The sequence below is a fragment of the Brassica rapa genome, chromosome A09 (assembly GCF_000309985.2).
Source record: "Brassica rapa cultivar Chiifu-401-42 chromosome A09, CAAS_Brap_v3.01, whole genome shotgun sequence".
NCBI lineage: Eukaryota > Viridiplantae > Streptophyta > Magnoliopsida > Brassicales > Brassicaceae > Brassica > Brassica rapa.
The window spans coordinates 727748-860187 of NC_024803.2; the positions used below are offsets into that span (position 1 = coordinate 727748).

Below are 132440 nucleotides of genomic sequence, written 5' to 3' on the forward strand. Positions count from 1 at the left end.
AGTTAATAATGGTCCATAAATCGGTGGAATAACCACCATTAAATCGCTATTCTCTAGAAAAATAAAGACAACAAAAGCTCCAAACCACTTTGAACATCATAATATGTTAGAGCATGATGCAACTATGCATTAAAACAATATTGTCATATTTTTTGAAATTTTCTCAAAATCTATGTGTTAACCCCTACGAAAATGTAGAGTTTTTGGTAAATGTTTTATATACTGAATCCTGTAATCTTTACTGTTGTTTTAAAATTTCTAACCATATCCTACATTTGTATTAATGTATTTTATGTTTTTTCATGGTATATGAGAATCATTATAATATTTTTTATCAATTAATTTAGTAAAATTTCATAATACTTCCTAAATCGATGAAATAACCACTACAAAATCACTATTTTCTTGAATAACAGAGACAACAAAGGCTCTAAACCTCTTCGAACATTATCATATGTTAGTTCAAGATGCAATTATTCAATAAAAAAAATTGTATTTTTTGAAATTTTTTCAAAATCTATGTGTTAACCCCAACGAAAATATTGAGTTTTTGGTAAATGTTTTATATACTGAATCCTATAATATTAGTGTTGTTTTAAAATTTCTAACCACATTCTACAATTGTATTAATGTATTTTAAGCTTTTTCATAGTATAATGGAATCATTATAATATTTTTATCAATTAATTTAGTAAAAGTTCATAATGCTCCCTAAATCGGTGGAATACCACCATTAAATCGCTATTTTCTAGAAAAATAAAGACAACAATGGCTCCAAACCTCTTTGAACATCATAATATGTTAGAGCAGGATGCAACTATGCATTAAAACAATATTGTCATATTTTTTGAAATTTTCTCAAAATCTATGTGTTAACCGCTACGAAAATATTGAGTTTTTGGTAAATGTTTTATATACTGAATCCTATAATATTCGTGTTGTTTTAAAATTTCTAACCACATTCTACAATTGTATTAATGTATTTTAAGCTTTTTCATGTTATATTGGAATCATTATAATATTTTTATCAATTAATTTAGTAAAAGTTCATAATGCTCCCTAAATCGGTGGAATAACCACCATTAAATCGCTATTTTCTAGAAAAATAGAGACAACAAAGGCTTCAAACCTCTTTGAACATCATCATATGTTAGTGCATGATGGAACTATGCATTAAAAAAATATTGTCATATTTTTTGAAATTTTCTCAAAATCTATGTGTTAACCCCTACGAAAATATTGAATTTTTGATAAATACTTTATATACTGAATCCTATAATCTTTAGTGTTGCTTTAAAATTTCAAACCACATTCTACATTTGTATTAATGTATTTTAAGATTTTTCATGGTATATGATAATTATTATAATATTTTTTGTCAATTAATTTAGTAAGACTTCATAATACTCCCTAAATCGGTGGAATAACCCCTATTAAATCGATATTCTCTTGAAAAATAGAGACAACAAAGGCTTCAAACCTCTTTGAACATCATCATATGTTAGTGCAAGATGAAACTATTCATTAAAACAATATTGTCATATTTTTAAATTTTCTCAAAATCTGTGTTAACCCCTACGAAAATATTGAGTTTTTGATAAATATTTTATATACTGAATCCTTTAATCTTTAATGTTGCTTTAAACTTTCAAAGCACATCCTACATTTGTATTAATGTATTTTAAGATTTTTCATGGTATATGGGAATAATTATAATATTTTTAATCAATTAATTTAGTAAAAGTTCATAATACTCCATAAATCGGTAGAATAACCATTATTAAATCGCTATTCTCTTGAAAAATAGAGACAACAAAGGCTCTAAACTTCTTTGAACCTCATTATATGTTAGAGAATGATGCAACTATGCATTAAAACAATACTTTATATTTTTTGAAATTTTCTCAAAATCTGTGTTAACCCATTTGAAAATGTTGAGTTTTCTCATATAACCCACCTATAGCGTCGTATAAAATTAGCAACAATTTTTACAATGTGCTCTCGCAAACCTAGACACTATAAAACAAACTCAGTTCATGTGATATTTCCTTCTAGAATGCGAGAGAAAAAAGGTTAACACAAATAAGCCAAAAAAAATATAAACAAACAATCATAAAATCATCAGCTCATTGAGCTAAGATCTGACCCTTCTTCATCATTTGTCTAAACTCCTTGTAATTAACCCTACCATCACCATCAACATCCACTTGTATTATCATCTTCCTACACTCCTCCAAGGTCTTACCTTGCTTGAGTCCCAAGGAAGACAAGACCGTTTTCAACTCATCCACCGTAATAAACCCATCACCGTTCTGATCGAAAACGTTGAACGCTTCCTTCATATCTTCATCTCCTATCTCATCCTCGCCTTGGAGCATTATAGACTTGTAAAGCTCTCCAAACTCTTCAACGTCAACACAGCCGTCTCCGTTCACATCGATTTTCTCGATCATCTGCGACAGCTCGTTGTCGGGGATTATGATCCCGAGGTTTTTGAATGACTCGTTTAGCTCCTTCTGTGTGATCCGACCGTCTCCGTCCTTGTCGAACATTTGGAACACACGTTTCAGCTCCGTGGAGTCCATTTTTTAGGGTTAGGTTTGGATTTAGAGATTGCGTGTGGATGAAGAAATGGTGAAAACAGAGGATGGTGAGACTCCGAGAAGCCGAGAAAGCAGTTCTTTCTTGGCTCCTTGGAGACCCGATGAGGGTAGGTTCAGAAACTAAGGAGAATGTTAAAAGAAATATGATTGAAAACCTTAGCAAAAAGTTGAGATAATAACTTGTAAATACGGATAAAAATAGAAGAGGTCGTCATAGGGTTTAGAATATTGTTGGTGGAGAGGAAGTCTTGGGTCTTTTAAATACGGTTCTTTAATATTTAAACCCAAAATAAACCCTAAACGTTATTTTTAGTTAGATACAATACTAATTTACATTATTACGGATTAAGTAAAAAAGAAAATCCTAAAATATCAATTCAAACAAGAAGCTGTATTTCACATTATGGTAATTATAAAGTGATTAACTAAGTTATTAGCAGGCGGTTAAAGACTAATTCCGTTGGAGTAGAGTGGTGAACCACTTTGTTGTGCCGTCTCAACTACGTAAAGTCTTTGAATTCAGTTTTATAATAAAAACAATAAAGATGACATGTCAACAACAAAGTATAATAATCATTTGTCAACTCTTTTTTTTATATAATGGTATTTGTTCACATTCTCATTTTGATAATCGCTTGTGTTATGGGGAAAAGATATACAAAGAGAAAGGTTGGTAAAATTGTATAACATGACGCGTTTAAGAAATTAGAAATGAGCCAAAAAGTGCCCACACGCAGGATCGAACTACGGACCTTCAGTTTACAAGACTGACGCTCTACCACTGAGCTATACGGGCTTCTTGTATAGAATGTACATACAACGATAATCGTGGAATACAAAGTGTATGTTCAGATTTGAGACCAGATCTAACTACACCGAAAAACTTGCACAGATAAAAGCATAAAATTGTGAAATTAAACAAAAAGACATAGGAAGTGAATGAACATAAAATTCATATAAAGAGGCAAGAATTCACAGAGTAATTGCCATGAAATGTATGATTACACACATCTTTTACATTATAATAACATTCAAACACAAAAAGACAGCCATCCCCATTCTTCTTCCCACAAAAAGCGTTGTTGTAAGAGAGATTTAAGACCACCAAGGGGCATCACCAGTCCTGAAGTCAGTTTCAACCCATGGAACAAACACAACCTTTCCGCCATCATCAATATCCGCATGAGCCAAGGCAAGCGACTGTGTTTCATGAAAATAAAGTTTAGCATAGAAAATTTACCTAGAGATTAGAGAGAAAGACTAATGTATTTGACTTACCAATGGAGCTGGACCTCTAACGACTCTGCCTTGAGCATTGTACTGGGATCCATGGCAAGGACATAGGAACTTGTTCTCAGCTTTGTTCCATGGCACAACACATCCAAGATGAGTGCACACTGCGTTTATACCGTATGTCGCTAGTGTCTTGTCGTTCTCCACAACTAGGTAAGTTGGATCTCCCTAATAACATTAAAAATAAACATCATTGAGATCTTAAAGTAATGTTTCAAGGGAATAATAACTTCTTCATCTACCTTCAATCCTTGGGTCAAGGTTCGATCACCAGCACCATGAGTCTTAAGCCATTCTGCGGCAATGACATCGTTTCCAAGTGCATCCTTGGCTGGAGTACCACCACCTCCACCCCCTGATCTGCATTTTTCAAAGAAACGTTATTAATGAAACCATGAACAATGAATTAAAAAGAAACTTTGTATGAAGTTTCATTGATCTCAAAACAATTTTTTCAAATCAATTTTTCGGAAATCATGTTTAATAAAACTGGTTTAGACACCCGTCTAAACATTTATCCTCTATAAAGCGCCTAGCCACCGCGCAACAATTCCTTGAAAATTAGTTCTAACTACACATTGGAGTGAAACAGAACCACAAGCTAAAAACACGTAGAGCAAATGAAAACTTCACTCTCAAGCAAAACTCAATACAAAGAGGTAATAAACTTTATGAAGTGACATTGTCATCAAAATAACACCAAAGAAACCATCTTACATTATTCATAATTTCATATTAGACTGAAACAGGACACAACTCTTAAGGCTTTTTATAACAACAAGAGTCTCAAGATTACTTCCTAATGCGATAATCAATGCTCAAACAAAAAGAAGAAGGCAAGAGCCATGAGATTAAAAGGGAAACTGACCCAGGAGGAGCAAAGAAGGTAGCGTAAGGCACAAGCATAAAGCCAGTAGGTAAAGAAAGAGCTCCGACAAGAAGAAGATTCAAAAGCTTCCTCTTCTCCATATCTGGAACGTTGTCCGCTGGAATACTCGTCGCCTGACAAGCGATTCTCAGACCAATCTTCTCCTTCCTCACCATCTGGTGACTCGTCCTCGCTGGCTTCACAAACATCCCACGCGACATCATCGCGAACATAGTAGCACTTCTGCTCGAACCAAGCTGCACAGACGACAACAAAGTTCAAGAATAAACAAGACCCATGAAACAAGAAAGAGACTTTTTGATTAAAATGATGGAGAGAGTTAAACCTGAGTAGCAGGGGAAATGGGAGAGGACGCCATTGATGGATGTAGTCCTCGAAAGCTTTAGTCGAAAACGTGAAAGTGTTTTGATGTTATGGAGGAGGAAGAGAGAGTTGGATCAAGCAAGAGAGATTTAAGACCACTGAAGCAGATAAGGCACGCGCCAGCCTCTGATTCCACATAGCCACAGATTTTTTGGATTTCTTGATGACGTAATCATAAAATGGGCTTTAAACGGGCTAAAACAAAACTAAATTGGTTGGTTTGTTAGCTGTTAGGCCCATGTTATTAATGATACTAGTTAGAAGCCATATTTTCTCAATAATGGTTATTTGTCAGAAACCATTAGCAGTCAGCAGATCACCTGGTTTCAGTTAGATTAAAGATTGGTTTTCATGCACAATTATTAAAGATTTTCGGTAAGTTTGCATGCACAGTATTAAAGATTTCCAGTAAGTTTGTTTTAATCATTTCCACAAATTAATATTTTTAATAAAGAATCTCCAAACCTAATGTAAAACCATTAGTAGATCACTGGTTTCAACCATGCATGTTTTCTCACGATATTTCTCGTGATGAAGAGAGGAGTGGCTAAACAAATGGACTTTAGTGGGCAGATTAATCTGTTTCAGCCCATATAGTTAAAAATGTATTTTGATTAAACAAAAGAGGAGAAGGTAAATTACTAAGTAAAGAGGCACCGAGAGTTGATCAAAACAAAAGAGGCACCGAGAGTCAAAGAAACAAGTTTAGGTGACATGATGAAATGTGTATGGCGTGAGACTCTGAGAGACATGCACTCATCACGTGCTTGCATGTGTGTCTCTTTGCTTTATATCTCTCTTTTTTCTTTGCTTAGTTCTTTGAAAATTATTATTTTTGTTTAGTTAATGTTAAATAGATGATCCCCAATTCATAATTGTCTTTCTTAATTGGCTAATCAGTTTCACATTATTAATTAGGCACGTAAATATGGAAATGACCCATATCCGTTGCCATTTTTGCCTTGAATATTTCATCACTTAGATTTAGCAATATATAATCCAAAGTTATATTCTTAAATTTAATCAGATTAAAAAACCCTAAACTAAATAAATAAAACATTCTTAAGCCTTTTGACTATTATATTTTGACTATTAATTATTTTTGTATTAAAGTATCGTTATAGGTCGAATGTTTGGCCTTTAATTTTGTAAGAAGGGTAGAAAATGGTGATCTGCCTTATTGTTTATATATAGTAGTCACGATTCGGCGTGATCAGTGTTTTTCATTTGATTGAGATATACTATATAAAATAAAAATAATAAAAATATGAGCTTGTAAATTACAATTACTTTCTAAACCAACTAAAATGGTTTATGATCATTTTTTCTATTGTCTTATAGTGACTTTTTCGGTCGGCTCTATTTTGGTAATGGTTAGAAAAGCAGAACATGCGAATGTTCTTTTTAAATGGATATTTTCACCAAAAAGAATACATCAACGTTACAGAAACATAAAACCTTACAAGAAATTATAATAATTCAATTGATTTGTGGGAGTGCTTTTAGGCTTTCCCTTTATCCAATGCATCATATCTTTCCTGTCCTCTTTCCAACAATGCATCATATCTTAAACCTTGAAAATTCGTTAGGTAAAAGTAAAACTGTATCAACTTTTTCTGGTGCATATAATTCCAGTAAATAAATGCATTTGCTCCATATTTATAGAATGGCATTAAGTCTTTTTGTTGCATTTATTAAAAGATAACACATAAATTTTCAAAGTATACATAGTCATTTGGACCCGAGATGCAGCTAATCACACATTCACACTTGCAAACAATTTGAAAATTTATATTATCTTTTATTGCTTAGTGTATTTGCAAACAATTTTCATAGGATACTATACATTAAGCATATAATATTATGACGAAAATGATAGTTTAGTTACAAATATATGAAAATACAAATATAATTTAAAGATGGCGCGATGGCGAAGCAAGGCACCCCAAGGCAAATAAGTGAGCTCATAAAGTCACTGACGCTTCGTCTAATATTCGTCTGCTCCCTTTTCTATCCTTTTCATTTTATTTAGTGGGTTATTTACAAGAAAAGGCACCTCCTATGCTTTATACGAGATTGCAATTCTTGAATCATACGAGATTTAGATATAACCAAAGTAGTTAATATTAGTAATATATCTAACTCACGCCCATACACTACTATAAAAACGGAAAATTATCATATATATAATATATTGTCTATATTTCTCTCAATGTTTTGCTGTGAGTTTTCTAATACATTTCTTCCATGTTTAGGATTGAACAATTGGAGCGTGAATAGGTGGAATTGTACACACAAATGCATTACAATCAACAGATTTTAAACCTTGATTATGATTCTATACTATATTAGTAATAAATTTAATTCATAACCAAAAATTAGTTCAAAGATGAAGGATTGTACTTATATATCATCCACAATTTTTAGAAAAGTTTTGAGGTTGGACTAATAAAAATTCTAAAGACAGAAGATAAACTAATAATCTTGAATTTAGCAACCCCTCCTCCATTAGTCAATTTCACATTTAACTATCAGTTACTTGTAATCTCCGTTATCAACTTGTTATTTTTACTATATGCATGTCCAAGCTTTGGATTCCACGGGAAATTACAAAGCTCATCGGTTTCAATTATTCATACGACAATAAACAAACCATGTGTCTTGCTTGTACATTTGGTAACTACATATATAGAATATGGCAAACACATATTTCATTAAGGTTTCTTAATTAAGATTCTTTCGTAAAATGCATGCGTTGATCATGATGAAACCTTGTGGCTATTAGATGACCGGTCAATGCACATATACCTCTCTATACATAGAGGTTTCCAATGATAATCGACTTATTATTGACACGTCTTACTTAAAATTTGTTAAAAGCAGATATTAATGGGATAATATACATTAATTAGTCATGCAACTAGAAATGTTGGTATATAGTGTCATGATTTGGTCGTGGATCTCTCACTCTGTTCCACACACTCTGCAGTTGCAGAAATAAACAGCAGGTTCTTTGATTTATAATTGGTTGTTTATTTTTGTAATTCTCTGAAATGTCAATATATAATATATACATATCTGGGGTGGGAGTTTTATTTTTAGTGATTAGAGATTAATATATATATATTATATATATAATCTTTCTGTTGGGAACCTGAATCTCTCCGGACCAAACTAATCACAAAATATTCAAGCACCTTGATAATAATGAAGTAGTAAAAGACTGAAGTGCATCTTCTGATCTACTATAGTTTATAAATTACTGAGAATTATACAGATTATCTAATAGACAGTTAAAAAAGTAACAATAAGGATATGCTTTGCATCATTGTTAGTGTATGGACTATTGAGGAAAGTAAGAAAGAAAAAAGCAAAGCAAAGAAGTACCCTTTAGTCTTCAAACAAAGTAGGTGGATGGCCCCTGAGAATTTGGGTGTTATTCACTAATCAACATACTTTGAATCATTTTTTGTTTCATATAACTTTGAATCTTCATTAATTTGATTTTTTGTAAACATTAATTTGAATTTAATCCCTTCTTCTTATGCAATTATCTTCCTCAAACAGGTATGATTAATATATCTTTTCTTTGTTAGTCATATTATTTTTTTTTTTTTTGCTAAATGGTAAATATCATTAATGAAAATGAAGTTTTGGTTACAAATTTAATTGAACCCACAATCTGCTTAACAGCTGATTTGATCCTAGAGACCGCAAAAAAAATTAAAAAACCCCTAGGATACACAAGGATTGATTCCAAACATCTAACAAGAGCAAGCTTGAAATCAATATGCAATAAGATCAAGAAGACAACAATGTAGTCACCCTTATCGTAGCCTTCTTGCAGTATCTGAACAAATCAGAAGAAGCAAGAGAATAGCTGGGAGAAGTTTAGTCGAGAACTCACCGAAGTGGCTCCGAGCAGGCATCGACGGAAGCGTCTGGCTTACGCCCCGGAGCTCCGCTGGAGAAGGACGTCGACCAACAAATCCTAGCTATCTCGACTGAGAGACAAAAGTTCAGACCCGTAGCGACGCTGCTTACACAGAAGCACAAGTTACGGTCAAGCGTAGGCGGTACAGCAGGCTCCATCACCGCCCACGCGACACAAAGGATGCAGCAAAGACCACGAAGGAACACTAAATCACACTGTCGGAGCTTTGAAACAAGGGAATGAAGCACATAAGGAGGTTTAACTCTCCTTGAAAACAGGTGGCCTAGAAAGCGATAGAGGACTCGACCTATAAGCAAATGAGTCACCACATCGGGTTGTTAGTCATATTAGGTTAGCACTGTCACTTTCTGTTGCTTATTAGCTAATACGCCAAAACTAAAACGCTTGTTTCCTTACGTTACATGCATAACTTATATTTTCTTTACATCTTATTTAAGTTAGGTACTATTACTAACGGTCAGTCAAATGCCTTTTTCATTTCGTTCACATCTAGAATTTCAGAGGGCTTGATATTTCACATTGTGTAGCATATATAATAATATACTGTTTTTAATGTTTTTTCTTTTTGTAGTTATCGTCTAAAAAAAAAAAGACAGACAGGCTTTGGCAGTAAAAGATAAAAGTAAAAAAAGAGGGTTGTTCTTTTTTTTTTTTTTTTTTTGTCAAGGAAAAAGAGGGTTGTTCAAATGGCATATTCACATGGCAGTTTGTTCATTGACTTATCAATTTTCTTTATTGACTTAAAAACACAATTAATTTGAATACCTATAATATTGGGAAATTCAAAACCTAACAAAAGGTGAGTACAAAGACTTAAGGACAAGGAAACCAAGCTGTCACAACCTAATTAACAAATGTATGATAAAATAAGAAAACAAGACTAAGATTTCCAAAAGTTAATTAATGTTTGTAACTGTTAGGACGAGATTCCAAAGTGACGAATCTTTTGATGGGATTTTATAAATACAACAATACTTTAATACAGAGCTTCATTAATTACTGCGCGCGTGAGTTGGTTAAAAATATGGTTTGATGATGAATGATAGTAACAAACCAAGAAAAGATATGTACTAAAAGATGTAGAAAAACAAAAAATGTTATGCATGATCTAAACTTGATGAAGAATCTCTTTATGTAGTAATAAAGACTTGATTTACCTATATTAGAATCTTAACTAGGAACAGATGAATTTAAGATTTTAACTTGATGAAGAATATTTTTATGTAGTAATAAAAACTTGATTTACCTATATTAGAATCTTAACTATGAACTATTAACTAGAAAAATCGAAAAATTACTTAAAAAAAATAGAATAATTACAGAGCGATGATCATATGTTAATAACTCAAAAATGATAGATTAAGTAAGAAAAAAGAGTAATAGCAGTATCCCTCAAAAGACCAAAACACCATCTCTCCCACAATAAAGACAGCTTCTCTCTTTTAATGTCTCCCTCCTCTCTATCTCTCTCTTCTTCTTGAGCAGAGACTCTCACTAGTCACTACTCTCTCTCAGTCAATCAATGGAGTTTCATCTCGAACACCCTCTCTCACATTCTCCTTCTATCCACAACAACAACGATGTTGCTTTACCACCAAACTCTCTCTTCCTCGTCGAACCACAACACATGCCTTCTCCTCATTACTTCCACACCCTCAAATCCTCGGCTTCTCTTCTATCTAATCGAAACCACGCCGTTTCTTCAATCATTCAGGTCTCTTTTAACAAACTTCTACTGAGTCATTATCTTGTAAGAAAAACTTATACCCTTTTTGATGGTTTACTAACTTTGCAGTATTCAAGAAAACTCGACGACCCTTCTCTGACGTATCTTGCGGTGAATTATCTAGACAGGTTCTTGTCCAGTGAAGATATGATGCCGGTAAGAAAAAAACAGAACATGTCCTAATGTTTCATCTGAGATTTGACTTTGTTTTTTTTATTTATAATTATTGTTTTTCTTTGACAGCAATCAAAGCCTTGGATTCTCAAGCTTATCTCTCTTTCTTGTGTCTCTTTGTCTGCTAAAATGAGAAAGCCAGATATATCTGTCTGTGATCTTCCGGTAAGAGACCTCCACTAGAAAGGACACTGATCATTGTATCTAAGGTTCCGGGGACGAAACTAATACTATATGATGTGGTTTTGGGTTTGAGGGGATCATATGCTTCGGTCTCGAACCTCCTTGTATTCAAAAACAAAAAGAATGTATGTATGTATGTGCTTCATACTTTCATGTGTGTGAAGAATTTGAATTTTTCAGGTGGAAGGTGAGATGTTTGATGCTCAGATGATAGAGAGAATGGAGAATGTGATCTTAGGAGCTCTTAAATGGCGAATGCGCTCTGTTACTCCTTTCTCCTTTCTCTCCTTCTTCCTTAGCCTTCTCTTCGAGCTCGAAGAAGATCATTCAGTACTTAAACATTCACTCAAAGCTCAAGCTACTGATCTCACTTTCAGTCTTCAACATGGTATAAAACAATTGAATATTTCATAACTTCTTCAATGAGTCTAAATCTAAAACATCTTTTGGGATTTTTTTGGCAGATATCAAGTTCCTAGAGTTTAAACCATCAGTGGTTGCAGCAGCTGCACTTCTCTTTGCTTCTTCTGAGATCTGTCCTCAACAGTTTCCATGTTTCAGTAACAGAATATGCCAATGCACATATGTAAATAAGGTAAAAAAAAAGTTGTAACCATCTCAAACTTTGTTTTAAAAACCGCGCAATAAAAATTGATTTGTTTTGGGTTAACAGGATGAGTTAATGGAGTGTTACAAGGCAATGCAAGAGAGAAATGTAGTTGAAGACAACGAAGGAAGCAATGACACAGCAGTAAATGTACTTGACCAGCAATTCTCTAGCTGTGAAGAAAGTGCAATCACAGCTTCATCACCTAAGAGGAGGAAAATTACTACAAGTACTAGTCGTCGATGTTAAGCTGAAAAGGTGGTTTAATGGTCAGACATAATCTCCAACCAATGTAATCACTTCAAAACCACTTATGATGGTCCCCTTTTGAAAGAGACACTTTGCTATTCCTTCCTTCCTTCTCTGCTTCAAATAAGCCATTACTCTCTTCATGGAAGATGAGAGTGATGAATGATCAAAACACCATATCTCATTGCTCCTTCCTTTGGACCACATCATAAAGCTCAAAAAATGAAGAAAAAAAATCAATCAATGTGTGTTATTTTTATCTATCATCATGTTCTGTATTTACAGTTTTGGGTTTCTGCAGTTAAGTTGTTTCACTTGAAGTGGAATAATCAATAAATATCTGTTCTTATGTAATGTATATAACCTATGGTTTATGTTACTTACTAGATGGACATTAATGTGGTCACGAGAAGAAAACTATTGAATTTAATTTTCAGGCATAAGATTTTAGCTCTGTTCTTTTCATGAACGCTGCTACTAGCGTCAGCGTCAAGAAAATTACACTTAACAACCATGACGGACACAACCTCCGTGAAACAACGTCAACTTGTTTTTCAGTCGCGCGGCAATTAACAGAGAGTGAAACGGACGCTGAAAATTTTAGCGTCAGCTACATCTCAGCTTTTTCAGTCGCGCGGCAATCAGCAAAGAGTGAAACGGATACTTTAATCTTTGGTTCCGTCAAATTTGGCTCCGTCATTGTGTTTTTTTCTGACGCTGACGCTGATCGTAGCGTTCGTGAAAAGAACAGAGCTTTTGTCTTATGAGACTTCGTTATCCGAGTTATATGGATCCAGTTGCCAGAATCTCTGTTGCAGGCAGGCACGATGATACTCTTTGGACCACTTTACAGTTCTGAATCATTCAATTGCTTTTGTTCTTACTGCAAGCCTGTAAGAAATGACCATCCGGTTTAACCGAATCAAAAATTGTACCAAAAACCGAACTGGAAACCGGATTGGACTCAAACAAACATTTAAGAGAAAGAGATTGAAAGACTCTTTGCAATCTATAATCTCAAACTGTGCTTAAAAGAATGTATAACATATGGTTTTTAGTTTCAGACATTATTGAGAAGCTGGAAGAAAAGAAACAAAGCTTCTCTGATGTAACTTTTAATGCACAACAACAAAGTAAAACATAAAGAGAAGATAGAGAAGAGAGAAACCATCTTCTTCATCATTACCTCTCAGATAGGTCCAAGATTGCCTTCGCTACGAGTTCTACGCATAGAGAGCTCTGATCTCAGAGTAGCCAACCTATCACCACTTGCAACGCAATAGTTCTCGTAAGCAGCTGGTGATACTTTGTGTCCCACAGGTGGAAGACGGCTGCTGCTTCTCTCCTTTGATGATCTTTTCTGCACACCCGAAGAAGCTTTACGAGCTGCGGATGATGATCCGGCTTTGTGTGTACTCGACGCACCGTGGCTACTCTTCCTCCCGTTGTTTTTGAGCTCTGATCTGAGACCTCGTTCCAACTGAAGCGTGCTTGTACCTAGCCTAGCATCTTTAGCGCCTTGTCTGTTATAGTACACCAAATGCGGCAAGAGTCCCAAAAGGTACTTTCTCAGTTGCTCATCGCCAACGTTCTTCTGCGCAGGGTTGCCTTCCAAGCTTATAGCCTGAAGAGAACTGTAGTTTGCAGCGAGCAGGCCGAGACATTTGGTGGTTGAGAACTTATTAAAGCGTAGATCCAAGACGGCCAGCTTCAAGAGACGATGAAGACCCTCGATTTCGCTGATCTTGTTCCCAGCTAGGTATAGTTCTTTCAGGGAGGAGCAAGAAGCCAAACCTAACCCAACAACAACAAAGATCAAAAGCGTAAGTACATCAAACATGGATTGTTTCAATGTACCTGAGCAAAGGAGTCATACCATGACCAAGTCTCAGTATCTTGTTGTAACGCAGGTCTAACACTCGAAGGCGAGTGAGTTCACGCAGCCCCTCAATCACCGAGATACAGTTCTTTGACAAGTTCAGTGCATGTAGTCCTCGAGGAAGAGCACCAGCGGTTATCTTAACTGTAACATTGTATTAAGATCAGTTAGACGGAAACAAAAAAAAAACAATCAAAGGGCAAAATAGAGTCTCTTTACCTATTGCATTTCCTGAGAGATTGAGAACTCTCAGACCAACGAATTTGCTTAGGAGTGGTAGCACAACCAGACCACGACTAACCAGCTGAGCAGTGGTTGCAGCACTACTAAGAGAAGAGAAATACTTTTTCGCAGCTTCCATTCCAGGAGTTGACTTCATGACATCTACACTAGGAGAAGCAGCTGTTGTTGTTAGCTCCGGTTCTCTTTGAAACTCATCATCGTCTATTTCATCAGCTTCTTCCGCTGAGGAGTTTACATGCTGAAGGTCATTGACCCAATCATCAATACGCTTGAATTTAGAATCCTTTCCTGGATATCCTGCAGGCTGGTTTGATGTTTCTCCTTTGATGAACTTTGTTGAGTTGAGCTCGTCTGTAGCTGGTACTATCCAATCTTTTGCCATGGAAGAATAACCATTTGCATCATCATCATCATAGTCTCGATTTTGCTTCGCTTTTGCATCAGTTTCGTTGACAGGTTTATTATCTCTCTGGCGTCTGCCTAGAGCACAGAGGTCATCTGAGGATCTTGAAGAGTATTTGAGAGGTGAAGATTTCCCTGAAGCAGAGTCTGCGATATTAGGCATTGAGTTCGACCTCACAAGCAACGGCGAACCATAAGGAGTTTGGCTGTTTGAGTTCTCCATCTGTTCACCGTATAAGGAGATATCATCATTACGAAGATCTCCAACCGAGAAAATAGACCCATAGAGCGCTTGATCAGAGCCCTGGCAAGCAGAAACCGAACCTAGAGCATCTTTCTGATACACATTAGGACTTCTTTCTAAACGCTTGGTGCTGCTCATTCCTGCCGCAAGAGTCTCCCTCTGTTCAAGAGAGTTAGGAGAACCAACCCGATCTGTGCCATCGTCTGTCCCATTCTCCGTAGCGTCCCTCCCATCCAAGTACAGTTCATCTCCATGAGACTGACTTTTCTTGAGATGATGCTTCCCAGTTTCTTGAGGCTTTATCTCCTCAGATTTCCACACACGCTCAATAGCAGCGGTGGAGTCAGCTAACTTGCTGCTTTCACCAATGGAAGAAGAGCTCAATCCTTTTGAATTAGACCCATCTTCTCTGATCACTCGTTCTGAAAACCCTTCCACGGATTCCTAAATCACCAGAACTTATTAGTAACCTATGATCCAGCCATAGAGTATGTAAATGACTCAATGATGTTCCAGAGCTTTACCTTAGGTCTATGGCGGGGGATGCGGGAGTTGAAGCAGAAAAACCTTACCATTGTACCAAACTCAATAACATAGACAACATAACCCACTAGAACTATTAAAAAAAAAAAAAAACTAACTCAAAAGACAACAACAACTATAAACAATAAGATCAAAGCTACTCTGGAGGTTGATTGATGTGTGCGTTAAGAAACGTTAGCCGTAATCAAGGGTGAGACCCTCAGAGACACGACGTAGTCTCCAAATGACTGAAGCGAGAGAAACCCTGGGGAGAGGAGAGAGTGAAGTCACCACATCAAGGCCACCCCACACCTGTGCAGAGGTGCGAGAAGCACGCGGCTTCGCAGAAGCGGCCAGAGTGTAAGTACAATTTGATCTCGAGCTTAAGAAAAAGCCCAATTCCTCCTTAACTCCTAATAAAATTGCAAAAAAAAAAAAAAAAATTGAGACATGACCCAAATATAAAAAAGCAAGAAGCTTTCTGCAATTCAGATCGCAACAACTTAATATACCAAAGGAGAAGAACATTAGAGTTACAGAGAGAATCCATCCTACCGTCAAAATCGAATCGAACAAGACGATGTCTCAAACCGTTCGACGAAATTACAGAGAATCAAAAGGTCAACTAACAACCCAAACACCGCAACAGCAAATCACAAGCACTAATTGCAAAAACTACAATCGAGAACGAAGCCGAAACATGGAATCGGAATCGGAAGAGAGAAGAGAGGAAACATTCTCACCAGAGAGCGTAGCGAGATTTGAAAATGGAGAGGAGGATTAAAGAGCGAACAGATTCGAAATGGGATTCAGAGAAAACGATTATCTTCGAAATGAGATAGAATTTGAGGAGGCAAAGACACGCTTTCCCTAAACAAAAAAAAAAAACTTGTTTGGACGGAATCAAAATAGAACGACGACCACACACTTTTTTTTTTTTTTAACCAAAGTAGTCAACGGCTCTGATTTTTTTCAAGCTTTCTGTTCACACACACATTACTGTTTTTATTTGTTTGACTTATTACAAACCGGACCGCCATTTACGTAATAAACCGGCTGGTCAAATACTTTGGGCGGGCTTTATCAATAAATGGGCCATACTGCCTGTTATTTTTATGAATCGTAAGAGGCCTTCGTAACAAACCAATTTAGCTAAGAAATTCAATAACCGGTACAGGTTTAGGAACAGAGCAAAACACAAAGGTTTAATTATTTAAATTATGTCTAGACATACTATTTGGTACAACATAATTTTTTTGTTTGGTTCAGATTGTTTTGGACATAGTAAATTAGATTCCTGTTTGGATATTTATATCCAATCAGGTTTGGTATTCGGATTCGGATATATTGTCCATGCTTAGAGGCCATGACATACATACAATAGTTAATAGCTCACTGCTTCTTTCATTGTATCACTTTGATAAACATATTATGGATACCAAACTGTAGAAAAAGCTCTAACATTTTTTACTTACCTATTAAAACCATGTAATCTTATTCACATCCTAAACGGTATAAACAAACCGAAATTTTTCCTAATCTTCTTCCTTTGTACCTCTTAAACTTAATCCATAGAAGAAGAGCTAGATTCTTCTGTCTCGTCTCCATTGAAACTAGACGGCAACTCCACACCAGACCTACAACATCCTCAGTCAATTTCATCTCTCTGTTGTGACAACAAATATACATTATGATGTTTTTTACCAACCGGTTTATCTGGTCTTTTCTTTCAAAAGTCTCGCTGTAAACTTGCTGAGGATAGCCATGTTTCAATCGTTTGGTAACCTTTTTTAACAGAAGAAAAGATTAAGGTTAAGAACAATGCTGGACCCTTCAAACTCTCAAGTATGCTTAAACTTCAAACTCACCAGCGGTTCACCGGTTGAATGCAATTTTTCTCTATGCATTTTCATATGATTCATCTTCTCTCCATGATACTTTCCCACCTTACCACACAAAACATAAGTCATATTTCTTCAATACAAGAGTAAGAAAGGAACCTGTGGAATTAGATGTATTAGAGAAATCATTACCATTCCAGAAGATGTATCTCTCTCCATCGAATCAGAGGATCGGCTGCCACTCAGAGGCAACATGTTTGAAGATTTAGTGAGATACCCGGTCTTGCGTCCACCATTGAGTATACTTTTATCATAATCATGAGTCTGACTGGTTCCAGAGAGATTATGGAAGTTGTCAATCAGATTGTATCTTGAACCTTCAGCCCGACCTTTGGAGCTTATATGACTCTTCTTGCTGTTTGTTAGAGGGACTCCTTGAGGTGGACCTTTGCGGTCAGGGACAGTGTTAGAGTAACTGAGAGAAGGGGATTTAAAACTTGGCTCCCGAAGAGTCTGCTTATCTCCTAGACCAGGCTCCATTCCACCCATCATGTCATCATCATCATCATCCTCATCCTCTGATGATGAATATGGATCTGACAAAAGCATCTTCGGTTTACGAGCTGGTTCATAGCTCTATTACATCAAAACATAAAGAAACTTAGTTTATGATCCCTATGGATATGTAAAAAAGAAGAAGAAAGGCTTCAAGAACTTCACTTACAGGACCAGGAACAAAGCTCTTCCTAGTTCCAGTGAAGTATGGAGTGTGAGACCGTCTTTGATTCCCAACATAGATTGGCTCTGACACGCAAAGAAGATGACTTTAGCTTCTTTGAACCACTACCTTAATAAAGCTAGGACATTTTTTAATCGTGACTCACCTTGAACTACAACACTATTAGTCTGAGGCTCAAACGCACCAGGAGGAAGAGGATCAAACTCAACTCCCAAAGGAGGACCATCCTCTCGGTACTGTCTTCCTAATTGTCTCTTTACCGCAGTAATAGCAACATTCTCACTATCTCCCTTTACTTTCAAATATCCTGAAGGCTTACTAAGCCCATGGCTTCTCATAGTCTGAGGATGATGCTCACTACGTCCAACGTATCTAGAACTCTCCACATCTTTGCTAGAGACAAGATTCTTATGCAACGACGAGCGGCGTTCCGAAGATGTGCTATCTTCACCATCATCATCATAAAGCCTTTGACTTTCAACTTCCCTCGGCTTCGGGTTCCAATAATCGGTTTGCTTAGTGCTACCGCATGAATCCTGTCTAAGTACGCTCCCACGATCTTGAAGAACAACACTTGACCGATCTTGGCTCCCTATGTTGTTCCCATCTTCTTTAACAGAACGTTTGTCCTTTAACCTTCTGTGGCAGAACCAGCCTGAAACTTGCTTCTCGGTTAAGCCTATTTCCTCTGCTATCTTAGCCTTCATTTCTTCGCTCGGGTACTTATGCTCTGTAGAGAAACCAAGTCACAAGCATATAAATACAACTTGGCATAAAGGAACAGATACACAAATCACAAGTCCATTAACTACCATTGTAGAAATTCTCAAGAGCCATGACTTGCATAGGAGTCTTAAGCTTCCGCTTCTTGCTGTTCTCTGCAGAGTGTTTATCGCCATCAGCAGGCATCTCCCCTGAATCTATTAAACAAAACACATAGCTTAATTTAACCATAAGGATGAAACATCTTCTCCATCAATAACCAAGAGATTAATCACAAGACCAAAATCAAAACTTTTGATTATGAATTTATTTTCCTACAATTTTCTTTCAGTAATTCCATTATTTAGACCTTGAAAATTTCACATAAATGATTCAACTTTAGCACCAAAACACCAATCAAAACAATCAAGATCAAAATCAACACAAGTTTTCCTACAAATGTTGCCAGTAATTCCACAAATTCAAGCCTTAAATCTACAGAAGTTTCACATTAATGATTCAACTTTATAAGTTTTTGACCTTTTTATGATCTGCCAAAACAACCCTTAAAATTTGCCAGAGATCTTAGCTCAATTGTTAGTACCAAGAAAAGCTCCAAAATTCACGATTCCTTTCACTAATTAAAACTACAAAACATGGGAATCACATTGTGATTCGACAGATAACATTGAAAAGCTATTCTCTCACGTAAATTAGCAGGAAACAGGAAGAAAAATAGCAATATAATGGAAAGACAGATATTGAAAGAGAGGAGGATAACCTGAGAGCATGTTTCCAGAGATTGATGGATCAAAAGCTCAAAACCTAATCAAAACTCTGATTTTCTCATCCAAGGAAGAAGAAGAAAACTTCTTTCTCTTCACGAACAAACAAAACTCTTTAAACCGAGCCGGTTTTATTAAATTGTAACCTTTAAAACGACTCGAACCGGCTAAACCGCTTAAAAGAAACTAATTGAGCCGACAATTTTTTTTGTTTTCGGTTTCACATCCGGGTTAGCTACAAACCGATCGGTGAGATATGAAAATTCAGTCGGTTTTTTGTTTGGTTCGGTACAGGGCAACCAAATAAACTAAATAAATAAACCGAAGTAACCAAATTATACCAATTTTACTTGAGTAATTTTGGTTTTTACCCAATTAACCGTATTTCAACACAAAATGACACTCAAAAACCAAATTAAATAACCCAGCTTCGAACCTAACCAAAATGTAATTTGGTTTCATTCTTGGTGATATATTCGAACATATTCTCAAAAACCGAACAAAAACAGAGAACCAAATGCCCAGCTCTAAATATAATTTTTTGAACCGGATTGAATTTTAAACCGGTGGCTCTAACCGGATAAATCTAATGTTAGGCTTCAATGTGGGTCTAATTGGACAAGGAATAAATAAAAATCTATTGGGCCGACCAAACCTGAAAGTTAAGCCTTAGTATGGGCATAATTAGACAGCGAAGTACAGAGGGAGAGGCGACTAATAGTTTGATTAGTTTCTCAAACCGCCATGGCTACAGCTACAAGGTTTCTCCGGAGATTACCGAGGTCTCTCAAGCTTCCTCCAACACTTCTCCGTAGCAATGTAACAAGAGTTTTAAGCTCTTTTGCTCACAAAACTAACGAGCCATTTGAATCTCGTATCCGCCATGATTCTTCTATTATTATCAGAAGCTTCTCTTCTCAAGGTCCTGCTCCTATCGATTATAGGTAACTTACTTCCTATTCTCTTTCCCTTTAAATTACTGTTTCAGGTTCATGAGTTTCATAAAAATGTAAAAAAAAAACAGTTCGATATTGCAGGAGGATGAGTTCCACAGATTAGCCAATGTCACTATAAATAACCTTCTCGTGAAGATTGAGGTATGTAAAGCTAAAGACTTTAACTAGCTTTAGATTGCAATAGTCTCGTACTTACAATGTCTTGGCTGGGAAAAAACATTGATTTATGTTCAGGACTATGGTGATAATGTCCAGATTGATGGTTTCGACATTGATTATGGGGTAAAGATGAACTTTTTTTTTATTGCATTTACGATCTTGTTTCTGTTTTTTTTTCGAAACCCATGTGTGTGCTTATTATCATAAGTAGGTCCTTTTGTTGTTGTGTCCAAACAGAATGAAGTTCTCACACTAAAGCTTGGATCTTTAGGCACATATGTAATGAATAAGCAAACTCCAAACCGACAAATCTAGATGTCTTCACCTGTCAGGTATAGATTCTTTCTTATCTAGATCATCATGTTCTGCTAATTTATGGAGAAAGGAAGTGTGTATCGTCGATGTATTTGACTTTGAGCTTCCACATCTTGGATTCACATTGATGTCATCTTGATTCTATTGTTTTGGCACACAGTGGTCCGTCTAGATTCGACTGGGACAGGGATGCTAATGCGTGGATTTATCGGCGAACAGAAGCAAAGTTGCATGAACTGTTGGAAGAAGAGTTGGAGAATCTATGTGGCGAACCAATTCAACTCTCATAAGAAAAAGCCTTAAAACAATAGTTTTGAGTTTATCTAGGAACTTGGAACTGCTCTGCCCTTTCAAGCTATTTTCTACTATGAAACATCCAGAGAAATAAACAAACTAGGCACATGAAAAGATTGTGTCAGTGTGAAGCCTGATTGATGTTTTCTTATTGTACTATTTATCAGTAATGCAATGTTCTCACAGTGACAATGTTACACAATTCTTCTCTGTTAAAGCTCTCTTTGTTTAAGCAGAAGCTGTGAAATCTTTAAAAGATTTTAGGTGTTCCTAGTTTCAATAAGTGTCCTTGTTGTGTTTTGTGACTTGAGTCTTTTTTAGCGTCTGCAAGTTTCTTTCTACAATAAACTACACTTAAACAAAAGTAGTTTATGTGTGATTCTTTCATCCTTCTTCGACCAAGTCTTTGATGTCTAAAAACTAATTTCCACGGCCCGTGTGTGTATTAGAATGATATCTTGATTTAACAGGCCGCTAAGCCATAATGTTACTTTGCCTTCAATTTTCATTGATCGTTATAGGGTAATATGTTTGTTTTGTTTTCACCTTATCTCCGCTTATTGTTGTGTTAAATTTTAAAAACATTCACATATATTTTAGAAAATATATTTATTTATTTGATTAGCATTTAATTATAAATTATTTTATATCTAACTATAAATTTTATAATAAAATATTATATTCAGATAACAAAATAATATATTTAAGAATTATCTTATGTTTTAAAACATGTTTATATTTTTGAAAGTTTTATTATATTTATTTATAGTCAATTATCTAATATAATATATAAATATAATAGTATTAATAGAAATTCGTTTTTAATTATGTATATTTATTATTAATTTTAGTCACTTATATAATCAGATATATTCGTGTGGGAGGGCCGCTTTCCCGTCTCGCCGCGCTATCTGCCCCCGCCCCCCGCGCTTTTCCGCTCCATGCCCCCGCGCCCCGCGCTCTTCCCCGCCCACCCTCTCTCTCTCTCACTCCCCCTCTCTCTCCCACTCTCTCTCCCACTCTCTCTCTCTCTCTCCTCTCTCCTCTCTCCTCTCTCCTCTCTCCTCTCTCCTCTCTCCTCTCTCAATATATATAAAATATAATACAAAATTACTCTTAAAAAAAGAAAAAAAAGGAGAAATTTGGTAAAACTTTCCCCAAACTCTTCATAGTTCCTACTTCCTAATCGCCAAAAGAAGATGCCTGGGAATGATCGTCGACTTCTTGTTTGTCTCTGGCAGCAATCTCTGAATCACAGATCTTAGAAATCAAACAATGATTTTCGCTAAACAAAAAAATCAGATCTGAATCGAGAGACTTACTTCTTCAGCAGCGTGGAGGACGGCGGCCATGTAAACCGGGAGCGAGTCTTTGAGCCTCTCTTCAGGAAACGAGTGATTCTCCCGACCGGCTTTGATCGGTTTCGAAACCGGTTTGGTCTCTGGGCCATTTCTTCACTTTTTCCGGTGGTTTCTCCATTGCCCAGAAACGGGATCGAAAGATTACTGCAGAGAGAGAGTTTTAGTGGAAGGAGGTTTGTATTTTGACAGTAGCGGTCTTTCTTCGGACATGGATATAATTGGAGAAGAAAGAAGGGATAACGGTTTGGTTTGTTGTCTGATTATAGTGTTTTTGAGTTTGGATTGTTGTCTGACTATAGTGTAGTGTTGTCTGAGTTGGTGTTTTTATAGAGAAGCTAGCGCCTTTCGTAACGGCTATATTTCTCTTAAAGGTTTGAGTCTGGTCTCGATCGCCACAAAACACGTGCGTTTCTCCTAACGGTAATAATGTTGGAATCGAACCGGTCTTGCAACCACCTAAACCGGTCTTGCAACTTCTTCTCGAAGATGGTGCGTTGTATAATCTAAAGAAATACTTCCTCTCTCATTCTCTCTCATTGTACTCTTAAAAAAATTATCTGTAACTTGATCCTTAGGCGATGTTATTGTTTCTGCAGAGCTATACTAACTGATGAAGAAGAAAGACGATATGACTGTTTAGTCTTAAAGACAGATCTTTGCTTTTGCATGAGGCTCCTTCGTTGGTGATTATACTGGTGGGTTGAGAATGAAATGCCTAACATTGACTTTTGGTATAGTCATTCTGGGTTCTATAAAATTGTCTTTATGTATATTTACTCTGTTTTGTTCTCCTCACTGATCTTCGGCATTTCCATGTCATTACAAGTATTATTTGAGTCATTATAGGTAATTTCTCAAATAAATATTGCTTTTTGCTTGGTAACATACATTATGAAATGTCATAATCATACAGACAAGGGAAGGAGTAATGCACTGGCAAATTTCAGCTACAAAAAAAAATCGTTAACATCACAGGGTAATAAGATAAGTAAATAACTAAATATAAATATTGATTCTAATTGTGTAATCACACAAAAATAAACTTATATACAAACCCGTATAATCATTCTTGTGCTTTTGAACTTGTAGTATATAACTAAAATCTCATCATTTTGAAACTGCTCCACTCCCTTATTTAATGAACTTGAGGCCGTTTGTTGACCATTCAGAGAAAATGCCCTCTTCCTCTTAGCCGTTGCCCTCTTCCATAACATTGGGACCATATAGTCATTAAGTGATGGTGATGTCTACGAAAAGTCTTGGAACTTGAAACTTACTTCACTCCCTTTATTTAAGTAAATGGACTTGAGACAACTTGTGATCATCAAACAAAAAAAATGGCCTCTTCCTATTTGACTCCGGTGGTGAAAGACGGAGAGTGTAGAAACTGGTCGGAGCTACCATTTGAATTAATGTCGTCGATCCTGTGCAGGCTCGATTTGATTGGAGTATTTGAAAACGCTCAGAAAGTGTGTACTTCATGGCGTCGCGTCTGTAAAGACCCTGCCATGTGGCGTAAGATTGACATGTATAACCTAGGCCTAGACTTGGGGTACAACCCCGAGATCATATGCCGTCACGCAGTCGATCGCAGCCAGGGAGGTTTGGTTGAGATTAACATATGGCATTTCGGTACTGATTCTCTCCTCAACTACATCGCTGATAGGTTATAAGTCTCTCTCTCTCTCTCTGAAAATATTTTTGTGAACATGTTTTTCGTCTTATTGTTCTCTGTTACACGCGATTACGTGCAGCTCAAGAAACCTGAGAAGTCTTAAATTTGCATTAATCTCTCCCATAACAACTGAGGGACTTACAGAAGCACTTGTGAAGCTTCCATTGCTTGAAGAACTCGAGCTCTTTTACAACAGATTGTTGGAAGATTCTCTTAAAGCTGTAGGCCAGTCTTGTCCTAATCTGAAGACATTGAAGTTAAACTGCTTAGGAATCGCGCCTCCTTGGCACGTGAGTGATGATGATGCCCTAGCCATTGCTGAAACAATGCATGGGCTTCGCTTCCTCCAACTTTTTGCAAATGGTTTAACCGACGTCGGTTTAAAAGCCATTCTTGATAATTGTCCTGATCTGGAACATCTTGATCTACGTCATTGTTTCAATGTTCACTTTTCTGGAGATTTGAAGAAGCGGTGTTACGAGAGGATCAAAGTTTTGAGACCACCTAATGACTCGACTGATGATTACCCATATATTGCGAATGATACATCTGACGATGAGGACCCTTTCGTGCCAGATGCTAATTCGGACGGTAACTTCCCAATTGACTACTCTGGCGACGATCTGTATGATATTTTTATGAGGTGCTTTAATTATCTATAGGTTTTTCTGAGGACTTTATTGTCTATGTCATGCATCTTTTATTCTTGCAACAATCCTTTTTCTATGATAACCTTTTATGAATATATTCTACAACATTTAACAAAATCCTTAGGCAATTGTAGAAATCAGAAAGAACAAGATGGGTCATGTAATATCACTTTTTTTTCCCTTCAGAAAAAAACAACCATCAAAATTCTTAAATAAAACATCAATCATCTATATGGTCCTGTACTGCTTCCGGTTCAAATGTTTCATTTTATGGTTGCGTGACCATCAAAGCGTCTCCGCGATGAACTAATCAGGTTTTGGAACAAATCCATCAACCGCAAAGTTCCTTGTTGCTGAAGGAATGGCTAAACGCAATCCATCGAGCTCTGGTCTTGCAATGACTTGGCATCCCTGTCGAGATACGAAACATATTTGTTGTTGTTACAGATCTTTTCTTTTTGGTTTAAGAGATAAGAGAGAGAGTTTACGTTTCTGTGAGGCTGAAAGAAAGATCAAGCATGTCATTCTCCTTATCGGTTGGTTCTTCAAGTTTGTTGTACTACTTAGTTTCCTGTATATAGATTTCCAAATATCTTTTGTTTTCAGGGAAAGCAGAGGATGTTTTTATGATTAATGGAGGAGATATGTTCCCCATCACTTGACACGTTGAACACGCTAGAGAAGTCTCACAAGCCCCTGCAAAAGCTTTTCTCACACAACTAACTTGTCCAGGAAATGAACACTAGTAGTTGTTGACTGCGCTTTTGAGATTCGATGTGTTAATCTTCACAACACTCTCTTCTGAGTATAAGTGAAAGCAACTCACAACCTTAGGTCTCTGAAGCTTACTACCAGAAACCTCTAACCCATCAATGCTGTAAAGAGTTTTTAAGGTAAACTCTTGGAGAAGACGGCAACTAATACTAAGTGCCTTGAGTCCTAAGCAATTTTCTAGAGCTAATTTCTCTAGATGAGGGAAGTTTGGATCTGTGAAGAAATCTGAGATATAAGTTTGATTTAAGCTTCAAGGCCCTTTTGAAATTGTTAGTGAATTCAAATGTCAAGATCTTGAACTTAAGTGATCTGAGATTATTGATTATTATAAATTTCAACGAAATCAATACTATTTCAGTTGAACCAACATGCTCTTGATAGGAACTTGACTAAAGTTAAAAACACAAAGATTGGCTTTTAAGACTACAAATGGCGATGGTGCTGGCACTCAAGAGGAGTAACAAGAAACCTCGCAGCATCAAAACAATAATCATAACTCAAAACAATATTATACTAGGTGTCTTGCCCGCATATGCGGACTTAATCGTTTTACAATATTTATTAGGTTATTTTTTATTAATTCAAAAACCAGTATAATAAATTATTATTTATGTTTTCAAAAAAAATAAATCAAACATATATATTTTTATTAAAGATAACATTGACTTTAACCACTGAATTTATTATAATTGTTTTATAATTTATTTTTAAATTTTATAACTAAAAAATATGTTTTAAGATAACAACACAATATATAAAAATTATCTTATTTTTTAAAAAGTTAATATTATTAATAAAAATTCGTTTTTGATTATATAATTAATTATATATAAAATTCATTAAAGGTATTATAGATATTAACCGCTCTAACTTTCAACGTGAGAGCTCTGTTGCTAAAAATTACTTCGCAAATAATAGTATAGATACTGCTTATTTGGGTTCGAGCTAACCATTTGAGTTATGATTATTGTATATAAAAATATAAATTAAATATACGTATTATATACTGCTTATTTGGGTTCGAGCTAAACAATAATTAAATATACATTCCTACCTACCCATTGCTGAATCTTTAGCAAAATTAAATATAAGTATATAATATTCTAGGTATTAAATATCTATTAATTTTTCTGTTCAGTTGAAATATTTTAAATATAAATATACACGATTTTTTTTGTTTTTGCGATATTTGGTTTAATGACTCTTTTGTTTTTGCGGTATTTGTTTTTGACTAAGAGATTGAAGTCGATGTGTCAGCGAGTTTCAGATCTTAAAAGAGTCATCGACAAAGGTTTACAGTCATATATAATTATGGCTGACTTTGATGAAATAACTATAACCCTTTGTTGATATAGTGTCTTATCTCTTTCAAAGTCAACCATAATTATATCGGACTATACCCTTTGTTGATGACTTCTTTAAGATCTAAAACTCGCTGATACATCAACTTCAATCTCTTAGTCTGTAGAAAGATACTTACAGTTATCATTGAACGAACCCATCTGAGATTTGATCAGAAAACAATCATGTACACAGGAATTTGTGTGACTGTCCAATTGCAAGAGTGTCATTCTGACTAAAAATTGTCTCTTTACCGCAGTAATAGGAGATATGTTTCATAAATAGCATTTAAAAAATAAAATTTTTTAAAAAATCAACTTTTTGATTAAAAATTCTAAAAGTATGTCCATCTATCAACAAAAACTTTTATTATCCAAATTTTTAAATCACAATCTCAAGTCTACAATATTTCTTTATAAAAATGATAACTTTCCATAAATAGCTTTAAATAATCATTTTTAAAATACAACTTTTTGATTAAATTTTTTAAAAGGATGTCCATCTATCAACAAAAAAAAAGATGCACATCTATCCCGAACTCTTATTATCCAAATTTCTAAATTATAATCCCAAATCTACAATATTTCTTTATAAAAATGATAATTTTCCATAAATAGCTTTAAAGAATCATTTTTAAAATACAACTTTTTTATTAAAAATTCTAAAAGGATGCCCATCTATCAACAAAAACTCTTATTATCCAAATTTCTAAATCACAATCTCAATACAATATTTCTTTATAAAAATGATAACTTTTCATAAATAGCTTTAAATAATCATTTTTAAAATACAACTTTTTGATTAAAATTTTTAAAAGGATGCCCATCTATCAACAAAAAAAAGATGCACATCTATCCCAAACTCTTATTATCCAAATTTCTAAATCATAATCCCAAATCTACAATATTTCTTTATAAAAATGATAACTTTCCATAAATAGCTTTAAAGAATCATTTTTAAAATACAACTTTTTTATTAAAAATTCTAAAAGGATGCCCATCTATCAACAAAAACTCTTATTATCCAAATTTCTAAATCACAATCCCAAATCTACAATATTTCTTTATAAAAATGATAAATTTCCATAAATAGCTTTAAAAAAAATCATTTTTAAACACAACGTTTTGATTAGAAATTCTAAAAGGATGCTCATCTATCAACAAAAACTATTGTTATCCTAATTTTTAAGTCAAAATCTCAAATCTATAATATTTCTCTACAAAAATGATTAATTTACATAAATAGCATTTAAAAAAATATATTTAAAAAATACAAATTAATACAAATATTTGTTAATTAACAAACGAGGGACTTACCGAAGCACTTCTGAAGCTTCCATTGCTTGAAGTCTCATACTGCACACTTAAGCACTTCTGAAGCTTCCATTGCTTGAAGTCTCATACTGCACACTTTTAGCTGAGTCTCTGAAAGTTGTTGGTCAGTCTTGTCCTAAACTGAAGACTCTAAAGCTAAACCGCCGGTGTTACAGGCGTCCTCGGTACGTGAGTGAAGATGATGCTCTAGCAATCGCTGAAACAGTGCCTGGACTTCGCAACCTACAGCTTTTTGGAAACATGTTATCAGACATTGGTTTAAACACCATTCTTGATAATTGTCCTAACCTGGAACGTCTTGACTTACGTATGTGTCTCAACGTTAACTTTGTCGGAGATCTGAAGAAGCAATGTTCGGAGAGGATCAAAGTTATGAGACGTCCTGGTGACTCGACTCATGATTATCCATATGAAGTATTTTTTTATGATGCCAATTCATTTGATGACTATTTCCCTGAAGTTGATTACCCTGAAGATGATGACCCTTATTACCCTGAAGACCATTACTTCCCAGCTACCAGCGACAATTATGGTGACGATCAGTATGAAATTGATATATTCGGTTTCGTTCAAATCTAAGTTCGTTTTCACTGGTGAGATCTTTTCATTATTTCTCAAGTGTTTTTTTTTTGAGGTTCTTCGCGTTATAGACATGTGTCTTTTATTTTGTGAAACTCTTTCTTTTTTTTTTAATATTTTTATATCTCAAGAATGCGATTGTTTGAGCTTATTCTGCAACATTAAAGAAAAGAAGCTTGTTGCAATAATACTTTCTCTCAACCATAAAAATTCTTAAAGAGACATTAATCATCTCTATGGTTTTATACTTCAAAAGGTTCCATTATATGAAAGCTTAACGATCAGTTTGCAAAAAACTAATGAGGTTCTGGAACAAATCCATCAACTGCAAAGTTCCTTGTGGCTGAAGGAATGGCCAAACGCACACCATCAAGCTCTGGTCTTGCAATGACTTGGCATCCCAGTCGTGCTCTGATACAATTTTTTTGTTACTAGGAACATTAGATACAGATCTTTTCTTTTTTTTTGGGTTAAGAGTAAGAGAGAAAGTTCACGCTTTTGTGAGTCCAAAAGCAAGATCAAGCATATCATTCTCCTCCTCATCGGTTGGTTCTTCAAGTTTGTTGTAGTTACTCTTTATCCTGTAAATTCAAATTCCAGACACTCTTTTTAATCAGCAGAGTCATTGTTTCAGGAAAAGATGATGATCTGTTATTATTAATAGTGGAGGACATGTGCTCTCACCATCACGATAACATGACTGAGTAAAGTGGAAGCAGCTCTCAACCTTAAGTCTCTGAAGCTCTCAATCAAGCTGCAAAGATTCTCTGTCTTGGAGAAGACGGCAACTAACCCTAAGTACAATATGTCTTAATTTATATCTTAATTTCTCTAAAAAAAGGAATGTTTGGATAAGTGAAGAAAACTGAGAGATTGTAAGTTATTACAAATTCAACAAAATCAAAAGATAATTGATTATTTATACATAAAAACAGAATCATCAAAGAGCCACAACATCTTCTCTTTGATCACAACAACTCCACTAAAGTTAAAACACAAACAAACATTGGCCCTTAGACTACAAATGGCGATGGTGCTGGCACTCAAGAGGAGTAACAGGAAACCTCGCCGCATCAAAACAATAATCATAAATCATATGATTAGCTCTAACCCAAATAAGCTGATGATTCTGATGAAGACTAAGCTCAGACACAGTCGGCTCATCCCACCAGAATCTCTGCTCTTCTCCACTACACTTGCTTAGATCACTCGCTGTGGGAACCTCACAAGCATCAATCTTGAAATCTTTGTAAGAAGCAATGAAAGGCGCGTGACTCCAATCCGTTTTCACAAGACCTCCTTGCGTCGCCCAGTCATCAGCGTTCCAGATCGAGCTGTACACTCCCATCGCTTGGTCTTTAGCAAATGGGATGCCTTTGTCTTCAAGATTCTTGTGGACACGAATCGGTGTCTCATCCACAATAAACCTGTAATTAAAAAAAAAATCATTAAAATGGTCTAAACAAAAAAAGAGAAAGACTTTGGTAATAAAGAAGACTTACACAACGCTGCGTTTACTCCAGAGGATAGAGTAAGTGTGGAACTCAGTGGTGGGATCGAACCAAAGGTTGAGTCTTTGCTCTCTGTTTCCAACTCCGTTCACGTAGACGTTTGTCTGGACTATGTAAGGCTCACCCGTCGTGTTGCCTAAGAACTCGAAGTCAAACTCGTTGTGGTTCGAACCTTCTGAAGACATCTGTAAGAAAACAGAGGAAACAGGGGTGAATTTTCGAGATTTCAAAAAACAGAGCAAAGAGAAGGTTTTTTTTTTTAAGTTACGTACGTAGAAGGCAGTGACGGTTCCGGCTGAGTCACCCTCGACGAGTTTAATCTGGATAGAGACTTTACCGAACAAGTACTTGCTTCTTGACTCGAACCCAGCTCCTGAAACAGTCGATTAAACATTCAGAAACAGAGCATGCAAAACAGAGTATACAAAACAGAGGGAAGGCGTTTGGTTATGTACCAGAGGAGTTGTCAAGCTTGAGTTTTGTGACTTCTCCATCGTTAACACAGTGATCCATAGCCCAGCTAGAGCGGTAAAGTTCCTCGAACTTAGCTCCTGGAGCAGCTTCACCACAAGAAACCACACACACCATCATCAACATACACATGAACCAACCCATACCCACCATTTTTTTTTCTGTATTAATCAAACTTCACTCTAAAGTCTCAGTGGAGGAGACAAGTGAGAGGGGAGTGGGTTTATAAAGGCAGGGGGGGGGGAGAGAGTGTGAGTGAGCTGGCATACAATGGAGAGAGGTGCCACGTTGGATTCGACGTGTGATTCAGGACATTTACAAGTAGACAAAAAAAAACCCATCTTTATAAAGATGAAAGTTTTTTGTCGCTCAAATCAATTCAGAGAAGAGATAAAAGATAGAGAGAGAGGGAGAGATGGGGAAATGTAGCCGTTGCTGTGATGGCATCACTCAGTGTGGCTCCACTTTGTACTACACAGAGGACAAGAATTGATGCTTCTCTGTCTAAAAAAACCCACTCTCTCAGTAGAAACACAGAGACTTTTATTGCTTTTTTAGAGAGAGATAAGTGAAAAACAGAGACTTTATTGCCTTTTTTTTAGAGAGAGAAACGAATGATTCTGAGTGTAATAATAATGAAGAAAAATAAAAAGAAGAAAGGACCATTTTACAGCTCATTGGATTGGATCCAGCTGTACATTTGGCTCTCTTTGGGAGGAAGGAGTCAGAAAGCTCTAAATTTTATAATCTTTATTCATGCATCAAAGAAAGATATTGATTGGGTTTCACAGTGTTTTTGTCTCTCTCTCCTCACTTTATGGGGGAATTCAATTTTTTTGGTGTTGCAGACATGGATTAGATGGATATGGCAGATGTGACGTCGTTTTTGATGAATTTGAAAAAAAATAAAAATATCTTGAGTTTGCTTTGGTAAATTAAAACATTGTCAAGTTGGGTGTAACTGGAATAGCAACATTTATGTATGCGTGTGTGTACATCCGGGGACTAAGTTGTTGTCCTTCTTTGTCGCCATTAGAGACAGTGAAAACGACGGCGTTTTTGGAAGGCATTGAGATTGTCAAATGAAAATCACGGGCGTTTCTTGTATCGAGACAAAACGAGACACTGACGTATTTCTAATCCGAAATGTTTAAAACGATATTAATATACAACTCTGATCATCAGATTCAATGTTATCTCTCACTAAACACACCGTGTTTTGTTCTGTCTCGTGAACATTTGCCGAGCAAGTGGCTTTTTTACGGTTTTACGTAATCATGCGCGTGCGTAAGTGAACCGAGAAGCTTGGTTAATAGTATGAGGCAACGGCTCTTATCTCGGTCAGACTCATGCGTTTTTAACTGTGTCACTAGATATGTAAAGTTTAATACTTTTCACCATCATCATGATCACCCATGGTACTAATTACTACAGTACATCTTCCTGTCAGTAACTCATGATGAGATGACGCAAAAGTAAATGAATACCTTTTAATGTCACGTTTCCTTTCTCACTCTTCATTAGACTCTTACCCTTTCAAGGTATTTAAACACAACATTAACAAAAGAGCTCAATGAGGTAAGTAACCACAATTAATTAACCACAAAAGAACACAACCGGACTAATAACTCTTTTGGACTATTAAACTTGTCTCGTTTGTATTAGAAGTAAATCGAAGTAAAAAAATGTTACAAATAAGGGGCGAGTTCAGTGTTCGAACCGAGTTCACTCTTACAAGTAACATTGGGATCACTAAGTTATTTCTATTATTTTAATGTTCGAGAAAAAAACCGGTTATTTGCTCGGTTAGCCAAAGTCCTCTTTTATAGCCAAAGAGTGGCTCAAATAAGACAAAAGACAGCTCGTAGTCCTTTATCATGAGATCTTATATTCGGTCTTTGTTATAGTGAGATTAAATATATGCGATGCAGGTTTATCTCGCCTCATCACAAGGCTTAAAATGTGAATCATTGTATCATCTGTACTTCTTGACCATCACGTCTATCCCTTATATGGATGTGAGCTTGTCATGTCTCTTTCACCGTTATTATGTCTTCTAGCAAATTGGGTCTTTCTTGTCTTTTAAACCTTTTAATAGGTTTTTTTTGAGATCAGACCGGATATTGATAGTGGTGTGAAATCTTAAAAATTAAGGTAATTATAGTCATCAATTTCGTTTTGGGATATGAAAAAATAGAAAAAAAAATTAAAGTAATTATAGATCTTGCAACTTTAATTTCACGTTCAATATCATAAGCATGTTGGCTAGAATTGACCGATACCAACTTAATGTTAGCCTCTTTATAAGCACCATTAGCTTTCTTCAACTCTCTATCAGCCTTCTTCATCTTATGCATCACTGAATAAATAGCTGATGATTTATGCCTCTTGATATTCGTCACCTAACACCATTTGTAAAACCTATCAAGCAAACCTAACCATGATAGAATCGAGCCAACTAGCAGAAGAACAAATGTTGGGAGAGCCACAAATTCTAGGAGCGTAGTGGAGGTTAACCATATGACAGCAATAACAAATAAAATAACTTGATTTTAATCGAGATTTCCATGCTTTCAAAACTACTTTTTTTACAGAAAAAGATTCTAGACAAGAAATGAGCTGAAGTTTAAGGAGTGGTATTAGTTATATAATTTGAAATCAATTCTATTAGATTTAAAATTTGTCATATTTCAAGGGCTATTATTGATTATATAATTTGAAATCAGTTCTCTTAGATTTAAAATTTGTCAGATTTTAACTTTCTTACTTTATTTCAAACTGATTCATGATTCAATTGGATATAAAAAAATTAATATGCAGTAATAAATTTATAAATTCAACATAATATCATTTGCACAAAGAAACATAAGCAAAACACAAAGCCATTAATTAGCATTGTAGAAATCCAAGTGCATTCACTTTCAAGTACCCTGAAGGCTTACTAACCACATAACTTCTCGTGACCTGAGGATATTGCTCATTACAGTGCAATATATCTAGAGCTTTCTACGTAGACAAGGTTCCTATGCAATAATAAATTTATAAATTCAACATATTATCATTTGATTTATACACTAGAATTAAACTCAATAGCAAACGATTAGCAAATCTCTCTGTATAGTTCTTGTACTCAGTATAATCTAATTTTTTAGAGTTGTGTTTCTTAGATCAAATATTTGATCGAGAGATTTTTCTTGTTCCTAAACAATGCACAAATTAAGCATGTTGGGGGAAATATGTTTGTAAGTGTCCCCAGAAAAGATGCCACGATCATGAAGGTTAGTAATTAACTAGGCTGTTAAAGACCAAATAAATCGTTAAGGTTTGATCGTTCTGCGTTCAATTTAAAAAAACTGGTAAAATGAAAAATTATTTGGTTAAGAAAAATTTGGGGTCGGTGACAATTTCATTTAGGTAAAAGTGATGATGGCTATCATCATTTATTAGTTATGTGATTTTACATCATTATTAGTATATATGCTTATAAAATCCTAGAATAGATAGAAATGCCGATAACGGTGCTCTTGCCACTAAAACTATACAGAAATAAGAAGAAAATGAAAGAAATAAATAAAATAGAGGAAATCCTAATTTGATAAAGAATTATTGTAGTTTATTATTCCTTAAATGTTAAGAAATGTATAGGAATCATAAGAACAAATATTCATTATAAATGGTGTAAATTGTAAGGAATGATAAGAAATTTATTATTTTCGATCATTCTTTTGGTCACTATTTAGAGTTAAAATTAATTAAAGAGCTCAATAAAGGTAATAACCATAATTAAGTAATTAACTAAATCCACTCTTTTGAATCAGTACAAGCATCTAACAGCTTCCCGATTTCAGAACTATGCAATAACCCACTCTTTGGATTACTACAAGTTTCCGAACAAGGCAATTAACAAGTTCCTTCTTTAGAAAAGTCATTAGTGTTCAGCTAAAATGAATCACGATTTACATTCTTGATTTTGATAACATAATAAGGAAACTTTACTCGATCATATTCACATCTTGCTGACAGCGCAAGAGAAGGCCAAGAAAATATTTGAAGATGGAAGCATCTAGCTCTGACCAAACCGGTTCATACCTGTTGTGTTCGACCAAAATAAATTTCTTACCAATTCGGTTTAGTTTATCTCCATGATTCTACACGTTTCTTTATGTATCTACATTTATCTTTATTTATCAACAAAAAGGTCGATCTAGTTCCCTCACAACGCAAGCAAAAACTTTAAAACACTTGAATCCCTTCTTTTCTACTTGGACAGCAAGCGAGTGAGAGAAGGAGAGTCTGAGACAGGAGGACTACAAGTGAAGTGTTGACAAACAAGAGCCACCACTTTGTCAGAGTCTCTGTTCCTCTTCGCCATCTCAGCTACATTGCTGTTGTACTCTTCCCAAAACTCCATCTCATCAGAACTCCAAGGATCTATGTGAATCACCTGCTCATCAATAAATAAAACATCACAAACTTAATCCTCGTTGGTCTGAGAACTCTGAATCAAATTTAAAAGCCTCTTTACCGTTTTATTAGGATCATAGACCGAGTGTGCTGCACAAAGCATGTTGTTGAGCTCTGCAGACGACTTGGAACCAACCAACACAACCTGTTTCCTCGACGGAACAGAGATCATATCCGCTGCACAGCACATCAACGGCACCGACAGTTCTTTCAACCTCAACTCAAAGACTGCCTGCAAAAAAACAACAGCAAAGAGACACATTAACAAAAAGCCTCAAATGAATTGCAGATTGAGTTAAGTTGTTTGTTTATTTACCAAGAGACGCTGCGCGGTGTTTAAGTAGGAGTTAGCTTTTTCTCCAGCAACAATGGAAGCTAACCTCACAAGGTTAATAGCAGAGACCGAGTTCCCTGAAGGCTCTGCACCATCATGATCTTCTTTTACACGGAGGAGAACAGATGGATCTTGTCCTTCAGTGTTGAAGTAAGCTCCTCCTTCTCGGTCTAGATACAACTCATCCTAAAAAACGTCTCTCACTTTTAAAGCCAAGAACATATACATTGAGAGAAAGCAAAGATCTAAACTTACTTGTGTCTCTTGAAGTTCAATAGCCCATTTAAGCCAGTTGATCCCACCTCCATTCTCGTAGAGATCAAGCAAACCAGAGATCAAAAAAGCATAATCATCTAAAAACGCAGGAGCCTTGGATGGTCCCTTTCTGTAACTGTGTTGTAGCCTGTGTGATTGCTCATCATAGAGATTGGTTCTTATGAACAAAGCTGCTTTCTCTGCAACGTCTATGTACTCTTCCGGCTGTAAACAAGAACAAGAAAAAGTCAAAAGAAGAGACCAAAAGAGACAAAGGTAAGAAAGCATTTCATTACCTGACTATTCACCACAGGGAAACAGTACTTGGTGCCTTCAGGCTCAGCCCTAAGAATCTTAGAAGCTCTTGCAAAAGCCGAGATAACAAGACCGTTCCACGACACAATCACCTTAAGCAAAAAAAATAAAAATAAATCTTAAACACTTAACAAAAGCTGAAGAAGGCAATTGAAGAGTCTTTTACCTTATCATCTAAATGCGGCTTAGGTCTCTTCAGCCTGACATCGAAAAGCTTTCTTCTGCATTCACCCAAAATCTCCTGATACTTCTCAACGGAGAGGCTAAACTTCGACGCCATTGCAGACAGTTCGTTTCTCTCGATCAGCACGTTCTTGCCGGCGAACTCATTGTGCGGATCACTCATGCTTGAGAGGTCGCAGTTACCTGACTTCTTAACATAGTAATGCTCCTTGAAAAGATCTGCATTCTCCCCTAGAACTTCATCAATCTTGATAACAAACAAACACAAAAGACCTGTCAGTACACAGAAGGCAAAACTCTATTCAACTGATGAGTGTTTTACAGAAAAGAACCTCGTCGTTGGTCCATATATAGAAAGCTCCTTCCTTCTTTCTCTTTGCGCCTTCAAACTCAAAGCTATCAGCATCTTCAGCAGAATATATTCCACCTTCAGGTGCAATCATGTCTCTCCTCAGATAATCAAGGACGTCTCTCGCCACGTAAGAATACATCACATCCTTGGTGATGATAAAACCATCTAGGTAGACATTAGCTAGCTGCCCTTGATCATATAACATCTTCTCAAAATGTGGAACTGCACCACCAGGGAAAAAAACAACTTAAAATATATTTTAATCTGTAAATTTGATAATATTTGAAAGTCTCTCACCATGCCAGCATTCGTCAACGCTGTACCTATGGAACCCGCCGCCAACGTGATCATGCATCCCTCCATTAGCCATGCCTTGGAGGCTGAATAGAACCATGCTTTGGTCTTCATCAGCCTCGCTGGTTTTTCCAGCTTCCTTGAGCTTTTTGGAGTGGTAAAGCATCAGCTGGATCTCTACAGGCCTTGGGAACTTTGGTGCAGATCCAAATCCGCCGTATTTGGAGTCATAGCTTCGAGAAAGCTTTGAAACACAAACATATGTTAGAAGGCTTCTTCTTCATGTTAAATGTATCAATCACACACGAGAGTGGAACCATACTTGTTTTGCACATATAGTCACAGCCGTCCGGGAAAGTCCATCCGGCAATTTATCATTACCAGCAGTTGCAGATAAAGCTTTTGAGAGTTCTTCAATAGCGTAAGTACCGCTCTTCACAAGTACATCCCTCTTAGTGTCCCAAGCGTCTTTAACTTTCTTGAGGAGAGTCTTGAATCCTGGTCTTCCGTAATTGTCATTTGGAGGGAAGTAGGTTCCACCCATTAGTGGCTTCAGATCAGGTGAAAGGAAGACTGAGAGTGGCCACCCTCCTCCACCGTAGAGAGCCTGGACGAATGACATGTAAACCTACAAGTACAAGTAAAAAGGTAACCAAGTGAATGAGACTTCAAAATTTCAAGGGCATCTGTTCAAGAAAGAGTTGGATTGAAATATCATTGTGACAACCAGTAAACTACCTTATCGACATCGGGCCGCTCTTCTCGATCCACCTGTTGAACAAACATGATAAACAAAAAGTTGGCAAAGTGTCTGAAGAGCAACCAGCTCAAAGATATTGCTTCAATAACCTCATTTGATAATACTAACCTTGATACTAACGAATGAATCGTTCAAGAGTTTCGCCACTTCTTCACTTTCAAACGACTCAACTTCCATCACATGGCACCTGAGATGGAGTTAACTGGTATTGAATCACACATTCCAAAACAGAAAAGAAGAAAATTCTTGATCTAATTCTCTACTCATGGCATCTAAAAACAATATTACAAATTCTTAGACTATAATTCTTCCTCCACTTTTCTTTTACAAAATCCTTAAGTCCTTCATTAGGATTATACTAACAAATCCAGAATCATTCTAATATTCCATTCATTCTCCTACTTCTTCAATTCAGCTAAACAAGCACCAAAACTCAAAATCCAAATATAACAATTGAATCCTCACCAGTGACAGGTACTGTATCCAACTTCAAGATGCCATACAAAAAAGAGATTTTTTAAAAACAAAAGGGAACCAAATTAGTGTCATAACTAAAATAATCAAACTGAAGTTAAAAAGATCAATAAGGGATAAAGGAGAACTTACTTGATAAGAAGATGGGGACGTCTCTCTTCCTTGCTTCTTCAAAAGCTTCTTCTCCCCATGGATACCAATCAACCTTTTTCCACATCAACCATACAATCATTTCCAAATTCAAATTACGATCAAGCCAGGAAAAAACAATAAAATTCAATCCTTTGAGCCAAGAACCGGTTAATGAAGCTATTATGTCTACAATCTAAACCGGTTATGGCCTAACTACTTGCAACAAAACTCCCTAACTGAAACTAAAGATGTCTTAACTGAAAACAAATGTGTTCTTTTTATCTATAGACCTTGTCTGAATACTAGAAAAGATCTATACTTTACAGAAGGGAGAGTTCAATACCGGATTGTGCGCGTGCTGAAGGAGATAAGGACTGTGCTCCGCAGCCAAACGATTGGTATGTTTCGGAGATGCTGCTGACGAGCTCGACGCCATGGCCAAGACCTTGCCTGAGGAAACGGGTCTCGAGAGAATCGCGAAAGGAAACGAAGGACGATTAGTACGGACGATGATTCTTCTTCTGGGTAGAGAAGAAGACAGAGTTGTGATGCTGCGAGAAGCGAAGCGGTGGAGGATTGGGGAAGACAACAAGTGGAGACTTTTCATCAGCAAGCATTTGGGTGTGGAGTGAAACGACGGCGTATTGGGGTTTTGGTTAAAAGTTTTGGATAAACGAGGTGAGGTGAGGTTCTATTCTAGACTAGAAGATTCGCCATGCGAGCGGGGAGAGGTGTTCAGACACATCTTGCTTCTGTTGTTGGATATTTTTTTTATTATGTGGCACGTGCAGATAAGACAAGAACACGGATACTGGATCTGATCGGTGGCCTACAACTTTTTTTTTTTTTTTAAAGAACAGCAGTAAAAAGGAAAGTGCTGTAATAAGATTTGGTGAAGTATAAATATAAGTGATTCGTTATGTTATTTTCTAAAATATATTTTCTAAAGTTTTGATTAGTTCTAAATTAGTATCAAATTTTAGTCACAAATATTTTTTTATTAGATTTAAAAATTCCTTTTATTCAGTTTTATATTTATTACATTTTTTTGTGATGAATTACTAACACACAAAAAATGTCAATTCATTTGTTATTTACTTATTTCCGCACATATTACACAACTATTTATGTAATATATTGTTTTCATAATGTTTAAAATGATTTGATACAATATTATTTAAATGAATGTAATTGATCAGAAAATGCTTAAAATTTAATTGTTCTCAAAATGAAGGTTAAAAAAAATATACTGGAAACTGTTTATTTTAAACCTGCCAATTGGATCTTCACACCGTTTTCTATATCGTAAACTACTAATAAACCGATGTGAATGCATGTGTGAACTGTGGTATTCCATAAATAACTGGATTTAAGAATCATATTACACAGACTACATGTGATGATTGGTGAAACTAATTATGATTAACGCAACCAACTAAATTAGTGACATACACAGGCTACGTAGCCGGAGGTTGCACATGGGTGCAAGCTCAACTCTATTAATGGTCTCACATGGCCACTGTCTCCTCTGTTTACTCTTCTCTGTTGTCAGGTTTATATATATCAAAACTTTCAATTCTTTCGACTCATTTCGAATCAAATCTCAAAACGTTTCTTCTCTCTCTCCGTCTCTTGTTCTGATGGATCGTCGATTCCCATTTAAGGTTCTTGAGCATATCTTCTCCTTCGTTGACTCCAACGAGGACCGGAACTCTGTTTCTCTGGTGTGCAAGTCGTGGTTCGAGACAGAGCGGCGAACTAGGAAACGTGTCTTTGTCGGAAACTGCTACGCGGTTAGTCCTCTGAAGGTAGCACGGCGGTTCCCGAAGATGAGGTCTCTGACGCTTAAAGGGAAGCCACACTTCGCCGACTACAACTTGGTTCCTGACGGTTGGGGTGGCTATGCTTGGCCGTGGATTGAGGCTATGGCGGCGAGGAGACCGTTGCTTGAAGAGATTAGGTTGAAGAGGATGGTGGTGACTGATGAGTGCTTGGAGAAGATCGCTGCTTCGTTTAGAGATTTTAAAACACTTGTGTTGACTTCTTGTGAGGGGTTTTCTACTGATGGTATTGCAGCCATTGCATCGACTTGCAGGTTCGGTTCCAAACAAAACACAACAAGAAAAACTTTCTTTGTTAAGATTAAATGGAATCTTGTGTTAACAACTAGGCATATGCATGGGCATTTAGGAAATCAGTTTAGATATTGGGTAGTTCAGGTAGGTTTTAGGATCGAACAGTTTTGGGTTTGGGTCGGTTCTAATAATAAAACGAAGAACCGGCTATACCCGAAAATTTCAGTTCCGTTTGGTTCTTCGTTGGTTATTTTGAATTAAATATCCCGTATTTTTTAAAGTCACTCAAATGATTTCGATAAAATCTCATATAAATTCGGGTTATTTTGGACAAAATTATCTTGAAATTTTAAAGATAATTTCGGGTAGTTAGTGTTGAGTAATTCGGATAATTTTGGATAATTCAATTTTATAAAATATTAAATTTTAATTGTATTTATTTATATATTCATTCAATTCTCTGTTTAGTTCTAGTTTGGTTTAAGTATTTTGGATATATATATATATAAATCGTTTGGGTATTTAGAAGTTTCGATCCGGTTTCGGTTACATTTATTTGGTTCGGTTTTTTGGATATATGGTAAAATGACTAGGCCTAGTAACAACTTTGTTTTTTTTTTGTCTGAAACAGAAAGCTGAGAGACCTGGAACTGCGAGAGTGCATAGTTGATGACCTCGGAGGAGACTGGCTTAGCTACTTCCCTGAAACTTCGACTTCTCTCGTCTCTCTCGACTTCTCTTGTTTGGACTCAGAGGTTAAACTCTCGGACTTGGAGCGTCTCCTAAGCAGGTCTCCAAACCTCAAGTCTCTCAAGCTGAACCGATCAGTGACACTAGACGTTCTCGAGAGCTTACTCCGTCGAGCTCCACAGCTTGTTGAGCTTGGCACAGGTTCTTTCTCAGATGAGCTGGATCCAGAAGAGATTGCAAAGTTAACAAAAGCTTTGTCAGAGTTGAAGCAACTTAAGAGCTTATCTGGTCTTTGGGATCTCCTCCCTGAGTATATTCCACTACTTTACTCTGTTTGTCCTCGTCTTACCTCGTTGAACCTGAGCTATGCTACTGTCCAAATGCCTGACCTTATCGACCTTCTTAGTCGATGTTCGAAACTGCAGAAGCTATGGGTGAGTACTCTGCATTTGATTCTTACAAGCTGTAACACTTTTTACTAGTGTTCTAAAATGTGACCGCTATGCGTAGTCAATCATATCATTTCATGTGTATACAATGTTTTATTCGGATTTATATAATTCATACGTATAATAACGTTTTGGTGGACAATATGTTTTAACGGATTTTAAACATTAATATTCAAGAAAATAAAATATTAATGTTATTTTTTATATTAAATAATGATTATAACTATTTATTTACTTGTTTGCAAAATTTAAATTTATCATCTTTATATTACTAATAGATAATCTAAAAGTTTTAACTACTAGCTCAACTCCTCGTTAACCACTATGTTGGTTTCTTGATACTAAATAAGACATTTTGTTACAGGTAATGGACTTGATAGAGGACAAAGGTCTCAAAACCGTTGCCTTGTGTTGCAAGGAACTGAGAGAACTAAGGGTGTTTCCATCAGGAGCAGATCTAGATGAAACAGACGTGACTCTCACGGAACAAGGTCTGGTCTCCGTGTCTGAAGGCTGCAAAAAGCTTGAGTCTGTTCTCTACTTCTGCGTCCAGTTTACAAACGCAGCTTTAGTCTCCATCGCAAAGAACCGTCCAAACTTCAGATGCTTCCGCCTCTGCGTGATGGAGCCATTCGCTCCAGACTACAGAACACAGCAGCCACTTGACGAAGGATTCAAAGCCATAGTCGAGAAATGCAAGGATCTTCGAAGACTCTCCGTCTCTGGCCTCCTCACTGACAAGGCCTTTGAGTACATTGGAGTACACGCCAAGAAGCTAAGGATGCTGTCTATAGCATTCGCTGGAGACAGTGATCTAATGCTACACCACTTGCTGTCGGGATGTCAGAGTTTAAAGAAGCTAGAGATAAGAGACTGCCCGTTTGGAGACACCGCGCTGCTCGAGAACGCTGCGAAACTTGAAACCATGCGATCCCTTTGGATGTCTTCTTGCTTTGTGAGTTTTGGTGCTTGCAAGCAGTTGAGTCAGAAGATGCCAAGGCTTAACGTTGAAGTCATCGATGAGCATCCTCCGAAGACCAGGCCTGATAGCTCTCCTGTTGAGAGGATATACATATATAGAACAGTCGCGGGACCGAGGTTGGATACGCCTGAGTTTGTGTGGACGATACACAAGAGCCCTGAGGTTGGTGTTTCACGTCTATCCATACGGTGAAACTTGCTGCTTCAGTGGCTTTTCGAGTTGAGTTTTTTTTTTGCAGGCAATGTTGTGGGAGTATCCCCTTCCATATATGTTCGTTTTTTTTCTTGTTTTTTTTCACTAAAGGGTGTTAGAATCATTTCATTAAACAAAAGCTTTTGTCTTTGTACTAAAAAGTTTGGAATAAAAAAAACTCACTGTGAGATTTTATATATTTCATCAGTTGTTGTAAACAGTAAGCAAACACAATGTAATGCTGATACTTGCAAAGCCTAGGTAAAACCTACAATAAAAATTACCTGAGGCTAACACAGTTAGTACAATACGAACCAGTAATAATATCATTGACAAGAACTCGATCAGTTCTTTCGATGTTACCTTTTGCGTTTTTTGTTTACTTGTTTTCCTACAATTCTGTTTGGAGGTTAAGGTCCTAGCCTTTTGTAGTAATAGAACTCATTAAAGACTTTTCCTTTACGCTTTGCTTGATATCCACGTAACACAGTAGCAGCAACGACAAGTAGGTTAACCAGGACCGGAAAACTCGAACTGGAACCGACCAAAAAATACCCGATCCAGAACCGAACCGAAAATTTACAAGTACCATTTGGGTCTAAATTCTTTTTATCCAAAAGAACCGAAACCGAAAGAACCCGACCCGAATAGACCCGGTCCCGAAAAGAACCGATCCGAATAGACCTGATCCGGTAAGAACCGATTTGTACTGACTTAAAAACATGTATATCTAAAACTATGGTTTTTTGTGTTCTATTTTATATATATTATTTGTAATTTAGTTGAAATATCTTTTGTTAACAACATTTGTTATTATTTTGTAACATTTTTCAAGTAATATGAAGTTTTAGAATGTAAAATTTAGAGTTTAGAAATATTTTCTTTTAATTATTAATAATTTCATTTAAGTTATTTGTAAAATTTTAGATATATATGACAAATATCGACTAAATTTGATGGAATTGGGTATACCACGTCTTTTTAGATCCTAAATACCTGAAATCCGATCCGGATCCGGATCCGATATGGATCCGAAAAATTACGGATATTTTAGTTACAGACCTGAACCGACATATGCCCGAAAAGAACTGACCCGAATCCGATAAGAACCGGCCCGAACCCGATCGGAAGACCCAGGCCTAACAACAACCATTAAACTTTTATACAAAAAGACAAAACAATATTTTTTCCGCAGCCGGGTTTGAACCCGGATTTCATCATATTGAAATTAACCTGTGTGCTACTGCGGATCTCATTGTACATGTATTCCACTGTAAATATATAAGAAAATATAATCGGGAGAGGCCCATCAGGAAGGATGTTGAAAGGGCCTTGAATGGATTTGATGGCTTTTAGCTTTCCGTAACATTGCGAGCCTTATGATCAAAATATGACGTCATCTTATCTTTCTCACTCGACTCAACTGCAGCCACCGAACAAAGTGTAATCAGCAAGGTGAGCGATAGAGCACGAGAGGAAGGAAAGAATGAGCTCATGGGTTTGCTCTTACGTGACTCTAAACGTCGTAACCTCCGATCATCCACCACAACATCAGTTCTCACTATCCCAACACTTTGGTTCTCCGGCGTCAACTCGAAGAGCATCCGTCAAGTTACCCTTAACATCTACGCCGAAGTTTCGGCCACTGAAGCTCCAAAAGTTTCAATCTTTATCGTCGACCCATGAAGGAGAAGAAGACTCTGAATCAGTCGTGCAAACCCTCAAGATTCCAGACGAGTGGTTGCTCCCTTCCAAGGCCATTGAGGTGCTTACTCGAACTCCCCTGCTTTAGGGTCTCTCTGTTTACTCATTAAGTTGCTTACTTTCCCAATAATAGCAATGTTTCTCTGTTTTTGGTTCTATGTTTATTCACAAAGTTGCTTACTTTCTCATGAACAGCAAAGTTTCTCTGTTTTTTTTATAAAGTTGCTTACAATTTTGTTTTTGTTTCTAGTTCTCTGTTTTTTTCACAAAGTTGCTTACTTTCTCATGAATAGCAAAGTTTCTCTGTTTATTCACAAAGTTGCTTACTTTCTCATGAATAGCAAAGTTCCTCTGTTTCTATCTCTCTGATTTTTTTCACAAAGTTGCTTACTTTCTCATGAGTAGCAAAGTTCCTCTGTTTCTGGTTCTCTGTTTTTTCACAAAGTTGCGTACTTTCTCATGAATAGCAAAGTTCCTCTGTTTTTGGTTCTCTGTTTATTCACAAAGTTGCTTACTTTCTAATGAATAGCAAATTTCCTCTGTTTTTGGTTCTCTGTTTATTCACAAAGTTGCTTACTTTTCTCATGAATAGCAAAGTTCCTCTGTTTTTGGTTCTCTGTTTTTTCACAAAGTTTCTTACTTTCTCATGAACAGCAAAGTTCCTCTGTTTCTGGTTCTCTGTTTATTCATAAACTTGCTTACTTTCACAAGAATAGCATGCTGATCTTCTTGACATGTTTGATCAGGAATCTGAATGGTTGAGAGTAACACTGCACAAGTGGTTAGATGATGAGTATTGCCCTGAGCCAACCAATGTGGAGATCAGTAATGTAGCTGCAAAGTCTCTCTACACTTCACTCTTAGAGAAAGAGACTGACATGGGAACGATTTTGCTCAAGATGGCTCAAGACTTAACCTCAGTCTCATACCAAGAAAGCTTCCACGGAGCTTTCACTTCCGCAAACGCAGCTATAAATTTGATTGTAGAAAGATTAGAATCATAGTTTAGTTTAAGTATGTTTCAAGAACAGTGTCTTGTTTTGTAAAAGAGTTACGAATATTATTAAACTTGATCAGGTGCAGGAAAATCTAAACTCTTTACAGTTGTGAATCCTCCATCTACCACCAGGTTATGCCCATTTACATACTTCGAATCATCTGATGCTAAGTAAACCGCTGCATTAGCTACATCCACCGGTTCGCAAACCTCTCCGTTCAACACTCCTGTGCTGTGCACTATCTGGACCAGCCTCGAGTCGTCGAGGCTGGGGTACATCTGCCGCATCTCGTCCAGCACGAACGATGTCGTGATTGCGAATGGTGAAATGCAGTTGACTCTGATCCTGTGCCTGCATAGCTCTGAAGCTGTTGATCTAACTATACCGATGACTGCTGATTTCGAGACGCTGTAAGTGTGTTGTGATAAGCCTCCCATCATACCAGTGACGCTCCCTGCGCAAATGATGGATCCTGAGTTGCGTGGGATCATCACGCGAGCTGCGTGTTTGATTCCCGCTATGACTCCACGAACATTTGTGTAAATGACCTGCAAAAACATTATAACATAACCTGACAAACTGTCCCTAGACCCATGTCCTAGTAGAATCAGTACCTTGTCGAAAACATTGAGATCAAGATCGACGATACTAGGAGCCGTTTTGCAAGGGATACCAGCATTGTTGTACATAATGTCAAGCTTTGTGTGTAGAGAGACAGCGAAATCAACCGCGTTTGCAATGTCTGATTCTTTGGTCACGTCGCAGAGACAAAACGCTGCGTTTGGACCGAGTTCTTGCTCGGTTTCTTTACCGATCTGCGGTTGGATGTCTGCAATGACAACTTTAGCTCCATGGCTGATGAATTTTTCGGCTGTTGCTTTGCCAATCCCACTTGCTCCTCCTGTGATGAGAGCTACTTTGCCTTCTAGCTTCCTTTAACAAATGTGTGACAACTACAGATTAGGTCTTAGTACTAGATAAGACATCTCATATGTCTAAGAATGCAAACTTTGTTTAAGTTCAAAATGTTCAAACATGGCTTGTAGATTGGGTGTTAAAACCGATACGTTCAAAACCAGAACCAGTTAAGCTGATCCATACCAATTGAAAGCATATCAGTCAACTAAAGCATAACAACTTAAATTATATTCAAACAGGGCTGGCAGATTTTTCTTTAAAATGTATGAACAGTAACCACAAAACTTTATTTTGTTTAAGCTATGATCTTTTGTTTCTCTTTTGTTTTATTTCTTTGGTAAGTGCTAACACATTTGACATTTCTTAGCTGGAAGAAAGAAGAAAAGCATTATAACTTCAAGATAAGGTTTTGTTGAAGAAGACAAATGAAAGCAACCCAACTTGTAATATCAAAATATTTACGTGTACAACATATTGACATTCACAACAAAGACATATATATTGAGATTATGGCCTTTAATTTGTTTAATTCACAAACCCCCTCAACTTACATTGAATAAATAAGATCCATTTGTTTTAAAAAAATAAAACAGAACATGTTATGCCAGGTATCTCTATCTATTATTGCATTGACTACTAATAAACCTATAGTTATACATACAACTTTTCGTGGTTCTGTTAAATATAAGATTCTTTGACACAACTAAAATAAAGAGGTCAACAGTTCAGATTCTCTGGAAAATGGGAATATAAGATGGGACTTACCTTGAACTTGAATGAGATGATGCAGAAGAGGAGATTCCCTTGATGACAGAGTTTGTGCCCACGTACAATAATCTTTTGATCAATGCATTTCTTCTGTTTTCAGATATATAAAAAATAAAAGTTTAGAAACAAATAGTGTTAATTGTTAAAATCTGCAGAAATGGAGGAAAGAGGTATCGGGGAAAGAAGGTTTACCTTATCTGAATCATGTCTTGTGTATTGCTCTGAGATAGATCGGTCTTTGTCGTTTTCTAACTTCTTATTTCGAGTCCTGAGATGTGTTTCTGTGTTTGTATATAGAGTAGATATATATAGAGTAACAGAGAAACAGAGAGATACGTAAAGGTGGTGGGCTTTAAGGAGAGAGAGAGAGAGAGAGAGAGAGAGAGGTGTACCCTTGAAGGATAGAGAAGGAGACAAATAAAAGAGAATCTAATGGGGCTGTGATTGAACCAGTAGCATCCTCGCATGCATGTGTTTTTGTAAAAAGTTTGATCCTTATTTTTTTTGTTAATAACGACAGAAAAGGAACATTTTATAATAGTCAAGCAAGTGTTGATTTCTTACCAACATAAGATGTAATAGCTTAATAGACTGAGGCTAATCTTGGATCTACTGATTTTAATCCTTAATATAATTTCATAGTATTTCCATGTTCTAACAATTAGACAGCATCTAAACGTCATATATATAAACATTGACGCCTAATAGTCTTCTATCGGTTTTTTGAACATCTTTTAATTTCTATCGTTTTTGTCATAACATTCTTTTCTAAATTCAGTAATTGATTAGATGAGTTTTTTTGGGTCTCAATTCTACCTGCAAAGATTTTTGAGGACGTCAGAAAAAAAAATTATAAAACATATGATGCTTGTGGCATGCATGTGTTGGTACTTATTATGAGCTGTCTGTTAATGAAATATATTTACGTATTACACTTATACAACGTACCTACCAATACCATCTTCAGATGCCGACAGAAAGCTATTCACATTATGATGTTATTATCCAGACACATCGATCTGCTGGATTGCATTTGACCAATTTTCATTTGTTATCTAATGGTGTTCCACCTAATCAGATGTTTTCTAGGTGTATCTATATTATAAATAAAAATTAAAGTGTTGATAAAATATAAATCTTCTTTACAGCATGCTACATAGTATGCAAACTACCTTATTAAACTTTTATAAATGTAATTAGGTGGAACACTTAGCTAGATACATCGCATGGGATGAAAAAAAAGAAACTAGAGGAAGGGAAAAGAAGAGCAAAGTGTTGCCTATCCTTCTCTGACTTATGGATAAACTGTAATTAGGTGGAACTACATTAGATATACTCCCTCTGTTTTTAAAAGATGCATATTCTAAACTTTTCACATATATTAAGAAAATTCATTAAATATGCATTGTTTTTTGTGAATAACAATTTTCCACAACTTTAAGCCAATAGAAATTCAATAAACACTATTAATTTTTTTGAAACTAACAATTTTTCATAAAATCATACATTGAAAAAGTAAAAAATGTATCTTTTTAAAACAAAATTTTTTTCCAGAAAATACATCTTTTAGGAACGGAGGGAGTACATAATATTTTAAAAAATGTTATATATTGTAAGATTCTTGGCCAATTTTCTTACCAAGAAAAGAAAAAACGAGATGCATCGAGTAAGTTGTTTTGTTTCCTTCTAGAAGGCATACATAAAACGTGTTTAGTTCTTTTTCTAAAACATAGTTGATATCTGAAGAGAATAATAAAGATATAGTGGAAAAAGAAGAAAAATCAGTACAGGAATAAAAAAGAGGGGCGTTCCGGGAATTGAACTCGGGACCTCTCGCACCCTAAGCGAGAATCATACCACTAGACCAAACGCCCTTTTTTTACAGTTTACATTTGTTTTATAAAAATACAAATATTATTTTCAAAACCACTTCTCATAGCTCTCGACTCGTCTCTCTCCCGCCCAATGTGCCCCCACTATCGTCAATGGAGTCTCTAGGGTTTCTTCTCGGTCACTAGCTCTACGATTCGATTTCTCGAAATTCGAGTTTCGATGGTGAATCACAGCGACGCTGAAGCTTGCGCCTCCGATTCGAAGTCTCCTTCAGCTTCTTCGGATCACAGTGAGTTTTTTGCGATTACGAACATTTCGCCTTGCGAATTTCGAAATAACTGTAGCTTTGAGGTGTGATAGATTCAATTTGACGGATGAACAAACTTTCCCTTTTTCGAATTGTCTTAGGGTTTGAGGTGAATGGGATTCACGATACAGAGCCGATTGATGATGATGATAATGATGGTATCTCCTTAGTTGAAGATCTATACAACGATACGGAGCTCGTAGATAACTGTGAAACACTGGACCAAGTGGTGGATGATAGTGAGGATGAGGAAGGAGGAGGTAAAGGAAGTGTAGCTTCCTCTAAGCAGCCATGTTTGCTGGAGAGAAGCGTCAGAGCTGTAGATATGCTCTTGGAGTCTGATGGATCTAATGATCAAGAATGTCACACAGGTAAAAACGAATCTGATCCTCTTTTGGTGCAAATGGATCTCAGATGAAAAGTCTTATTGTATTTTTTTTTTTTTTTTTTTTTTAAGGGAAACAAGAATCGAACTGTGATGTAGTTGCCGGTTTTCAAGGCTCTTCGAGGATTGCTGCTGGTGATAGTCATGGTCAAGGGCTGGATTATTTGGATTCTCAGGAACCTGGAGAGGCAACACAAGCGGAAGCTCTTGGTTTTGTGGACCAACTTTTGATGGACAAAGATCTAAACTTGTCACCACCGGTGAATCTCCAGGAAGCTAGGCTGAGAAGGAAGTCGCCTCCTTTCTCAGGTGCAAAAGGACGTCAGTCTCTGGCTAAAAGAATCAAGACCATGAGTCCAACCAAGAAAATGAGTGTCTTTGATTGGGATTGTGAAGATCAGTGTGATGTGAGTGGTCCTCGAAACTCTCCGGTCAATGGTGCAAACGTTACATGCTTCAAGAAAAGGGAAGATCCTGTTAAAGATTATGATCCATCAAGTCATCCCACAAAAAGATGTATGCAGAACGATTCTGCTAAACATAACAAGATGGAAAAGGCATCGGGTTTGAGTCAGGGCATTATGTTAATCTCGCAGATGGATGCTCAGTTGCAGGATAAAGCGTCAAAGGAGCATTCTGAACCCGAGGAAGATTTTGTTGATGTCGGTATCAACACTCAGATTGCTGCTGAAGCAATGAGTGCTTTACTGTTTGCTCCCTGCACTATAGAAGAAGCTAGTGAATCAGAAACGAGGGATCAAGCCTGTAATCTCTCCGGAAGGAACAATGATACCATTGAGGGTAGTGCTCCAAACAAGAAGAGAAACTCTAAGAAGAAGAGGAAATTTACTATGAAAGAGAGAACCGGTACAAACGCCTCTGCTACAACATGTCTTCTCAACTTATGTGAATGGAGGCATCCCAGGGCCAAAAGATCACGTCTTACTCCAAGGCATCACGTCCCACCTAGGAAGTCTTGGGGTGCTAGCTTAGCTAAAGACAGAAGCGAAACCAACACTCTGTCAGGTAGGTTAGTAGTATCATTAAGTGGGAGAAGACAAGCCTCTTCTTGCCAATCAGGTGTCGATTTGGATGTTCTAAACCATGCATCTCCAAAGAAAATATACGGCCGAAGTCATGAAAGCTCTCCTGATAAAGATTTGCCTAGGCCATTTCTTCCGAAGGAGATCAAAAGGCTTGGAGGATCAGGAAAGGTGGGTGACTTTAAGTGGAAAGACTTGAGGAGACGAAGAAACTTGGCACATGTTCGTGTCTTATTCAGCCATAATCTGGATGATGAAACAATCAAGCAGCAGCAGAAGGTTTAATTCAATTCCTCATTTTTATCATATTTGACAAGAGTTAAGTATACCATACTAGTTATCAAGAATCCCCTTTCTTCTTCCATAGATTATGGGCCGACTAGGAATTTCTCAGGCATCTTCCTCGGCAGAGTCAACACATTTCATAGCAGAAAGGTTTTGTAGGACAAGGAATATGTTGGAAGCCATAGCCCTTGGTAAACCTGTTGTTACATCTCTATGGCTGGAGAGCTGCGGACAAACAAGATGCTTGTTAGATGAGAAGAATTACATCTTAAGGGATAGCAAAACGGAGAAAGACGGGTTCTCCTTGCGTACATCTTTGGCCCGTGCAAAGCAGCATCCCCTTCTTAAGGTCACAATCTGATCTCAGTTGAGCATTTATCCTCAGAACTTCATTAACACCCTTTTGTTCACATGTATTTATAGGGATTAAAAGTCTGCATCACTCCCAACATTAAACCGGACAGAGGTATGATTGCTCACTTAGTGAAGTTGACCCAAGGGCAGGTAAGAACAATTCACTTCCATTGAGAGAGCTTTTGTTTTATAGACCAGACATCTTGGCACTTTTCAGAATAGTTATGAGTTCCTTTATCAGGTAGTGGAGATAAGTGAAATAATTGCTGCAGCAGATAGAGAATTTCCTGATGATCTATTGATTATTTCTTGCGAAGACGATAGAGATTTATGTCTTCCTTTCATTAATCAAGGTAATCTCTGCCAACTTAACACTATGAAGTTACGCTAAAGAAAAAGATAACACACTTGTGTTTTGTAATGTAGGAGCTGAGATTTACACCTCAGAGCTTTTGCTTAATGGAATCGTGATTCAGAAACTGGAACATGCCAGGTATGGACCTGTTCTTATATACCACAGGTCACCACCACATTCAGATATTTATAATCCTAGTTTGTGTGCTTACGAACCCATTTTAATAGATAGTAAGAGGAAGTGGTCACATGCAACAAATCTCCTTAAAACTCTTTGTTTTTGTGTTGCTGCAGGCATTATCTCTTCTAAAAGGAACCAAAGAAACACAAAGTTTGCAGCAACACATAGGGATCTACTGGTTGGTGCAAGCAATGAATGAATCCATTTCATCAAAATCTTTCATAAACCTGACTGTTTGTTATAAGAGATCTTTCATCATTCTATGGAAATAAGAATCTAGTACATAAATTATGCAATTCACATACAATACTTCTAAACCTCTTCACATGGATTAAGATTAGAAAAGGTAAAAAAAAAACTGTGTTAAACAAGAGCCCTCGGCATTTTTTTGGTAGGAGAAAAATAACTCATCAGACCTAAACTCTACTCATTGCTTTCAGGAGATTCAGCACCAGGGTTCGGATTGTTGAAGCCAACACTTGTTGGAGCAGCAGCTGGATTTGTATGATAAGGAGGCGGAGGAGGAAGTCCATTGTAATTGGGAGGTGGTGGACCACCTTGACCTGGTATTGGAGCCAATCCTGGTGGCCTAAGCATACCGTTTTGTGGAGGTGGTGGTGGTAAAGGAGCTCCAGGTGGTGCCATCATCTGTGGTACTCCTGGAGGAGGCATGTAACCTGTAAAGGTACAATATTACATATCAATTAAACAACTCAATGCAAAGACTCATGGTACATTACATCACATAAGTGCAAACCAAATCTCAGATCGATCAAGTGTAAATCCGTGCACCAACCAAGCGGGTTATAACTTTATAATTCTAGTAAACAGACATTACCTTGACCAGGCATCATGGGTCTAGGTAGAATAGGAGGTCGCATCCCCATAGGCATAGGCATCATAGGAAGGCGAGGTCTAGCGAGCATATGCTGATTAAACACACCACCAACCTGATTGTACGCTGCAGCTTGGCCAAGATGCTCTTTAATCCTCTGATCAATCAGACTTTGCGTTTGCTGTTCCTCAAATTGCTGATAGTATGTTCTTACATTCGCCTGCACATCATCATAACTCCTTAACTTAAAAACAGAGGTACCAAGACAAAACATATAAAACATTGTGGAATTCTTTATGTAATAACCTTGTGTTTGTAACCAGAGTTGTGCTGCTTCCTCACGGATGGCTGAAACAAAAGAGAAAACATATAAAAACATGAGTGATAGATGATAACAAACAATAGGCAAGTAAAAACTAAGTCAAGCCAAAAGCAAGAATCGAACCAATGTTTTTAAATCTATAACCTAACTGACAATACAACTAATGTTAAGTTCATTAGCTGCCTATAACTAAATTAAAACCTAACGGAGATTAATTTCAATACAAGTAAATTCAGTTCATCAACAACTGCGACGCATAAGCAAAGAGAGAAAAAAAGGAAGGAAGACTTACGGAGTCGTGGGTGAGATAAGTGTCGCAATAATCACAATAATACCTGCCAAAAATCAACATTAAGCAAAATAAAACCTAATATCGAACTACATATGTATCACTGTAAGGCTAATAATAAAGATCTAGAAACCCTATACCTCGGCATCGTGAGAGACAGCAGCAGCAGCGAGAGGAAAGACGACAAGTGCAAAGAGTCGAGTTTTCCTTGTCTTAAAAAGGATGAATTCTCATCCAATGGTTTAGATTGGTTTATAATATCTAACGGTTATTAACAACCGGAGAAGTATCTTTATTAGAACGACGTCGTTTCGCACGACGCATATTAAAAAACAAAAACAAAGGGAACACATCATTTCCCAGAAAGGAACAATGATCGGAGATATCTCCCCGCCGGTTGCTTCAATCCCAGGTTCGTCGGATCTTTTGCTTTTGACTCTCTCTATGTGAATCATGCTTGAATCGAGATTTCAATGGAGGTGATATGTATGTGTAGTTGTTGAAGGAAACGCGCAAGCGATGAATTCGAAGAAGCTTCTTCCGCCGCTATCGACGGTGGCGTCTCACTTCGGCACAAGCGGATTGTCCGTCGCGTTAGCTACAGGCGTCACTCATCCTCTCGGTTAGATTCCTCATTGCCTTTTTTTTTTCTTCACTCCCTATGAATCCAATTATTGAAAATGTGGTCAACGTTGGGTCTACTAATACCGGTTCAATTCGGTTAAGGGATGAGATTGTTATTCAATCATTTACTCATCTTAAATTGTTTGCGTTTTCCAGATGTATTAAAAGTAAGGTTGCAGATGCAGCATGTGGGCCAAAGAGGGCCTTTAATCGGAATGGTAATACTTCTTCCGTTTTGATTTAATTAAGGAAAAAAAAATTCTGTTTTAAAATAAGTGTGTTTTTAAAGTTTGAATGCAAAATTTATTAAGATTATCCGCTTTATTTTTCTATTGGTTGAAATATGATTATATGTATAGGTAATTATGTTTTTATTTTAGAAATATACAAAATCATATGTTTTCTTAATCTGTGTGTAATCCTAAAACGACAATTAAAATGAAACTGAGAGAGTATAATGTTGTAATGAAATAAGTAATGACTTCTCTTGATGTTATTGGGGTTGTTAGATTAACTCCTTAAATGTATTTTATAGACAGGAATCTTTCTTCAACTAATGAAGCAGGAAGGGCCTAGGTCTTTGTACTTGGGTTTAACTCCTGCTCTCACTAGATCAGTACTCTACGGGGGTCTCAGATTAGGATTATACGAACCAACCAAGGTTTGTTTTGATTGGGCGTTTGAGTCTACCAATGTCTTGGTCAAGATAGCATCAGGCGCATTCGCTGGAGCGGTTGCCACTGCGTTAACCAACCCGGTTGAAGTTGTCAAGGTAGATGAAACCATGAAACCTTAACCTCAAGTATTGGTTTTAAAAGAATCTTTCTGTTTAGGTTAGGTTGCAGATGAATCCAAACGCGGTTCCCATTGCGGAGGTGCGGGAGATAGTTTCTAAAGAAGGTATTGGAGCTTTATGGAAAGGAGTTGGTCCTGCCATGGTTAGGGCTGCTGCATTAACTGCCTCACAGCTTGCAACATACGACGAAACCAAGCGGGTCATTTTCTAAGACTTTACTATGCTGTTTTCTAACGTTTCCAGCTTCTAAAGTATATTGTGAATTGCAGATTCTGGTTAAACGGACTTCTTTGGAAGAAGGGTTTCATCTTCATTTGTGGTAAAACCATTACCCAATTCCATTGCTATATTCGGAGATTAATGTACAGAAACTAACTTAGTCTAGCACTTGATGAATGAAGCTCAAGTGTGGTTGCAGGTGTAGTAAGCACTCTGATAACCGCGCCCATAGACATGATTAAAACCCGCTTGATGTTGCAGCAAAACTCTGGAAGCGTCAGAATCTATAGAAACGGGTTTCATTGCGGTTACAAGGTAATGTAATCTCGGTCCCTTTTTCTTATACATTACAGGATTTGCGTGCGTTGGAGTTTAATGTTTTGTATCTATGTATCATCCTTCAGGTTATTCGCAAAGAAGGCCCTCTGGCACTTTACAAAGGGTTAGAAAAAATAATCATTTTCTTGAGGATAATGTAGTTGAAACAATTCTTATTAAAAAGAAATAAAAACTTTTAATGTTGTCTTCATTGACACAGAGGCTTTGCGATTTTTGCACGGCTGGGGCCACAAACGATGATCACGTTCATTCTCTGCGAGAAGCTAAGATCACTAGCTGGACTTCACAAAATGTAGCCACTGACTAGTTCATGCCTGTCCGGTTCCAGCTAAGTTCTACTCCAATCATTTTTTTTTCACCACCAAAAGTTTTATTGATCATTTATTTGTTCTGTGTTCACTATGCATGTGTTTAATGTACCATTCAAAGGATTAGCACAAACTTTTATTATAAAGAAAAGTACTTCCACGCTGGATGTGAAGTATGCATTTTTTTCTTGATTAGTGTGGATAGACTTTGAATTGAAATGTAATTATCCAAATACGTAGTGGTTATGTTGAAAGGATTTCTATATTGCAAAGTGTGCGTCACTCTAATAATACTAGTCTCTATCATGAAGAATACAATTTTGTGTTTATAATTGAATATTAACTAATTATCCAACTAATTATGGTGGAAGTTGGTTGTAGACAAAAATACGCGGGACTGTGTGTGTGTAACATGCACGTTAAGAACTTGTAGGGTCGTAACGTTAAAGGTGAATGAATTCAGGGGTCTATTTGTTGGAAATAGGAGAAAAAATTTGTAATTTTGTGGCGTGGAGAAAGGAACAAGTTGGAGCAGCTCGAGTCTCTTGTTTTTGGGTCGCGTTGGTGGCGTGACAGCCTGTCATGCTTATGTTTTTGCCCCTCAGTTCACGATTTATTAACGGTTTTACCATTCTGACTATTGTCTCTCAGACAATGACCTGTCAGTTGTGCTCCTCTTGCATTATTTTTGACATCTACGGTCAAACTCTTTCCGGTATTAGATCAAAAATATTTTACTCGGAAACTTTGAAATATATCTGATATTTTATTAATATATTAAAAGTTTTCAATGAATAAATATAACACTAGTTGATAAACAATACTGATGATTTATATAGTTAAAATAATCAATATTGTTTCTCTTGTTAATTTTTCAAAAAAGTTAATTATTTGGTCAACTAATCATATTAAACTGAATCACCCACCAAACTACAAGTTTGACTATTATATTTCGAATTAAGGAAAAAAAAAGAGAAACACGAGAACGGCGCGGGTAAAACGGGAGGGTAATTATGTAAATGTAATTGCATTACCACAACGAGACAAAACAATCCGAAGTGTTCCCTGGCATTAGTCATAAAGCTCTCTCGCCTTCCCTTTTGTACAGCTGTAGTGGCAAATTCCGTAATTTAATCGTAACAGTAAGGGTGAACTCTGTCAGCATTTAATTTAATTCCAACTTCTCAATTTCCACCAATTTTTTTTTTCCTCCTTCATTTTGAAAATAAATAAACTTTGGAAACAAAAATTCTCAGAGAGAAAACTCAGAGAGAGAGAGAAGGAGAAGAGGACGAAGACAGGTAGGAGGAGAGACAGAGAGGGAGAGAGGGACGACCGTTTTTGTCAACAGGGAGACAAAAGAGACGGAGACAACAATGGCGGAGGAGAATAGGGAGAAGCAGAATGAAGAAGAGAGCGTTAAGGTTTTCGTCGGACAAATACCGAGACATATGTCGGAATCTCAGCTCCTTGCATTGTTTCAAGAGTTCGCTGTCGTAGACGAGGTCAACATCATCAAGGACAAGATCACACGCGCCTCTCGAGGTTTCTCTTTTTTCTTCCTTCAATTTTTCTTCTTTTTTTTGGATTTTAATGTTTTCAAATGTGATTCTCGTGATTCCTCGAGATTTATTTGAATTACGAAACCCTAATTTAATTTTGTAAATATATTTTTTTTCTCTGGATATTAGGATGCTGTTTTGTGCAATGTCCGTCGCGAGAGGAAGCAGATAAGCTGGTCAATTCTTGCCATAACAAGAAGACATTACCTGGTGTATGTTTTTTTTTATTTCTTACTCTTTTTTATTTTTATTTTCTTCAGATGCGTGAATGTGATTGATGATGTTCTGTAGTTTACATTTATTTTAAAGCCAGGTAATTTCATTTTTTTTAATATATTCACTATACTTGTTTTTTGGTTTTCTGTTCAATTTTGTTGGAAACTTATGACATTGTTTTGAAAATTATATCTTCAAACCCAAGAAACTGAAACCAATGGAGATTTTAGTAATTGCTAGAAATGAGATAAGTGAGTTCTTTGCTCCACCCTTGATTGAGACAGAGTGTTAGTTTGATCTCTTTGTTCTCCCATCTCATCTTTGACAACTTTGTGGGATGATTATCAAAAGCTTAGATCTTTATTGGTCTGTGACTAGCTTTTTTTTTTAATTATTATGTTTCACAGGCAGCTAGTCTATTGCAAGTAAAGTATGCAGATGGCGAATTGGAAAGGCTAGAGCACAAGCTTTTTGTTGGTATGCTTCCAAAGAACGTCTCTGAAGCTGAACTTCTATCTTTATTCTCCAAGTACGGAGCCGTAAAGGATCTACAGATTCTTAGAGGCGCTCAGCAAACAAGCAAAGGTTCAAAATCCATATCTCTCTGTGGTCTCTGATCTTTGGTTTTTCCTTCTCAATTCACCTTTTTGTTTGCTAGGCTGTGCTTTTCTTAAGTATGAGACAAAAGAACAAGCTCTTTCCGCCATGGATGCCATCAATGGAAAACACAAAATGGAGGTGATTGTCAACACTCTTCAAACCTTCTCTCTCACCTGTAGTGTGGCAGTTTCATCATTTTGTTTGTTTGCTTTCTTCTTAGGGTTCAACCGTTCCTTTAGTTGTGAAATGGGCAGACACAGAAAGGGAGAGACACACAAGAAAACTCCAAAAGGCTCAATCCGACATGGCTAGATTATCCAACGCTGATCCAACAAACCCTTCATTGTTTGGAGCATTACCAATGAGCTATACTCCACCATATAACGGTTATGGTTATCATGTAAACCAAAAAAGCCTAAGCTATATAACATTTGCTTCATTTAAACTCTTGACTAATAAAATAAAATCCTCCTTTCTTATTTATTTACACAGCAAGCTCCTGGAACTTATGGTTACATGCTACCACCAATTCAGAACCAAGGTAATCACAACGCGTTGCAAAGAGCCTCACCTGACTCTTTACCACCTCGCTTGGCCCGGAGAAACTTTCCTTACATGAGCTCTGGTTATCCCCCTGTACGAGGTCTTCCTTATCCAATGTCTTATCCTAGAGGGCTCATGAGTCCTCGCCTTCTAAGTAACTCTCCTGGTTCCATATCACCTGGCGTTGCACACAGCAGCGGGTCAGCAACACCTTTGAGTTCCATTGTTCAAACCGAAGGTTAGTGTTGGTTCTTTAGCTTCTCTCATTCCTTTAGATTTGAAACATTAAGTTGGTTCTTTTTAGGTCCGGAAGGTGCGAATCTGTTTATCTATAACATACCTCGTGAGTTTGGGGATCAAGAACTCTCCGCTGCGTTTCAGCCTTTTGGTATTGTTCTGAGCGCTAAGGTTTTTGTAGACAAAGCCACTGGCGCAAGCAAGTGTTTTGGTAAGCTCTCTTTGTGTCTGGTACTAAAGATTGGTCATTGTAAAATGTAAGAGTGAATGAATGCATTTTCTTTTGGTTGTTGTTGTGTTGCAGGTTTTGTTAGTTATGACTCACAAGCAGCAGCTCAGAAAGCTATTAACATGATGAATGGTTGCCATTTAGGTGGTAAGAAACTGAAAGTCCAGCTTAAGAGAGACAACAACAACAACAACAATGGCCAACATAATAGTTAAAAACTCTAAGCCATCCTCTCTGCAAATAACAATTTGTAATTTATGTGCATTATTGAAATTTATGTAAACATTTTATGATTTATTAACATTAAAATTCATTGAATTTTTCTCTTTATTTTTATTGATTTTCTGATGTTGGTCTTTAGAAGAAAGATTCATTGTTTCAAATGAAATCAAGTAAAAGAGAGATCACATTATCTTTGCTACAACAAACCAAACAGCAAAACACACGCAGCAAAACACACGCAGACAAACACAAACATGGAGTAAAGGACTACAACAACAGTCCACAGACAGGTTCAGCCCTTGCTGAACCCTAATCAGACTCAGCACCAACAATCCCTAAAGACCCTAACAAAGTGGACAATAATCTCTGTATTGATTTACAGACACAACCGGTTCTTGTTTGCTCTCTCTCCAGCAGATTAGGCAGAAGAAATGTGATGGTTTACCTAAAGTGTTGAAATTAGACGGTCATAGATTCATCTTGGTCGCTTGTGCTTGAGCCTAAAGTGTTGTTTTTGTTGTCTGTGAGTGATACCACCGGAGAGCCTTTTGGGCTCAAGTCTTCAGACATACTGGTGTCTGAAACTCTAGCATTGTCGTTGAGCTGACTCAAGAAGCAGTCCTCTATCGAGCTTAATGATCCAGTATCGTTTTCATCTTGTTGTTCTTGTTGTTCTTCTTCTCCTCCAGATTCTGAATCTGTTCCTTGTGATTCACAGCTAACTTCCATGTCTTGTGCATTGTCAGACTCAGAATCAGTTTGGGAATCTGATGAATGGGATGGTGAATATCCTTCTGATCCGCTTGAGGCTTCTTCACGTTCGCCTAGTGTTCTGGTGATGAGGGTCTTAAGCAAGTTCATAACTTGAACAGCATGCATAAGAGCCGTTAATGGATCTGTCATCTATAGTTAACACAAACACAAGAGTCAGTACGTAATATTAAAGTCAAAACAAGGTCATGTTTAGTTCTTCTTACCTGAGTCATATTAGGAGCAAAAACCATGGCGATATTCCTCGCATTCATCTTATTAAACTCTTCTTCCTCAACAACATCAGCCATAAGATCAACAGCCCAACTCAGCAAAGCAGACTCAGTAGGCTTCAGCTGCTTTATAAGCTCAACAGATTCCTCCTCGGTATTACAGTTAAGAACCTCCTCAGGAGAAAGACCATCAAGGACCCCACAAGGCAACTCTCTAAACCAGGCTTTGATAAGAGCAGCCAAGCAGTGCACATCAATGTTCTCAGGAACAACACCTCTGTTGAGTTGGTCTCTCACATGCTCCTCTTGGCTGTTCTCAGGGTTTATCCTAAAGATCCCTTCAGCCTATTTATTTAATCCACACAACAAGATTAATAAAAAAGAACATGTAAGAGTATAAATCTTGATTTGATTTTTTGCAATGTCTTTACCTTGAGACCTTGTTGAGAGTAGAGTCTTTGCTGCATTAGTAATAGAATAGTTGGGACACTGTTTCCTTTGTTGTCATAAGAACATTGCATTGATTCCGCAGAGACACCAAACACACTCACACTGCATTAATGTTGTAAAGATGTCAATGTTCTAAAAATGGGTGGATCTAGTGAGCAAATCAGTCATAGCCAAAAAATTAAATCGGTTTAAACCGTTATAAAAATGTTAAAATTAGTCTAAATCGATCTATATTGGTTTAAATTTGTTAATTCAAGCAATAATGTTAGTCTAATTTCTTTTACATCTAATATAATTAAATCCAAAAACTAAATAATATAATGTATATATGTAATTTATTAAAAACTATTTAATAATTTGTTAACATAAGCTTGCCTAAAATCCGGAATAATCTACAAATCATATAGTTATAGCCTACCAATTTCTTGAACATTGAAAGATGTAATTAAGAAGAATTAATTAAGCTAATTACACATATAATTGAAAGATGTAATTAAGAAGCATTAATTAAGCTAATTACACGCATAATTACAGATCAAGTCTCTGAAGCATTTTATACTACCTTGCACTAGGGACACGACATGGGATCTCGACTTGAAGCTCGTGCGGGAGACCGAGGAAGCCACGGAATCTATCGAACGTCACGTGAGTGATGTGTCGGACGTTTGTTGGCCATCCGATCTCCATGTGATGAACGGCTGAGGAGATCCCTCCTCCTCCTCCTACGACGTCGTCTTGCTGGTTATTGTCGACACGGCAGGATATTACGGATTTACGGAGAGCTGTTAGTAGAAACTCAACAAGAGAGAGTTGTTGCTGGTTCTGCTCTTCCTCCTCCTCCACGGTGGATTTGGTCTTCCCTCCTCCTTTTCCTCCGCCGCAGCCAACGGTGGATTTAGTCACCATCACAAGCCCCGTCATTGCTCACCCAAGAAGGAGACAAAAGGATGTGGTAGAGACAAAGATCGCTCGAACAATGAAGAAACTCTCTCTCTGGACTTTGTGCTTCTTCTTCTACTTCTCTCTCTCTCTTTCTTTGGAGTAAGTTTGATTTTTGAAGTTCTCGAAAAGGTTTTTCTCTCTTTATTTTATTGGATATTAATATTATTTTTTGGGTGAGATTTGTCTTTTTGAATTTCTGTCTTTTTTTGGTTGGATTCGAAACCCAACGGCCACTCGTTTTCAAATTTCTCTCCCTCTTGGAGGAGACTGGTATGCTTTTATGTAATGTTTGGCTTTTAATGTGAATCACGTTTTTACCCTGAGATGTTTTGTAAAATCTACCATAGTGCCACTCTATGTGTTATCTGGTTGGTTCTTAGTTTTCTTTTTCTGGCTAAACTACATCTCATTATCCAATATACAAGATTTTTGATTTCAGCGGAGATTTTAACCACAAAGACAGTGAAGTACCATCTTGTATCACCTATGAATACTCAAATAATACCTACGTTATCTAAAAGTCTTCGTATTGCATCCTTTTTTATTTGATGAAAAAAAAATTCTAATCGACTATCGATAAATTATTATGCCATTGTGACTTGTGAAAACATATTTGCTCTATGGAAAAATGAATTGTCTCTTAGACTATAAAATATAGAAATATTTGAAAATAATTGATAATATATCGAGTTTAAATGTAACAAATCTAATCTGAACAACATAACCCAGTGATCGCTGCATGATATGAGAGAAGTCATGTGTCAACTGATGCTACACTAAAAATGAATAGTCTCTTAGACCTTAAAAGATAGAAATGTTTGAAAATAATTGCTAATAAATCGAGCCTAAATCTAACAAATCCAATCCAAACAATATAACCAGTGATCGCTGCATGATATGAGAGAATTCATTGATCAACTGTTGCACTAAAAATGAATAGTCTCTTAAACCTTACAAGATAGAAACATTTGCAAATAATTGATTATACATCGAGCTTAAATGTAACAAATCCAATCCAAAACCGCATGATCATAGAGAAGTCCATGGATCAACTGATGACACACTGAAAAGCAAACATGCTTCTTGTTTACCGAAGTGTCTCTTATCCCCAAGCCTCAAAAAAAAAGGAGCAACAATATAGTGGTGGCTGAAAACTGTCCAAAACAAAGACTGCCGTCAAGAAACCGTCATTACACCAAGAACCGACTAAAGGTTAATTCTTGGTTGTCGACATTACTAAAAATTTATTTTTATGACAAACTGATTTTTATTTCACTAAACAAAACTCTCCTTGAGTTTTTTCTTTTACTTTTAGATTAAAACAAAACTCTCTAAAGCAACAAAGTTACGTCAAGAAATTGGGCCAGATTGAAAAATCATTTGGGCTTCGATAAAACGTAAAAAAAAAATATCACGTGTTCCCTCACGTGATTGTCTTCCTCATCGTCTCGACATTTGTAAGCAAAAAAAAATGTTTATTAGGGTTCGAAATTGAAATCGTCGCTGGGGGCAAACAATTAATCAGATAAGCCCGCCGCTGACAGAGAGAGCGAGAGAGACGCAGTGTCACTACATCCACTAATTAACCTCCCTATTCATTCATATTTACCCTTTTGCCATTAACACCCTTAAAAAAAAAAGAAAAAAAATATCTTCCTCCGCTTCTCCCATTATCCTCTCTCCTTCTTCTTCTCTCCCAATTCATTCTCAATTCAACTCAATTGACATGAGTGGGTTGCTGGAGCCTAGTCAAGTGGTGGCAGCTGTGAAGGGCTTGCATTGGCGAACCTCTCTCGAGATTCACAAGCTTCTTAAGGATAACGAAGACTTCTCTATTACTTACAACGATGGAGAAGAAGAAGGTGCAGAGCCAGAAAAGGTGAAAACTTTTCATTTGGGTTTTTGTTTTGGGAATGAAGTGTTGATTTTTGAGTTGTTGAGTTCAGATAGATGTAGAGAAACTGGTGGGGATGTTGCCTCTTCACCTCTTGTCAGTGTTTATATCTACTCATGAGGAAGAAGGGAAGCTTAGGTATTTGTTGTCTGGGATCAGACTGCTGAATACGTTTTGTGACTTAACGTCTCGTCATCCTAGATTGGACCAGGTTTGATGATCTTTTGTGTTCTTGTAAAAAGAATTTGACTTTATGTCTTTGTTATGGAGAAGTACTTATGAAAATGCATGTTTGTGTTTTTGTTTGTTTTGTATTATTGTGATAGGTGTTGCTTGATGATGTGGTATTAACAACTCAGATGCTTGATCTTGTGATCTTTACCATGGTTGCTCTCGGCGGTAATAGAAAGGTATAATACTCTCTCTGTGTCTGATGGATTATGTCGAAATTAATAGTTATCGGACCATTATCTCGAGAGAGGACATTGGAGTATCTACAAAGGACTTGGGTCAATTCACTTACGCCAATTAGTTTGTTTTAAGTTGGAAGCCCATGAAACTTAACGTCTCTTTCGGTTTCTCTCTTTCTCAAGTTGTGATTCATCTCTGTTGCTTTTATTTTTTCAGGAAAGTTGGAAATCAGATTATGACTCATTGATAGAAGCCACAATGGTGGCTTCTACTCTTCACCTGATGCATGGGTTCATCTCTCCTAACTCCCAAGATCTTGTTATAGTCTTGCTTGCCCACCCTAAGGTATGACCTTTTACCATGATGTGCTTGAAATGCCAATATGTGGAAAGATCACGCTTAAGCTTTGAGAGATTGTGTTCTTTTGGATCTGATTGTTATGTTTCTCATTTAGGTTGATGTGTTTATAGACGCTGCTTTTGGAGCGGTTCACAATGTTGTCAGATCTTTAAGAGCGAAGTTGCTGCATCGGCAAACTGACCAAACGAAGAAGCTAGGTGCTAATTCTGTAGGGGCCGTTAACGCACACTGCCAACAAGCTGAAGCTGCTTTGCAGTTCCTTCACTCTCTATGCCAACACAAACTGTTTAGAGACCGTGTCGCTAAAAACCAGGTTTCTCTAATGCCTGACTCTTAAACCTTTAGATGCATCAGTTACGGAATGATTCTCAGAGTTAGGTTTTATGGTATTCTTCTTTTCAGGAGCTATGTGGAAAAGGTGGTGTTCTTATGCTAGCTCAGTCCATACTATCACTATATATAACTCCTGAATGGGTTGGAGCAGCCGTAATAATAGCTTCCATATCTAGAATAAATGCAAAAGCCCTGTCACTTGTAAGTCCTGTTGTAACTTAGCATAGTTGTTTCCTCTATTTACTGTCGTTAAGTCTCATACCAAAAGTTTTATGTTTCTTGCAGTTGCACCATTTGTTTGAGGCGGAAAGTGTCTCATTCCTTGACGAGGTTGAACGTTCAGGAAGCTTGCATTTAGCCCAAACTGTTGCCTCAAAGGTTTAGTCCTAATAAGGGTTCTGTTTAAACAGTGAACAAACTTATGGAGTAGTGTTGACTTATCTAGTGATGCTATATCCTGTAATCTAGGTTCTTGAATTAATGAGGCTTGGCCTTTCTAGAGCTTCCAAGGCCAGTCCTCCTCCTAATGAGTATCCAATGGGTTTTGTGCTACTTAACGCTATGCGCTTAGCTGACGTGTTCTCGGATGACTCACATTTTCGACGTTTTTTCACCAAACATTTTGTAAGTATTTCTTGAATTACTTCCCTTTCCTTTGCTTTATCTGTGATTTTAATGTGTGGAGGATGTTAAACCTTAATCTACAGACAATGGTTCTCAGCGCAGTGTTTTGTCTCCCTCATGGAGATTTCTTGTCAATGCTGTGCTCTTCTGATCTCTCTTCAAGGGAAGATGACGCAACGCTTGATTACGATCTGTTTACATCATCTGGATGGGTTCTAAGTGCATTCTCATCTCCTGGTGAATTGGCCGTTCCTCAGTTCAAGCTTAATTTTCAGAATAACCTCACCATGTCTTCATACGCTCATCAAAGAACGTCCTTGATTGTTAAAATCATGGCTAATCTTCACTGCTTCGTTCCTGAAGTCTGCACAGGTGATTTTAAATTAACCTCATCATATCCTCATACCTTTGTTTCTTACTATGTGGATTTGCTGTTGAAACCTGCAGAAGATGACAGGAACCGTTTCATTCAAACGTTTGTGAGTGGATTGCGAAAGGATCCTTCAAGCATATTGGTTAATCTATTACCAAGCTCTACATATACTCCGGAGGCTCAGAGAGGCACTAGTGTTTGCAAAAACATAAGTGTGTACCCTTTATCCCTACACATTCTTTATTACACATGTTTTGGTGATTCCGTTGTGATGGATGTTTGTATTTTTGTAGGTTCTCTGTTGCATCATGCAGAGTTCTTAATCCCTAATGCACTCAATGTCGAAGATCTAATGATTTTGAGGTGAACCTCTCTCAATCATTATACATTTCACCTTAAGACAATATTAAAATAAGATTTCTATAGTTCTTGAGCGGTGCTGTTTTGTATTGATATATATATTTTTGGGATGCTGTCTTCTGCAGGGTGTTCTGTCAACAGTTGGAGCCGCTAATCCGTTCTGAGTTTGAGGAAAGTCAGGCTGAGGTGAAGGTGAAAAGCTACTTACTCTCTTGTACATTGTTGTTACTAGGCCTGCTGGTTCGGGTAGTTCGGGTCTGTTAGTTAGGCCTAATTGAACTGGAAAAGTTTGGTTTGGTATTCGGTTAGTTCGGTTTTTAAAATTCTTTACCAAAACAAACCAAAGTTTTTGGTTCGGTTAATTTGGTTTGTTCGGTTCGAAATTTTTGGATAATTTCGTTTAGTTCGGTTCAGAATTTGGTTAACAATTTTTTTTTAAAACCAAACTAACAGAAATTTGGTTCGGTTATAAACGGCAGGCCTAGTTGTTACAATTGTATGCATTTGTTTATGAGCATCTGTTTAGTTAAACTGATACAAGTAACTGCAACGACATTTTACTCTTGTCGATCATATGTTCTAGGACAATCAAGGTGCGGGAGGTAGTTCATCTGGCAAGCAGCTGGGAAAAGAGCCTCTGAATCTCAACAACGACGAAGCTTCAGAGGATTCTGATGTCCGAGCGGAAGGTGCCACGACAAAGCAAGGTGTGAACAACGAGGAGATGGAAATAGCTGAACGGTCGAAAGAGAGCGACAATCTTGAAACTAGCGGTTCAGAAACAAGCTCTAACAGAGGAGGGAAAGGTCTGGTTGATCAGGCTGAAGATGGATACTTGGCTCGCACTTTTACCAAGCGGCTTAAGGTGAGTGCTTCCTCTGGAGAGGCGAAGGAGGATGAGAGAGCTGAAGCTTCTCTTTTATTGGAGAAACAGAGGACCAAAAGGAAGCGTAGCATAATGAGTGATGATCAGATGGCGATGATGGAGAAGGCTCTTGTTGATGAGCCTGATATGCAGCGGAACTCGGCTTGGATACGGACTTGGGCTGATAAACTCAGCTTGCAGGGTCCTGAGGTCACATCTGCCCAGCTGAAGAACTGGTACCTGCTTCTCTCTCTCTCTCTCTCTAGCTATCACTATGTCTCAATCTTACATTTATACTAGCTCTGTTTCACAAAGATTGAATTTTGACTGTTTTCGTACATATTAATAAAACACATTAAATCGCTATAATAAATTTATTATTTTCTGTAATTTTCAGTTTTTAATAACTTTCAATCCCACTAAAAATTCAATAAAGTCAATTAATTTTTTTGAAGTTTAAATTTTTTCATAGAAAACACAAAAAATCTATTTTCTTGAAACAATATTTTTTTTCTAAAACATTTAATCTTAATGGAACTGAGTGAGTAGTTTTTTTTTGTCAGGCTGAATAACAGAAAAGCAAAACTAGCTCGAGCAAGCAAGCACGGGCCAGCACGTGATAACAATAGCTCAGGGGATTTACCAGAGAGTCCCGGAGATGAAAACACTTGGCAGCAGCAGCAGCAGCAGAAACCAACAACACCATTTGCAGATAAAGCTTCTGCATCATCGTCAGAAGGGCTGAAGCGTGGGCAGCAAGTGATGCTTGTGGACGAGAGAGGAGTCGAGGTCGGTAAAGGAACGGTTTTGAAAACAGACGGTGAGTGGTACGGTTTAAGCCTGGAGACGAGACAGGTGTGCGTGGTTGATGTGATAGAGCTTAGTGGGTTATATGATTATAGCAAGATGAGCATCCCTTATGGGTCTGATGATGTTGGGAGGACTTTTGGAGAAGCGAATTCTAGGTTTGGTGTTATGAGAGTGGCTTGGGATGTGAGCAAGCTTCAGTAACAGACTCGGTTGCATTGAGATCTCTGACCAGTAGGTGTTTTTTTATGTTCTTACCTGTTGTTTAGACTTTAGAGCTTTCTCTTTTGGTCCTAACCCAAAAGATTCTCTGCTTTTACTTTTTAGGAACTCTGTTTCTCTCTCGCTCTCTGGTTGCTAACAAGTAAAGGTTGAGACTTTGAGAGCAAATAACTGAAAATAAGTTTCACAGTGGGAAGAGCTGACTCTTCTCTCCTTTAGTTGACTTTAATGCTATTTAAATTACATTTCTTAATTTTAACAAGTAACCTTAGACAATGAAGTTCATAATGACTGGTGATTATATGGAAATAGCACTTACTACAAGTGTTTCTAGTCTCATAAATTATATTAGTAATTAATTAGAGTTTTTTTTCAAAAATTGATTTGTTTTTGAACTATATAATTAAATATATGCATGTGATAACATATCAAATTACAGAAAACATGAAAAGGGAAAGGAGCAAAACCTATACCCTAAAAATGTGGTCATTACATTCATTGTTGTGAATAAAAGTTGAAATGTTTCAGAGAGCACAAAAAGCATGGAGAGTAGATTCAACTCTGCGACCTGCTTCCGAGTGAAAGAAGTTAAGGAAATCCATATATTCAAAGGGTTTGAACATACGAGGATGTTCTTCGTCAACAACCTCTTCAGGTGAATCTATGACAACTCCTGATTTTGGAACAGAGAACATTGCAGTCGAATACCTTGTCTTCTTTGCCACCATCATGACTCGGTGGTATGGAGAATACAATCTACCATTCAAAAGTGCCTGCAACATCGAGTCATCGATCAACAAACAAATGAGTATTGTTTTAAATAGTGTGTGCATGTGTGTGAAGTTTGAAGGAACTTACACATAGAGAATCTCCAACCATAATGATGAAAGAATTTTGAGATGGTTTCACTTTGATCCATTTTCCATCTTTGGTCATAATTTCCAAGCCATCAACTTCATACTGATGAAGTATGGTGATGATGTTCTTGTCCGTATGAGAACGTAAACCTAGCTTTGTCTCTTCTACATCGTCATCAGGAGGTGCTGTGTACTTCATCATTCGAAAGAGATAGTTTGTAGAATTTAGATGCTCGTCAAGGTACTTCTCTACTCCAAAACTCTCCATTATCATTTTTCTCACCATTACATCCAGTTCCACTAGTTGCGTCGAGAACTTGTGCATCATCTCACTATTTCAAGAATGTTTCAAACGGAAATGATCAACCAAAATGTTATACATAGACAAATAAATACTCCCTCCATTTTAAAAAGGCTAAAATATATCACATATTTTGACCCAAAGAAAAAAGAGTTCTCGTATATATATATTAATAAAATATATTAAGGTGTTATTATAAATATATTTATCTTTGTGATTAACTATTTTCTTAATTTTTAATCAATTAAAATTCAATAAACACAATTAAATTTTATAAATTTACAATTTATCATTCACTTAAAAAATATATATCTTTAGAAACAATTTTTTTAAAAACATAGATTAAAATTAAGAAGTCCAAAAAGTAAAAGTCATACCTAATACTCTTGTTTCCATGATCAGGCCATAGCAGTTGAATGAAGTCGTTGACTTTCTCTGCAACATTAGCATCTTCAATTCCTAAACTCTGGTAAAGATTGTGACTTAGATACCCATGAAAGGGTTTGGAAGACACGTTTCTCTGTTTGGTCTGAACCGGCAAATCAAAAAGCTTTTCCATGGCTTCATAAACAGACTTGTCAAGCTCTATGTTTGACACTTTGTCAACGTATGCTTGGAAACAGCCGTAGTCTTCTAACGCTTTACGGACATCAGCCTTCACTTTATCCCACTTTGAGGTTCCTGGTGTTAAGTTCTGGTCGGAGAAATCTATGACTGGGAGCTGGAGAGATTCAGAAAGAGGAAGAAGAGAGTCTGAATCCATTTTTTCTTAATTCTCAGAAGTTTGGTGGTGTTTCGCTTTCTTGATTTTGGCCTTAATACCAAACTTTTTCTTTTTACGGAATCGAGTTCTATAACTAGTAGTTAGAATGTGATTACAGATGCTAGCTTGAATTAGCTGTTATGCTAGTTGTTTATTAATTAAATAATTTTGTAATAAATGCGTTTGCTGAGAGTGACGACCACAATTAATAACAACTGTAACGCTGCTGCTTGCATGTGTATGTATTGAATACGTGTGTTATACACTTATTCGTTGAATGATTAAAAAATTAATTAGAGTCTAGAGTTTGTCTAATTTTTTTTCTTGATAATGCATACACAGTTGGTCTCTCTGAGTTTTCTTGTACTATAGTTTCATGTAAAGGTTTTTGAAACATCTGATGTGTATAAATAATTGACCGGTATACAAATTGCATATACAGAAAAGACACTAAATAAAAATCAGTCAAAAACTTCGTGTAGTGGATATAAGGTAAACAATTTAAAAACATTTGTGATACTTTTCTAACAAAATTTTGATGATTGTTATTTGTTCCTAAGCTGATTATTATACTATGTACACCAGCATCCATGTTTATGTTTCACAAGTCAATCAAAGTGACTAGTTATGCGTGTGCATGCCAACGAAATCTCCAGAATATCGTCACTTTTGCTTACATATATATGATTGTCCTTGAATAAGACCATCTAGTAGAGTTTATGTACCCATGTGATAACATATCAAATCAAAAGAAACATGAAAAGAAATATAGGAGCAAAACCTAAACCATGAAATGTAAAATCATTACAATCATTGTTGTGAATAAAAGTTCAAATGTTTCAGAGAGCACAGAAAGCATGGAGAGCAGATTCAGCTTTACGACCAGCTTCCGAGTGAAAGAAGTTAATGAATTCATTATACTCAAAGGGTTTGAACATACGGGGATGTTCTTGGTCGACAAGTTCTTCAGGTGCATCTATGACAACTCCTTGTTTTGGAACAAAGAACATTGCAGTCGAATACCTTGTCTTCTTTGCCGTCATCAAGACTCGGTGATTTGGAGAATACAATCTACCATTCAAAAGTGCCTGCAACATCAACATTTTAGATGATCATTACCGTCTTAAATAGTGTTCGGGTGTGTGTGTGAAGTTTCGAAGAGCTTACACAGAGAAAATCTCCAACCATAATGATGAAACAATGTTGAGATGGTTTCACTTTGATCCATTTGTTGTCTTTGGTCTTAATTTCCAAACCATCAACTTCATATTGATGAAGTATTGTTGTAATGCTCTTGTCGGTATGAGAAAGTAAACCTAGCTTTGTCTCTTCTACATCGTCATCAGGAGGTGCTGTATACTTCATCATTCGAAGAACATAATATGTAGAGTTCAGATGTTCGTCCAGGTACTTCTCTATCCCAAAACTCTCCATTGTCATTCTTCTCGCCATCAGATCCAGTTCCACTAATCGCTCTGCGAATTTGTGCATCGTCTCACTATTTTAACACAAATATATAATTTCATTAAAAAAACGAATTCTTGAAAAAATTTCAAGAATGTTTCAAACGCATGATAAAACAAAAGGTGCAAATATATAATTTCATTAAAAAAACGAATTTTAGAATTTAAATAATCAAATAATGTTAAAATTAAAGTTTACTGTTTTTAAATTTACTTGAAATGATTTAAACCATATCTAGTTTGAAACTGATGGAGTAGTTATCAAATTTTGTACCTAATACTCTTGTTTCCATGATCAGGCCATAGCTGTTGTGTAAAATAGTTAACTTTCTCAGCATCATTAGCTTCTTCAATCCCTAAACTCTGGTAAAGATTGTGACTTAGATACCCATGAAAGGGTTTCGACGACACGTTTCTCTGTTTGGTCTGAACCGGCAAATCGAATAGCTCTTCCATGGCTTCAAAAACAGACTTGGTAAGCTCTATGTTTGACACTTTGCCAACGAAAGCTTGGAAGCAGCCGTAGTCTTCTAACGCTTTACGGACATCAGCCTTCACTTCATCCCACTTTGAGGTTCCTGGTGTTAAGTTCTGATCGGAGAAATCTATGACTGGGAGCTCAAGAGATTCAGAGAGAGGAAGAAGAGAGTCTGAATCCATTTTTCTTGATTCTCAGAACTTTGGTGGTGCTTTGCTTTCTTGCTTTTGGCCTTAATACCAACTCTTTTTCCTTTAGTGGAATTGGGTTCTATAACTAGTAGTTAGTAGGCGTTTACGCATACTGGCTTGATTTAGCTGTTATGCATAGTTTATTAATAAATTAGTTATGTACTAAATGCGTTTGTTGAGAGTAACGACCACAATTAATAACAACCGTAACTTTTTTATTTGAATTTAAATATATCGCTTATTTTTTCACATATAGTATTTTTACAGGCCGAAACAACATATTTTTCGAATCTCCATAACTCTTCTCCAGCCAAGCTTGGACAGAATAGCGAGCAAGTACACACATTATTGCTTCGAAAGAAGTTCATATTCAAGCGATTGCAGACTAACCTCCGTATGCCACTCCTGCTTGCAGGTGTATGTATACGTGTGTGTTATTCCTTTATACATTGAATGATTATTTTTTAAAAAAATTAAACTATACAGTTTGTCTATTTTTTTTTTCCTGATAATGCATACGCAGTTAGTCTCTCTCCTTTTTTCTTGTAATATAGTTTCATGTTAAGGTTTTCAAACATCTGATGTGTATAAATAATTGACCCAGATACATTATACCGAAAAAAAAACAGCGTAAATCCCCTTCATTTAGAGAGGTAATCGGAGAGTAAAACACCTCTGGTTTATCATGCCGTGATTTTCTTGCTCAAAATCATTTAACATTCTTAGGATGTCTAATTAAAGATTTAAACTATCATGTCAATACATATGTATCAAAGTATCTAAAAAAATTTCAAAAGAAAAAATCAATGGAAAATTCAAATTCAAGTTCACTTTCCCTTTTTGTTTATTATTTTGAGTTTTATAAGTAAAGTAGAAAACTAGCAATCGAAATAATGCTATGAAAATTCGGAAATCTCGGTCTTCATTAGCAACACTGGCCAGGCGGCCACATTTTCAACATGGACTAATCTTTCTAACTGCACAAAGTATAGTTAAAATGGTGGGTTCAATTACCCCAAAAAGAATAAGTAAAAAGTTCTTGGAATTAAATTCATGCAATTTCATTGTTTGACTACATTCTATGATTTGTTTTATCAAAACTTTAAGCACTCCCTTTGATTACAAACACTACCAACTAAGAAAAAACTACCCACTGAAAAAACTTCTATTTCTACTGGTAACCAACAAAGCATGAAAACGAAAATCAGACGTGTGACCTAACAAATATATAATATCATTTACGAATATCTTTAATATATGCGTAAGTGCAAAAAAAAAATCAAATCATCATATGATATACCAACTTTCCTCCCTTTGAATATCAACTTTTTAAAAGGTATCTGTTTTTGTGACATACCAACTTTCCTCCCTTTGAATTTTTATATTAAATCCACATGTGTTTCTCTGAAGAAAAAAAAAACAAAAACAAAGTAGAATGTTTCTGTCTATAAATGGGACACTCCATCATTTACTTTCTCAGCACGGAAGCAAAAAAAAAAACTAAGGAAAAGAAAACCAGCTTGATCTCTTTCAATCAAAGAAAGACTCCAAAGGTAGTTTTCTTATGAGTTTTGAATGCTTTCTTTTGTTGTGATGATTAAAGAGCTACTTAAACATTTTCTTTCGGGTTAAAATAAAGCTAATTAACATTTTATAAATATATTTTTTGGATTTGCAGCGAAAAGAATGGGTGCAGACACTCCTCAACTTCCAGTCATCTATCTCTCGGACCAAACCCTAAAACCAGGAAGTGAGAAGTGGGTTGAAGTGAGGAGTGATGTCCGTAAAGCTCTTGAAGACTACGGCGGTTTTGAGGTGTCATATGATAGAGTGTCAGAGGAGCTGAAGAAGTCAGTTTTGGATGCCATGATAGAGCTTTTCGAGTTACCAGTTGAGGCTAAACAGAGAAACGTGTCTCCGAAACCGTACACTGGATATTCAACTCATAATGGTCTCTCTGAGAGTCTAGGGATCCAGAATTCCAATGTTTTGGAGAAAGTTAACGAATTTACTCAACTGCTACGCCCTGATTGTGAGGGTAACAAGAGTATGAGGTAACGTCATGTCAAAAAAAAAAAAACTAAGTAATGCTTCGTAGAGTATATTGTTCGTAAACTCCTGTTATTTTTTAATCAAAAATATTTTCGTAATTTTTTTGTTAGTTGCTTTTATAAGCTATGTAACAATTTTCTATATAAAACCTTGTTTTTATTTTTATTTTTTTGGAAAAATGTCAGTTCACTTATATAGTAATGAACTGAAAATTTGTTTTCAATCTCACGTTTCTCGCATTTTATTTTCTTGTTTCTATTAAAATAGCTATATAATTTTCTTTGTGTTGAAAACAGCGAAACGATCCAGAATTTTTCAGAGAAGTTAGCAGAATTGGATGTAATGGTGAGAAGAATGGTCATAGAGAGCTTTGGGATAGAAAACTACTTTGATGAACACCTCAAGTCAACGAATTACCGTTTGCGACTGATGAAATATGTAGCACCACCTGATGTTGATGCTAATGTTGCGGTTGGTACTAAAGATTCTGATGATGGTGCTAATACGAATACAACTGCTAACGCTGATGCTGATGATATTGCTAATGGTATTGCTAAAGTTCATATTGATGACGATGCTGATGCCAAGGGTGACGTTTGCACTGGTGCTGGTACCAATCATAATGGTGATGACGTTAATACTGGTGATTGTGCTAATGTTAAGTCTAATGTCGACGTTGGTACTAATGTTAGTGCTAAATCTAGTGTTGGTGCTGATGTTAACACTGGCACTATTGATGATGTTAATGCTAATGCTGGTACTCGTAGTAGTGCTAATGTTGGCGTTAGTGATAGTGTTAAAGCTAATGGTGGCGCAGATGATGAGGAGAAGAAATTAGGTCTACCTTCTCATACTGATAAAAACCTTTTGACGGTACTTTATCAATATGAGATTGAAGGTTTGGAGGTGTTAACCAAAGATGAAAAGTGGATCAGGTTAAAACCATCTCATAACTCTTTCGTTGTTATGGCTGGAGATTCTCTATATGTAAGTTCTAACTTATTTTATTTTTAAATGGGATGCACCTTTTTATTTTTTCCTATCACTTTCACAAATGCATGTCTTTTCTTTACTAAAGTGTTTATACATTAACATTATATGTTTTCTTCTCATCATGAAACTTGTTTTGATTTTTGTATTATTTTTGTTTGCAGGCACTTATGAATGGTAGACTGTCTCGTCCGTTTCATAGAGTAAGAGTAACGGAAAGAAAGAAGACAAGGTATTCAATAGCATTGTTCTCGACTCCAAACGGAGATTACATCATCGAACCACCAAAAGAGCTTGTGGACGAGAAGCACCCACGTCTCTTCAAACCATTCACTTACGTTGACTTGATGAGTTTCTATCACACTGAGGCTGGTCGTAGAGCTCGTTCTACTCTTCACGCTTATTGTGCCGTCTCTGGAGCATAAATGTGTGCGCTTACTTACGAGAGTTTCAACAATGTTTTAGTAATTTCATGGTTCAACTAATATCAAGAACTGCATGTAGTACTAAAATAAGAGTTTTTGGATTAGTTGAGTTCTATTTGTGTGATGATTATATGTGTTTTATTTCGGGAGAAGCAATCAAGTCTCTCTTTTGTATGAAAAATCAATAAAGTATATGTGTATGAGCATGTTATCAATAATGTAATGAATTATTGCGTCGTTAACGTTTACGGCTCCAATTAACTAATTAATAATTAGGTTTCATGTTGGTTTCATGCAGTACTCATTTTATTATAACAATGGATAGCGTTTTCGAATTGACATGTAGACCCGGTTAATTTCTTTCTTTTTCTTTTGAACTAAATTAATTTCATTTTTTCTCAAAAAATACTTGTTTAATTGCAGCAGGTGGGAAACGAGTGTGGAACATATGTAAACTGGTGTTTGCGATTTCAAACATTAAACACTAAATAAGTGAATGATTTACTTTCATGTTATCGTAACGATAGTTGTTTTGAGTCGACATGTAGAAATACCCGTTTATATATGTTCCCCTTACCTTCGGATTTGTTTGTTTGCAAAAGCCAAAATTTAAATTAGTAACTAGATTTTGACCCGTGCAACCGCACGGGTGTTTGTTTTCACTTTTCTATATATAAATTATTGTTTTAGAACATAAGTGGTATATATTTTTAATGTTAATCATATACTTAAATATTTATATAACTATTTCAAATACGATAATTTTATAATTTACATGTTATTATTGTTTAAACCTTATGTATTTGCCACTTCTTATTATATATTTATCTTATTGTATTTGCATTTAGTTATTAAGCAAATTAATATATTCATGAGAAAATATATTTAAAAATATTTTATATTTAATTTATGCTAAATTCTGACCCGTTTTTCAAAACTGGATTTTTTTTACCAATATTTTTATGCTTATTCATTTTAGATAATTTATTATTGTATATATAAAAATATAATATATGTTAATTTTTAGACATGTATTATATAGTTTGTTAATTTTAAGTCGTTTGATCATCATATTATATTTTAAATAAATAGTTTATATTTATGAAAATAATATTTATAAATTTATCAATTGAATATAATTTTATCATATTTATTTTAGTATAATAATTATATTTTTACATGATCATGACTATAAAAGTAGATAAAATAGGATATAATTTATTTATTTTCATTTCTAAACGATAACTTAAAATACATTAAGTTACTGTTTAATTATTACACAGATTTATTAGAATTTTTAAAATATAATATATAAATATATATTATATTTAAAATGAAAATATATTATGATTAAAGTAGTTACAAAGATTTTATATTATTAACTTAAAAGAAATACATGTTAATTTTTATACATGTATTATATAGTTTGATAATGTTAACCTATCTTACCAACATATTAGATTTTATTTTTGAACATACATATTTTATAATTGCAAAAATAAAATATATAAATTTAATATAATTTTATTATATTTAGCTCAATAAAATAATTTTAATTTAATATGATTGATTATGATTATATCATAACTAAAATATTATAGATTTTTTTATTTTTCTTTTTATATAACTGAATATATTAATGTATAATAATATTTTAAACTAATTTCGAAATTATTGAAAATATTTAAATATAATTTCAAAAATGAAGATCTTGTAAAAATCTTTTTAAACAGATTTGTTTGAATTTTAAAATAAATATATTTATATTTAAAATGAAAAGATATCAAAAGATACTATGATTAAAATATTTTAAAAATTATATTTATTATTAGTCTGAATTAAAATATAGTATGAATTTCTATGAGTAGGTCCATTAGGTCCATTTTTTAAAAAATCACACATGAATCAAGGTTGTGACTTCTGTTTTAATATATAAGATGTTATTTAAAATTTGACTGGTTTAATTGCAATAGGTGTATGTGCAGGTCCAAAAGTTTAGTGAAACGAATAATTACAATTGCATGTCGTCTGAATATAGACATGCATTGCCTCATGAATTCAAAATGTTTGAAATAGCGATTTGCAAGTGCGACAATAAAACAAACAACACTCTGCTCATGAACAAGGTCACAATCGCAGATAACATCAACATTTAAACGAATAGTGCTACGTTGATTCAAAATTCACCTTTTCACATATTTATTATGTTATGTTGAAAAATCTGAATCCCCCCCTCCCCCCCCCCCCAAAAAAAAAGAAAAAAAACCTGAATTAAGCCCAGTTTAGGACCGGTTTAGGCCCACTTAAGGCCCAAGAAGCCTCACCCCGATCATGATTACTTTTTAAAAAATATTTTTCTCAGCCGAGGAATCAGAATCAGTCCTTTGATCATTTCCATCTTCTCCATGACGATCCTCCCTCACTGATCCATCAAGTCGCCGGAGATCTCTCTCCCCGTCGGCACAAACCATGCCTCTACCAATCTTCTCCTCACGCTTACAATCCTCCTCCTCCTCATCATCATCATCATCATCGTCATCACGACCTTATCTCCCTCGCCCCAAGCCACGAATCGACCCAACCCTAACCCTAATCCCGGGCCTATCAAACGACGTCGCGCGCCTCATCCTCTCCTTCATCCCTTACCCCCACATCCCCCGCCTCAAATCCACCTCCAAATCCTGGTACGCCTTCCTCTCCTCCAAAACCCTAATCTCCCTCCGCCGCCGCCACGACAACCGCCACCGCCTCTCGCACCTCCTCTGCGTCTTCCCCCAGGATCCCTCCATCTCGCCGCCGCTCCTCTTCGATCCCATCACTCTCTCCTGGAGACCCCTCCCCTTGATGCCGTGTAACCCCCACGTCTACGGTCTCTGCAACTTCGCCGCCGTCGGGGTGGGATCGGATCTCTACGTCCTCGGCGGGTCGGCGTTCGATACGAGGTCGTATCCTCTCGATCGGCCGTTGCCGAGTTCGTCAGTTTTCCGTTACAGCTTCGTGAAGATGGCGTGGGAGCGGTTGGCTCCCATGCTGTCTCCACGTGGCAGCTTCGCCTGCGCTGCGATTGGTGGGGATAGGATTGTTGTTGCGGGGGGAGGGTCGAGGCATTCGTTGTTCGGTGCTGCTGGGAGCAGGATGAGTTCTGTTGAGGTGTATGACGTGGCGAGAGATGAGTGGAGGGAGATGGATGAGTTGCCTAGGTTTAGAGCTGGTTGTGTCGGGTTTGTTGTTGAGGAGGGAGAGAGAGAGTTTTGGGTGATGGGTGGATATTGTGGGTCAAGGACTGTTTCTGGAGTTCTACCCGTTGATGAGTACTGTAATGACGCGGCGGTGATGAATCTTGACGGTGATGAGAAGTGGCGTTTGGTTGGAGATATGTGGGGAGAGGGAGAGAGTCCTAAGCTGGGGAAGATTGTTGCTGTGGAGTCTGTGTTTTACATGTTGGATAAGGAGTGGATTCTTAGGTACGAGATGGGTTCGAACCGTTGGGTGAAGGAGTCGAGTGTTCCCAAGAAAGCTCATTTTGATAAACCGGTTGGGTTTGTTGCGGTGAATGGGGAGTTGCATGTTATGATTCTCTTGGATGGGTATAATCTGATGGATACTAGACAGAGGAGCAACGCTGGTTGTTTGATGATTCATGTGTATGATCCGAGGAAGAAGACTTGGAGGTCTGTTGTTGCTAAGCCGCCGTTTAATCACCAGCTTGATTTCAGGACCACGGTTATGTGCACCATCCGATTGTAGTATCACATCATCTGGAGGAATAAATAATTGGTGTTCATGGTGTGAGCTCTGATTCTGAACAGTGCAGTTAGTATTATTGTGTCGTTTGTTTTACCTTTACATTGTCTGTACAGGTTGAAAAAAAAGAATGAAGTCGGGGTATTATGTTATATTGTAAATACATATATTATTACACTACGGGTTTACTACCAACCAATGAAGGATTTGGTCATTGTCTTCTCTGTCAGTTACCGTTTATAACATGGAGTGGATGATGATCGTATAAAAGTTTAGGTGAAGAGTTCTTCTTCTATTAGTTAGTGTCTTTATTTACTATCCAAATCCTGACTCTGTTTGAGTGACAATGGGTTCGAAGTTGCTCATTTCGAGTAAAAATCAAAAGATAAAAATAAAACCTTGACTATCTAAAATATTTGAATTTAGCTAAATATAGTATATTGTTAATTGAGTTAGCAATCAATGATTTGGAAGAGTGACCACAACACTTGCTGTATGGTACAAAGTCAAACGTGGCAAACACAGCTTTGCACGCTCCATCAAGACACACGTCGACGACAAAACCGTATCCGCTCAAATTTGTCGAAAAAAGGCAAAAACTTTAACTCCGACAACTTCAGTTAAAGAGAAGAAGAGACCAGCGATCCTTCTTGCGAGAACCGTTACGAGAGTCCTCCTCCTTCGTACAGGTAAATCAATTAATCATTTCAATCGAATTCGCGATCAGATTTAGGATCAGCACTCCCAAAGCTCTCAATTCGAAAATGATCCTGTTTCTGGGTTTCTCTCGATGTCTCTGGTGATTTCATCTTTTTGTGCAATTTTGCTGTTTATGTGCGTAAAGGCGACGACTTTGATTGATTTTGGAACTTGGGTTTTGATTATAGGTGAATTGGTGTACGAGCGAATGTTCGATGGTGGTTGTCTCCTATAATGTTTTCAGGACCAAGTGATTCTGATACTGATGAAATGGGTTATGCAATGAGTAGACTCGAGATTGAATCCGATCTCTGCGATGCTGGAAAAGGCTATTACGGTGTTGGTAGTAGTAGCAGTAGTAGTCACAGATCGAGTGAGCGTTTGGGTGATTTAGACAATGAGATCAGTCAAGTCACTAAGTTGAAGTCTTGTCCTCATGAACGGTTTAGCCGTCAAGTCCCCGGGAGGCATCAGTTGCCTGTTTCCACTGTGAGGATGTTGGCTGGTCGTGAGAGTAACTTCTCTGGAAGAGGAGGAAGGTTTTCTTCAGCTGATCGTTGCCATATCTTGAGTAGGTATTTGCCTGTTAAGGGTCCTTGGCTTGTGGATCAGATGGATAGCCGAGCTTATGTTTCTCAGTTTTCAACTGATGGGTCTCTCTTCATTGCTGGGTTTCAGGTAAATTAGGACACAGACTCATCTTTGGTCTTGTGTTATCGAAATGTCTGTTTGCAAAGCTAATTTCTAAGCTTAGAAACAGTTTTTTGATTATTTTTTGGATGTTTTACTTTCAGGGAAGCCATATTCGGATTTACAATGTAGAGAAAGGTTGGAAAGTTCAAAAGGATATTCTTGCAAAGAGCTTGCGTTGGACTGTTACTGATACTTCTCTGTCCCCTGATCAGCGAAACCTGGTGAGTTTTTTGGATCTTTCTTCAACTAGTTGTTCATGTTTGATGTGTAATGGTCTCATATGATCTTGACCTTTTTGTCATATAGGGATGTCAGTTTAAGTTTTTTGCACACAGATTAAGAAAACTAGTAGTTTTTTCGGTTTTATCCTTATTTAATACACTACTTTGTTGGATTTTTGTTAATTAATGAATTGAAATAAGGGTGATGATAATCTCTGCAAGGTGTTGGATTTTTTAATACACTACTTCATTTCCCACTCCAAAAAAAAAATAGATTACTCCATTTATGGAGTAAATTTCATTATGGAGTGAGATATGGAGTTAGGTTGGAGCATTCCTTACTCCATTTTAGAAGAAAAAATAGAGTAGGGATGGAGATGCCCTTAGTCTTCATAGTCTCTTGTTGTTATATCAAAACTTTCTGTTTATCTCCCAGAGAAAGCAATAATGAATCCTTTTATATTTTTACAGGTTTATGCAAGCATGTCACCTATCGTACACATAGTCGATGTTGGATCTGGTACAACAGAGTCTCACGCAAATGTCACGGTATGAACCCACAATACTTTTTAAGTAAGAGCAGGTTATTAGAATGAGATGGTATCTCCGCAGCAGCAGCTTCTTAATGGTGTTTAATTAAACTTCTGAGGTGTTTGTCTTTTTTGCAGGAGATCCATGATGGATTAGACTTCTCTTCTGAGGAAGATGGAGGCTACTCTTTTGGGATATTCTCTGTTAAATTTTCAACCGATGGACGAGAACTTGTTGCTGGGAGCAGTGATGATTCCATTTACGTTTATGATCTTGAAGCAAACCGAGTCTCACTCCGTACTGTTGCACACACAGTAATAAATCATATCTCTACACTTATGCTTTCCAGTGAAAGTTTTCTTCCAATACTGATAGTATAATCTCTCCATTGCTGCAGTCTGATGTGAACACTGTGTGTTTCGCCGATGAAAGTGGACACCTGATTTTATCTGGAGGTGATGATAATCTCTGCAAGGTGTGGGATAGGCGTTGTTTCATTGGGAGAGATAAGCCAGCTGGTGTTCTAGTGGGACACCTCGAAGGTGTTACATTTATCGATAGCCGCGGAGATGGTCGCTATTTCATATCGAATGGCAAAGACCAAACCATCAAGCTATGGGATATCAGAAAAATGTCCTCAACCGTACCTGCAAGGTAATAACAATCTTCTACATTATATGGTTTGATGATATGTGACAAGTGATTAGTTAGAATGAAGTTATTTATTCTTATAACAGGAATGAGGTGCACAGAAACTATGAATGGGATTACAGATGGATGGATTACCCTTCGGAGGCAAGAGATCTAAAGCACCCTTATGATCAGTCTGTGTCCACATATAAAGGTCACTCGGTGTTGCGTACTCTCATCCGCTGCTACTTCTCTCCAGCACATAGGTCAGTAGTCTTCTCAAACTCAATAATGTACTCTAGTTCTTGTGTGTGATTCTTTCTTTTTTTTACAGTACTGGGCAAAAGTACATCTACACAGGATCCAACGACAGTTCTGTCTACATATATGACTTGGTAATAGCTTTATCCTCCTCATAAACACATTCAAGAGATAGCTGAGTAATCCTTATTGACCAATCTTTGGAATCTATGTATGTGTTTTTAGGAAAGTGGAGATAAAGCAGCGGTGTTAAAGCACCATAGCTCACCTGTGAGAGACTGTAACTGGCATCCGCATTACCCGACGCTTATAAGCTCGTCGTGGGACGGGGATCTTGTGAAATGGGAGTTTCCTGGGAGCGGTGAGCCGCCGATCATGAGCAAGAAGAGGGTTCGAAGGAGACATTTCTACTACTGAGCCAATCTACTACCTCTACTACACATACACATATATGGTATCTGTAAGTTTATATATAAAATGTAGAGAAGGTGATGAATGATATAAACACAATCGAATAAGGCTTTTTAAAGGTAAAAGAAGGCTATGTTATGGTGTTTGTTGTTGTGATAAAAAAATAAACCATTCTCTTCTCCAACCATTTTTTAAAAGGTTATTTGTGTGTGTGTGTGTGTGTGTGATAGACTTTTGTAATATAAGTAAACTGAATAATAGGATTATTGAAATGAGAAATGAGCTTTGCAAGTTCAGATGTTGATCTCTATCTCATAGTGATATCGATCACCATCTATGTTCTCACGATGATCGTTCTGAGACTCGTAGAGGGTAATAATGTCATTTGAGATAGTTATAGTAACTTCTTGAGCTCTATTTCTATGCTACATCTCTGTTCTTATTGGGAATTTTCAAAGACATTCCAAACTTTTACATATGTGTAATCTCTGAGGCATAAATAGAAATAGTTGTTCTTTTTTTGTTTGTATTCACTGCGACTTTTAATTCTTGTTAGAACGTTTGCATCATGATCAACCAAAGTGGGGACTGAATTCCAAAGTAAAATGGTTTGTTCTAATTATAATATATGGAAATTTGTAAACCTTTTTCACAATTAGTAAACTAATTATTGTGTTTGTGTTTATAATCAACACCTAACAACCATAAATGATGGTTTTTATGAGGTTATGGAGAACAAAAGTTATATACTATGTATTGTGAAGAATCTTAAATATGCATAAGATAAAAAAGCTGGTAAGTTCTTGAAGGAAAATACTTCACATAATTTTTTTTGGTAAACTTTTCACATAACTAGGGATTAACCCGGGCTACGCCCGGGATTTTTTATTTTTTCTAATTTAAATTGTTAAATCATTTATATTTAGGTTATGATATATATTTATATAAATGTTAAGATACATGTCATAATTAAAATTTGTTTTTAAACTTTAACACGTTTAATTAACATATTTTTTACTATGTAAATATGTTTTTGTAATTTTGTTGGCTATCTATTTATCATATTTAGCAAAACTATATGTTGAGTGTTGGAATAAATGTTTTAGATATTTAATTAAACTGTAGAATATTTTTGGATCGACCACATGCTCAATAATCGATTGATCCGTAAAAAGATGGTCGATCTCCTTGGCCATGTAAGTACAATTTTAGCAAAAATATCTTTGATTTTCAAATATTAAGTATATAACTATTCTTTTGAATATTGTTTATGTAAATATTTTTTGTGATGTTTGAATTTGTGATGTTCGTATACTTAACCTAGATGATATTGATGTTTAACAATTTATTGTTTTCTGGAAATAGAAAATAATGATATATCAAAACGTATCTAATACTTGTTAAATAATAGTATAATGTAAATTACATTCATTATTTGAAAATAACCATTTGTTGTTTTTATTTTTTTTTAAATCAGAAATTATTTTTATTTAAAAACATTATTCAGATATAATATAATAGTTTAAGTTTGGAAGATTAATCTATATATATAAATTATGTATATTTTTTTAAAAATATTTTAAGATATTATATATTGAGTAACTAAATAAAAGCTGAATTTCTTATCTTGAAAATCAAATATTTATATTTTTGTCTTCACGTTAGACTCACCAATCCATCATAGTGTGAGGTTGATGTTGATGTTATAATGAGTTTTATAGGGACTTTCTTGATGTAAAACTATACATTTTTATTTTTTTTGTTTAATATGGTATTTCCATTTTAATATAATTTACTACCATTTTAAGATAGATGTACATTTTAAGATAGATGCTTAAATCTTAGTGTTCTTTTTCTATTTTTTAAAATGTTTATTTCTATTTCTTAAATTTTTTTACGTAATATCTATATTTTATATTTTAAAATAGATATTTAAATCTTAATGTAATTTTTCCATTTTTTTCAAATTGTGTATTAACTTATATTATATATTTTACATTTTAAGATAGATGTTTAATGCTTAATGAAATTTTTCCATTTTTTAAAAAAAATTGTGTATTTACTTATTATTATATAGATAATTCATATATTATATATTTACATTATCTACTTATTATTTATTGATAATTCATATATTATATATTTAATGCTTAATGTTTATTTCCACTTCATGACTTTTTATTTACTTAATATCTCTATTTTACATTTTAAGATAGATGTTTAAATCTTAATGTACGTTTTCCTTTTTTTTTTTTAAATTGTATATTTCCATTTGTTATACTTTCTATTTACGTAATATCTATATTTTAAATTTTAAGATATATTTTTAAATCTTAATGTAATTTTCCATTTTTTAAATTGGGTATTTACTTATATTATATATTTACTTATGATTTATTTTTCTTTATATTGTGTATTTCTATTTCTTATACTTCTATTTACTAATAATTTTATATTTTAAGATAGATTTACATTTTAAGATAGATATATAAATACTAATGTACTTCTTCCATTTTTTTAAATTGTGTATTTCTTTTCTTATACTTTCTATTTGGGTAATATCTATATTTTACATTTTAAGATAGATGTTTAAATCTTAATATACTTTTTCCATTGTTTTTAAGTTGTGTATTTCTTTTTCTTATAGTTTATATTTACTTAATATCCATATTTTACATTTTAAGATAGATGTTTAATATTTAATGTACTCTTTCCATTTTTAAAAATTATGCATTTACTTATTATTGTATATATTATTCGTATATTTATATATTTATAATATTTACTTATTATTTATTTTTCTATATATTGAGTATTTCTCTTTCTTATACTTTATATTTAGTTAATATCGATATTTTATATTTTAAGATAGATGTTTAAATCTTAATGTATTTTTCCATTTTTAATGTAAAACGGCAATGTTTAATACAAGAACTTGGACAAATAGTCAAATAGTTATATTTATGTTTTTTTTTTCTTTTTTATATAAAATGGTAATGTTACATTATGAAGATAAGCCATTTCTTTTAGTGAAAATGGTAATCTTACATATGTTTAATGTAGTTTTTCTATTTTTTTATGTTGTATGTTTACATATTATTGTTATTTTTAAATGTAAAATGGTAATATTACATATGCTTAATGTATTATTTTCATTTTTTAAGTTGTCTGTTTACATATTATTTATTATTTTCTAAATTATATATGGAGATAAACCGTCTTTTTTTAGTGAAAAATGGTAATTTTACATATGTTTAATGTAGTTTTTCCATTTTTATGTTGTATGTTTACATTTTATTTTTTTTAAAATAAAAATGTAATATGATAATCTTACATATGTTTAGTGTAGTATTTCCATTTTTTATGTTGTATTTTTACATATATTTATTATTCGCAAAATTATATAGAATGTTTTTTGTTTTTTTTATAAAACGGTAATGTTACATTATGAAGATAAGCCGTCTTTTTTTAAAGTGAAAAATGATAATCTTACATATTTTTAATGTAGTTTTTCCATTTTTTGTGCTGTATATTTACATATTATTTATAATTTTCGAAAATTAGTAAAATTAAAATGTAAAACTATATTTTATGCAACTTGTCATCTTTCGGGAGAAGTTTTTTTGCTGATGTGGACGCTCTATGGAGTCTTAAAAGGTCCCTTTTATTAGTAAGGATGCTTAATGTATTATTTTCATTTTTTAAGTTGTCTGTTTACATATTATTTATTATTTTCTAATTATATATGGAGATAAACCGTCTTTTTTTTAGTGAAAAATGGTAATTTTACATATGTTTAATGTAGTTTTTCCATTTTTATGTTGTATGTTTACATTTTATTTTTTTTAAAATAAAAATGTAATATGATAATCTTACATATGTTTAGTGTAGTATTTCCATTTTTTATGTTGTATTTTTACGTATATTTATTATTTGCAAAATTATATAGAATGTTTTTTTGTTTTTTTTTATAAAACGGTAATGTTACATTATGAAGATAAGCCGTCTTTTTTTAAAGTGAAAAATGATAATCTTACATATTTTTAATGTAGTTTTTCCATTTTTTGTGCTGTATGTTTACATATTATTTATAATTTTCGAAAATTAGTAAAATTAAAATGTAAAACTATATTTTATGCAACTTGTCATCTTTCGGGATAAGTTTTTTTGCTGATGTGGACGCTCTATGGAGTCTTAAAAGGTCTCTTTTATTAGTAAGGATTTTTTTTATAAAACGGTAATGTTACATTATGGAGATAAACCGTCTTTATTTTAAGTGAAAAATGGTAATTTTACATATCTTTAATGTAGTTTTCCATTTTTTATGCTGTATGTTTACATATTATTTATAATTTTCGAAAATTAGTAATATTAAAATGTAAAACTATATTTTATGCCACGTGTCATCTTTCGGGAGAAGTTTTTTTGCTGATGTAGACGCTCTATGTAAAATATGATAATCTTACATATGTTTAGTGTAGTATTTCCATTTTTTATGTTGTATTTTTACATATATTTATTATTCGCAAAATTATATAGAATGTTTTTTGTTTTTTTTATAAAACGGTAATGTTACATTATGAAGATAAGCCGTCTTTTTTTAAAGTGAAAAATGATAATCTTACATATTTTTAATGTAGTTTTTCCATTTTTTGTGCTGTATATTTACATATTATTTATAATTTTCGAAAATTAGTAAAATTAAAATGTAAAACTATATTTTATGCAACTTGTCATCTTTCGGGAGAAGTTTTTTTGCTGATGTGGACGCTCTATGGAGTCTTAAAAGGTCCCTTTTATTAGTAAGGATGCTTAATGTATTATTTTCATTTTTTAAGTTGTCTGTTTACATATTATTTATTATTTTCTAAATTATATATGGAGATAAACCGTCTTTTTTTTAGTGAAAAATGGTAATTTTACATATGTTTAATGTAGTTTTTCCATTTTTATGTTGTATGTTTACATTTTATTTTTTTTAAAATAAAAATGTAATATGATAATCTTACATATGTTTAGTGTAGTATTTCCATTTTTTATGTTGTATTTTTACGTATATTTATTATTTGCAAAATTATATAGAATGTTTTTTGTTTTTTTTTATAAAACGGTAATGTTACATTATGAAGATAAGCCGTCTTTTTTTAAAGTGAAAAATGATAATCTTACATATTTTTAATGTAGTTTTTCCATTTTTTGTGCTGTATGTTTACATATTATTTATAATTTTCGAAAATTAGTAAAATTAAAATGTAAAACTATATTTTATGCAACTTGTCATCTTTCGGGATAAGTTTTTTTGCTGATGTGGACGCTCTATGGAGTCTTAAAAGGTCTCTTTTATTAGTAAGGATTTTTTTTATAAAACGGTAATGTTACATTATGGAGATAAACCGTCTTTTTTTTAAGTGAAAAATGGTAATTTTACATATCTTTAATGTAGTTTTTCCATTTTTTATGCTGTATGTTTACATATTATTTATAATTTTCGAAAATTAGTAATATTAAAATGTAAAACTATATTTTATGCCACGTGTCATCTTTCGGGAGAAGTTTTTTTGCTGATGTAGACGCTCTATGGAGCCTCAAAAGGTCCCTTTTATTAGTAAGGACTAGGGATTAACCCGGGCTACGCCCGGGATTTTTATTTTTTTTCTAATTTAAGTTGTTAAATTATTTATATTTAGGCTATGATATATATTTATATAAATGTTAAAATGCCTGTCATAATTAAAATTTATTTTTAAATTTTAACACGTTAAATTAACATATTTTTTACTATTTAAATATTTTTTTTGTAATTTTATTGGCTATCTAGTTATCATATTTAGCAAAACTATCTTTTGAGTGTTGGAATAAATGTTTTAGAGATTTTATTAAACTGCAGAGTATTTTCGGATCGACCACATGCTCAACATTCGATCGATCCTTAAAAGGATGGTCGATCTCCTTGGCCAGGTAAGTACAGTTTTAGCAAAAATATCTTTTATTTTCAAATATTAAGTATATAACTATTCTTTTTAATTTTTTTTATTGTATTTTTTTATTAAATTATTGTATTATAATGGTTATGTAAATATTTTTTGTGATGTTTGAATTTGTGTTGTTCGTATACTTAACCTAGATGATATTGATGTTTAACAATTTATTGTTTTCTGAAAATAGAAAATAATGATATATCAAAACGCATCGAATACTTGTTAAATGATAGTATAATGTAAATTACATCCATTATTTGAAAATAACCATTTGTTGTTTTTATTTTTATTTTAAATCAGAAATTATTTTTATTTAAAAACATTATTCATATATAATATAATAGTTTAAGTTTGGAAGATTAATATATATATATATAAATTATGTATATTTTTCAAAAAATAGTTTAAGATATTATATATTGAGTATCTGAATAAAAGCTAAATTTCTTATCTTGAAAATCAGATATTTATATTTTTGTTTTCATGTTATACTCACCAATCCATCATTGATATTTATAACTCAGTATGTTTTTTAAAAAACTTAGTTTTAAGTAATAAACGAATTTAATAAATTAAATTCATCACCTATAATGTTCTGTAAACTATATTGAAAACTCTCTAAAATTATATTTTAAGCATAATATTATTATTATTTAATTTAAGTTATTTTAAACATAATATATGCTAAACCAACTTAAATTATATTTACAATAGGACCATCCTAAACCGGTTAGTAAACCAAAAACGATATTAAACCAACATGAACCAATACCTGATTCGGCGAGGAAGGAAGTGTTTCGGGATAAACGCTTGAATGGTTATTAACTGAAATGGTTTGATCATGAAAGAGTTAGTATGAATATTAACAATAAAATTATGGATTAGATTAATTTAAATTTGTAAGAATACCTTTGAGTCTATGAAAAGCAATTCAATTCCCAACAATGAATCCACCTTACAAAAAGTTTGTTGTTATAAAAAAATATCATTCAAGGTCATTAAAGGTTTCTGGGACGGCAAGAGTTGATGGTGAAACTATTTTTTTGCTCGAGTGCTTTGAAATTTTCCTTAATAGTGTGAGGTTGATGTGGATGGAATAATAAATTTTATAGGGACTTTCTTGATGTAACACTATACATTTTTTTTGTTTAATGTGGTATTTCTATTTTTTATATAATTTACTACCATTTTAAGATAGAAGTACATTTTAAGATAGATGCTTAAATCTTAATATACTTTTTTTCATTTTTTAAAATGTTTATTTCTATTTCTTATATTTTTATTTACGTAATATCTATATTTTATATTTTAAAATAGATATTTAAATATTAATGTACTTTTTTCCATTTTTTAAATTGTGTATTTACTTATATTTGCTTAATGCTTTATAAATTGTGTATTTTAAAATAGATATTTAAATATTTTACATTTTAAGATAGATGCTTAATGCTTGATGAACTTTTTCCATTTTTTAAAAAATTGTGTATTTACTTATTATTACATATATAATTCATATATTATATATTTACATTATTTACTTATTATTTATTTTCGTGTATATGTATTTCCATTTATTGTACTTTCATTTACTTAATATATCTATTTTACATTTTAAGATAGATGTTTAAATCTTAATGTACGTTTTCCATTTTTTTTAAATTGTATATTTCCATTTGTTATACTTTCTATTTACGTAATATCTATATTTTAAATTTTAATATATATTTTTAAATCTTAATGTAATTTCCCATTTTTTAAATTTGGTATTTACTTATATTATATATTTACCTATTATTTATTTTTCTTATATTGTGTATTTCTATTTCTTATACTTTCTATTTACTAATAATTTTATATTTTAAGATTGATTTACATTTTAAGATAGATGTTTAAATACTAATGTACTTTTTCTTATACTTTCTATTTACTTAATATCTATATTTTACATTTTAAGATAGATGTTTAATATTTAATGTACTCTTTCCATTTTTTAAAAATTGTGCATTTACTTATTATTGTATATATAATTCGTATATTTATATATTTATAATATTTAATTATTATTTATTTTTCTATATATTGAGTATTTTGCTTTCTTATACTTTATATTTAGTTAATGTCTATATTTTATATTTTAAGATAGATGTTTAAATCTTTACGTATTTTTCTATTTTTAATGTAAAACGGCAATGTTTAATAGAAGAACTTGGACAAATAGTGAAATAGTTATATTATGTTTTTTTTTATATAAAATGGCAAGGTTACATTATGAAGATAAACCGTTTTTTAGTGAACAATGGTAATCTTACATATGTTAAATGTAAATTTTCCATTTTTTTATGTTGTATATTTACATATTATTTTTATTTTTAAATGTAAAATGGCGTCTACATATGTTTAATGTAGTATTTCCATTTTTATGTTGTATGTTTTACATATATATATTATTTTCGAAATTATATATAATGTTTTTTATAAAACGGTAATGTTACATTATGGAGATAAGCCATCTTTTTTTTAAGTGAAAAATAGTAATCTTACATATGTTTAATGTAGTTTTTCCATTTTTTTATGCTGTATGTTTACATATTTTTTTACAATTTTCGAAAATAAGTAATATTAAAATGTAAAACTATATTTTATGCCACGTGTCATCTTTCGGGAGGAATTTTTTCCGCTGATGTGGACGCCCTATGGAGCCTCAAAAGCTCCCTTTTATTAGTAGAGATTACTTATTTATCATTTGCGAAAATTAGTAATATTAAAGTATAAAACTATATTTTATGCCACGTGTCATCTTTTGGGAGAAGTTTTTTTTGCTGATGTGGACGCTCTATGGAGCCTCAAAAGGTCCCTTTTATTAGTAAGGATTTTTCTCATATTAAAATGTAAAACTATATTTTATGCCACGTGTCATCTTTCGGGAGAAGTTTTTTTTGCTGATGTGGATGCTCTATGGAGCCTCAAAAGGTCTCTTTTATTAGTAAGGATTTTAAACTGAGATAATATAATACTATTGATAATCTAGCATCTAATACAATTTAAATATTAAGAGTTTCAAATATTAAATAGCTTATTTGTGTCTGCTATAGACTTTTGGTTTTAGATTTTCATTGTTGATTTACCTGTAAATTTTAATAGTTTTAACTTAGAAAAATATTATGTTTTGCAGATTTTTAAAACTGTCATTAATGAACAAAAGTTAAGAAAACAATTGTAAATGTTCTTAAGAGTATTTTTAGAACTTTACTAGGGATTAACCCGGGCTACGCCCGAGATTTTTATTTTTTTTTAATTTAAGTTGTTAAATTATTTATATTAAGGCTATGATTTATATTTATATAAATGTTAAAATACATGTCATAATTAAAATTTATTTTTAAATTTTAACACATTAAATTAACATATTTTTTACTATTTAAATATTTTTTTGTAATTTTATTGGCTATCTAGTTATCATATTTAGCAAAACTATCTTTTGAGTGTTGGAATAAATGTTTTAGAGATTTTATTAAATTGCAGAGTATTTTTGGATCGACCACATGCTCAACATTCGAATGATCCGTAAAAAGATGGTCGATCTCCTTGGCCAGGTAAGTATAATTTTAGCAAAAATATCTTTTATTTTCAAATATTAAGTATATAACTATTCTTTTTAATATTTTTTAATTGTATTTTTGATTAAATTATTGTATTATAATGGTTATGTAAATATTTTTTGTGATGTTTGAATTTTTGTTGTTCGTATACTTAACCTAGATGATATTGATGTTTAACAATTTATTGTTTTCTGGAAATAAAAAATAATGATATATCAAAACGTATCTAAAACTTGTTAAATGATAGTATAATGTAAATTACATCCATTATTTAAAAATAAACATTTGTTGTTTTTATTTTTATTTTAAATCAGAAATTATTTTTATTTAAAAAATTATTCATATATAATATAATAGTTAAGTTTTAAAGATTAATATATATATATAAATTATGTAATTTTTTAAAACATAATTTAAGATATTATATATTGAGTATCTGAATAAAAGCTGAATTTCTTATCTTGAAAATCAGATATTTATATTTTTGTCTTCATGTTATACTCACCAATCCATCATTGATATGTATAACTCAGTATGTTTTTTTAAAAAACTTAGTTTTAAGTAATAAACGAATTTAATAAATTAAATTCATCACCTATAATGTTCTGTAAACTATATTTGAAAACTCTCTAAAATTATATTTTAAGCATAATATTATTATTATTTAATTTAAGTTATTTTAAACATAATATATGCTAAACCAACTTAAATTATATTTACAATAGGACCATCCTAAACCGGTTAGTAAACCAAAAACAATACTAAACTAACATGAACCAATACCTGATTCGGCGAGGAAGGAAGTGTTTCGGGATAAACGCTTGAATGGTTATTAACTGAAATGGTTTGATCATGAAAGAGTTAGTATGAATATTAACAATAAAATTATAGATTAGATTAATTTAAATTTGTAAGAATACCTTTGAGTCTATGAAAAGCAATTCAATTCCCATGAATAAGTTTGACTTTTGGAAGTTGCGGGTTTCCCAACAATGAATCCACCTAACAAAAAGTTTGCTGTTATAAAAAAATCTCATTCAAGGTCATTAAAGGTTTCTGAGACGGCAAGAGTTGATAGTGAAACCATTTTTTTGCTCGAGTGCTTTGAAATTTTCCTTAATAGTGTGAGGTTGATGTGGATGGAATAATGAGTTTTATAGAGACTTTCTTGATGTAAAACTATACATTTTTTTTTGTTTAATGTGGTATTTTCATTTTTATATAATTTACTACCATTTTAAGATAGAAGTACATTTAAAGATAGATGCTTAAATCTTAATGTACTTTTTCCATTTTTTTTAATGTTTATTTCCATTTCTTATATTTTTATTTACGTAATATCTATATTTTATATTTTTAAATATATATTTAAATATTAATGTTTTCCATTTTTTAAATTGTGTATTTACTTATATTATATATTTTACATTTTAAGATAGATGTTTAATGCTTGATTAACTTTTTCCATTTTTAAAAAATTGTGTATTTACTTATTATTACATATATAATTCATATATTATATATTTACATTATTTAATTATTATTTATTTTCATGTATATGTATTTCCATTTCTTGTACTTTTAATTTACTTAATATCTCTATTTTACATTTTAAGATAGATGTTTAAATCTTAATGTATGTTTTCCATTTTTTTAAATTGTATATTTCCATTTGTTTTACTTTCTATTTACGTAATATCTATATTTTAAATTTTAATATATATTTTTAAATCTTAATGTAATTTTCCATTTTTTAAATTTGGTATTCACTTATATTATATATTTACTTATTATTTATTTTTCTTTATATTGTGTATTTCTATTTCTTATACTTTCTATTTACTAATTTTATATTTTAAGATTGATTTACATTTTAAGATAGATGTTTAAATACTAATGTATTTTTTCCATTTTTTTAAATTGTGTATTTCCTTTTCTTAAACTTTCTATTTTCTTAATATCTATATTTTACATTTTAAGATAGATGTTTAATATTTAATGTACTCTTTCCATTTTTTAAAAATTGTGCATTTACTTATTATTGTTTATATAATTCGTATATTTATATATTTATAATATTTACTTATTATTTATTTTTCTATATATTGAGTATTTCTCTTTCTTATACTTTATATTTAGTTAATGTCTATATTTTATATTTTAAGATAGATGTTTAAATCTTTACGTATTTTTCCATTTTTAATGTAAAACGGCAATGTTTAATAGAAGAACTTGGACAAATAGTCAAATAGTTATATTTATGTTTTTTTTTCTTTTTTTAATAAAATGGTAATGTTACATTATGAAGATAACCCTTTTTTTTTAGTGAACAATGGTAATCTCACATATGTTTAATGTAGTTTTTCCATTTTTTTATGTTGTATGTTTACATATTATTGTTATTTTTAAATGTAAAATGGTAATTTTACATATGTTTAATGTAGTATTTCCATTTTTTATGTTGTATGTTTACATATTATTTATTATTTTCGAAATTATATATAATTTTTTTTTACAAAATAGTAATGTTACATTATGGAGATAAGCCGTCTTTTTTTAAATGAAAATGGTAATCTTACATATGTTTAATGTAGTTTTTTCATTTTTTATGTTGTATGTTTATATATTATTTTCTTAAAATAAAAATGTAAAATGGTAATCTTACATATGTTTAATGTAGTATTTCCATTTTTATGTTGTAAGTTTTACATATATTTATTATTTTCAAAATTATATATAATGTTTTTTGTTTTTTTAGAAAACGGTAATGTTACATTATGGAGATAAGCTGTCTTTTTTTAAGTGAAAATAGTAATCTTACATATGTTTAATGTAGTTTTTACATTTTTTTTATGCTGTATGTTTACATATTTTTTATAATTTTCGAAAATAAGTAATATTAAAATGTAAAACTATATTTTAATGTCATGTGTCATCTTTCGAGATAATATTATATATTTACTTATTATTTATTTTTCTTTATATTGTGTATTTTTATTTCTTATACTTTCTATTTACTAATAATTTTATATTTTAAGATTGATTTACATTTTAAGATAGATGTTTAAATACTAATGTACTTTTTCCATTTTTTAAAATTGTGTATTTCCTTTTCTTATACTTTCTATTTGCGTAATATCTATAGTTTACATTTTAAGATATATGTTTAAATCTTAATATACTTTTTCCATTGTTTTTAAGTTGTGTATTTCTTTTTCTTATATTTTCTATTTACTTAATATCTATATTTTACATTTTAAGATAGATGTTTAATATTTAATATACTCTTTCCATTTTTTAAAAATTATGCATTTACTTATTATTGTATATATAATTCGTATATTTATATATTTATAATATTTACTTATTATTTATTTTTTTAAATATTGAGTATTTCTCTTTTTTATATTTTATATTTAGTTAATGTCTATATTTTATATTTTAAGATATATGTTTAAATCTTTACGTATTTTTCTATTTTTAATGTAAAACGGCAATGTTTAATAGAAGAACTTGGACAAATAGTCAAACATATTTATGTTTAATGTAGTATTTCCATTTTTATGTTGTATGTTTTACATATATTTATTATTTTCGAAATTATATATATTTTTTTTTTATAAAACGGTAATGTTATATTATGGAGATAAGCCGTCTTTTTTTTAAAGTGAAAAATAGTAATCTTACATATGTTTAATGTAGTTTTCCATTTTTTAATGCTGTATGTTTACATATTTTTTACAATTTTCGAAAATAATTAATATTAAAATGTAAAACTATATTTTATGCCACGTGTCATCTTTCGGGAGAAATTTTTTCCGCTGATGTGGACGCCCTATGGAGCCTGTATATTTATATATTTATAATATTTACTTATTATTTATTTTTTTAAATATTGAGTATTTCTCTTTTTTATACTTTATATTTAGTTAATGTCTATATTTTATATTTTAAGATATATGTTTAAATCTTTACGTATTTTTCTATTTTTAATGTAAAACGGCAATGTTTAATAGAAGAACTTGGACAAATAGTCAAACATATTTATGTTTAATGTAGTATTCCCATTTTTATGTTGTATGTTTTACATATATTTATTATTTTCGAAATTATATATATATTTTTTTTATAAAACGGTAATGTTATATTATGGAGATAAGCCGTCTTTTTTTTAAAGTGAAAAATAGTAATCTTACATATGTTTAATGTAGTTTTCCATTTTTTAATGCTGTATGTTTACATATTTTTTACAATTTTTAAAAATAATTAATATTAAAATGTAAAACTATATTTTATGCCACGTGTCATCTTTCGGGATAATTTTTTTTCCGCTGATGTGGACGCCCTATGGAGCCTCAAAAGCTCCCTTTTATTATTTTTTTTATAAAACGGTAATGTTATATTATGGAGATAAGCCGTCTTTTTTTTAAAGTGAAAAATAGTAATCTTACATATGTTTAATGTAGTTTTCCATTTTTTAATGCTGTATGTTTACATATTTTTTACAATTTTTAAAAATAATTAATATTAAAATGTAAAACTATATTTTATGCCACGTGTCATCTTTCGGGATAATTTTTTTTCCGCTGATGTGGACGCCCTATGGAGCCTCAAAAGCTCCCTTTTATTAGTAGAGATTTTGTTAGATGAAAACGATTGTGAATGTTCTAAAAATATTTTTAGAACTTAGTGCTTTTAATATGTTCTTTAAAAAAGATTAAAAGTACTCTTAGAACTTTTAAAACTTTTATATAAATAAAGTGAAAAGATTATAAACGAGTTAGTTAATACATAGGTCTTGCTCGTTTTATTCGAAGCCGTACGAATAAATTAAACATACATTGCATTATGGTTCTCATTCACAAAGTCACCAACGAATAAACGAATAGTTTTTCTTTATACCCTCGAAACTCGAAAGTTGTAACAAAATAACCGGAGAAAAATCTATTTGACCCGAAAACCCATAACTATTTCAATGACATTATTACCCTCTCCACTCGTTGCATTGCGTTGTGGGTCTGGTTTTCTGCGGACCGGCCTTAACCGGACACGGAGTCTGTACCGGCGGCACCATACAGTTGTACTGAAGACACAAAGAGCTGCTCACCGGAATATCCGCCGCCGGACTAATCTGTATCCCCGTCAAGAAATTATGCTGAAGGTATAGCGTTTGTATACCCGATGCCAATAACCGATCCACGAAGGTAACCGGGACTTGACCGGTGAACCGGTTATTGTTCAGATAGAGATTCTGCACGCTGGAGAGAAGCGGAGAAATCTCGCCGGAGAATCGGTTAAAGCTCAAATCGACGGTTGCAATCGTCACCTCATTCGCCGGTTGAACCACTCCGTAGAAGAAATTACGCTGTAGCTGGAGATTCGTGATCGGGAAAGCAAAGATCTGACCGGGAATCGCGCCAGTAAACCGGTTTAAGCTGAGATCGAGGTAGCTGAGCTGGTTTAATCTGAGTAAAACCTGGTTTACCGGACCGGTTAACTGGTTCCAACCGAGTGATAAGTATTGTAGCGAAGGCGGTAGAGACGTTTGAGAAATTGCACCGGTGAGGTTGTTGCGTTTGAGATCGATTCTGGTTAGTGTCTGAGAGAAGAACCGAGGAAGCGAGCCGTTTAAATGATTGTGACATAAAATCAAATTGGATAGCTCCGGTAAGGATCCGATCGACGGAGGAACCGACCCGGTTAACTGATTATAACTCAGATCAAGCGTTCTAAGTCCGCGAAGCTCGCCGAGACTCGCCGGAATCTCGCCGGAGATGAAGTTTCTGGTGATTGCTAAAAACCGGAGATTTTTGGAGTGGGAGATCGTGTCGGGTAACGAACCCATGATCCGACCCGGGACGATCATGAGCTCCGTTAAAGCGTAGAGCTTTCCGATGGCCGGGTCGATCCGGCCCGATAAACCGGGCGACCCGGCTCTTGGATCGCCGAGGTTAAGGGCGGTGACGTTGTCTCCGTCGCAGTAAACGCCGGCGAAGCTGCAAGGGTCGCCGGTGAAGTCCCAGGAGTCGAAGAAATTGGAACCCGGCAAGTCGTCGAGAGACTTTCGTAGCGCTTGGAGAGCTAAGAAGTCAACTGGGTTGATCATTGCCTCCGTGAAAGGCTCCCATCGTAGTAGAAGAAGCAGAACCGGAACCAAACTCAAAGAAGCAAATCTCATGTTCTTCAAGTTACTAGCCGTTACAAGTAAAAAAAAAAAAACTCTTGATAAATGGATCGTACGTGTATGTCGGAAAGAGAGGATGGTGTGTTTGTGGGAGTTTAAATGGCGGATTTAAAGAAGAAGAGGAAAAAAAGATTTCTTCGGACAGAAGTGTGTGAGAGAGAGGGACAAAAGAAATGGTAATGAAGATGGCTTGAGAAGGAAGCGAGATCAAGAGCGGAGTATTCTTTCTTTGTTCTTCTTCTTCTTCCTCCTCTGCTTTTTGTTTTGGAAAGCAAAAGATGTTTGGTGACTTTGTGAAGAAAAGAGTAATAAATTCTAGAATGAAAAAGTGTTTTACATTTATGATTCGACTGTGTCAGTGAAATACTATTACAATAATGTAGTTTTTCTGTAACAGGGAAAACGGCCGTCCGAACCTGAGGGTCGGAGTGACAGATCGGCAGGGAAGAAGAGCTTGTGGGGGTGGGGTCGTAAGTCATGTGCCACGTATATGCGATGTCTGTGACAGGTCAGCTATTTGTGTTTTGGTAACAATTTTTATCACAATTTTTTTAATAATTATAACAAATTTGCAATAAACTAGTTTACCAAAATTCATGATAATTTGGATTTTACATGCATAGTATTCTTGTAAATTATATACACTAATTTAATATTAATCAGAAATCGAACCCACGTATCCATGTATCATTTTCTTGGTTTTAATGAATTTCAAATGACAAAAAAGGATAGAGTCGCTTTTGCTTCTTTGGAAAAATCAATTTACTTCTACCATTTTGGTACCCATAAAATTTTGGAGTTTAGTATGTTTTCTTATTTAGCTGAATTTAAAACTTGATTTAGTAGCATATAAAACAAAATTGCTTTTCCTATCCTTGAATTATTACATTTTAGGTTTGAATAAGTGTCATATAGTGTATTGCATCGAATTAGACTCTTAGTCGTGTGAGGAAGCCAATAGAGAAACTTCCAAGTGCTCAAAGCCAAAGCGAAAACGTTGTCTCCAAAATCAAGGTCCCACCAATAGAGAAAATGTACACACCTGTTTGGAATGTGTGTTTGTGTCCTCTCAGTCGTCATGATCACTTTGCCCCGATGCACGCCAAAGCTTATAACATAAAACAAAAACTAAGAAAGCTTCGATATTAAGTTGTTTATGATGATGATGGTTGATAGAAGAGTTAACGGGATATGAATGTTAGTGATGCTCTGTGAGTCGTCATTCTCACTCCATCTATCATTCCACTGTTTCTTCTTCATGGTCCCATACTTGACACTCACAAAGGAAAAGAAAACTACGGCTTCTAATGATTATGATCACACCAATATAGTTAGAACGATTCATTCTTGAAATGGAGTAGACTAACAACTTTTCAACTTAGAACAATCTTTTAGCTGCATGTGTGCACACATTAACGAGGACACATCAAAACCTATATGATGGGACCATGTAATTCAATCGATACCTAAAAATATAAGCGCTATTATATACTCCTTAACCATTATGAATTGTCGACAATCATCTCCTAGAAACTAAGTAAATTTGCTAATCATATGCCTACAAGACTAATGAGCTATGCATTATATTTCAACCACTTGTATTTTGATAGAGGGAAATTACTAGTTTAAAGGTTGATTTATCCACACGTTGTGATGATAACAAAAGGGTCGCATAGTATTCATAAGCTCTTATGAAAAGCGTTTTGCTTTACGGCTAAGCACACAAGAGGTCTATCAAACCTAAAGTGATATGTATAAAAGCCATAGGCATATGAGAAATCATTATCAAAAATCATATGTGAAAATATCATTGGTTATTATGAATTATGTCATAGTGACGAAGACTCAAGAGTGGTGAACTTAAAAAACTGAAATCAAACCAAATTTCATAAATATCCGAATGGATTTTAATTATATCTATGAAACCGAAAAATAAAAACCGAACTCAGAACCAAATCATGAATGATGAATTTTTTTTATATATAGTTTATATACCTCAAATAATTATATTTAGTTTTAAAATAACAAAATATCATTAAAACACTATCTTATAAACGGAATTATCCAAAAAATCGAATTACGCAAAATATTTTCTTCTTTGGTATTTTTTACAAAAATCAAATTATCTAAAATTTTCTTCTAAAAACAACTATCCATAAATTTATATGAACAAAAACCGAAGCAGAATCAAATTGGATCCAAACCTAAAATCGAATTATCTAATATTAGCCAATTTCTAATTTTGTCATCCGAACCACAAACCAAAAAAACCGAATCGAACTTATATTTTAGAACCTAAAAAATCTAAAACTAAATTGCAACTAAGTGCAACTATCATAGACATAGGCGTGTAGTAAAACCAAGAGCAAACTTAAAAAAAAGAAGTAAATGTAAAGAAAGTCGGCAGAGCCTCTTCCATTTATTACTGATGGATATAAGAAAATGAGGAAATGTAAAGTCACCCTTTACAAGATGTGTATAATTTAGACGTAACTGATGTAATAAAAGCAGTTCAAAGAGAAAACAACCAAAGCAAAACCTTCATTGCCATCATGGTTCGAAACACGTAAGCGGATAAAAAGCTTTACCCGCGAGCAAAACGAGCCTGGATCCTCCTCTGGATCTTGGCCCGACAAGACGGACAATCATCCATGGCTTCCTTCTCATGAAGCTGATTGCATTTAGAGCAAAGAACCTGATGAGCACAAGGCAAGAATATCACACTCATCTCTTCAGACAAACACATCACACACTCCCTCTCCCTTTTGATCTTCCCCTCTGTCCTATGATTGTTCTCCCAAATCAGACTTGCCTTTGTAGTGGTGGTACGAGTCATTTCATTGCTTCCATCAATACCTTTCTTCAACGCAGCTATCTTCAAACAATCTGACTTGAGTTTCAGCTTTGAGATCTCGCTCTCCAGTCTCTTGATGTTCTCGGTGTAGTATCTCACGTCGTTTTCTGCTTTTGTTTTGATTCTCTCTTCTTCTGCTTTTCCAAGTTCCTCCAGTTTCACTCTCTCTTCCTTTAGTGCAGTCGCTTGAGCAGCAAGTTTCTCCTTTGCTGCCTTTTCTTGTTTCCAAGTAGCCTGCAAACTTAGTTTCATTAATTATCTTTCATCACATCTTCTTCACTCAGGACCGGATCTGAGATTTTGGAGGTTTAAAACATTTCCAAAAAGTTTAAATAAATAAAAAAAATCGCTTAATTTAGAGCCTATAAAATATGTAAAAAACCTTTAAAAATTTTGTGGGCCAAAGCCAATGTTTCATTGGTCTTTGCCCAGATCCGGCCCTGGACTGCACTTAACACTACAATCTTTCACATACCGACCACTTCTAATCAACACATCTTGATGCAAAGAACCAAAAGATACCTTCTCTGTTGAAGGATATGATCAGTAATCAAACAAGAAGACCTTATACTTGCAAAAGGCTTTTTGTCTAACCTCAATTTGGTTTTGGCGATTTTTCGCCTTGGCAACTTCTTGCTGCAGCTCTGCCACCTTGTCTCTTTGACTCTTAACCTCTTCCTGCAACAAAACCTTCTGCCCTTCCCATGACTGACTGCTCTTCAACGTCCTTTGCACTCTCTCCTTAGCTTCTTTATAGTTCACAGCAGCCTCAACAGCTCTTAAGTTAGCAGCTTCCCTCTCTTTCCTCAACAGAGACTGTTCCATCTCGAGCCTGCGAACCGCATTGTTCGCTTTCTCGAGCTGTCTAGTCATGTTACTCAATGCAAACTCCATTTCAGACCGCCTCTTCGTATTACTCTCTTCTAATAACTGCCTCTCTTTTCTAACCTCCTCCGCCTCTTCTTTCTCTTTCCTCAGCGCCTTGAGCTCAGGCTGGTCCTTGAGAAGTCTGCTGGTCGCCTGCTTTACTTTCTGATTGGCCCAGTCAGTCCACACCTGAAGCTCAGTCTCCAGATCTTTCATCCTGGGAGCTAGCTTTAAAACCAACTCATCTCTTTTATTCCGGGGAACGTAGATCCCTAGAGATGCATCATAAGGGATCCCAGTGTAGTAATCCAGCGCTGGCTCAGAACCAGAAGGTAACAGTGCAGGTGGAGCATTAACAGCAGGTATGGCAGTAACATATCCACTCCCATCTAATGCTGGAGGATCTTTCACAGTCTCTGATGCTATCTTTGATGGTGATTTGCCTCTCTTCTCCACTAGGAAGCCGCCGACCGACGCATACTTTGCAGTCTTGTAGCCACTCCCTTTGCTGTAAGTTCTGATCTTATCCACACATGATTTTTGCCGCATCATGGCCACTTCTTTCTTGGTCCGGCCTTTTCGGCCGGACACTACGGAAGAAGCAGCAACAGAAGAAGAAGAAGCTAAGGTTTTTCTTTTAGCGACTTCACCAGAAGAAGAACCATTACAGTTCTTGAAGTTCCCAAATTTGACGACAGGTTCACTGTACTTTGTAGGATTGCACTCCACAATGCCATCTCCTTCCATCTCAAACGCTTGGAAAACATTCAAGTCACACATCAACAGCCTCCACATGGCTTCGACCGTCGAAACAGACGGCCTAACTTCTTTAACAAGGCTTATCTTCTCTACCAACGTATACGCGACGAGCTGCTGCAGATCTTCAAACAAATAGTCTCTCAAACCAGAGACTTTCTTCCCACTCTTCAAGAAACTCAACGTATCATTCACAATGTTGGAAACAAGATCATTCCCTCCGCAGTAGAGTCTGCTCCCTGAGATAGCTTTGAGGACAACGTCCTCTCTGTACCCGCAAGCCACGATCTGATCCATTGCGTTACGGAAGAGAGCCATTAGATTCGATGTTAAGAGCTCTTCGAGATAACAGGCAAACGGATCATCCCATCCTAGGGACTCAGACTCTTCAGACAAAGGAGTTTGAAATTTTAATGAATGTACTAACTCATATGGAGGGAACTCAGTTAAGGAAGAGTCAGTGAGAGGTTGAGGAGAGTCAGCTAACTTTCTCTTGTTCTTTCTTCCTTTCACTTGAGGCTGTGGTGGTGGTGACACTCCCACTTTGTTGGAACCATTGAGAGAAGCAACAACCACACACTCGTTCATTGCTTTCTGAGACTATGACAAAAAGAAAAAAAAGAAACGATTGCGTTCACAAAACGGCGTTTTGATAGATTCAATAAACGATAAAGAACGAAGCTTTTGAGATGTATAATCAAACTCAATTCACATATTACAAACATAAAGGTAATAAAGGAATTAAATCGAATCGAGATTGAATTAATCAAATCAATTAGCAAAAACTGACCGGAATTGGATTGAAAAGCAGGGGAAAGATGATCGGGGGAGAATTGATGAGAGAGAGGGATCGATGAAGAAGAGTGTTTCAGACAGAGATTGTACTGTGAGGAGAAGACAGGAAGTGCGTGGCGAGAACAAGGAGGAAGAGCCGAACAGAATTGATCGTGAGCTTCTTTTTTGTCTTTGCGACAAGAAGAGGGTTGGTGCTGGAAACTCACTATTACTGATTTGCCCCTGAGAGGGTGTTTTAGTCACTAGGAAAAATATTTATTACCAGAATGTTGTAAAGAGTAGGCTTCCCGGTTTGGTTCGAACGGTTAATTCGGTTGTCAGTTAATTTAGTTAACACATACTTGTGTTGAACTGAACCAAATGAATATTTTTATGGTTTGGTTCAGCATTCTGTTAGCTCGGTTAATAAAATTCTATTGTAATTGCTAAAGCTTTTGATTTCAGTTTGACATTGGTTAAAATTTCGAGATTGCTTCGTTAATTTTGGTTAATTTAGTTAGTTCGGTTTAAAATTTTGTTTGTCCATTTTGAAAATTTAGTTAATATGATTTAATTACTATTTTTTAAAATGGAAAACCTACCAATTCCGAAACTAAATTGACAACCAAATTGTTTTTAATCTGCTGAACTGAACCAAACCGAATTCATAACCAAATTTTGATCCAAAACAATAAAAATAAAAGTTGGTTCGGTTTGGACCATAATGTCATTTCTAATCAAGACGAACAGAACGAATGGATACAGCGATGAGGAGATATTCTGATCAACAAAGAATATGTTATGTTCGAATTCAAAGCAAAATCATTATGAATCAAAAGACATTATTACATTCTTGTTCTGTTATCAACTAGGAAGAATCTGTTCTGTTCGAATTCAAAGCAAATCATTCTCCACTCATCATCCATTAAGACACAAACTTTTACTTCCAATTCATTGTCTGAATACTACATTGTTCTCTGTTATCAACATGAACAAAAAGAGTCGTTACAACGATAAGAGATTCTAAACCAACAAAGAATCTGTTCCGTTTGAACTGATCACCCATCAAGACACAAACCTTTTACTTCCATTTCATTGTCTGAATCTCCCATTCGACCTTTTTGTTTCAAACTCCTCGTCCTCATCATCATCTTCCTCCTCCTCATACTCAGATTCTTCCTCCTCCTCCTCTCTTTCAGGCTGCATCAACGTACTCATATCAAAAGAAGCTGGACCAGACTCAACTTCCTCAATATCTATAGTATCATAACTCATCCTCTGCTCAAACTTCTCCTCTGAACAGTTCAGCATCCAAGCCAACGAACACTTAATCCCCTTCTTGACTATCCTCTTGTGCCTCGGCTTCACCGTCGACTCAAGCCCATAAGTAAAGAAGGCAGGGAAGTCCACAAGATCCTGAAGAGGCCTCCTCATCTCCTTCCTAAAGTACTCAAAGCTAAGCTTCATTATCCCAATGTTCAAGGCCAGAACCTGAGGACACCCAATCACCATCTCCCTCGTTTGTTCCACCGAGAAGCCACACTCTTTAAGAAAACCAACGTGCTTAACCATCGGCGCCTCGCTTAAACTAACAAACTGAGGCATCCTCTCGATTAACCCGCCGAGATCCTCAGGGTTTAGATCAATAACCGAAGAAAGCAGCTTCCTCTGCGCCTCCAGCTTGGGTTTAAGATCCATCCCCATGATCTCGGGGTACTGCGCGATCACAGAAGGAAGGTAAACTTCTCTGACGTTGAACTCTCGCAACGTCTGCACGTTGCGTTTCACCTCGTCCTCCAACTCGAAGCCGAGAATGTGAGGACGCTTCTCTATCAACCTCGACATCGCCAGCTTAGGTATCCCAACACCTTCGAGATACTCAACGAGAGGCTTGATCACTCTCGCTACACGCATCCCCAAAACCTCGGGGTAACGAGTCAAAATCCCACCGATCTCCCTCCTTGCCACACCTATACCAATTAAATAAGCAACCGACGTGCTCATAGTACCTTCGAGCTTAAACCCCAACACCTCAGGATACCTCTCAAGCACTCTAGGCACATCTACAGGTTTGATATCGAGCCCTTGGAGGTACTTAACAACCGGAGCGAGATCGATCACGACGCTAGCGTGGAGAACCTGAGGGTAACGTCTGAGGAACTCTGTGAATGTGGACTTCCTCACGCCTAGCTTACCTAAATAGTCTAGCACGGGAACCATGTTCTTCTTCACGCTGCAGCCGAGGACAAGAGGGTAGTTGTTGATGTCTTCGATAGTAAGTCCCAGCTTGTGGAGGAAGTCTACACGCTCCTTCATGACTTCGGATGTCACGGGGAGCTCGAGGCCATCGAGCTCGTCGGGGACGATGCCGACGCCGCGCAGGAAGTGGTAGACTCTTGCGCGGTTTGCAGCTTTCTCCTTGTTCATTTCTAGTAAGCTAGGACGAGCGTAGAGGGACTGAGAAGAGGGAGAGTCTCTCTTTGCTTTGTCTTTGTCGCGTCGTGAAGAGGAGGAACGAAGTCTTTCTCTTTTGGGTGGGTTTGAAGAAAGTCTCCGACTTGCGATAGCGCAACGGACGTTAAGGCCTAGCCCCCCGTGTCCGTAGGAGAGTGAGTGAAAAGATGGTGGCATGAAGTGGACTAGTAGGAGCCCAGGTTTGGTCAAGCCGCTACAGAGCCTAAGCTTCATCCTTTTCAGCGACTTGTGTACCTGCAGGGACAAAAGTGACGATTATCGAAGAGAAAATCGTATCAATTCAAAGGATTAATTTCTCAGAAAAATTTCGAAGAATACTGAAATTCGAAACTGAAGATACTATGAGATTGAAAGGGAGAAGATTGAGAATGAAATCTCACCGGAGATGAAGGAAGAGGAGGGTTTTAGAGGAACGGGTAAGGTTTTTTTTTTTTTTTCACAGGAGAACATGAATCCTCATCACAACAACAACTCGAGTCTCTTTCTCTCTCTTCTAATGTTTTATTTATCCGATTTATTGATGTTCTACCCCATATATTCTTATAGTTTCCGTAATCGCCCCATTTTATCTGGAAAGTTTCACATTAACCCATATGTCTACTTTGATAGTCCTGATGATAAGTAATTGGTTGTGCATTTAGTCAAGTAGTTAAACGTCAAAATTTTGTGATTTTTTTTTACCAGATTTTGATTTATTAAGTTATATTTTTTGCATTATCAGATTGATTATGAATTATGTTTTATCGATTTAACTAACAAAAATATTGACATAGTATTTAATTATATAAGTTCGATTGCAGATTATTCAATTTTTATTATATTCTGCTTAAAATTAAATTGTATTTTAGTTTGGTACTAAATAATTTTGGTTGGATATAATTCGAGTTTAGATAAAATATTATAAATATATTAAACTCATTTTACAACATATTTTTTAATAAATATAATTCAAATATTTATATTATTTGTACCAATAATGTTTAATATTTTAAAATATTTTATATAATATAGTAAGGATAAATTTTTTCCTTTTAGAAATAAATTCTAAAATAAAATTGTATGTTCCAGATAGAAATTATAACATGTATTATCATATTAGTTTAAACTTCAAAATTATAAGTAATGATTAAGATAAATAATAATAATTTAAGATTATTTTATAAGTATTGGTTTCAACTTCTTTTAAAGTATTGGGGTTTATGTAGAAATATACAAAGTTACGGGCCTATTTCGAAGCATCTTTATCTTTAATAAGTTCGGAGAGTTCTAAAGAGAGAAAAAAAAACTGTTAGACGAAGCATCGAGAGATATAGCAATGATCCTACTTTCGGTTAGTTCCTCTTCATCATCTCCCATCGCCGCCGTCTTCTCCGTCGCGCTTCTTCTGTTCTACTTCTCTGAAGCTACTCTAGGAGCTCCTTGTCCGATCAATGGTGAATCTCCCTCTTTTCTCCTTATAACTCTAACATAAGATTGCTTCGGTTCACAACGTAGGAAGGAGACTATGCTCTTAAGCCGCAGATTCCCTCTTGTTTAGCTTTGCGTTAGTTCCACTTAGAATGATAGAATCGAATCTCCCACTTAGAATCTCCGATTAGAGATCAAAATGTGCTGAACTCACGATTGACTCATTTCTCGAAATGTTTGATAACCTTGTGCCCCGGGTTCGAACCAGCTTTCATACGGATTGACTTCTGATATGTGAGAGATTATGTACTACTTCAACTGGAACTTCCATGATAATCATTATAATAATAATAGTAAAAGTTTAATCTCAATCTCTTGTATATGTAACTGTAGTTAATTAGAGAGAATCTGATGTTATTGAATGGTGAATATAGGGTTGCCAATAGTGAGGAATATAAGTGAACTTCCTCAGGATAACTATGGAAGATCAGGCCTTTCCCACATGACTGTTGCTGGCTCAGTGTTGCACGGAATGAAAGAGGTTATGTTTCTTTTTTTCCGTTGTTTATTTCATAGTTGGATTCATGATCATGATGATAGTAACACCGGTTTGTTTTGGCTTTTACAGGTTGAGATATGGCTTCAGACGTTTGCTCCAGGCTCAGGGACGCCGATTCACAGGCACTCTTGTGAAGAGGTTTTCGTTGTCCTTAAAGGCAATGGTACTCTGTATCTCGCTGAAACACATGGAAGTTTCCCTGGGAAACCTATTGAGTTTCCAGTCTTTGCCAACAGTACTATTCATATTCCCATCAATGATGCTCATCAGGTATAAGTCTTCATCCTCCCAAATCTTTCCAGATGATTGCATAGACTCTTAAGTTAATGTCGCTTTAAAGTCCATGTTTGTTCGAGTTTTGTGTGTTAATTGTAATTTTGATAAAACGCTAGAAAACGTAGTGTAAGATTGCATGTTGTATACAGACAACACCGGCCTTTTTGACAATCAATGTATATTCATACAAGTAAATCAGAGAAAGATGGCTTATCTTCTGCTAAAAAAAACTCTTTGGGTTTGTGAGATGAAACTAGCTCACAATCATATATGTATGGTTCTTACAGGTCAAGAACACTGGTCATGAGGACCTGCAGGTGTTGGTTATTATATCTCGGCCGCCCATTAAAGTGTATGCAACATCTGTTTCTACCAATTTGCATATTATATATCATATGTGTCTATGCCCTTTCACTAATCATTTCAAAACTGCTTCTTCCTTAACAGCTTCACCTACGATGACTGGTTTATGCCACACACTGCTGCGAGGTTAAAGTTCCCTTACTACTGGGATGAGCAATGCCTCCAAGAATCGCAAAAAGACGAGCTTTAATAAAGTAAATGAATGTTCACTCTTTGAAACTCTCAGTCTTATTGTTTTTGAAAAATATGTAACTGAGCAACATCTTACCTACACCATTAGTCTGTACTTCGTAGTCTTTTCATAAACAAGTTAATGCGATCTATAGTTTTATTTGTCAACACACATTCTGACATTTGATCTTTATACTAATGACATAACACAGAGCTTAAAATGTCCAACAACAGGAACAAAGTTACATTTCTGTCAGCATATATTTGCAGAAAACTGTGAAGCTATAAAGGAATGAGAATACTACTGCAACATAGTTATGTTCGAGTGTTTGTACGGTGGTCATTGGGTAACACTTCCTGGAAAAATCTCAATTGTATCTCCCTGAGCAACACGGTTCCAACGGAATGACTGCTTCTCGTATAAAATATGTGTTTTGTGTATAAAGAAGTACCCTCCTTGAGGGAGAAGTAACTGAGACCACTGCTGCATCTTAGCCAGCTCTGTCCTCAGTACTTCAACGTTCTCGCTGGGGTTCACCTCCACAGGAAACTTCATCGCAGGTGTATCATTAACGGGAAATGACAACACCATCACTGTCAGAAGATTCTTGGCCCTTTTGTTTCTGCTGCTCTCAGGCGAATCTGGAATGTTAATCATGTGTCTGATCGACCTCGTAGGTGTCTGGGTCTGAACCACTTGACTCACAGGCAAATATTGATCGCTGATCCTATGTTCTTGGGTTGTACTCGCAGGCCAGTGACTTTGAGTGTTACTGAAAAGTTCTGTTGGCAAAGGAAGATCCTCTCCGAATGTGTTTGACGTAGAAGATGGCCCACTTTGAAACACATCTTGATTCTTGTCCTGTCTCGCCATCGCAGACCCTGCCAGAGATTGCTCCGGTTGATCAAGCATCTGAAAGAAGATGCTCCTCTCCACCGCAGACCAATCTTGATACTCTCCGAGAGAAGCTTGAACCGACGTTGACTGAGCTAGAGATTGCTCTGTTGGCTGAAGCATTTGGTTGTTGTCCTCATCGAACAAGAAGTCTCCAAATATGTTTGACGTAGAAGATGATGACTCTCTTTGAAGCCAATCTTCTTGACGGACGTTGTTGTTTATCCACGACGGTTCTTGAACACTAACGTTTCCTTCCGTTGCCGCAGGCCATTCTTGAGTGCCAAAGACCTCATCAATTGACCATGATGGTACTAGAGATCTCTCGAGTTGATGAAGCACTTGATCCTGATCGTCGTTGCTCTTGTCCATCACGTTCGAATCTTGATTCTTTTCAGGCGAATCTTCAATGTTAGTGACATCTTTATCCGAAGTTGACGCCGGAGCTGGAGATTGCTGCATTTGCTCAAGCATTAGACTGATGTTGTAACGTGAAAGGGGGAAGAATGCTTCATCTTCAAATATGTTTGACGTAGAAGAAGATGACTCTCTTGGAAGCCAATCTTGATAGTTATCGTATCTCCACGACGGTTCTTGAACACTATCGTTTTCTTCCGTTGCCATAAGCCATTCTTCAAGGGAAGAGAGCTCATCAACTGAACATGATGGTGGTGGTACTAGAGGTTTCTCGGTTTGATGGAGAACCAGACTCGAATCTTGATTCTTTTCAGGCGAGTCTTCAATGATAATGACATCTTTAACCGACGTTGAAGCCGGAGCTGGAGGTTGCTCTTTTTGCTGAAGCGCTCGACGGAGGTCGTGACGTAGACGTGAACGGCAGAAGTATAACTCGAGACGTGATTTGTTGAAGATCTTGCATTGCGTGAGAGTGAGAGAGTCTCGATCTGCCAATAGAATCTTGCCTTTGAAGAAAATGGTTTGGTTGGAAACAGAGATGCGTTTGGTCTTTTCGATCTTTTGTTTCATCTCTAGAACTGTGTTTGAGGGATCTAGTTCAATGGAGAATAGCATGACTTTCCTGTGGTAGAAGAACAACTTCATAACTGTTTCAATGGTGGAGACTGGTGAAGAAGAGAGTAAAGAGCGGGAGAGCGAATGCGAGGAAAGTGATTTAACTTGTGACGCAAGTTTTTAAATTTACCTTCTTTCGTTAGGATAAAATGCGGAGTTTTGTTTTTTAAAGAGATCCGACACCATAAACCCGAAGTATTGACCCGTCTCTGTTCTTCCTCATTTTGTTTTTGATTGAAAAAAATAATGCACCAGCCGGAAATCGAACCCGGGTCTGTACCGTGGCAGGGTACTATTCTACCACTAGACCACTGGTGCTTTGTGCTACTCTAATTCGAGTCTACATATCCGTACTTACCTTGATTGATCTTTCCTATTAAGTGTAGTAAGTCGTTATTCTATGATTAGGGATATTTTTCTTCTATGACTTAGTGATCATATAAATGAAGGAACGGTGACTTGGAGACCTTTGATATAGGCTTGATTGAAAATGATCGTGGTGATATAATATGTGTGTAGTAGTTTGGTGAACAACTCATGAGCATTATTGATGAGAATATATGAAAGTTTTTTAAAGTTTTTGTTTGTAACTTCATACACACGGTATTAGTGTGCAGTGTGATATTTGGTTTTAATTTGAAGAATGCAATAAACTTCAAGAGAAAACTGAAAACTATAAATGTTCAGGAGATTTCAGAAAGTAGAGCTTAACTTAAAGGATCATTGATCTTTACTGAATTTGACAGTAATAGAGATTTCTCAGCTTGATGAAGCACTTGATATTTGCTGTGATTAGGGTTATTATGGTCAGATGTTACTTGTGGAGGACGTTACGACACTGTTTGACATCAAGATCGTTTCGAAGAGATGTCATCTAGACCAAACAGAGAACTTTAAGTGTTCAACAACAACATCAAGTCTCTCTTCTTTCAGCTCATATAGGTAATTACATGTCTTTTTTTAGCATATTTGCACAAAAATGTGAAACAAAAAAAAAAGAGAAGAGTAAACTTTGAACAAAGCAAAAGCTATAAGGGGAAAGAGGAGACTTGCACAGAGAGTTAACGACGATATCTTTGATTCACTCGTCCGTCTTTGGTAACATATCCTGGGAAAACCTCAATCGTGTCACCGTGAGCTACACCGTTCCACAAGAATGTCTGATCATCGTCCAACACGTTCTGTTTGTGTATAAAGAAGTACCCTTCTTGAGGTAGCTTTAACTCATTCCTCTCTCGAAGCTTCTCCAGCTCTTTCCTTATCTCCTCAACGTTCTCATTAGCCATCACACTCACCGGAACCTTACTCACAGGCTCGTTATCAGGTGAATGTGGCAACACCATTACTCTCAGTCTCTGCGGTGGCTTTCTGAACTTCCTCACTTTCTTCACAGGCGAATCTGTAACGTTAATGACCTCTTTCATCGGCGGAGGCTTCTCTGTTTGAACCACTTGACTGCTGCTTAAAACCCTACCAGGCTGCTCCGTATGAGACGCTTGTTGCGTGTTGATCAAGGTATCTTCTGTTGTGCCCTCGGACATGAAACTTTTAATGTTAGCGAAATCTTCAGTTGACAAAGGAGGATCCTCACCGAAAAATGTGTCTCCAAACGGTAATGTAGACTGTTCCGTGTGAAGCACGTTACTGAAACCTTCTGTTGGCAAAGGAGGATCCTTACCAAACAATAAGTCTCCAAATGTGTTTGAGGGTATTGTAGACTGTTCCGTGTGAAACACGTTACTGAAACCTTCTGTTGGCAAAGGAAGATCCTCTCCAAATGTGTTTGAGGGTATTGTAGACTGTTCCGTGTGAAGCAAGTTACTGAAACCTTCTGTTGGCAACGGAGGATCCTCACCAAACAATAAGTCTCCAAATGTGTTTGAGGGTATTGTAGTCTGTACCGTGTGAAACACGTTACTGAAACCTTCGGTTGGCAAAGGAAGATCCTCTCCAAATGTGTTTGACGTAGAAGACGGCTCACTTTGCACCAAATCTTGTCTCGCCATCATCGCAGACCGTCCCAGAGATTGCTCCGGTTGATCAAGCATCTCACGGAAGATGTTCCTCGCCATCGCAGACCAATCTTGAAACTGTCCGAGCGAATCTTGAACGGGAGCTAGAGATTGCTCTGTTGGCTGTGGCTGAAGCACTTGGTTGTCGTCTTCTTCATAAGGGAAGTCGAGAAGGAGAAGGAGGCGAGAGTTTGCGACGATGTTACATGTATTGAGATCAAGATCGTCGTTAAGAAGAGGCTCGCCGTTGTGGGTAAGGGTTTGCATGGAAACAGGGATGCCTTGAGAGTTCTCGATCTTGTTTTTGATGTCTAACACTTTATCGTTGAGGTTCAGCTCGATGTCGAACGTTGAGCCATACGTAGTGTCTACGGAGACCAGCATAGCTGCTATCAATGGTGTTTTAAGATCAATAGATACTGATGAAGAAGAAAGAGATACAAAGAGAGCATAGAGAGAAAGCGAGAGAAAGAGGAACTAACGTTTTAAGATCAACAGATGATGATTTTTTTTTTTTTGACAACATCAAACAAAAATTAACTAGAACAGATGATGATTTATAACTAACGTTTTCTTTAAGCAACTATGTTGTACAAAACAGTTTATTTTTTAATTAATTTTCAAAAAAAAAGTTAGAAAATTGCTCATACATGATCTTTTTTTTTTGGTGTATTATGAAACATGAAATGGTTGAAAAAAAGATAAATCTGATGTTAACATTGTTTACACCAAAAAAAAAAGATTACATCGGAACCATTAAGAGCCACCGGAAACACTTCCATCGGATAGCTCAATTACATCACCAAGTTCAACACGGTGCCACCGGAATGACCGGTCATCATCCATTACATTCTTCTTGTATACAAAGAAATAGCCTTCTTGAAGTTGAGGCTGGTTTAACTCAAACCTCTGTTGAACCTTGGCCAGCTCTTTCCTCAGCACTCCAACGTTATCATCTACGTTCACCTCCACTGGAATCTTCTTGGTCCCCCATTTCAGCACCACCATTGTGACCACCCTCGCTTTCTTTTTCTTGTTGTTGCTGGAATCTTGATGACAGTTGTCGATGATCTCTTGTTCTGTTGAGTTTGGCGGCTCGGGTTTGAGCTCTTGCTTGATGCGGTTTTGGTCGTTGTTAACAGGAGAAGAGATGGAGAGATGGAGGCGAGAGTTGTTGAAGAGATTACATTGCTCGATATTGTGATCGTCTTGAAGAACTCTGCCTTGGAAGACAAGGGTTTGTGTGGGGACAGGGATACGTTGATACTTCTCGATCTTCCCTTTGATCTCTAGAACCGTGTCGAAGTAACCCACTTCAATGGAGAATGATGAAGCTCTCTGAGTCTCGAAGATCAGATCCATTTGTGTATCAGTGGTGTTTCAAGATCAGTGGAGAATGAGGAAGGGTGGAAAAGAAAGAGAGAACTAATCACCTATTTATATATATATATATATACACTTCTTGAGTTTTTGTGATATAGTTTCCTTGTAATGCTTTGACATGGGATATATTTATTCTATTCCTTCTCGTCTCTGGTCAAGAAAAGAATTATATTGTTTCCATTCTTGAAATATGTAATCGAAAATACAAAATATGTGTTCTGGTTCTTGGTCAATGGTACATGAACTTTTTCCATCTTTGGAACAGTCAATTCAAGTGAGTGTTTATGGTTTTGGAAATGTATTTTTTGCAAATCTTGAAATATGCATATAGTCTCACTTACTATAAGGTAACACGAATCACATAGCGATGATTTAATGTCTCTTTGTTTAATACTCCCTCCCTTGTTTAATTGTATACGATATTTTAGAGATTTTTTTATTTCAACTTGGATGATGTTTTCGACTTTTAGTGTAAATTTTATTGACTTTTGATGTATTTTTCTGTTGGTTAAATTGTGATTATATAAACAGTTAGTAAGTACTCTTTCCGTTAAAAAAAAATCATGTTTTAGAAAAAAATTGTATAAATAGATTGTTTTTACATTTGCAATGCATTATTTAACGATAAATTATAAATTTCAAAAAAAAAAAATTGTGTTTATTGATTCTATTGGTCAAACAATCAAAATTTAACGTGCGCAAATATTAAAATGTGGATCTTTTCGAAAGGAAGAGTATTTTAGAAACTTTACAAAATCAAATGTTTTCTTATTTAATTTGTGTGTATAAAAAAACAGAGAGAATAACGATAACACCAATCACATTGTGATTTTCTTATATGCTTTTGTTTATTGGCAATGGAAGGCAAGATCTTGAGAATATAGACTGATAAATAAAATAGTACACAAAAACAAAAACAGAAAAGAACACATGCCTCTTGAGATTTAAGAAAACTTTAGTTCTATCTATAAACCCTGAGTTAAAACCTAAACTGAATTCGAAAGAAAGAAAAAGACAGGAACAAAAGAGAAAGAAACAGAACATGGCTTGAGACATGTGACCGGATCGAAGTGGCTTGGCTTTAGGCTCAGGCTCCACCTACACTGATCACAGGCTCAGAGGTGGATTCTCCAGCAGGAGAAGAAGCAGCAGGAGGAGGAGGAGGAAGCAATCGCTTCTTCTGAGCGCGTGGAGGCAAATGCTTCACATGTTTTCTTGAGCTGGTTGAGGCCCATGGTAAGAAAACGCCGGTACCATTACCGGTTCCCATCACACCGGGACTTGATAGTACCATTGGTTGAACCGGTGGTGGTGCCATTATGACCATTGGTGGACGAAGGACTCCAAGTTTTGGCATCATTTCGAGTGAATGATCATAGTATGGAGTTGGTGTCATTGGGTAGTGACATGGTTGTTGTTGTTGCCACATTGTCATTACACCATCATTGTGAGGACTGTTGTGGTTGTTTATCTCAGGACGTACACGAAAGAATGTGATGCTTACTCTTTTGGTTTGTGATGGGCACATTACATGCCTTGCCATGTCTGCACTGTTTCCTCTCATCACCAAGAGAGATCTACAAAGATCAGGTTTCAGCAATGTTAGTAGAGATAAAAAAAACAACACTATTTTTAATTGAAGAAAGTTTTTATTTTATTTTATTTTATTTTTCTTACCCTTGTTTGAGAGGAAGAGTCAAAGGTCCTCTGAAGTTGCCTTCATTGTCACTAGAGAGAATACGTCCAAAGGCCATTGTTGATTCAGAGAGGACAAGAGTGGAGATTGGTTGTTCAAGATGAGGTGGTTTCAGGAAAGGCTGTGAGTGTTCACCCTGCAGACAAGAACATAATCCTAAACGTTAAATCAAAAGTGAAAAGAAGATTGTGTGATCCATGGAGATGTCATTTACCTCTTCAAAGAAGTTGATGACGCAGCCGTTTGGTCTCTTGTACTCAGGGATGAGTCTCCATGTGATAAAATGATCAATGACACTCTCAAGAAGTGGTGGAATTGGCTCTATGTTAACTGCAAACCAACAAAAGTCTCTCCTGGTCAAGCCAACCATTTAGACTGAGTCCTTGCAGATCAGAGGGGTTCCTTACCAGAGTTGTTGCTGTCATTGGTGTTTTCATCCCTCGCATGGCCAAAGATTGGGACACCAAGCTGAACCAGCTCTCTCTTGTTCCCCTTTATCTGTTTGTTGAACAGGATAAAGGTCTCACCTGTATTCATTTATCATGAATAAGCAAGCACCAGGAAACTCTTTAAAAATTCATGTGATAAGAGTAAGAAAAAGTCACCTGAAAGCTTTCCATTTTGGCCAGCTTCTCGGAGATCAGCAACAAGGTCTATGAGTTTGGTTAACTCCTCTTCTTTTAGTAACTCTTCATACATCTTTAGTCCTTTCACAACATTCACCTGTCCAAAAAGTTTCATTCAAAAGTCAGTTTACATTTCACATGTTACATCAAAAGATCTCATCAAACTACTCACAGTGTGGCCTTTCACTTGCTCCTTGGCTTGGAAACCTTTGATAGGTTTGATCTCAGAAGAACGTGCATCACAATCTTCATGGTTCTGGCATATAATCTGTGGAGTATCCGCAGCAGCAGCTTGGTGAACATCCTGATGAGAACCTATGTAAAAAAACAGAAAATTAAAGTTTTTGGTTAACTAATATGATACACTGACACTTGTCTAAGTTGTCTTTAGTGAGAAAACGATCAACTAGTGAGTAAAGACAGTTTGTTCATCTCTCATGGACCATTCTAAGAACTTATAGTTTCTCCTTGTCTTGTAAAGTGTATCAGAAAAAAGTCAGAGATTCAATGAAGAAGACAAAGTTACAAAGTCAATGTGATCTTTTTGGCTTTAGTGAAAACACCATCGAACTAGAGTAAAAACAATTTTCTTATTTTATTCCAATGCATGAACAATATCATCATGGACCATTCAAGGAACTTAAAGTCAACCTATGAGATTTCAATGCGGATCTGACACTGGGATCCCAATGTAGAAAGACAAGACTACAAAGTCTATGCCTTGGTGCACGTGTCTCATTCTATACGTTACCTATACTTCAACTTTAACAGCGAGTGAATAAATACACACACACATCACGATGAAAAATCCCAAGACTAGCTTACAAAAAAAAAAAAAAAAAATCCCAAGACTGGTAGACAGGTCAAAAGATCTCTTAAAAATAAAATAACCTTTTTACACTGCATGGCCGTGAACAAAAAGCAAAAAAAAAAACTGACTTTTCATTAAATAAGCATTTGTTTATTTAAAAAACGAATATTAAAAAGGTACTTTTACTTTAAAAATGTCACTAAATATATAAATTGAATATAATCTGAGTGTTCATAAAAGTTATAGAATAGTTATAAAATTGTATAAAATATAAAATAGCTTATGTTGTAAAACAAAGTACTTGGGATCCTTTTTATGAAATATAAAAAATATATTAAAAAAAAGTGCTCGTGAGGCGTGAAGGATTCGAACATTCAGGAGAAAAAAGAAAAATAAAAGAAGGGCGGCACGAAAAATCGTGGGGACCATGATTGATGACGACCTAGTTGTAACTAGATCCAACGGCTGCCAAGAGCTCACCATTCAGAAAGAGAAATAAAATACAAAACGCAATTAAAATCATCACACGCGAATCAATGTGAGATTGATACCTTTGATGCGTTTTACAGTTACATCAACACTAAAGCAGCAGAAGACAACAACAAAAATGGTTGCTACCACTAGTACACAACACAAGCCACTTACATTGAGAAACGGGAATCCTAATCTTAAAAAAGCGAAACGTTTCAAAACGACTGCGTTTCTGTTCTTTGCCTTCTGAAAGTCAGAGACTTTTCAAGATTATGCTTTTCGAACCTGTTTACAACAGATTCGTCCTTTTGTACGATTCTCAATCTCATCAAAGTTATGTCTTAAATTTTTTCTTTTTTTCATAACACTGGGTACAATTTTAAAAGGTTTTCTTATGTATTTTATTAGCATTAAAATTATAAATCTTAAGAAATAATTAATTAATTTGATTAATAATTTACTAAAAACAATTAGGTATACTATACTGTTTTTACAGCAGAATATATTGTATTTATAATCGAATTTAATCTGGTTTTAGTGTGTGCATAGGCTATAAATTATTATTTTGAAATATAAGAATTAAAAGACCCACTTAATATACCAACAAAAGAGTTCTTAATAAATTATAATTTCTCTTGCAAATGCGTTAAACGTTAATATTTTTAAATTAAACTATAGCGTATTCTTTACTTTTTAGAGAAACCCCATAGTCATATTTTCTATTTTTAAAAAGAAGCAAGTATATTTTCATGGTATTAGCTTAACGCTTTAATAGGTGTTTAGTGTTGACGGAGAAATTTTGTTTTTGTTTCTTTACGGAGAATCTGGTTATTTTAGTAAAAAAATGTTAATGAAAATCGGATCCATGCCATAAATGTTGCAATAACATCTCGTTAAAAATTCACAAATTATGAATCTAATAGTCAAAATTTTAGAACACATATCGGATCCAGGTGAGGGAAACACGTACTTGCATCTTGAAACTTGAATGAGTCTTAAAAAAACATTTTTATTTCTTATAAAATCAAATATTCGATTTGTTTCCTTAATAAATATATTTTTATTCACAAAATACTTTTTTAAACCTATTCCCACATTTTAATGGAGTTTTTTTCTGTCGTCACCAACCACAGAACTAGTTTGCTGTGTACAGAGAATCAAATGACCAAACTTCAAAGAATATGCTTTTATGCAAAAAAGGAAACACACGAAAAATAATTAAAGACAGAACAGAACTAAAAAAAAATAAGACTCAGATTCAGACTAAGCTTATGAAAAAAAAACTCTAGTCTATATAGGGAAAGTTTTTACTGTTACTTACCTGAATCAGTGATATCACTACTCGGAGAATCGTCTTCAACGTCTCCGTTAAGTTCACTTTCCGTCAGCTTCTCGCCGTTAAAACAAACGCTCTTCATCTCCGCCGTCTCTGTTCGGCTCTGTTTCAGATCCTCCGCCGTCTCCGTTTTCATCTCCTCCACCAGATCCTCCGTCTTCTTCGCCTCCAGTTTCTGCAGCTCGATCGCCACCTCGGCGATGGAGTGATACTTCTGCATCTGGAGAACGGGGATCCAGTTCAGGCGCCGGCGATGGATCGCGGCGAAGACGGCGTCGTACTCCGATCCGGGAACAGCCTCCCTGAGATGCGAGCACACCGCGTCGATAATCGCGTTGGCGGCGGCGAACTCGCCGCGAAACCACGAGATCAGCGCGTCCTTCCCCTGTCCGTCGGAGACAACGGCCACCGGCGGAACCGTCTTCGCCGTCGCCGTCGCGAAAGGAGAGGCTGATCGATCTGTTTGGCGTGATGGCGTCACCGCAATCGTCATCGGCATGCGAGGAATCTCGGTTGTTTTCACGGCGGCGGGAGCAGGAGAAACAAAACGGGTGAGAAATGCGGGTCGGGTTGCGTCGGGCCGGGTCGGGTCGATGCACATGCAGTTTATAATGAAGAAAGGTTTTCGCTGGTGGGATCGTTCCAATATATATTGGAGCAGCCGGGGAAAGAGATCTGTACAGGTGGGTGAGATGACGTGGCGCTTTCTTAAGGCTGACGTGGCTAAGTTTATGGCGCAGAGTTTTTTATAAATTGGGACGAAAAGGGATTAATATTTGGTGGTTATTTTCTTCCATCTATTAAATTGGTATTAAGAGATTGCGATTTACTAGAGATAGAGATTAATTTAAGACTGTTGACAGTTAGCAGATTTACTTGGGCAATACTCAAAGGGATGTAAGTGGTTGTACATTTAAAAGAATAAAAGTTTGGTCAAAACTCCAATTATTCAATTTTGGTAAAATATACTCCCTCCGTTTTTTAATATAAGTCGTTTTACAGCTATGCACGTAGATTAAGAAAACCATTAATTTCTTATATTTTCTAAACAAAAACATCATTAATTATTTACCTAACCATAATTCAACCAATAGAAAAATATAAGATATATTACCATTGGTCATACAACATTAATTGTTAATAAATTTTACATAGAAAACCGAAAACGACATATAATTTGGCACAAAAATTTTTCTCTAAAACGACTTATAATAAAAAACGGAGGGAGTATATACAAACAAAAGAAATACTAATACATTTAAAATCTTCAAAAAATAATTATACTAAAAACTGTTAATATTTGTTTTTGAAAATTTGAACTTAAAACATGATGTAAAACACTTATTCACTGGTAACATAAATAGATAAAATAGTATTCAATAAATAATTTTATAGTTAATTTATACTCTTTCCGTTCTTTTATAATTGACGCTTTAGGAGTTTTTACACAAATTTAAGAAACTAAGATAATACCTTATTTTAACCTTTATACATACACCCTCTGTTTCCGAAAGTAAAATGTTTTAGATTTTTTACTTGTTCCACAAAGATAGATTTTCTATATGTTTAAGATATTTTTTATATTTTTAAGAAACATTAAATGAAAATATTTGAATTGATTAAATTTCATTGGTGAAAAATTATTGGAAAGTGTATAATAAAGTAAAAGAAAAGTTAAATTATAAACATTTATTAAATTCTTAATAAGCATTAACACTTTAGAAAATCTTACTTTCGGGAACCGAGAGAGTATTACTTTACTCCACAATAGTAATACGACAGTTCATACTAAAAAAGGTAAAAGAAGTTAGTTTTTCTTATTTGCTGTCTAAAATTCTGGAAAGGACAAGTATATAAAAACAAAATAAAATTCCTACAGTGTCAATTATAAAAGAAAGGAGGAAGTATATTTTAATCTTTTATATCATATTATTGTGTTATTTTGTAAATTTATTATTTTCTTAATACGTTGTTGTTACTCTATTTTATAATCTTGTCGGTTCGAACTAAAACTTCAAAAATCTCAAATTTGTAAAACCTAAAATTTAGTACACATTACTTATCGATGATTTAAGTTTGTTCTTAAACAGAGTCGATCCTCATAAGAAAGTGGTCATGCACTAACTTATGGCCTATACAAAATGATAGAAAAACTAATCTTTTGTTAGCACATCAAATTCATTTTGATATATGATAAATGCTCTTTTAAAGCTGTGCCTCAAAAAAATTTCAGGGGCAACATTATTACTAAAAGTTTGATTTAATTAAGCGCTGGCCAAACAAGTATATTATATTAATCTGTTTTAAAAGAGTCACGTTTCTTAAGTTCTTTCAAAAGTTGTGACATGGCTTACTTTTGGGTTGACGTTAACGCACAATAGTTCATTGGGATAGAAAGAGGCAAGAATAACGAAAGGACGGCCAAGAGCTAAAGAGTTATCTTGTCCATGTTACACAAATGACCTTATGTAACCTGAATTAGTCGCATTTTCATAGGCAAATTTCTCTTTTCACTTTCAACGAGTTTTTAATATGCTGAAAGATGGTACGCATATCTTAATGTAATTAACTAGAATTTGATCTGTGCGTACGGATATTGACTTATGTTTTATAACTATATATTTATTTTTCATAATTAATGCTATATATTTTAGATGTGTCGCCATATTCAAAATATTTGAATTGAATCGGATAATGTAGTTATTTTGGTATACATATTAAATCCATTTTAGATATATTGGTTATTTGGATATTTTTAAGTTTCTATACATCAAAAATAATATATTTAAATCTCGGAGGACCCAACTCGAGAACCATACGTAAATTTATAATATCCAAGCGGACCTAATTATAAAACCCAAAAAAATTTGATATCCGAAAGAAACATAAAACAACCCGTACCTAAATGGGTACCCGAATATCTATTGCTAACTAATTATGTAAAAAATAAATATAGAAAGAGTTTTTTTATTTAGTATAATAATTATATGGTGTGAAAAATTAAGTGACAATATATGTAATACATTTTTATTATTTTGATCTAAGTAATTATTTTGTTCACATAAATAATATGTTTGGCTACATAGTTTTTCACCGATTAAAACTAAGATAAAAAAAATTAGTAAAACAGAATAAACCAAAATTTTAACCATATGCAAAACTCGATTATTTTATATTTTAATTTTTATAATTGGTACAAAGTTAATGTTGATTAACTATTAAATAAAATCTGTGCTATTATTATTATAGTAATATAATTAATGATATAATGTATTGTTAAGATAATATTATTAATGAAGTTTTTAAACTGGACGAAAAATGAAATAACAATTAACGTAATAATTTGTTGAAAGGAAGGTTAATTCTATTTGTAATTCAGTTTTTTAATATTATAGATGATTTATTCATTTCCGCAGATTGTTAATGAAATAATAAACTTTCATATATGATGATAATTTATCTAATATCATCTGTCAAAAAATATTTTGGGTAAATATAATCATATTTCCCCACTTAATTTTTTTTTATCCCCACTTAAAATTTTGATAGATGATATTAGATAAAATATTAGTTCTTTTCAATACTATTTTCTCTGCTTTTTATCAATATATACCATAACAACTGCACCATTTCTTCAGTTGGTAATGCGAAGATGATATATAGAGACGTCAAACTCGCAATCTTTTCTAGGAGTAAACTGAAGCAATTCAAACCTCTCCTGCCAAGCTGGATCCTATAAGATGTTGGGCAACCAACGTTATCTTACACTGCCTTGTTTTTCCTTTATTTTTTTGCCTTGGTAGAGTAATTATAGATTGCACTTATTGTAAATCAGAACATCATTTATATGATATTAACATTCTTAGCAAAAAAATATATAAAAAATAAATAAATTAACTACTTACTAGTAAACTGTATATATAAAATGTAATAAATTGATTGTTCCATGTTTAAGTGTTCTTTACCTTTACACCAAACCAAAGTGGCAAACTCATGAGTCATGATTTCAAGGACCATGTCCATGAGGCCCGTGGAATATGATCTAAGAGATGACGTATAAAATAATACAAATCAATTTGATTTGTATATATGTCCAAGATATTAACTAGTCTAAAGACCTTTTACTATTGTCGTTGTTCTCATTTGACCTTTTCCTTTGTTTACAAGTCAATCGACTAACAACCAAAAAGGTCCCTTCTACGTGATTAATTATAATATTTATGACATTATGTAGCACAGTTACATTACACGATTAAAAAGAGAGAAAGTACTTGGATTCTTGTAACATTTCTGATTAAGGCCAAAATCTCTAAATATCCAATATAAGATGGTTGACAAAAGTAATAATTGAATTTAGTGGTAATACTAATTACAACATATACCCATAAGGAGCAAAACGTTATGTAGCATTGTCAAAAAGCTTCGAAGAAGCAATGAATGATGGGTTAGAAACAACGAAATGTAAACTTATGGGACCCGAATGAAAAGTCTACAATTTCGTGGGGGGAGGTGAAAACTGGCCCTACGTCTTCCAGATTTGTGGGTCGCATGAACATCTCCACCCTCTAAAATCAGTAGATTCCCGTTTCCACTACCTAAGGCACAAACTCAAAAGAGAGCATGGGGTTAACCACGAACCCTTGGTGACCCCTAAAAGTGTTGCTCATTTTATTCATAAGAAGTTTCTAGTCATGGTTCACGGAGATATATATACATGTAAACTTTAAGACCGTATGCAAGTTATTATCACATAACTTTACTAAATAAAATTCTTAATAGCTTTTTCTGGTATTATATATGATGCAAACCCCAATTAATTTGAAAGTAGACAACGTTGTTGAATACAAATACACTATGTTGAACATTTTAAATGAAGTTTATAACCAACTAGTCCAAAAACAACACTCGATCGACAAATAATTCTGTATGTACAATATTTTCAATAGACAGATTGTCTATGCACACACAGTGGCGGAGCTAGCTTGACATGAGGGGGGTCAATTGACCCATGTGACTTTTGACAAATTTAATTTTCATGCTTATATAATTCACTTTTCATAGATAATTTAGTATTATGACCCTCATGATCCAAGTCTAAATACTCTATGTGCACCTAGTCAATAAACATTTTGGATTGATCATTTGCTTATGGTAATATTATTGACCCTCTTGAAACTCATTTCTGACTCCGCCACTGTGCACACATGAATATAACAAACGCTTCTGTCCACGACATTCTTGAACTCGACTTCGGATAAGCTTTGCATTCTATGACTTGAAAGAAATTGTAGCATTTTGAAAACCAAATTTCTCTGATGTAATAATTTTTAAATATTAAACACTTAGGCCAATCGTTTCCACCAATTATTTACATATCTAATGCACATTTTCTTATTAAATAATTAATCATATAAATCTCTTATATATTAATTTTTTCATTCGTTAGGAAATAAAGTTTCTTTTTCTTAAAAGAATATTGTTACATGTGTTGGACTGTAATGAGTTTTTATATTCTTCCAACTTTGATCGGAGTTTTGCTCTCTAAATGAAGTAAGTCTTTAAGTAGCCTTTTCCCATTAACATACATATATCAATAATTTAAACATGTCGAATATGTGGATATCGCATTATTCGTGTATATAGAGATACCCTCCTTCCATGTGAGAAAGATGGTCCAACCAAGTAAAAGCTAGCATGTATATTTGTTTATTGTGAACCTTTACATACAATTATATAACTTATTTTATTAATCATTAAGTATTGATTGGTGTAAAGCTTATAATTATTATTGTTCATGGAATATGAGCCAGGCTCTACAAGAAGAAAGATAGAATAGTTTCTCTCTTTTTGCAAATTGCTAAGAATAATTTATCTCGAGAATGAGGAATCAAAAGATGACTTTTTCACTTTATCAATTTATCTGGAGTTTGTATGTAATATGTATATAAATTTTCATGTTGACAGCATTACAAGTACAGATATTTATGTGGTTATGTAGTATTGACACACTGACGTTCTTAGTGCAACAACGAAACTACGTTTGTGTTGGTAAAAAATAGCAACCTCAACTAGTTGTACCTTAGTGGCAAAGATAATTTGAGGTACAACGTAAATCTATTTATACTAAATTTGATTTAGCTGAAAACAATATAATTGGTATTTATTCAGTCTGAGTTTAGATTTTGATCCACACTGTTTACAAAATAGTCTAGTAGCTTCAGCTTTTTTTTTAGCATTAGTTAGAATACAGTTTAAATTAACTGAGGTCAGACAAAGTAATAGCTAATCTACTTTGTAACGTTAAATATATCTTTTCAGGCATCAACCGTATCAACTATTAAGGGCATGACTGGTTTTCCCGCTACCACCCGCAAACGCAGCTTTTGCGGTTGGTAGCGGTTGTTGGCGTTTTGCAACAATCGCTCAAACCGTTCCAAACCGCTCCAAATCGCTCTGAACCTCATAAATTCAAAAGCTCGTTCCAGCTAGCGTTTGCGGTTGCGGGCGGTTGCGGGAGGATAAAAAAAATTTCTTTTTTTCCAAAACAATATAAATACAAAAATAAAAATATTCAATAAAAAAATTAAATTAGAATTATAAAAATGCTAAAATATATCTATTAAATTTTAATTAATATTATAAAACTTTAAAATAAAAATATTTTCTATATTTTTAAAAAAATTAAACTATAACTTTCTAAATATAACTTTTATATTTATTATAATATTATTATTTTTGATATTTTTATAATTGTATAAAATGTAAATATTGTTAATTTATTATTTAACCGCTGCTGCACTTTGTAGTTAACCAGTCATAAGTATCCCGCAAACGCACCAATTTTTAACCGCAGAACCAGTCGTACAAATCTCTTAAAACCGCTAGAAACCGCAACCACCCGCATCTACAAACTCCCGCAACCGCAACCGCAATCGCTGCGGTTGAACCAGTCAGGCCCTAAGACATTAAAAACATAGCGATCATTCTCTGTGATACGAAGTTTTAATTTTAGTTTCCAAAAAAACTTTTAATTTCTATTATCTTAATTAGCTATATTCTTATTTTCTTACATATTATTATGTATAGTCATTTATAAAATATCTTGTACATTATAGATCATATAGTTAAATTCTATCTTATGACTATATGATAATTACATCAATGTTTATGGATATCCTGGCATCCTGCGAAGTCCATTTTAACCATAAACATAGGTTTACGATATTACTGGATAATCATACAAAACTCAGCTTTTAGCCTCTAGATGTAAGTTATAACAGAGGGAATTTAATAACGATGAGAGATTAGCGATATATTGACAAACAATTAAAGTAGGAAAAGTGGTATTCTTTTTTCTTAGCTTTTTTTTTTTTTTTGTAACTCTTCTTTTTTCTTAGCTTTGCCGCTAAAAAGTACGATAAATGGAAAATATGCTCTTGTCTTCTGAGCCTCAAAGCCTTAAGAAGATTCTTACATATCTTACATGTCAAAGTAGTAAAGAGATAGTCGGTAACACATTCCCATGTGGTCCGGAAAACAAAAGTTCCTTATATTTTTTGGGAATATTAATAGGCAAATTGGTGTAGGATTTGAGTATTCTATGTTGCGTACGTAAAACATACAGTAGTCTGTAGTGATTATTAAAAATTAATCTGTCTTTGATCCAGTGGTTGGTTTCATGATCTTAGACTTCGATAATATGTGAAGTTTCTTCCTTTTTCGGTTAAATATTGTAATGGATTAAAGTTAAAAAAAAGTTACTGTAATGGATTTAAAAAGAGAAGTAACCATGTTATGTTTAACATTCTAACTCTGGAGTTTATGATGTTCATACAATGAGATATAGAAAACTATTATGCATATATTCCTTATTTATTAATTGAGAAACTTTAAAACATGTGAGTGATATTATGTGTTATCATCAGAATTTACTCTTAAATTTTTTAGAGAAATATATTGGTTTATCTAAACATATATATACTATATATTTATTAAACTAATTATAAAATTAATTAGTAATCTACAAAACATAATATTACTTATTTTTTTAAAAATAAAAATTACGGAATTACCTAATGTGATTAAAATATATATGAAAATTAATAATTCTGAATAATAAAAGTTTGATAATAATTTGTATATTCTCTATCATTTTTTAATTCTATATTATTAAGGTAAATTAAATAATCAAATTAAGTATATAATAATTTTTAGTATTTTCCGTATATGCTATATTTTGAATTTTAAAAATGAGTATAAATTACTAAAAATTGTTAAAAATCTCACTTGAAAATTCTGTGATCAATTATTTAATTTTTATTATAGCAAAGACAAAAAGATCATAAAACCATATGAGTAGAATTTTTTGTATAATAGATATTAAAAATGTATATCTATTTTAATATTGTTTAAATGCTACTATATACCATATAAAATATTTTAATTTCAAAATTTTAGAAATATGTATTATATTTGAATTGACAAAAATTGAATTCTTTTTACAATTTTAATTTAAGCAATCAATAAAATATATTTTACATACCTTTATTATTTTTAAAAAAGTTATTTATTTGACAAATATTTCATATCTTACAGAACGCAGATTATTACTTAGTATCAAATTACATACATCAATCTTCTATTTTTCTAACTTATAAGTATATTGTTGGGTGGGGCTGTGATGCATTTTCGTTGTAGAGATGTACACGTTTCAACCAACTTCAGTTAACCATAACAAAAAAGCTTATTATCAAAAAAATTAAACATATATAAAAAAAATTAAACATATAATTTGGAGGTTACATATTTTTCCATGGGTTCGACGATTATGTTTTGAATGCATATATGTGCTTTCTGTTGTATATGTTTCTATAGAAAATTCCAATTTTTAATACTTTTTTGAAGGGATGCCTTCATCTCAAATTTCGAAACTATAAAGTCTAAAAATTAGAAATGTTTACCCCGATCGGTTGCCTAGTTTTTTAGTTGCTCTTATCAAATTCAGTATAGTGTGCTTTGAAGAAGTTGGTTGAGTCACGAAATCGTTAAAATCGCTGAAATTGTTCGTTATTGATGTTGTTAATCTATTTTAGAGGTTTATAACCCTTGTCAAATTCAGTAAAATAAGTTGTTGTTTTTGTGTATGATAAAACCATTTTCAAAGATAAAATGATATATATATATATATATATATATATATATATATAGTAATAAAAAGTCAGGCACTATTTTTATTTTTCAATACTAGTTTTATCTCTGAAACTGGTTTGATTTGGCATGATTTTATCAATCACATTTTATACAAATTATGGTTTAAGTGTACATTTCAGCTAAACACCTAATACATGTGAGTATTAAGTTAATTCCCACTTTTTTACGAGTATGAAATTTTGTTGTACCATCAAACCAAACTTCTGGTGTTGGGACGTAAAAAGCTTTCATGCTTTCTTGTTGATATACTGGTGGAAGAATCGTGATCTTCAAAGAAAACTTTCATGTACAAAGGCTTCAACATCGTTAATGGCATCTTGGGGTATCAAGAAATAATAGGATTGATATAGACTATTAAGAAATAAAGTAAGGCGGTCCATGGCAACGCATGTGATTAGACGAACTACTAGCATGCAACGTGGATAAGTAGGAACCGTTGCTTTGGAAAGCATAAGAGAGACATCAATTACAAATGAAATCGCCTAAACACTACAAAATGCATCAGTATATTGTGACATTTGAGATGGTCTTGAGTCTTGACAAAGATATACAACTTAATCCCGACATACATGTCTATTGAAGAAACGCAACTCATTTAATTCGGGATCTCTTTCATGTATAGTTGTAGACAACTTGTACACTCTTTATTAATTCAAAAAGAAGAATAAATATATTAGAGAGTTCTAGATTTTTGGATATAAACATTTTTCAGACTGGGATCACAATAAGTTTTTTTTTTAACAGATAGAGTTATTTTTTCAAATATAAATTTATCTTGGATATTTTGAGCTGACATAAAAATTAAAATAAACATTTTGTAAAAGTTATTTTCTTTAGAATAAATTTTACTAAATAAACTATCCTATACCTAGTTTTATAATAACTGCGGTTAGAAGACTAAACATAAATGTAAAAATAGAAACCCATTTATAAAAGAGAAACATCTTCAAAAAGCATCAAATCAAAACAAGTATTTGTCCCCACTATAGCAAACCAAAAAAAAAGAAATTACCGTTTATTAAAATTATTAAAAAAACATAACTACAAATAGTTTGGGATTTAATTTTAGAATTTAAAACAATAATATTTAGTAAAAATAATTAGTCTTTTTGCTCCTTAATAAATGTTATGTTTGTGACAATTGTTATAGTGATATTTACTCTTTACATAATTCAGTAATGATATAATAGTTGATTTGACATACATAATGACCTATATTTTATAATTAAAAACTGAAAAAATGGTTTAAAAATCCAATGAAAGAAAGCTAAAAAAAAACTAAAATTATTTATAAACTGAAACCCCAAGTTTATCTTTAAATGTGCCTAAAAAACTCTATATCCAAATTGATTCATGGTAATGTTAACAAGTTTTTCGGGCATCTATGGGCCATTATTAGTTTAAATGGGCCAATAATAGTAAAAAAAGGAACTCAAAAATGGGCTTATCCGGGTCGGGTCGGGTTATAAGAAATGAAATAACAGAAACCCTCACAGGCGACTAAAACCCCCAATCTCACTTCTTCCTGTGTAGACTCAAAATGGCTTCCGTCGCTCTTCGTAACCCTACCTCGAAGCGGATTCTTCCCTTCTCCTCTCAGATCTACTCGCGCTGCGGTGGCTCCATTTCTTCTCCTCCTCCCTCGATCTCGCATTCAATCGGAGGAGATGATCTGTCTCCTCCGTCAAGTTTCGGAGCTTCTCTGTGGAGATCGATGGCTACTTTTACTCGAAAGTGAGTTTCTTTCTCATTGATTTTGAATTGGTTTGGAGATTGGTTTAATGATTGTGTTCTTTTGTTGCAGTAAACCTCATGTGAATGTGGGAACGATTGGGCATGTGGATCACGGGAAGACTACGCTAACTGCTGCAATCACAAAGGTGATTCTTTTTTCTAAACATTGATGATAGAGAGTTTCTAATAGATTGATTCTACTAATTGTTTAGGTTCTTGCGGAAGAGGGGAAAGCGAAAGCTATTGCCTTTGATGAAATTGATAAAGCTCCTGAAGAGAAGAAGAGAGGGATTACTATTGCTACGGTTTGTGTTTTTATCTTCTTATTCTTGTCTTCAAGAGAATGTTTTTTTTTTGCTTTAGTCTTTTTACTTGATGGTACTTGTTTATGTAGGCTCATGTGGAGTATGAGACTGCTAAGCGTCACTATGCTCATGTGGATTGTCCTGGACACGCAGATTATGTTAAGGTAAGAAGCAAAACGTTCTTTGTATTTCATATAGGTGTTGCCAATAATGATACTCTAGAAAATTCATAATATGTCACATGTCACATGTGATCATGGCTTTGAAGTATGATTAGTGGAAGTATTATTATGTGGGAATGCATCATAGTATAAGTGACATGTTTAGTGGAGTAGCATGCATCAGTATATAGATTTTTCTTTTGAAATACTTTGATGAACACTTGAGTTGAGCGTCAATGGTTAAGTTGCTTACTTTCAGAATATGATCACTGGAGCTGCACAAATGGATGGTGGGATTCTTGTGGTTTCAGGTCCTGATGGACCCATGCCTCAGACTAAGGAACATATTCTACTTGCACGTCAGGTTTGCATCATTACAATCTCAACACTTAAAGCTACTCAAAATGAGGTTAGATATTAATTTTGTGATGTTCCAACAGGTTGGTGTTCCATCACTTGTGTGCTTCTTAAACAAAGTCGATGTGGTGGATGATCCGGAGTTGCTGGAGCTTGTAGAGATGGAACTGCGTGGTTTGTGAATCTTTTATGTTACAGAATTTAGTTTTCTGATCGTATGAAGTAGTTCAAGCATCTGACTGACATCAACTCTTGTCTTGATCCAGAACTTCTCAGCTTCTACAAGTTTCCAGGGGATGATATTCCCATCATCAGGGGATCTGCTCTGTCTGCACTGCAGGGCACTAACGATGAAATAGGACGGCAAGCTATATTGAAGCTAATGGACGCTGTTGATGAATACATACCAGACCCTGTTCGTGTGCTGGACAAGCCTTTCTTGATGCCAATTGAGGATGTTTTCTCGATTCAGGTATACTAATCTGCATCCTTGCGTTTTCTCCATTCACTCCCTTGTTTCGGAAAATAAGTTCTGATAGTTTTCTTCTTCTTAAAGGGACGTGGAACTGTTGCAACGGGTCGGATTGAACAAGGAGTCATCAAAGTGGGTGAAGAAGTCGAGATATTGGGTTTAAAAGACGTGAGTGTGTATGAATACTGCGTTTATTCAACCAAAGTAGTGATTACAGTTAAGCATTTTCTTGATTTGATTTCCAGGGACCTCCAATGAAATCGACTGTAACTGGGGTCGAGATGTTCAAGAAGATTTTGGATAATGGACAGGTAAAGGCACCATCGAGAGATTACAAAGACAGGTTCTAGGCATGTTTGATTAAACTTTGGCTTTCATTATGTTAGGCTGGTGATAATGTAGGACTTCTTCTTCGTGGGCTAAAGAGAGAAGACATCCAGCGTGGAATGGTAAGCTTATACATCCTTATTTTGACTAGTGGATGATTGAATGTGAGCATACTAATGCTTTTGCTTATTAGGTAATTGCTAAGCCTGGCTCATGCAAGACATACAAGAAGTTTGAAGCAGAGATTTATGTGCTCACAAAGGACGAAGGTGGACGTCACACTGCTTTTCTCTCCAACTACAGGCCTCAGTTTTACTTGAGGACTGCAGATATCACGGGAAGAGTAGAGTTACCAGAAGAAGTGAAGATGGTTATGCCTGGTGACAATGTCACTGCAGTTTTCGAGCTTATCATGCCTGTCCCACTCGAAATAGGTCAAGAATCCTTCAGACACTCTCCCTTTATGTGCTTCCAACAGTTTCAGTTTCAGTTTCTGACTTGCTGTCACTATTTGTCAAAACAGGTCAAAGATTTGCTCTGAGGGAAGGAGGCAGAACAGTTGGAGCTGGTGTTGTGTCAAAAGTGATGACTTAGGGAGTTCTCAAAAGGCACATTCTTACGTTTTCTCTAGGAACCCATCAGTGATGTGTTTTGTTTCCTTTTGGTTTCACTGCTTTGAAATAACACAGAAACATATCTCAAGTTTCCATCGAGAAGATTAGTATTTTCTGCAATTGTTTAGTATTTTAATATGTTTTGAGTTTTAATTATACC

The 132440-nt window shown here is 34.8% G+C and overlaps 33 protein-coding genes, 2 long non-coding RNA genes and 3 other non-coding genes across 50 annotated transcripts in view; 15 read left to right on the forward strand and 23 right to left on the reverse strand.

Annotated features, from left to right (window-relative positions):
- Nucleotides 1-1724: 1724 nt before the first annotated feature.
- LOC103846710 (calmodulin-like protein 6) lies at nt 1725-2828 on the reverse strand. Its single transcript, XM_009123691.3, has one exon. The coding sequence runs from the start codon at nt 2583-2585 to the stop codon at nt 2127-2129; it is 459 nt and encodes a 152-aa protein (XP_009121939.1). The 5' UTR covers nt 2586-2828; the 3' UTR covers nt 1725-2126.
- Nucleotides 2829-3327: 499 nt separating this feature from the next.
- On the reverse strand, nt 3328-3399 carry TRNAT-UGU. Its single transcript has one exon. It is a non-coding gene; the product is annotated as a tRNA-Thr (tRNA).
- Nucleotides 3400-3500: 101 nt separating this feature from the next.
- Nucleotides 3501-5338, reverse strand: LOC103846718 (cytochrome b6-f complex iron-sulfur subunit, chloroplastic). Its single transcript, XM_009123703.3, has 5 exons — nt 5111-5338; nt 4765-5021; nt 4139-4256; nt 3882-4064; nt 3501-3803 (listed from the first exon to the last, which is right to left on the reverse strand). The coding sequence occupies exons 1-5, from the start codon at nt 5141-5143 to the stop codon at nt 3699-3701; spliced, it is 696 nt and encodes a 231-aa protein (XP_009121951.1). The 5' UTR covers nt 5144-5338; the 3' UTR covers nt 3501-3698.
- Nucleotides 4353-4758, reverse strand: LOC117128151. Its single transcript, XR_004451347.1, has 2 exons — nt 4495-4758; nt 4353-4463 (listed from the first exon to the last, which is right to left on the reverse strand). It is a non-coding gene; the product is annotated as an uncharacterized LOC117128151 (long non-coding RNA).
- Nucleotides 5339-10487: 5149 nt separating the features above from the next.
- On the forward strand, nt 10488-12472 carry LOC103846727 (putative cyclin-D6-1). Its single transcript, XM_009123715.3, has 6 exons — nt 10488-10817; nt 10899-10985; nt 11073-11168; nt 11367-11574; nt 11651-11781; nt 11860-12472. Exons 1-6 carry the CDS (start codon nt 10626-10628, stop codon nt 12040-12042), a joined length of 897 nt encoding a protein of 298 aa, XP_009121963.1. The 5' UTR covers nt 10488-10625; the 3' UTR covers nt 12043-12472.
- A 552-nt stretch (nt 12473-13024) lies between these two features.
- Nucleotides 13025-16315, reverse strand: LOC103846736. Of its 2 annotated transcripts, none has more exons than XM_009123725.3 (5): nt 16076-16315; nt 15335-15745; nt 14141-15254; nt 13919-14065; nt 13025-13836 (listed from the first exon to the last, which is right to left on the reverse strand). In XM_009123725.3, exons 2-5 carry the CDS (start codon nt 15383-15385, stop codon nt 13232-13234), a joined length of 1917 nt encoding a protein of 638 aa, XP_009121973.1. In that variant the 5' UTR covers nt 15386-15745; nt 16076-16315; the 3' UTR covers nt 13025-13231. The 2 variants fall into 2 exon arrangements, with proteins under 2 accessions (XP_009121973.1, XP_018509795.1); XM_018654279.2 differs by having other exon boundaries at nt 15888-16209.
- A 348-nt stretch (nt 16316-16663) lies between these two features.
- On the reverse strand, nt 16664-19632 carry LOC103846745. Of its 2 annotated transcripts, XM_009123745.2 has the most exons (9): nt 19396-19491; nt 19155-19261; nt 18725-18832; nt 18058-18642; nt 17898-17977; nt 17366-17809; nt 17201-17278; nt 17041-17117; nt 16664-16969 (listed from the first exon to the last, which is right to left on the reverse strand). In XM_009123745.2, exons 3-9 carry the CDS (start codon nt 18819-18821, stop codon nt 16897-16899), a joined length of 1434 nt encoding a protein of 477 aa, XP_009121993.1. In that variant the 5' UTR covers nt 18822-18832; nt 19155-19261; nt 19396-19491; the 3' UTR covers nt 16664-16896. The 2 variants fall into 2 exon arrangements, with proteins under 2 accessions (XP_009121993.1, XP_009121986.1); XM_009123738.3 differs by lacking the exon at nt 19155-19261 and having other exon boundaries at nt 19396-19632.
- A 459-nt stretch (nt 19633-20091) lies between these two features.
- On the forward strand, nt 20092-21381 carry LOC103846758 (frataxin, mitochondrial). The gene is given in 5 exon segments (XM_009123758.3): nt 20092-20343; nt 20424-20496; nt 20590-20637; nt 20752-20846; nt 20990-21381. Coding segments are annotated over 5 exon segments (546 nt in total). The 5' UTR covers nt 20092-20143; the 3' UTR covers nt 21120-21381.
- Nucleotides 21382-21906: 525 nt separating this feature from the next.
- On the reverse strand, nt 21907-22687 carry LOC103846790. Its single transcript, XR_628716.3, has 2 exons — nt 22446-22687; nt 21907-22370 (listed from the first exon to the last, which is right to left on the reverse strand). It is a non-coding gene; the product is annotated as an uncharacterized LOC103846790 (long non-coding RNA).
- Nucleotides 22688-23572: 885 nt separating this feature from the next.
- LOC103846768 (F-box protein SKIP19) lies at nt 23573-24864 on the forward strand. Its single transcript, XM_009123768.3, has 2 exons — nt 23573-24150; nt 24239-24864. Exons 1-2 carry the CDS (start codon nt 23822-23824, stop codon nt 24819-24821), a joined length of 912 nt encoding a protein of 303 aa, XP_009122016.1. The 5' UTR covers nt 23573-23821; the 3' UTR covers nt 24822-24864.
- A 1148-nt stretch (nt 24865-26012) lies between these two features.
- Nucleotides 26013-28837, forward strand: LOC117128296 (F-box protein SKIP19-like). The gene is made up of 2 exons (XM_033280399.1): nt 26013-26040; nt 28320-28837. Exons 1-2 carry the CDS (start codon nt 26013-26015, stop codon nt 28835-28837), a joined length of 546 nt encoding a protein of 181 aa, XP_033136290.1.
- An 890-nt stretch (nt 28838-29727) lies between these two features.
- On the reverse strand, nt 29728-31668 carry XTH1 (xyloglucan endotransglucosylase/hydrolase protein 9). The gene is made up of 5 exons (XM_009123798.3): nt 31620-31668; nt 30804-30991; nt 30621-30721; nt 30340-30533; nt 29728-30264 (listed from the first exon to the last, which is right to left on the reverse strand). Exons 2-5 carry the CDS (start codon nt 30970-30972, stop codon nt 29856-29858), a joined length of 873 nt encoding a protein of 290 aa, XP_009122046.2. The 5' UTR covers nt 30973-30991; nt 31620-31668; the 3' UTR covers nt 29728-29855.
- Nucleotides 31669-34883: 3215 nt separating this feature from the next.
- Nucleotides 34884-39046, reverse strand: LOC103846813 (spermatogenesis-associated protein 20). 2 transcript variants are annotated; one of them, XM_009123816.2, is made up of 14 exons: nt 38726-39046; nt 38383-38455; nt 38242-38263; nt 37885-37963; nt 37755-37787; nt 37339-37644; nt 37020-37260; nt 36703-36944; nt 36354-36617; nt 36169-36279; nt 35873-36097; nt 35600-35803; nt 35345-35515; nt 34890-35263 (listed from the first exon to the last, which is right to left on the reverse strand). In XM_009123816.2, the coding sequence occupies exons 1-14, from the start codon at nt 38987-38989 to the stop codon at nt 35078-35080; spliced, it is 2421 nt and encodes an 806-aa protein (XP_009122064.1). In that variant the 5' UTR covers nt 38990-39046; the 3' UTR covers nt 34890-35077. The 2 variants fall into 2 exon arrangements, with proteins under 2 accessions (XP_033135802.1, XP_009122064.1); XM_033279911.1 differs by lacking the exons at nt 38242-38263; nt 38726-39046 and having other exon boundaries at nt 34884-35263.
- A 339-nt stretch (nt 39047-39385) lies between these two features.
- LOC103846823 (GRR1-like protein 1) lies at nt 39386-42969 on the forward strand. The gene is made up of 3 exons (XM_009123827.3): nt 39386-40477; nt 41089-41581; nt 41961-42969. Exons 1-3 carry the CDS (start codon nt 39861-39863, stop codon nt 42768-42770), a joined length of 1920 nt encoding a protein of 639 aa, XP_009122075.3. The 5' UTR covers nt 39386-39860; the 3' UTR covers nt 42771-42969.
- Nucleotides 42970-44112: 1143 nt separating this feature from the next.
- LOC103846846 lies at nt 44113-45587 on the forward strand. Its single transcript, XM_009123857.3, has 2 exons — nt 44113-44535; nt 45221-45587. Exons 1-2 carry the CDS (start codon nt 44257-44259, stop codon nt 45476-45478), a joined length of 537 nt encoding a protein of 178 aa, XP_009122105.1. The 5' UTR covers nt 44113-44256; the 3' UTR covers nt 45479-45587.
- LOC103846833 (zerumbone synthase) lies at nt 45510-48409 on the reverse strand. Of its 2 annotated transcripts, XM_009123847.3 has the most exons (4): nt 47351-48409; nt 47156-47248; nt 46087-46405; nt 45510-46020 (listed from the first exon to the last, which is right to left on the reverse strand). In XM_009123847.3, exons 1-4 carry the CDS (start codon nt 47362-47364, stop codon nt 45538-45540), a joined length of 909 nt encoding a protein of 302 aa, XP_009122095.1. In that variant the 5' UTR covers nt 47365-48409; the 3' UTR covers nt 45510-45537. The 2 variants fall into 2 exon arrangements, with proteins under 2 accessions (XP_009122095.1, XP_009122086.1); XM_009123838.3 differs by having other exon boundaries at nt 45510-46405.
- A 246-nt stretch (nt 48410-48655) lies between these two features.
- On the forward strand, nt 48656-52346 carry LOC103846884. 2 transcript variants are annotated; one of them, XM_033279912.1, is made up of 9 exons: nt 48656-49280; nt 49400-49669; nt 49756-50231; nt 50280-51005; nt 51094-51360; nt 51435-51515; nt 51607-51718; nt 51792-51858; nt 52014-52346. In XM_033279912.1, exons 1-9 carry the CDS (start codon nt 49211-49213, stop codon nt 52027-52029), a joined length of 2085 nt encoding a protein of 694 aa, XP_033135803.1. In that variant the 5' UTR covers nt 48656-49210; the 3' UTR covers nt 52030-52346. The 2 variants fall into 2 exon arrangements, with proteins under 2 accessions (XP_033135803.1, XP_009122143.1); XM_009123895.3 differs by having other exon boundaries at nt 49756-51005.
- On the reverse strand, nt 48961-49032 carry TRNAP-AGG. The gene has a single exon. It is a non-coding gene; the product is annotated as a tRNA-Pro (tRNA).
- Nucleotides 52116-53685, reverse strand: LOC103846873 (U1 small nuclear ribonucleoprotein C). The gene is made up of 5 exons (XM_009123884.3): nt 53487-53685; nt 53350-53392; nt 53042-53083; nt 52739-52955; nt 52116-52577 (listed from the first exon to the last, which is right to left on the reverse strand). The coding sequence occupies exons 1-5, from the start codon at nt 53492-53494 to the stop codon at nt 52324-52326; spliced, it is 564 nt and encodes a 187-aa protein (XP_009122132.1). The 5' UTR covers nt 53495-53685; the 3' UTR covers nt 52116-52323.
- On the forward strand, nt 53667-55917 carry LOC103846855 (mitochondrial substrate carrier family protein ucpB). 3 transcript variants are annotated; one of them, XR_004451348.1, is made up of 9 exons: nt 53667-53758; nt 53843-53968; nt 54127-54188; nt 54506-54742; nt 54804-54965; nt 55036-55085; nt 55185-55300; nt 55390-55427; nt 55524-55917. XR_004451348.1 is itself a non-coding variant. In XM_009123868.3 (9 exons), the coding sequence occupies exons 1-9, from the start codon at nt 53719-53721 to the stop codon at nt 55618-55620; spliced, it is 945 nt and encodes a 314-aa protein (XP_009122116.1). In that variant the 5' UTR covers nt 53667-53718; the 3' UTR covers nt 55621-55897. The 3 variants fall into 3 exon arrangements, 2 of the variants coding, with proteins under 2 accessions (XP_009122116.1, XP_018509599.1); XM_009123868.3 differs by having other exon boundaries at nt 55168-55300; nt 55524-55897; XM_018654083.2 differs by having other exon boundaries at nt 53690-53758; nt 53852-53968; nt 55168-55300; nt 55524-55897.
- A 908-nt stretch (nt 55918-56825) lies between these two features.
- On the forward strand, nt 56826-59337 carry LOC103846895 (RNA-binding protein BRN1). Its single transcript, XM_009123906.3, has 8 exons — nt 56826-57177; nt 57324-57406; nt 57818-57995; nt 58069-58148; nt 58231-58410; nt 58503-58791; nt 58858-59001; nt 59095-59337. The coding sequence occupies exons 1-8, from the start codon at nt 57009-57011 to the stop codon at nt 59232-59234; spliced, it is 1263 nt and encodes a 420-aa protein (XP_009122154.1). The 5' UTR covers nt 56826-57008; the 3' UTR covers nt 59235-59337.
- Nucleotides 59338-59388: 51 nt separating this feature from the next.
- Nucleotides 59389-63322, reverse strand: LOC103846905 (rho GTPase-activating protein 2). Its single transcript, XM_009123917.3, has 4 exons — nt 61237-63322; nt 60656-60776; nt 60219-60569; nt 59389-60144 (listed from the first exon to the last, which is right to left on the reverse strand). Exons 1-4 carry the CDS (start codon nt 61593-61595, stop codon nt 59701-59703), a joined length of 1275 nt encoding a protein of 424 aa, XP_009122165.2. The 5' UTR covers nt 61596-63322; the 3' UTR covers nt 59389-59700.
- Nucleotides 63323-63342: 20 nt separating this feature from the next.
- LOC103846915 (nodulin homeobox) lies at nt 63343-68105 on the forward strand. Its single transcript, XM_009123928.3, has 14 exons — nt 63343-63495; nt 63563-63721; nt 63837-63920; nt 64138-64266; nt 64376-64594; nt 64684-64815; nt 64900-64992; nt 65083-65238; nt 65322-65610; nt 65686-65823; nt 65905-65974; nt 66097-66163; nt 66555-67072; nt 67400-68105. The coding sequence occupies exons 1-14, from the start codon at nt 63343-63345 to the stop codon at nt 67845-67847; spliced, it is 2655 nt and encodes an 884-aa protein (XP_009122176.1). The 3' UTR covers nt 67848-68105.
- Nucleotides 68106-68248: 143 nt separating this feature from the next.
- On the reverse strand, nt 68249-69786 carry LOC103846925 (probable 2-oxoglutarate-dependent dioxygenase AOP1). The gene is made up of 3 exons (XM_009123940.3): nt 69401-69786; nt 68724-69054; nt 68249-68638 (listed from the first exon to the last, which is right to left on the reverse strand). Exons 1-3 carry the CDS (start codon nt 69784-69786, stop codon nt 68390-68392), a joined length of 966 nt encoding a protein of 321 aa, XP_009122188.2. The 3' UTR covers nt 68249-68389.
- A 649-nt stretch (nt 69787-70435) lies between these two features.
- LOC103846937 (probable 2-oxoglutarate-dependent dioxygenase AOP1) lies at nt 70436-71909 on the reverse strand. Its single transcript, XM_009123951.3, has 3 exons — nt 71524-71909; nt 70954-71284; nt 70436-70874 (listed from the first exon to the last, which is right to left on the reverse strand). The coding sequence occupies exons 1-3, from the start codon at nt 71907-71909 to the stop codon at nt 70626-70628; spliced, it is 966 nt and encodes a 321-aa protein (XP_009122199.1). The 3' UTR covers nt 70436-70625.
- A 1415-nt stretch (nt 71910-73324) lies between these two features.
- LOC103846947 (probable 2-oxoglutarate-dependent dioxygenase AOP1) lies at nt 73325-75629 on the forward strand. Of its 2 annotated transcripts, none has more exons than XM_033279913.1 (4): nt 73325-73471; nt 73596-73972; nt 74267-74957; nt 75125-75629. In XM_033279913.1, the coding sequence occupies exons 1-4, from the start codon at nt 73370-73372 to the stop codon at nt 75383-75385; spliced, it is 1431 nt and encodes a 476-aa protein (XP_033135804.1). In that variant the 5' UTR covers nt 73325-73369; the 3' UTR covers nt 75386-75629. The 2 variants fall into 2 exon arrangements, with proteins under 2 accessions (XP_033135804.1, XP_033135805.1); XM_033279914.1 differs by having other exon boundaries at nt 73343-73471; nt 73589-73972.
- Nucleotides 75630-77726: 2097 nt separating this feature from the next.
- On the forward strand, nt 77727-79358 carry LOC103846957 (F-box/kelch-repeat protein OR23). Its single transcript, XM_009123974.3, has one exon. It carries the CDS (start codon nt 77855-77857, stop codon nt 79130-79132), a length of 1278 nt encoding a protein of 425 aa, XP_009122222.1. The 5' UTR covers nt 77727-77854; the 3' UTR covers nt 79133-79358.
- A 225-nt stretch (nt 79359-79583) lies between these two features.
- Nucleotides 79584-82871, forward strand: LOC103846967 (LEC14B protein). Of its 2 annotated transcripts, none has more exons than XM_009123986.3 (9): nt 79584-79818; nt 80017-80506; nt 80623-80742; nt 81214-81291; nt 81411-81587; nt 81671-81927; nt 82011-82169; nt 82238-82298; nt 82390-82871. In XM_009123986.3, exons 2-9 carry the CDS (start codon nt 80063-80065, stop codon nt 82579-82581), a joined length of 1488 nt encoding a protein of 495 aa, XP_009122234.1. In that variant the 5' UTR covers nt 79584-79818; nt 80017-80062; the 3' UTR covers nt 82582-82871. The 2 variants fall into 2 exon arrangements, with proteins under 2 accessions (XP_009122234.1, XP_033135504.1); XM_033279613.1 differs by lacking the exon at nt 79584-79818 and adding an exon at nt 79910-79928.
- Nucleotides 82872-96936: 14065 nt separating this feature from the next.
- LOC103836699 (LRR receptor-like serine/threonine-protein kinase ERL1) lies at nt 96937-100506 on the reverse strand. The gene has a single exon (XM_009112992.2). It carries the CDS (start codon nt 98328-98330, stop codon nt 97137-97139), a length of 1194 nt encoding a protein of 397 aa, XP_009111240.1. The 5' UTR covers nt 98331-100506; the 3' UTR covers nt 96937-97136.
- A 215-nt stretch (nt 100507-100721) lies between these two features.
- LOC103836700 (putative E3 ubiquitin-protein ligase RF298) lies at nt 100722-104249 on the reverse strand. 3 transcript variants are annotated; one of them, XM_018654982.2, is made up of 4 exons: nt 103604-104249; nt 101785-103413; nt 101713-101717; nt 101267-101424 (listed from the first exon to the last, which is right to left on the reverse strand). In XM_018654982.2, the coding sequence occupies exons 2-4, from the start codon at nt 103399-103401 to the stop codon at nt 101364-101366; spliced, it is 1683 nt and encodes a 560-aa protein (XP_018510498.1). In that variant the 5' UTR covers nt 103402-103413; nt 103604-104249; the 3' UTR covers nt 101267-101363. The 3 variants fall into 3 exon arrangements, with proteins under 3 accessions (XP_009111242.1, XP_009111241.1, XP_018510498.1); XM_009112994.2 differs by lacking the exon at nt 101713-101717 and having other exon boundaries at nt 100722-101424; nt 101785-103407; nt 103604-104020; XM_009112993.2 differs by lacking the exon at nt 101713-101717 and having other exon boundaries at nt 100722-101424; nt 103604-104013.
- Nucleotides 104250-104512: 263 nt separating this feature from the next.
- LOC103836701 (transcription termination factor MTERF4, chloroplastic) lies at nt 104513-106798 on the reverse strand. Its single transcript, XM_009112996.3, has 2 exons — nt 106443-106798; nt 104513-106296 (listed from the first exon to the last, which is right to left on the reverse strand). Exon 2 carries the CDS (start codon nt 106273-106275, stop codon nt 104680-104682), a length of 1596 nt encoding a protein of 531 aa, XP_009111244.1. The 5' UTR covers nt 106276-106296; nt 106443-106798; the 3' UTR covers nt 104513-104679.
- A 284-nt stretch (nt 106799-107082) lies between these two features.
- On the forward strand, nt 107083-109010 carry LOC103836703 (auxin-binding protein 1). Of its 2 annotated transcripts, none has more exons than XM_009112998.3 (5): nt 107083-107495; nt 107904-108010; nt 108098-108298; nt 108592-108656; nt 108752-109010. In XM_009112998.3, exons 1-5 carry the CDS (start codon nt 107378-107380, stop codon nt 108855-108857), a joined length of 597 nt encoding a protein of 198 aa, XP_009111246.1. In that variant the 5' UTR covers nt 107083-107377; the 3' UTR covers nt 108858-109010. The 2 variants fall into 2 exon arrangements, with proteins under 2 accessions (XP_009111246.1, XP_033134332.1); XM_033278441.1 differs by lacking the exon at nt 107083-107495 and adding an exon at nt 107565-107822 and having other exon boundaries at nt 108752-109006.
- On the reverse strand, nt 108902-110854 carry LOC103836702. The gene has a single exon (XM_009112997.3). The coding sequence runs from the start codon at nt 110793-110795 to the stop codon at nt 109179-109181; it is 1617 nt and encodes a 538-aa protein (XP_009111245.1). The 5' UTR covers nt 110796-110854; the 3' UTR covers nt 108902-109178.
- Nucleotides 110855-111012: 158 nt separating this feature from the next.
- TRNAG-GCC lies at nt 111013-111083 on the reverse strand. The gene has a single exon. It is a non-coding gene; the product is annotated as a tRNA-Gly (tRNA).
- Nucleotides 111084-111770: 687 nt separating this feature from the next.
- LOC103836705 (ubiquitin domain-containing protein 7SL RNA1-like) lies at nt 111771-113209 on the reverse strand. Its single transcript, XM_009112999.3, has one exon. It carries the CDS (start codon nt 113159-113161, stop codon nt 111827-111829), a length of 1335 nt encoding a protein of 444 aa, XP_009111247.1. The 5' UTR covers nt 113162-113209; the 3' UTR covers nt 111771-111826.
- A 269-nt stretch (nt 113210-113478) lies between these two features.
- LOC103836706 (ubiquitin domain-containing protein 7SL RNA2-like) lies at nt 113479-114732 on the reverse strand. The gene has a single exon (XM_009113000.3). It carries the CDS (start codon nt 114137-114139, stop codon nt 113534-113536), a length of 606 nt encoding a protein of 201 aa, XP_009111248.1. The 5' UTR covers nt 114140-114732; the 3' UTR covers nt 113479-113533.
- Nucleotides 114733-115018: 286 nt separating this feature from the next.
- On the reverse strand, nt 115019-119727 carry LOC103836707 (RNA demethylase ALKBH10B). Its single transcript, XM_009113001.3, has 7 exons — nt 119086-119727; nt 116655-116797; nt 116462-116579; nt 116264-116383; nt 116071-116186; nt 115838-115992; nt 115019-115737 (listed from the first exon to the last, which is right to left on the reverse strand). Exons 1-7 carry the CDS (start codon nt 119699-119701, stop codon nt 115248-115250), a joined length of 1758 nt encoding a protein of 585 aa, XP_009111249.1. The 5' UTR covers nt 119702-119727; the 3' UTR covers nt 115019-115247.
- Nucleotides 119728-129791: 10064 nt separating this feature from the next.
- Nucleotides 129792-132440, forward strand: part of LOC103836708 (elongation factor Tu, mitochondrial) — a 2740-nt gene continuing 91 nt past the window's right edge. The window contains exons 1-12 of the mRNA XM_009113002.3: nt 129792-130044; nt 130115-130190; nt 130257-130349; nt 130439-130513; nt 130770-130874; nt 130951-131041; nt 131134-131339; nt 131424-131507; nt 131585-131650; nt 131726-131788; nt 131860-132100; nt 132190-132440. The exon at nt 132190-132440 is cut by the window's right edge and continues 91 nt beyond it. Coding sequence (XP_009111250.1) covers nt 129851-130044; nt 130115-130190; nt 130257-130349; nt 130439-130513; nt 130770-130874; nt 130951-131041; nt 131134-131339; nt 131424-131507; nt 131585-131650; nt 131726-131788; nt 131860-132100; nt 132190-132260 — 1365 coding nt within the window. The 5' untranslated portion in view covers nt 129792-129850 and the 3' untranslated portion in view covers nt 132261-132440. The remainder of the gene's footprint in view (nt 130045-130114; nt 130191-130256; nt 130350-130438; nt 130514-130769; nt 130875-130950; nt 131042-131133; nt 131340-131423; nt 131508-131584; nt 131651-131725; nt 131789-131859; nt 132101-132189) is intronic.

Coding starts and splice junctions, on each gene's coding strand:
- LOC103846710 (XM_009123691.3), bottom strand. CDS start 2,585: ATGGACTCCACGGAGCTGAAACGTGTGTTCCAAATGTTCGACAAGGAC.
- LOC103846718 (XM_009123703.3), bottom strand. CDS start 5,143: ATGGCGTCCTCTCCCATTTCCCCTGCTACTCAG. Junction 5,022..5,110: donor CCATTTCCCCTGCTACTCAG/GTTTAACTCTCT, acceptor TCGTCTGTGCAG/CTTGGTTCGAGCAGAAGTGC. Junction 3,804..3,881: donor TTAGAGGTCCAGCTCCATTG/GTAAGTCAAATA, acceptor CATGAAACACAG/TCGCTTGCCTTGGCTCATGC.
- LOC103846727 (XM_009123715.3), top strand. CDS start 10,626: ATGGAGTTTCATCTCGAACACCCTCTCTCACATTCTCCTTCTATCCAC. Junction 11,169..11,366: donor TATCTGTCTGTGATCTTCCG/GTAAGAGACCTC, acceptor TGAATTTTTCAG/GTGGAAGGTGAGATGTTTGA. Junction 11,782..11,859: donor AATGCACATATGTAAATAAG/GTAAAAAAAAAG, acceptor TTGGGTTAACAG/GATGAGTTAATGGAGTGTTA.
- LOC103846736 (XM_009123725.3), bottom strand. CDS start 15,385: ATGGTAAGGTTTTTCTGCTTCAACTCCCGCATCCCCCGCCATAGACCT. Junction 15,255..15,334: donor TCCCCCGCCATAGACCTAAG/GTAAAGCTCTGG, acceptor CTGGTGATTTAG/GAATCCGTGGAAGGGTTTTC. Junction 13,837..13,918: donor GATACTGAGACTTGGTCATG/GTATGACTCCTT, acceptor TTGTTGGGTTAG/GTTTGGCTTCTTGCTCCTCC.
- LOC103846745 (XM_009123738.3), bottom strand. Junction 18,643..18,724: donor TCTTGAGAATTTCTACAATG/GTAGTTAATGGA, acceptor GTTTCTCTACAG/AGCATAAGTACCCGAGCGAA. Junction 17,279..17,365: donor GAGATACATCTTCTGGAATG/GTAATGATTTCT, acceptor TTGTGTGGTAAG/GTGGGAAAGTATCATGGAGA.
- LOC103846768 (XM_009123768.3), top strand. CDS start 23,822: ATGGCCTCTTCCTATTTGACTCCGGTGGTGAAAGACGGAGAGTGTAGA. Junction 24,151..24,238: donor CTCAACTACATCGCTGATAG/GTTATAAGTCTC, acceptor GATTACGTGCAG/CTCAAGAAACCTGAGAAGTC.
- LOC117128296 (XM_033280399.1), top strand. CDS start 26,013: ATGGCGATGGTGCTGGCACTCAAGAGGA. Junction 26,041..28,319: donor GGTGCTGGCACTCAAGAGGA/GTAACAAGAAAC, acceptor CATTGCTTGAAG/TCTCATACTGCACACTTTTA.
- XTH1 (XM_009123798.3), bottom strand. CDS start 30,972: ATGGTGGGTATGGGTTGGTTCATGTGTATGTTGATGATGGTGTGTGTG. Junction 30,722..30,803: donor CAAGCTTGACAACTCCTCTG/GTACATAACCAA, acceptor CGACTGTTTCAG/GAGCTGGGTTCGAGTCAAGA. Junction 30,534..30,620: donor GAACCGTCACTGCCTTCTAC/GTACGTAACTTA, acceptor GTTTTCTTACAG/ATGTCTTCAGAAGGTTCGAA.
- LOC103846813 (XM_009123816.2), bottom strand. CDS start 38,989: ATGAAAAGTCTCCACTTGTTGTCTTCCCCAATCCTCCACCGCTTCGCT. Junction 37,645..37,754: donor AGCGGCCCGATGTCGATAAG/GTAGTTTACTGG, acceptor TTGTACTTGTAG/GTTTACATGTCATTCGTCCA. Junction 35,804..35,872: donor TTGAACTTCAAGAGACACAA/GTAAGTTTAGAT, acceptor GACGTTTTTTAG/GATGAGTTGTATCTAGACCG.
- LOC103846823 (XM_009123827.3), top strand. CDS start 39,861: ATGGGTGCAAGCTCAACTCTATTAATGGTCTCACATGGCCACTGTCTC. Junction 40,478..41,088: donor GCCATTGCATCGACTTGCAG/GTTCGGTTCCAA, acceptor TGTCTGAAACAG/AAAGCTGAGAGACCTGGAAC. Junction 41,582..41,960: donor CGAAACTGCAGAAGCTATGG/GTGAGTACTCTG, acceptor ATTTTGTTACAG/GTAATGGACTTGATAGAGGA.
- LOC103846846 (XM_009123857.3), top strand. CDS start 44,257: ATGAGCTCATGGGTTTGCTCTTACGTGACTCTAAACGTCGTAACCTCC. Junction 44,536..45,220: donor TCCCTTCCAAGGCCATTGAG/GTGCTTACTCGA, acceptor ATGTTTGATCAG/GAATCTGAATGGTTGAGAGT.
- LOC103846833 (XM_009123838.3), bottom strand. Junction 46,406..47,155: donor TCATCTCATTCAAGTTCAAG/GTAAGTCCCATC, acceptor CATTTGTTAAAG/GAAGCTAGAAGGCAAAGTAG.
- LOC103846884 (XM_009123895.3), top strand. CDS start 49,211: ATGGTGAATCACAGCGACGCTGAAGCTTGCGCCTCCGATTCGAAGTCT. Junction 49,670..49,755: donor TGATCAAGAATGTCACACAG/GTAAAAACGAAT, acceptor TTTTTTTTTAAG/GGAAACAAGAATCGAACTGT. Junction 51,516..51,606: donor TGAAGTTGACCCAAGGGCAG/GTAAGAACAATT, acceptor TTCCTTTATCAG/GTAGTGGAGATAAGTGAAAT.
- LOC103846873 (XM_009123884.3), bottom strand. Junction 53,084..53,349: donor CTTATCTCACCCACGACTCC/GTAAGTCTTCCT, acceptor CTTTTGTTTCAG/CCATCCGTGAGGAAGCAGCA. Junction 52,578..52,738: donor ACCCATGATGCCTGGTCAAG/GTAATGTCTGTT, acceptor GTACCTTTACAG/GTTACATGCCTCCTCCAGGA.
- LOC103846855 (XM_009123868.3), top strand. CDS start 53,719: ATGATCGGAGATATCTCCCCGCCGGTTGCTTCAATCCCAG. Junction 54,743..54,803: donor ACCCGGTTGAAGTTGTCAAG/GTAGATGAAACC, acceptor CTTTCTGTTTAG/GTTAGGTTGCAGATGAATCC. Junction 55,086..55,167: donor GGGTTTCATCTTCATTTGTG/GTAAAACCATTA, acceptor TGATGAATGAAG/CTCAAGTGTGGTTGCAGGTG.
- LOC103846895 (XM_009123906.3), top strand. CDS start 57,009: ATGGCGGAGGAGAATAGGGAGAAGCAGAATGAAGAAGAGAGCGTTAAG. Junction 57,996..58,068: donor CGCTCAGCAAACAAGCAAAG/GTTCAAAATCCA, acceptor TTTGTTTGCTAG/GCTGTGCTTTTCTTAAGTAT. Junction 58,149..58,230: donor ATGGAAAACACAAAATGGAG/GTGATTGTCAAC, acceptor CTTTCTTCTTAG/GGTTCAACCGTTCCTTTAGT.
- LOC103846905 (XM_009123917.3), bottom strand. CDS start 61,595: ATGACGGGGCTTGTGATGGTGACTAAATCCACCGTTGGCTGCGGCGGA. Junction 60,777..61,236: donor TGTCGTGTCCCTAGTGCAAG/GTAGTATAAAAT, acceptor ACATTAATGCAG/TGTGAGTGTGTTTGGTGTCT. Junction 60,145..60,218: donor TTGCTCCTAATATGACTCAG/GTAAGAAGAACT, acceptor TGTTAACTATAG/ATGACAGATCCATTAACGGC.
- LOC103846915 (XM_009123928.3), top strand. CDS start 63,343: ATGAGTGGGTTGCTGGAGCCTAGTCAAGTGGTGGCAGCTGTGAAGGGC. Junction 64,595..64,683: donor ACCGTGTCGCTAAAAACCAG/GTTTCTCTAATG, acceptor TCTTCTTTTCAG/GAGCTATGTGGAAAAGGTGG. Junction 67,073..67,399: donor TCTGCCCAGCTGAAGAACTG/GTACCTGCTTCT, acceptor TTTTTTTGTCAG/GCTGAATAACAGAAAAGCAA.
- LOC103846925 (XM_009123940.3), bottom strand. CDS start 69,786: ATGGATTCAGACTCTCTTCTTCCTCTTTCTGAATCTCTCCAGCTCCCA. Junction 69,055..69,400: donor CATGGAAACAAGAGTATTAG/GTATGACTTTTA, acceptor TTCTTGAAATAG/TGAGATGATGCACAAGTTCT. Junction 68,639..68,723: donor TGGTTGGAGATTCTCTATGT/GTAAGTTCCTTC, acceptor TCGATGTTGCAG/GCACTTTTGAATGGTAGATT.
- LOC103846937 (XM_009123951.3), bottom strand. CDS start 71,909: ATGGATTCAGACTCTCTTCTTCCTCTCTCTGAATCTCTTGAGCTCCCA. Junction 71,285..71,523: donor CATGGAAACAAGAGTATTAG/GTACAAAATTTG, acceptor GTGTTAAAATAG/TGAGACGATGCACAAATTCG. Junction 70,875..70,953: donor TGGTTGGAGATTTTCTCTGT/GTAAGCTCTTCG, acceptor TTGATGTTGCAG/GCACTTTTGAATGGTAGATT.
- LOC103846947 (XM_033279913.1), top strand. CDS start 73,370: ATGGGACACTCCATCATTTACTTTCTCAGCACGGAAGCAAAAAAAAAA. Junction 73,472..73,595: donor ATCAAAGAAAGACTCCAAAG/GTAGTTTTCTTA, acceptor TTTGGATTTGCA/GCGAAAAGAATGGGTGCAGA. Junction 74,958..75,124: donor TGGCTGGAGATTCTCTATAT/GTAAGTTCTAAC, acceptor TTTTGTTTGCAG/GCACTTATGAATGGTAGACT.
- LOC103846957 (XM_009123974.3), top strand. CDS start 77,855: ATGCCTCTACCAATCTTCTCCTCACGCTTACAATCCTCCTCCTCCTCA.
- LOC103846967 (XM_009123986.3), top strand. CDS start 80,063: ATGTTTTCAGGACCAAGTGATTCTGATACTGATGAAATGGGTTATGCA. Junction 80,743..81,213: donor CCCCTGATCAGCGAAACCTG/GTGAGTTTTTTG, acceptor ATATTTTTACAG/GTTTATGCAAGCATGTCACC. Junction 82,299..82,389: donor CTGTCTACATATATGACTTG/GTAATAGCTTTA, acceptor ATGTGTTTTTAG/GAAAGTGGAGATAAAGCAGC.
- LOC103836699 (XM_009112992.2), bottom strand. CDS start 98,330: ATGAGATTTGCTTCTTTGAGTTTGGTTCCGGTTCTGCTTCTTCTACTA.
- LOC103836700 (XM_009112994.2), bottom strand. CDS start 103,401: ATGAACGAGTGTGTGGTTGTTGCTTCTCTCAATGGTTCCAACAAAGTG. Junction 101,425..101,784: donor ATCGCCAAAACCAAATTGAG/GTTAGACAAAAA, acceptor CTAAGTTTGCAG/GCTACTTGGAAACAAGAAAA.
- LOC103836701 (XM_009112996.3), bottom strand. CDS start 106,275: ATGAAGCTTAGGCTCTGTAGCGGCTTGACCAAACCTGGGCTCCTACTA.
- LOC103836703 (XM_009112998.3), top strand. CDS start 107,378: ATGATCCTACTTTCGGTTAGTTCCTCTTCATCATCTCCCATCGCCGCC. Junction 108,299..108,591: donor CCATCAATGATGCTCATCAG/GTATAAGTCTTC, acceptor TGGTTCTTACAG/GTCAAGAACACTGGTCATGA. Junction 108,657..108,751: donor TCTCGGCCGCCCATTAAAGT/GTATGCAACATC, acceptor CTTCCTTAACAG/CTTCACCTACGATGACTGGT.
- LOC103836702 (XM_009112997.3), bottom strand. CDS start 110,795: ATGAAGTTGTTCTTCTACCACAGGAAAGTCATGCTATTCTCCATTGAA.
- LOC103836705 (XM_009112999.3), bottom strand. CDS start 113,161: ATGCTGGTCTCCGTAGACACTACGTATGGCTCAACGTTCGACATCGAG.
- LOC103836706 (XM_009113000.3), bottom strand. CDS start 114,139: ATGGATCTGATCTTCGAGACTCAGAGAGCTTCATCATTCTCCATTGAA.
- LOC103836707 (XM_009113001.3), bottom strand. CDS start 119,701: ATGTGCATCGACCCGACCCGGCCCGACGCAACCCGACCCGCATTTCTC. Junction 116,384..116,461: donor CCAAAATGGAAAGCTTTCAG/GTGACTTTTTCT, acceptor AAATGAATACAG/GTGAGACCTTTATCCTGTTC. Junction 115,993..116,070: donor TCATCAACTTCTTTGAAGAG/GTAAATGACATC, acceptor TCTTGTCTGCAG/GGTGAACACTCACAGCCTTT.